This window comes from Amphiura filiformis, chromosome 16 (assembly GCF_039555335.1).
Source record: "Amphiura filiformis chromosome 16, Afil_fr2py, whole genome shotgun sequence".
Lineage (NCBI taxonomy): Eukaryota > Metazoa > Echinodermata > Ophiuroidea > Amphilepidida > Amphiuridae > Amphiura > Amphiura filiformis.
This window is the reverse complement of record NC_092643.1, coordinates 62,562,642-62,669,718: the sequence shown is the minus strand read 5'-3', so window position 1 is coordinate 62,669,718 and position 107,077 is coordinate 62,562,642. Positions and strand designations below refer to the sequence as shown.

General features: G+C 37.1%; 2 protein-coding genes across 2 annotated transcripts; one reads left to right on the top strand and one right to left on the bottom strand.

The window, feature by feature from the left end:
- Positions 1 to 866: 866 nt before the first annotated feature.
- LOC140136321 (ciliary microtubule inner protein 1-like) lies at positions 867 to 11,059 on the bottom strand. The gene is made up of 3 exons (XM_072158047.1): positions 10,790 to 11,059; positions 8,667 to 8,748; positions 867 to 2,039 (listed from the first exon to the last, which is right to left on the bottom strand). Exons 1-3 carry the CDS (start codon positions 10,861 to 10,863, stop codon positions 1,782 to 1,784), a joined length of 414 nt encoding a protein of 137 aa, XP_072014148.1. The 5' UTR covers positions 10,864 to 11,059; the 3' UTR covers positions 867 to 1,781.
- Positions 11,060 to 11,316: 257 nt separating this feature from the next.
- Positions 11,317 to 80,392, top strand: LOC140172801 (uncharacterized). Its single transcript, XM_072195928.1, is given in 5 exon segments — positions 11,317 to 11,777; positions 11,998 to 12,030; positions 78,677 to 78,823; positions 78,826 to 79,038; positions 80,097 to 80,392. Coding segments are annotated over 5 exon segments (732 nt in total). The 5' UTR covers positions 11,317 to 11,734.
- Positions 80,393 to 107,077: the final 26,685 nt, after the last annotated feature.

Genomic DNA, 107,077 nt, shown 5'->3' with positions numbered 1-107,077 from the left:
TAGTTTTCCCCGTGTCTGGCCTCCCCTGAAGCCTTCAACCAAACCATGCAACTCTGCTCTGTCCCAGTTCTTGCACACAACATTAGATACATTTCACTTTTCAATCAATATTGGGTTCATGTTCAAATGTTTTCATTACAGCATCCAATGATTTTAACAGTTGAATTTAATAGCTAGTCAGCATTGCGGGATGGAGATATACATACCCATGATTAATGTGGTGACCCACTTCCTCACCAGAGGTCAATGGGATCTATGTTGAACATGGCAAGCTACAACTTAATATGTAACCAAGTCTTCATACAGTGACATTTGATCACCTATCATTAGACAATATTTTGCCGCCATTAGTGTACTAGATATATAAATTAAGGCAATCTATTTTTAATGGACACAGTTGAATTGAAATTGATAATTAACACAATAACACAATTATGTCTGACACAATTTGTGCATGTTAAGTTCATGGGTGGGCCAAACACTTAATCACTGCTATTATTTTGGTGTTAAGTTATTCTTTAGAGTTTGTTTTGAACACAGTTGATAGCGAGGATATTATTTATTGTTATTTTGACATGTCATATCGCACAGGAGGTACTAATCTTTATCATGTGCCCATTGTGAAGTGCTCAGACTGATAACTATTTGTATAATATTTGAAAAGCACTTCACATGAAATATTAAAATATGGATAAAAAACCGAATAGTGTGTATCACATATTATACAATTAATCAAATACAATGTACTAAACCATCAAGTACCAGCTTGGGTGGGTTCAACCAAGTGGCCTAAAAAATTGTTTGATTGATATATCCCGACCAGCCCTAAAATGATGCCTGACCCTAGACTTTTTTTTCAATAAATAAATAAATAAAAAATGAAAGGGAAGAAAAAATGTTCCAAGACCTTTATCAAATGCAATTTACAGCTTTAATTTAACCCCTTTTTTATGTTACCTGAATCAAACACTTTCTTAGGCCTTTGTTACATACATGTACATGTACAATGTATTGCTATATTGCCATTATTTTAAAACAAATAATTTACACACATATTTAATTAATCCCTTCTACCTTTCTTACAGAGCTCCTGATTGGTTAATTCATGATCATTATCTGTTACTTTCTTACCATGGCTCTGATTGGTTCAATACATAATATATTAACCCTCTTTGTTACCTATCAAAATACCGTAAAAAATCATTAATAAGCATATATGCGCCTATTAACAAGATGGTCAGACTAGAACAAATTATTACACTTTTCCATTTTGTTCTTTATCTGTATCACATATATTTGTAAATAAAAGGGAAAAATGAGTAAGTGTAACAAATTACCCTGAAGATTTGTTCTTGTCCGATCAACTCGTTAATATGCACATATGCTTATTAGCAAATTTTTACGGTAGTTGATATTTCAGGAAGCCGATAATTTGACTGGAAGTACCCAGGGGATAATTACTGTGACATCATCACTAGTACAGTAGACAAGTGCCCCAGCCCTAATACATGAAAGTGTCTGGGGAAAGTGTCAACAATTTGGCCATACGGTATTGTCTGTATGAAGACTGGATGTTGATGACCACATCAAATAATTTTGATCCACAGATCCTCTGATGATGGAAGCTGCCATGGAACTAGTAATAGTATATGGTTCTAGCCCAGGTTTTGTACCCGTGAAATATACATCTTCAAGTTCATAATACTTATTATCTCTGCTGAGAATCAATCTCATTGCAGAAGTTCTTACTCAGACAACTTTAGACAGTGTCCAAGCCTTCATTAATCAACGCCCTCTGGTGGCCAGTTCAACTGCCTGATAAGCCCTCCTTTGCCTCTTGCATATGCTCCGTATTTCTCCAGGGACAGGCGCGGTTCTGAAGACCTCCAACCTATCTGAGATGCTGTAGTCTGTGGAAATGGTTTCGTCGTTGGATGAACCGTAATGTACCGTGAGATGGGCGTGATTGGCGGCAAGACTAGTGGTGGTGGCAATTCGATTTTCTTGAATTCTTTTTTCTTGAAATCATCCTTCACCAACTGGAATATAAAAAAAAAGAGAAACAAAATATGGTTAATTAATTGATACCAAATAAAGATTTATAAAAAATACAAGTTCTTGTATTCAATGACTTAACATTACATTTTCTGTGTGCACCATGGGGGAGGACTGAGGAGGCAATTAGCCTTTTCGAGAAATGGTGGACACATGGTGCTGCACGAAATGGGTAAAGTCTTTTGAATTTGCCGGATTTTACCCATATTGAAGACTGCCCTCCTTTTGTGAATGCCATACTTCGAAAAGGCTAATTAAAACTAGCCTTGGGTGTTGTTCAAAATATAGAATCCGGAACAAATATTTTTATGCCCTATCCCCTAGAAAAATCTTGTAGCAATTGCTTATTAATTATGTTCCGACTTGTAGTCTGTCTAGCTCACAATCGGCTGCAAGTTGTCGATTTTCAAATCAAACCCAACCTAATTTGGGGATATTTCAGCCCCTTCCCCCGGGTGAGCTACCAGCTCCTCCTGGGGTTGAAAGTTCTGGGCTTGCCCCTGGTACAAGCATATTATCCATGTCACTTGGCTACAACAAGGAAATGGTGTCTTTGTCCAACAATACACTGAGATGACTTCTATACATTCATTTGTTTTCAATCTTGTTATCTCATCCAATGCTATTTTAGGCACAGTCAGTGACACAGGCACATCATAGCCTCAGCTATCAGATTGTAGATTAGAAAAAAATCTCAATTGCTTGAAAAAGAAACTAAAAGCAAACTATGAGAGAAAACAAATGCATTCATTGCTTTTGGACTGGTTTGAAAGTAGGTCAGCTGAAATTGGTTATCTTTTGTGGACTGGGAGATGGGTCACTGAAGACATAGCTGCCATGTGTCAAATTTTTTGGTAAGGCTTTTGTTGACCGGGAGATGGTTCACCAAAGACTAACTCGTAATCCAGTTCAGTGCTTCTATTTGAGCAATGCTAGCCATGGGTTATTTCCATCTATATATTCTGAGCATCCTGATGATACGGTTGCCATGACGATAACGACGATGACCCACAAACAATCTCATTTTTTTTGCTTGCCAAGTATCTTTCTAGGACGGACGGGTATAAAGCTTGGAGGTGTTTCACTGATCTAGATCTGTAGTTGGACCAAATTGCAAAGCCTTGGGGACATAGTGACTTGGGAATAAAACTAAAAGAGATTTCACTTGGAGCCAAAAATGGCCTCATAATCTGTGACAAAGTCTACTAACCTCAATTCAACAATGACAGCTCAATAAATGACCTCATGCTGTTGAGTATGAGTTTTACATTCAGAGGTCATTCTATAAGTGTACTTTGTAAGCATATTTGGGGTCATAGAACTGAGTCCTGATAGATTGTGTTGTTTTGAGATGGTAAGTGTTTGTGATGACCAGACAGACAATGAGTCTGGACATAAGAGTTGATTAGTTACTAAAAGATATCATCATGAAAATCATGTCTGGGCTTGAAGTTTCACATCATACGACTATATCTGCGAACAATAACTGCAAATTTATGACAAACATTGATCAAAAACTTTGTTTATAAGGGATTCCCCGCAATTGTTGCGATTGAGGTTCTGTAGACAAACACTTTTGATTTTGCTCTCAACTTTCATTCAAGTAGTTGACATTTTATGAAGCTTTATAGACTATCTTTGTTTTATAGAGTGTATTATTCTTATACTGGAAACTTTTCGAAGTTTAAAAGAAAAAAAATGACAGAAATATCCTTTACCTATACAAAATTATCACATTGGGCAATTCCAGTTGAAATCCAATAATCCATACACCGGTTTACACCCCTATGGAAGACATTTGTGACTTAATAATCTTCCACACAGGGAGTGTAGCAAATGAAGTCACCCATTCAGGTAACCCAATTTGAAACTCACACTAACTATGTGTGTGACAGATTAAGGTAAAATCTTCCATAAGTGGTGTATGTATTTCAGATGGAATAGCCCAAATGTGCTTGCTTTTGGCATATGAATCATCCAGTCATTGGCAACCCCTTCTTGCATTTGGGCACATACATGTACAACAGACAAGTATTATTATATTTATAATTTCATATTTCATTTTGACTTTTTTGAAAATATTTGAGTCATAATGATGTAATATTACAATTGAGTACTTCCTCAGTCATGTCTGACTGGCATGACAGATCAGTCAAATCTACACTATCTGTATTTTTATAGAAAAGAAACGGTGTGCAGGCCTGCAGGGGTTGCCAACCTTTTTAACCAAACATTTCTTGAAAAAGACACTGATTTTCCATTCATAACCAACATTTTGATAGATTTTGCTTCAATATATAAGAACCATTCAAAAACTTGTACTGTTTGTGTGCGATCTTTTTAAACGTTGACGTCAAAATGTTGGTCAACGGCCAAAAGTGACTTGCAGTTAGTTATATATTCTAAGCGTGACTCTACTTCACAATTATGTAACACGTACATGACATCTCTAATTCAGGTGCACTGACATCTGGAAGAAACATTGATAACCAAGAGATAACCTGGATAAGAAATGAATTTATAAGGGATGGGTCCATCCAGGCCACCCAGCTGTGTCTCGCACAATTCTAGTGTCCGTTGTAGACAGTGTGTGCTCCTTGCTCCTTAAACAAAGCATCTGGCGACACAATAGGGAGAAGCGTTTCGGATTGGTTGAATTTTTAACACCAAATTTGTTGTGTTACGACTGTGATTATTTCCTATTCATATCATAGAGAATTAAAGAAATAAAACATTTAGAATTTTTTTCCGTTTGAAAGAGGAGCTTTTACATCATCGGGGATGGGTTGGTGTTTTGTGATAATTGCATACCGTACTACTAGGTTGGCCTTTGACCAATCAAACTCAACCATCGCAAAACTGGATGCTAACATTAACCAGGGAAGGCATTAACCAATCAGAGACATTGCACTCAAGTGTATCACCAGTCGGTTCAAATGTGATGGAGGACAAGTGGTCTGTAACAGAGACTAACACAACGGATACTATGATAAGCACAAAGCCCAAAACAATGTAGATTTTATATCAAATGCCTCAAACAAACATTTTTTAAATGTACTGCCAATGACTTATTCTTCATCTGAGACTGCATTGACTAGAAAAAGAACATTTGGAAGGCTTGTGTCAATGCTTCCGGGTTCAGGTGTTGGTGTAAACAGGGCTCGAAATAAGGAGGGCCCTCGGCCCCCGAAAATCAGTGAGAGCCCACAAAAGACACATCCGGCGGGCCCAAATGGCCCGCAAAATTTGTGGCAATTTGCTCACTTTTTTGTGGTTTTAAACCAATGGCCCAAATTCGGGGCCACACAAATTTCAAACATTTAAGATAAAGGGCATGTGTGTATATTATATTGTGTATATTATATCAGGCGGATTTATCCACCCTGATATACTGCGATCCTTTTTGTTGCCTTTAAAATGCTACATGCTAATTGCTCCTTTAATTAAATTTGGTACCTGTCCAATAATGATGCACATGCTTTAAAACAATTGATTGGAGATCCTACAAAGTTCCAGTGGTGGTAAGGGGTGTCATTCAGAGTAAGAAACTATCATTTTGTAAGCTGTAGACAAGTGATCGCCTAATAACAAACTTGCTAAAGTAAGCCTGTGATCTAATAAATACTAATAATAGCACAGATATTAAGGCTGGCATTTTGGCGGGCTAGCGGGTACCGCCGAGATTACATTACCCGGCAGGAAATACCCTACCCGGTACCCAAAATTAAAGAAAAAAAAAAAGAAGAAAAAAATTGAATTTGAATGCATTTTGATATCATTAATAGAGTATGACATGAATACAAAGTATCAATTTTCATATTAAAAATACAAAACATCTTGAAATTTTTTGAATTTTTTTTTTTTTAGGTCAACCATGAATGATCCTAGCATTTAGGTCTAGGTCCAGGGACACTACAAAACCGAAAAAATAAAAAACTTTTTTTTTGTTGCAATTTCAGGTACCCGGTTACCCGCCCGAAAAATGCGGCGGGTACCCGGGTACAAAATTATCCGAAAATGCCAGGCCTAACGGATATGCAAAGGAAGAACCATTCTATATGAGGGCTATACAATGTACATGTAGATGGCAAAAAAGATCTCTCTGGTGGCCAACAAGGTTTGATCATTGTATCTCAATTCTCAACCAATAGGTTGTGTGATCTAATAGATTGTGGTAGCCAGAGATCTTGGGGTGAGAACGTGCAGCTTTAACTGGCAAATCATAACAAAGTAGAGTGACCTGATAAATGATATGACTCAAATCAGATGTTTGAAAATATCCAGTATATCTGGGACATTTCTGACAAAACACATCATATTTATCAATCATATATCATACCTATCATAATCTCAGGAAGTGAAATGACAAAACATTGACAAGAACTTGAAGGCCTCCATTGGACAAGACAGTCACCCTCGTGAAAAATAAACTTATTGCTGGTGTTTTAAACCAGGGTTGACATTACTATATGTATTATTTAGGGTCGTGCGTCATGAATTGGGGTATTGGAAAAGGTGGAGGCGTTACATTTTTTCATTTTATTCAGGACGTTGTGTCCTAGATCTCAAGAATGGAGAGGGGTACTGAACTAGTTTTGGTCTCATTTTGTTGCTTATTTATCTAGCTCAAATTATGGAAAGAAAGAACATCACACTTTATTTACTTCTTGAGATATTGCAGTTCAAACGATGTGAAGTCAGGGGTGGAGGATCCTACGGTTGAGGATCCTACGGTTGAGGCATGTGTTAAAGTATAGGGAATGTTGATTTTTTCGCGCCTCACAAATATATTTTTTACTGTAACTTTATAACGCAGTAAGGTATTGAGATGGATTATGTACCATTGTTTTGGTATTTATGTCTAGTTTGAAATGTGACCAGTTTTACTCCAAGCTAAGTTAATTTGTTGCAAGTGTGCTGCATTCTGTGTCATGGGTTGAGACTTTTCCTATAACGTTACTGTGTTAAGTATTCATTTATGCTCGAAATGTTCCAAAGGTCATATTTCTTGAAGGAGTTACCCTACTGCTGTAAAAGTTTACATTTTTTGTTTTTTTATTTGATGAGGAATTGAAATATGCCTTTGTTTTTTGTGTAGGTCATAAAGGAAAAAAGGTTTTGATTGATTATGTAATAAAATCATAAAAATTATGTACGACTTTTGAACACCCTGTATCTCAGTTGGGGAACATAACTCATCATTACAAGTTTGCTTTTTTTGGAAGCCTACAATGTTATTAGCACATCTAAAAAGGTTTCAGCAGAACAGGAATTTTTGCTAGTAAATAAGAGAGGAACAAAATTGTATACTTTTTGAACCAAAATTTAACTTTTCCACCCTATATGACATTTGTGGCACCCTGTATATTGACCAATTGTTTGTACATGTGTATTCCTGGTACCCTAAGCTTTACAGTGATATATAATTTTATAGGGTTTTGATGAACAGTTTATGAATTAGATCAGTCTAAGTACAAAAACATGCAAATTGTTCAATTTTTTAGTATGTAACGCATTTGGCCCCCAATTCATGGCGCACGACCTTAGGTGTTACAACCCCATTTGAAATTGAAATTGACACTCACTGTGTGAAAGATATGGTTGGGGGTGTAATTGTATGGATTTCAACCGGAATAGCCCAGCTTCATGAAAAATGTACATCATATTAAGGGATCTGGAATGAGCGTTTTGAGCGTTTCGACAGTATTTTTTGTGGGACATGAGAGCACATCAGACATATCGAATTGCATTCTGAATACGAAGAATGTCTTTCTGATATCAAATAATTTTCATTTCACAATTCGATATGTCTGATGTGCTCTAATGTCCCACAATACCCCACCCCTTAAACAAAGTAAAAAAAATTGCATGTTTAGCATCCTACCCACTTTCTTTTGTAAGGATTCTGACTCTTTTATAAGTACTTCATTCTTAACTTGTTTATTTCATAAGTTAATTTATTGGCAATTTACTTCCAAGTAACCATTTCAAAGCAGGTTTTGTGTTTGATATCAACCTGCGACTGAGAACCATCAAATAATAAAATGATCTGACAAGCGCCACCTCCTCTTCAAATTATTGTTATATAATGCAGCACAATTAAGGCCTGGCAAAAAAATGCAAATTATGCGCTTTTCACACAGTAAATCACGCAACTTGCAGCAAGTGTGGTTTTGGACATTTGGAAAAAAATATTTAAAAAAATTGCACATTTGAAGAGTCCATGCATGTAGAGTCAATTGCTTGGATAATTTGTGGTGTAAAATAAAAATTTGAAAAAAATCACCAAAAAAGTTTGTTTCAAAAATGGGCATTTTTTTTGTTCATTTCTTGTCTTTCATAGATTATGAAGTGAACAAAAACTATAGGCCTACCCATGTCCATTTCTTAAACAAATTTTTTTTTTGTGATTTTGTTTCTCCATATTTTTCTATCAATCACAAATGATCCTATCAATTGCATCCATGGCTCTGTTACAAATGACAGCCTTCACAAACGTGCATGGCTCTGTCTTCTTTGGGAGTTCTTCCTTTTGTTTAGAAAGGCAGGATGCTTTAATACGTTTTTTTACTTTGCCTTAGTAAACATGGTAAAATTGGATAAAAACTTACATCTTTATAATTCATACTTAAGAAACCCCATTCTTGTGGCCACTTCTTTGATGCATCTACTTCATATTTAATATGATCTTTCCTGTAAGCAAAATGAAAGACAATTGTTGATTAAAATATGATACGCTATTTCAGTTTTAACTTTCTTGAAATAGGAAAGTTCGATGGTTTACATTTAGTTAAAAATAAGTGAAAGTTACTATATTAGTTTACCCCATTGTAAAAGAACAGATGATTTTAAAATACATGTACGGTAATATATCCACTGAATGTATAAACCCCACAGAATTAGAGGAGAACCGGGACTCCCTATACCGCCACGTACAATCGCGCCATCAGCCATGGGGAGAAAATTGGGGGTATTCGGAGACGAACAAAAACAATTCTGCGTCTCATCTAAAGCGTTTTGATACTTGCGTACAGGTCGCATGGAGTGGGTCTCTCAAATGCGCCCATCATCCATGTCGCGCTTGCATGACAACGAATGCCTCGAGCGCATTCCGAGGGAAACAGAATACCCCCAATTTTTGCTCCGTGCCTGTATCAAGATGGCGGCCGAGTCCTGGTTCTCTGGTATTAATTCTGTGATAAACCCAGATTAAAGAAAACAAACACTTTCAACATACCATACTGACGTACTCAGATAAATATAACAAGTTTTTGTAGACATTACCGAAAACTGGCCCAAAATCTGACCCATTTTGTATTTTACGCAGATGTATACAGCCCTTTTATATCAGCCATAGTTACTCCTAAATAAAAAGTAGGCCTATCTATTTTAGTACTTGAGTATTTAGGGAGTGTTCATAAACACTTGGGGGGGGGGTGAAAACGTTGGAACCTCCGACATGAACATTTTTTGATCCCCCTAAAAGGGTGGATCTGCCCCTTTTATGGTCCAAAATTTTTTTTGATCCACCTGCCTTAATGTCCTAAAAAAGAAACCAAAAATAAATGTTATTCTTAAAAACTTGAGAATGTTCTTGCAATCTTATTAGTTTTTACCCGTGTAATACATGACACGATATCACACACTTTAGCGCGTGCACATCGACGTGATACTCGTACTCGCTATTTGAACCAATCGGAAGTGCACAGCAACAACGGGACTGATCGATTCTAAGCCCAAGGTGATTCCTTGTATGATTTTAATTTGATTAAAGTTTGGTATAGGCCTACTTATGATTAATATATTTATTTGAATTGAAGTGTGTAAGAATGAGAATAAAGGTATTATTTTTTAGCCATTGTCGTACATCTATCGTGTCGTGTAACTCGCGACATCATTATTTTTACCGTAAAACGTTTACTTAAAATAATGATGTCGCCCGTGTTATATGAGACAACAGATGCACTCCAACGGCTAAAAACAATACCTTTATTCTCTCTAATTAACTCATCTTAAAAATTACTCTTTGGAGTTATGGAGTCATACTTGTGCATACTTTAATACAGTGTTTATAGGCCTATATGGTACCAATTTGTGTGTGCTTTGTTTTGACTGTTTAGTGACATGTCAATAAACTGAACTGAACATAGTGTTACACCAAAATTGTAAAGTGCCCAACTTTTGTTTATTTGAAGCTTGAGAGTACAAAATTCAATACTACTGATACTGAGTCTGTGGAATTCATGTACATGCCTTGCCATACATTTTACTCCAGAATTTTACTCACAAATTATTTTGACCCCCCCCCTCCCCTGGGCCCCCATGCATTACTATTGATTAGGACTGAATTTTTTTAAATCCCTATTTTTAGTACCCAACATTTTTTTGATCCCCAATATTTTCCAACCCCACCCTGGTACCAAAGTATTTATGAACACTCCTAGCTATGATTTCAAAACCATTTCAATTTATTTTTACATATTATTAGTAATATTAATAATAAATGCCATCAACTAGTATTCTTCTTTTTAAAATTAAAGACTAATTTAGTCTGAATTAATTTCAAGTTAGCCAATGCATGATTTTCCCCACATCTACAAACAAACTCCGTTATAAAATACCAAGCTTGACAACAACAACACATACATTACAAGTAACCATCCCAGCTCAGCACTACCAATTACCATCAAAATTTATTACGGGAAATTAATGAAAACAAATTGGTTAAACTCACCAAACTTGATCATTCGCCACGAAATTAAAACCTGCTAACGCTTTCCCCGTTTGTTGTGGTGGTTTTTCTGCCATTTTAAACAATTTCTGTACTTAAATTAGCGATATTTTGACCCATTTCTCGATACACCAAGTAGTTAAAATACAACGACGTGTACCGCTATACTGCTACGATCTGAAGTGTTGACCAGTCCGAAATAAATAATACACCTGTCGTGGGTATACACGACCTTTGTAGCCATGGCGACTGATATGGCATGCCATGCCAGATCACAGGCATGTATGCTAATTGATTGCCGGAAACCTGCACTATTGCGGGTGACCACTTGGAATTCAAGCGATATGTTACCCAAAATAGAATATCATTAATAGGTAGTTTTTGTACAGATTACGATATAAAAATATATTAGAAATGAGGCTGATAATGAAATTATTAAGTTAATTAGAATTAATTGTACTTTTTGTAAACTACGGAGTTATATTTGCGCAATGTTTTACAAGGCTGAATACACATAGCGGTTTTGTCCAGACGCCACCCTGTCTGTAAAATGGACTTTTCCGTCTGGGCTAACTGAATAAGAATCCGAGGAAATATCTTTCGGAAAACCGCAGATATTTGACTTATAGGGTAAAATTGTGCAAGGTACAAGAAAGTAATAGGTCTGATCACGTGATACAAGACCTATACATGGTGAATTTAGTGAATTTGAGCTAAAAATGACATAAAACTGTAGTTTAATTAGCTCTCGGAATTGTTCGGATATTTCCGGAAAACGGCCCGGCCCAGACAGTCGACTATGCGCAAACAGCCGTGCGTACTGCAGCGGCTCGAGTCTGGTAATCATGGCGGAGCAGACTGTTAAAATTCAGCATTGAAACAACACGGGTTTCTCCAACGGAAAACCCGCCTTTCGCGGCGAAATTTTACTACTCGGTCGAGTCGAATATGGACCGTCATACCGAGTCTTTCATATGCCTCAGTCTGTTTGGTAAGTAATTGTGGTTTTCATAGGTTTTTCAGTCGAAATTATCTGGCCGAAAAACTTCCGGACGGTGTGTGTACTGTGTATGTATACGGATTACACATGACTATTATTATACTAGTAACTGCAGACATGGTCTCAGATTTGACATACATGAATCAGGTATGTCTGTCTGTGCTATTTTTATGTCATTTACAGAATTTTTCTTTTTTTTCTTTTATTACAGTGATCTTACTACAGAACACCGCCCGATCAGAAGGTAAGAAACTCATGACAATGTGAGAAACAAACAAACATTGCTATTTCCACTGCACAGGATCAGCCTGGCCACAGTGAACTATAGGCTCCAGCTCCAGCTGACTGACCTTCAGTTTATCATTGACCAATCTGCAAAGCTGGGAGTTAGCTAATTGTGCTATTTTGGTCCTAGCATTCTTGTTAGCCATGGTGATAAATGTTAATTCTAATATGGATGAATGTCATGAATGTAAATTGGAAATAGCAATTTTCACACTCAGACAGACACAGATTTAGCATGCATGTACGGTGTAACATTTCGGCCAGGGTTGCAGCATTCAGGTTTGTGTACAGGGCTGAGTAGAATAATTGGTTTGTTATTCCAGGGATGAGACAAAACTGCCTGGTTATTCTGAAAGTACGAGGTTCTCAGTCCCCCCTGGCCATTTACTAGTCCGTACATACATTTCCTGTAATTTGTGCATGAGTGTTTTGTTTGTTTTTATATTATTAAATTTGTGTAGCTTTATCTTGTTATGTAAACAACACATGTGTTTGTGCAAGTGTACCTGTATGTGACTATATTATGATCAATGTTTAGGTCTATGCCTAAAGTACATGGATGTTATTGTTATGCGACGCGGGTACCCGTTTATTCAGAGGATAACGTCCAGATCCAGATGTACATTTCCTGACCTGAGTATTAAATCAAGATCAAGACCTACATGTAAAACAATTTATAATGTTGATGTACATTTACTGTTTTACATGTATGTACATTGTAGGTCCGACTTTGATGTTTCCAACATTGTGTCCATTTGTGTGGGTGACTGGGTGTATTTTCAGTATTTTTCACTCAAGCTATAACTTTTAAAAGATGGAATGCATATGTGTCCAGGTTGTAGGCATTTGTCAAGGTCCTGTGATCATGTGTCACTTAATTCTGAGGGAGTAGCATTTTCATAACATTACAACTAAAATGCAAGCGGTAACAGGCCTCTTCCAAAAAATGGAATGGTCATTATGGTGTCATCTTTACATGAAAATTGAAAAATATAATTTATACCTGTCCTGTCTCATTAGTTACATCTGTGTGTGTTAGCCACAGTCTGTGGCCCAGCCCTCACTGACTTTGTGAGCGCGTAGCAGCCAGATGGACTGGAATCAACGCCTGGACCGAGTGTGAAGCGTGAGCTGTGCTTGCTGAACCTCTCTGGATAGTATACTAAGGTGTCGGGAGCCCAAAAGTAGTGCTATGTGTGTAGGAATCGGAGACCAACACTGTGAAACTGTTGAGCAAGCCAGAGTTCTTGGATTGACATGTTTTTCAACAGTCTGTTGAAATTTTTTTATTTGTATGTTTACTATGTTATGTAACTTGAGGCCACATGGTATCTTCACCGAGACATCTCAACAATAAAGACTGCACCCTACCTGGATTATATAGTACTTGGATTTAATTAATACTACCAGTATGATCTGCAGGAGCAAGAAAGTGAATGAGGTGGACACTTTGGCAGTAGCAGAATGACACGATGGAATGGAGGTGCACGGCAAGAATTTATGACTAGACGTTGGACAAATCCAGCTGTAAATGCCTCGGGCAAGCTGTAGACGCCTCGGGCAAGCTGTAGACGCGGGCGAGCTAGAACTGTAAAATACAGTCAACTCAATTGCCAACTTTTTCCAAAAACTTTGACAAATTTGAAGTCCTGAAAGTTACTATAGTATTTTAACCATGCATGAAGAAGAAGAATGACTGTGGCTCAATACTAGTACTATCAGCAAATTTAAAAATTTGAGTATTGAACCACATTAAAACTTAAAAAGTTTGCATTGATTTGGGGTGAAGTTGCCAAGATTAATTTATTGCATGTGAAGACGTTAACAAATATTTCATGAACTACAAAATACACCAATCTTGTAATACAAGCTGGTAACTTATCATATTTTCAGGTCTAAAAGCCAATGTCTTGTGCAATTATTTTTCATTTATCTTCTGATATGAGCGATTGAATAACAAATATTTAGGTTATAGCGACACATGGTTCAAAGACTGGAGATAAAGGCTGCTTGAATGTAGACATCAGGTGGAAAGCGGTCATGCTCATATGGAAGGTCAAACTTCTAAGGTTTCTGAACCTTAGAGGATTCATTCAGTTGGATGTTCAGGATGTGTGAAGTAAACAAATATCAATGTTACAGGAAGTTTAACACAATTGAGAGTTTCATCCCATCTCATGGGTCCATCTTTGACGTGCTAGATATACCTTATCATTTTCGCTGTTCACTCAAAGTGGAGGTGGGATTCTGCAGGCTGGGGTTTAGCCAGGATCCAAAGACTGGCCTGAGTTACAATGTCTTAAAAAGAAAGCAGCACCTGTTTGCATATTTTGCCCAAATTGTTGCTCTGCAGTGTAGACTTCACTACGCGCACCAAAGTCTGTTGTGGTACTCGTTTGTCAGGGAAGCTGCCAGTGATGGCGGAATAATTTTTCAATATCAAAATGGCAACTGTTGTGCTATGCTCAGACTGCGAAAATGCAACAGAATTTGTCTTCTTCTAGACAAAGACTACCCAAAGGCTTTATGTTGTTGACACAATAGATAGGCCACCCCTGTCTTTATAAACTTATCTCATCAGGGATTTTATCGGAGGGATGGAGAGCCTGGGCATTTTTTGGCCCATCTACAAGTTGCAAGTGTACAACAGTGGTGGATTGGTCGCTGGCTAAGCCATTTTGGAATTTTTAGGGGAATTGGAAGAGCTGTCAGGAGAGTGATTTAAATTAAACATTGGGCTATTCCAGTTGAAATCCATGCATCCCTATGGAAAACATGACCTTAATCTCCCCCACAGAGTGTTCAAATGGACTTACCTGAATGAGTCATTCCATTTTAAATGTACACCCTCTGTGTGGGAGATTATCAAAGTCATGTCTTCCATAAGGGGGTGCATGGATTTCAACTGGAATAACCCATTGTGATTTGTTTATGAAGGTCAGGTGCGCTATAAAATCAAGGCATGATCACTCTCCTTAAAACTCACAGGCATACATTGTACGCCAGTGACTTGGGGTATCATGTATTGAAGGTGCTGTATTCCTGTGTGAACATGCATTTAGTACATTTAACTCAGAGGGATTGATTTCTGTACTTGTTTGTCTGAACATTTTTGTGATGAGTATGGTAGTAGAGGTTTTGGGTTTGACTTGTTATCATCTTGACAGTGAGAAATTGGCAACAATGGGAATCGTGAGAAGGGTGTTTAGTAAATTTGCAGACTCACAGACAGATAAAAGAATTTGCCAGTGCCCACCTGCTTCCAATATATTTTTTTTTTGCCTTTTATAATGTTTCAAATTTTTGTGTCTTTTTGTTATTGACAATGTTGTAAAAATTATTAATTAATGGTTAGACTGAAAACAGCTGATAGTAAATACTTATAAACAAATATAGGCCATGTGTGAGCAGCACCAGCAAAACTGGGAATAAGTCGCCAGACATGTTTGTGACATACATAATTTGTACGTGTACATATTTTTATGTAAAGTTTAGGACACCTACTAAGCCTGGAATAAGTCTCCACACACGTTTTTGGTACATGTACATATTTTTATGTAGGGTTGAAATTGAAAGGCCATCTACAAAATTTGGAATTTAGTCACCACACACGTTTTTGACATAGGCCTACATACATGTTTTTGTGTAGGATAAATTTTAAAAGAGGACACATAGTAGTACCGTACCTACACATATTTTTTTGACACACTAGTCATTTTCACATTTTGAGTTATACCCGGCGTAAACTTACACTAACATTGATAAAAATTCCGCATGTCCACACCTAGCCTACTCCTAGCACTACGCTGACCAGTTCCACCAAGCATTCACTTCTGGTCGGCGTATACATGTACATCGGTTACCACTTCCGGTGTTTCTGTGACCTTTTTCAACCATGTGATATGTAATTTCTTAGTTCTGACCAACAAAAGATCAAACTCCCGTCAAACTTACACCGGGTGCCAGGCGTAGCAGCGTTCACATTGTAACTTACGCCTGGCGGAGTTAAAACTCAGCTCGCTACTCCTGACTTTTGTTAGGTGTAAATAATCGGATGTACGCCTGGCGGAACTTACGCTGACCATCGTTCACACTGCCACTACTACTGGCATTCCTTTCAGGGATTGCAGTTGAAACCCATGTACCGGTACCCTCTATGGAAGACATGACCTTAATCTTCCACACAGGGAGGGTGAATTTCAAATGGGGTTACCTAAATGGGTGACTCCATTTGAAATCGACGCCCCCTGTGTGTGTCTGGAAAAACCCCAATTACAGCTTTTTGAATTGTGATTAATTATAACTGTTAGTGTTTACCATTGCACTTGACAAAGAAATGAAATTACAAGTGTATGACCCCAGTGAAAAGATGACAACTTGGCCTATATTGTGAACATGGTATGACTCCAGCAGGTCAATTAGCGCTGGATTTGAGCATACCTGGCCCAAATTAAGTGACAGTCTTCAAATCCATGTAACCTATTTTAGCAGGCAAGATGATATAATGCTTGTGGAAAATGATGATTTGGCACACCCAAAGTTGAACAGTTGAAAATGGTGCAAAAAGCTGTAAGGTGGTGCAATGCTCCTATTTTGAATTGCTCATCTCTTTTATGTTTATCTCTTATGTGTTTGCTACATGTAATCTCCTTACTTGAAATGTGTTAGGGGGTCCGTTGCTATACAGCCAGCCTGTTTTACAATTCACACTCCTAGCATTTATTTGTTGGGATACTTGGATATTTTTAATGCATGTGAATAGTGAGCAAAGTGGAAAGTAAATAATACAATCTGCCCACCCCTCAGTCCCTTCCAAGCTATGTCGGGATAAACATACATGTATGTATCACAATCACCTGCCACTCCTCTTGGCACTAAACATTGTTTAAGGGGAGCAAGGAGCAAGTGTCCTACATTTTCACATACCGGTATATGATTGTGGGTGGAGAGAGATTAGAGGTGAAGGGTCTTAACTACATGCACAATGTGATGGCACCACTGCTTACATGTAAGTTGGAACATCCTATCAAAATACTGAAAGTACACAGGGCGGGCACAGGGCTACGTGCATTGGGCAACCATCCCCAAATTTCACAAGATAGCCATGTGAAAAATATTGGTCACCATTTGCAAAAAGTACACATGAGGAGCATTGAGGGCTACTTTCCTTTAAAATAAATTATGTTCAATATAGCCTTGTTTAAAGCCTGATCCTGACTCCACTTCGCAGCGCAATGTGATGCTTTTCAAACATGTGGGGTCTGCTTCTCCTTTTAGGTCATTTTACCGACCTTGGTTTTCCAGCAGCCAATCAGGCGGTCGGCTGCGATATCGCAGCGCGATGCGAAAAAGTTCAACATTTTCCGACTCCATCGCGGACCAAAATTTCCACCTCGTGATGAGAATTTTCACCGCTGAGCTCGTAAAAACCTGTCTCAGATTACAGTTTTTATAGCGTCACAGCATCGCATCGTGCTGCGATGTGGAGTCAGGATCGGGCTTAAGTGTTTTGAGCCCTAGTTCAGAGTGCAATTAGGACTGGACATAACACAAGACTGAAGCAATTTTCGATGCATCTCATCCATCAAGTTTCACCAAAGGAATGACAATAATGGCTTCCCTTGAATGATGTACTATATTAGTATAGCTCCCCATCCATCCCCAGGCGTAAGGTCAGAGGTCACCACCATTAGAAGTGGGAATGGTTCCAAAGACTAGAACAATGTATTCCAGGCACAGTATAGCAAGGTCTTGATCCTCTGGTTTCTGATTTCCATAATTCATAGGCCTTCATCAGGTTCTTTCTACTTCAAGTAAACAAGTCATTGTTCATTGCTTGTCAAGATGTGACCAAACAAGTTACCAAAGTATTATGGAATCATGCATGGGGATGATCAAACAACCTAGTATTTACCAGGAAGCATTCACCCCCCCCCCCCATTGTCACTCACTCAAGATACAGAGAAGATATCAAATGACACTGCTCCTAAAATACTTTGTACAAGTTCCCTTTGTTTTCATGCTGATAATAGACTGGCTAAACACCGTACACGAGTCGAATTGTAGTACTTTTTGTCACTATCAGTATCAACCCCATGTTGCACTAGATCGCAAATCACTACAGAAAATTGAAATTAAAGAAATGCTTCATGGGTAGTTACGTTCTATAGCTATATCAGCTCTTACAAGTTTATTTTTGTACAAATTTGCTATGGAGCAAGCAGGTACACTGCAGCCAATGTATGATGGCATACTCCCTTCAGCTGCTGTGGGAGACACCCATTCTGGTAACCCCCATGATTTGAAATACACACTCCCTTTTGAAGAAGATTAAGGCTATGTCTTCCATAGGAGGACAAGGGGTGTATCAAATTCAACTGGAATAGCCTATAGCCACATACTATGGATCAGTAATTAAAGATTTGTCACAGATTTAATTTGGGTTTACTTACACCTACTCCCCTTAGAATAACTTATACCATGTTTACACTTGCCAGAAGTTGTTATGGAGTTCACTTTTGGTTTGAATTACATACGATATTTAGCATAAATTGATATACTTTGTGGGTGTTGGCACAGAACGTGATTCCTAAGCCAAATTCAGAAACGTTGATAACCACCACTTGGTTGTTTCGTGATAGGCCAGGATTTTAAGTAGCCACGGGTCAGTTGTTACAAAATGGTTTTTACACAGATTGAAAATGCGCTTGTTTTCATTAGCTTAAAAGTTTATCATTAGCACCAACTTATTGAAATTCCGTTCCAATGAATAACAATGAAGTCACGTTGTAATAATTGTAATCGCAACCTTTTGTGGAATTGTGACTTATTGGATTACTTGTGATTATTACCTGTTTACCCTGATACAAGAAATGAAATTAATGTTTTACCTACAGTGAAATTCATTTACATGTATAGGACTTTTGATGCCAGGGTATGATTATTACAACACAAACCACAGTTGATGTTTTAGAAGATATACCCCGGTAATTAAGTTCTAAATCTAGATCAAAGTTGAACTAATGCTTTATAGATCTAGATGTGCACTTTTTTTCACTTAGATCACTTCCTGCTTAGATCTACATCATACATAGAATTAGACTTTAAAGTTTAACAAGTGTTGTTATTTTTTTCCCCAGCTTTTAGATGATACATCGTGTTTGAAAAATTAATAGTATTTTCTTACATTCATCATACCTAAGTTGTTTTTGTTGTTTTGATACTTTACGTGAACTCTGCCGTTGTCCCAAGTCAACCTACTTTCATAGAATGCACAAATTGCAGGGTCTGTATTTTACAATTTACATCATTCTTTCTAATGAAGGTAATAGGTGGAAAGTGAAGGCAAAATGTATCGTCATCGTCATGAGAATTATGTTGTGTAAATATGGAACATGTCCTGTCAATTTTTATCATGCTTATCACAGTGGAACGCCGAAATAAAATGAGGTTTGTCTCAGAAGACCATTGGCGTAGGTGTAGCTTTTAAGGTTGAATTTTAGACTGTTATTTTTCAGAATGTGGCCGAAATACAAAGTGAGTCCAAAATGCAATAAAAATAAAGAGCATTGCACATTTACTGATTTTGTAAAAAAAAAAGGAAAAATAATAATAATAGTAAAAAATAATACCAGTATTGGTCCGAGTATAGTCCCACCGTTTTTTATGTGAAAATTTTTTCACAATTGGGGGTGGGATTATACTCAATTTTTTATTTTAGGTCAACCATGAATGATCCTAGCATCTAGGTCTAGGTCCAGGGACACTCCAAAACCGAAGTGTTTTTTTTTTACTTTTTCTGAAATTTTTCGAAAAATGGGGGTGGGATTATACTCGGCGTGGGACTATACTCGGACGAATCACGGTAATCATGTACCATTCACTATTTCTTTCTCTACCTTTTTTTGCCAAAAATACCCTGGTGTTGCCTCTATGTTGCATCCGTGCTATTGACCTGTTTAATGTTATGACCGACTGGTACATCATGGTACTGAATGAAATCAATGTATTACTTGCACTGTGGTAAAACAAAAACATACCGTTTAGGCGTTTACTGTTTTTCCATTTTCTTTTCTCTTTTTTCCCCCTAAACTACCCTGGTATGACTATGAAGTTGTTACATAGGTGCTATTAACCTGTTTAATGTGTCAAGGACTGCCTGGTACATCGCGGTACTGAATGTATTGCTCGCAATGTGGTAAAACAAAACAACCGTAAGGCAATCAACTGGTCTCAGTCTTTGCTAGTTTTATTGAAATGGGAACATCAGTGTACACTAAGAGTTTTATGATGTTGTTTCAAAAGGTGGAAATATCAAGACAAGCAGATCTTAAAAAACAAACAAAAACAAACGAAAATTTTATTATTATTATTATTTTTTTGTTGTTGCAATTTCGGCTACCCGATTACCAGCCTGAAAATTGCATCGGGTACCCAGGTACAAAATTACCCGAAAATGTCTGCCTTACTTAAACCCAAACAGGGTACCTACAAACTAACCAAGAAAACACAATAAGTCTTAAACCTACAAATGTAAAAAAGAAATACCGTACTGGATCGACCAATTGCGCCAGACTGCGGCACCCACACAGGAAAAAAATGAGAGTGCATCACGCAATGGCAGGAATCCCTGCTCCAAAATCTGTCAATTATGCATACATGTACAAAATGGTATATTTTACTAGTAAGATACATGCATACAAAACATTGGAATAATATTTAGACATAAAGCCAGCTGCCAGACTTGTAAAAAATGTTGAATTATGCAGTAGCTGAAAGTCCATTTAAAACTCTACACATTATTGAAAAATTTAGACTTTTTATACAAAAATACTGAAATTTGAGAATGAGTTTATTTTGCTCTGTTACAGTTTGTTTGTTGTAATGTTGTTGTTAAACAGCATTCACCTTTGCAACACGTTTTTTGTTTGTTTTTTTGTCTGGGGATTATCCCAGGTAATTAATTTGACAGGTGACAGATGTCATTTGTCTGCTTTTAATTAAGCTGATTGTGAATAATATGTTGTACATGAGTGTGATGTCATTACTACATGTATCTGTACATGTATTATTTGTTGAGTACCATTACCCCCCCATAGCATTTTCAAATGTTGAGTGGCGTTAATTACAACTAAATTCTCCAGAAATTTTCAATTCAATAAAACTTAGGCAAAATAGTACAACTTCCGGTTTAAAATACAAAATGGCAGGACACATGCGGGGCACATAATATCAGTGAATTCTACAAAATTATACCTGTAAGTGCATTTTTATTCAAGAATGTGGTTTATTTAGTTAAATATAATGAACATTCTAGAATAATGTAGCAATGCATTGGGTTTTTTCATCAAAAAATACCGTGGAGGAGGTTTATCAGAGGGGGAGAATATACGATGTGTGTATTTTCATTCAGTTTCGTAAAATTGATCAATCTTTCAAAGCTCTAAACTTTTAAATGTATGTGTATTCACAATGTTTTGATACTATTTTGATGGCATCTAGCCAAGGACCAATCATTCAAATTCGATAAGCATAGTTTGAAATACATGTTTCCAAATTGCCAATTATGTACCTTTTTTTGTATTTTTGAAGCTTTTTCATAACAATGCACTGTTCGCTTCACTATAGTTGTGCAAAGTTGTTACGTTTGCATATCTCCGAGTGCTGATTTATCATGTGTACATAGATTCATCCGGACGTGACTTTCTCCATATAGATTTCATGATTTTCGTATCTGGCACAAAGTCTCCACGAGATTTGGTATACATGTATATACATTAGTGTAATGGGAAGCATGTGCAACATGCTCAGAATTCCGGAGGAATCGGGGGAAAGAGGTTAAAATCTTTCATTGCATATTGTTTCAAATATCTAGCTTAGATTGAGTGGATCAAGCAGTGGATGAGATCTGTGTCAAACAGTGTTATCAGGTTTAGTGTTTTTATTCTGAATATTTAGTAACTTAATTAAAGAGGGCCATTTCAATATTTAACTTTTTGATGATTTTCAACATTAGATTTTGAGTGTTATGGTTTATCTTATTCTTGGTTCCAAAGACAATCTACACATCCATATGGCCTGGGTAAATGATCTTTTCAGGAACTTGGTGGTTGACAAAAGTGTATGACAATTAAAAAAAAAAATCCTATTGATTCTTGAAATGTGCCGAAAAGAACCAATAAATACTGTTAGCAGAAGCAGGCAATCATGATCATATGATGCACATTGATAATTATGTGATGTGTTGTCATAGGTACAGGTACATACATGTATGTGTGGTTTCTGAACCGTACCCTCAATGTATTACCAGTTCACGCCCTGTTGCAAGCAGGCAAACTTTGAACATGAAAACATGCAAGTCCATGCAGTGCACAATGCTATTGTTGACTCAAACAATAATGGAATAATAAAACATGGTGATTCCGAATTCCAATGCGTAGGGCATGCTATTGTTATTTTGCACGTACCACGTGATCAAAACATGCCAGGGGTAAACACTACTTGAACCATAAAACTTAATTAATAAGAGTAAATGGTCTATAGCTACTTCATCCTCTTCTATTTCATGAGTTTAGTCCATGTCCTTTGATTTGGTTTAATTTGTCAGGGGCAAGAACATGTCTTAAAATACCTTCACAATGTCACATAACTGAGATTGTCATTTGATGTTTTAACATTCTTCCAGTAAGGCAAAAAATAAAAGATTTTAAAATCCAAAATGGAAATCTTTTTCCCCATCCCCCGACTCAAACTTGGGTGCTTTTAGCTTGAAAAAGCTCATCTCTCCTTTTTCGTTTCTTCTTTTCCTTCCGATAGCAAAAAAAACAAACTATGGGCACAGGTTAGTTAACATGTTTTTCTTAGATTTAGGCCGAGTTAACCCTAACCCAACCAGAGCTCACTAAGCTCACTATTAAAACACTGAGCTTGTTTATGGACGCACAACTGTAAAACCTGGTCGGGAAATGTGCGTCCCACAAAATTTTTGTGCGTCCCGTACATGTAGGTTTTAAATGTGTTGGGCAACAGGGAATATTACAAAGCCCCCGATTCCTGGTATTGCATCGCATTACATCGCAGTTTGATGCAAATATTTGACTATTTCCTTTCAGATTCCTGATGAGATTTTAAAGATTTGTGTAAATATTATTGTCATGCAAATTACGTAAATGCAAACTTGCTGACAATGTACGATAGTTTAGAAAGTTGTATTTTCAAAAGCTTATCACGTCTCACTGCCGTCTCACTGCCGTAAGAATTTTTCATTCATTGACTGGTGACCTCGACCCGGAAGTGGTTAAATGTGAAAGGTCAATAACTCGTTTACTGATTGGTCCATTCAGAGTCTTAGCCAGAAATCAGAAACCACCCGTCTAAGCAGACACCAAAATTTGACCCTCAAATATAAAACAACTTGTCTATACCCATGGAAGGGTCACTAGGGTCAAATATGTCCTGATTTGGCCTTTACATGTCACTCTGAATTAGTCTCAAGTTCATATAACCTTAAAATCATCTGTTTTAGAGCTATCACATCTGTAAAATCCATTAAATCTACCCGTCTAAAATTAGATTAGGCCGTCTTAAAGACGGGTGGACGCATGGCTGGCTAAGACCTTGGGTCCATTGGTTATGAATATTAATTAAGCTTTATTAGGAGAATTAGGAGTGATCAGTCAACGTAATTTTCACGATTTTTATGATGATGAAGTTGGTAAGCTTATAATCACTAATTTTTGGGCTGAATCAACTTGTGTCCGACTGGACGCAACGGGTTAATGAAATTTGTTGAACATTGCGTCCAGCAATGCAAAAATGCGTCTGGACGCAAGAATTCTCGTCTGGACAGCGGGAGCCTTGTACCCAGGGAATCGCTGGCTGGGTCAGCGTAACCCCCGTCTGAGGTTCGAATCCAGACAGTACCCAAGTGACTTCTTTGTTCATCTTCTCTCCTTTGTTGTTTCTTCTTTTCCTGCCGATAGCAAAAAAAAAACCATGGTTAGGGTTAGGGATATAAACAATAGGCCTAATTAACCTTGTTTGCAGTGTCCTAACAATATCACATCTGGCCTGCCTACATTTTAAATTTTTTAGTTTTTTAAATTTTAAGGTTAATTCATTTTAATATGTAACATTTCCATAGCATTTCGCATAGAAAGTGTTAAAACCGCAAAGGTTAGTGCAGCATAAAAATTAAACAATCCTAAGTTTGATACAACATGTCCTCTCCTTGTGACATTGTTTAGTCTGTATATCATTTGCTTAGTCTGCGGACAAATTTAACATTAACTATCCATCCATATCTAGGAGACCTTCATAGCTCACATACAGTGTACATCTTTACTTGGCATCGGACAAGTTCAGTCCCAGTTGAAATTTCTGGAAGTCTGGCAGCTGGCAGACTTGATCTTGATATACTCTGTCCATTCTGATGCTGGTTTCAATGGTACCGGTATGGTCACTTGGCGAGTAGTGCTCACCAAGCTGTACGTTGCTCAGCTGCAGAAGCATGACTCTGAAAACCGATGCTATCGCTCTTTGCTCATTGGTCAAGTGATTTGCCCAAAATTTCATATGTTTGTATGTACAGTTGTACATGATACAGAACAATCTACCCACCTCACAATTAAAACGTGCTACATGTAAAAAGATAAATCAATTGTCAAAATTGCCTCTTGGTTGCACTCTAGCTATTATAGCCAATATTGTTATGTGGAATATTTCATGAATTGTGAATTCATCTTTGTCAAATATGATTTTGTTTTAAATACAAGCAGTCATATGAAATAACTCATTGTTAATGATTACATCAACTAAAAAAAAATACACATGTACATGTACATGTATGCTTCCATTATAAATAAGGACAATGTGGCTATAAAAGTGTTTTTGGACGCTATTCAGCAATTTTGTTCAATCAAATAGGTGAAAAAAACTTCGACTGGATGCACTTTGTGTCATTATCATCCATCCGATGTATACTTCACATTGTAATATGCTGGCATTCAACAAGGAAAGATCACTAATTGTATCCTCCATACTAGTCAATGCACTTTGTGTGTACCAACATGACCTCATTGTGCTTAAATTATAGCAACAAAATTATGTCTTGGTGTTGTTACATCATGATTTCATGATTTATAGTATAGAAATACTCACCCATACAAAGGACCGCTGTTGGATGGGAGATAGAGGAAAATCAGAGACTCTTTGCTTACCGGTACTTTTTTATATAAATTGTTTTAGCATGTTCAATATGTAGATCCTAGGTTGCTCTACCGGAAGTCAACTTGACCGAAATTCCTTCCCACAATGCAATATGAGATACCATGCAACATATGTACTACGGGTTGTTCCAGGACACACTTAGGGATTCAATCATGTTTCGCCGTTGTTCAGCACCGATTAACAACAATGCCAGGCATGAGAATTTTCAGTTTAAAAACTGAATTCAGTTTTTTTTATAGTCAAAATTTCCGCAACTTTATTTAATTTCAGCCTGTTTTTGGTACTTTTTGCCCAATTTCACGCGCATTTTCAGTTTTTTCAGTTTTTTTTTTTTAATTGCAGTCTCATGCCTGCAATGCGTCGCGTCGTCTGAGTGGTTTACTTGGCGGCGAAGTAAACCACGCAGACGCGCCGTACGCGAGTTGTTAATCGGTGATGAACAACGGTGAAACATGATTGAATCCCTTTCAACAACGAAAAGAAGCTAAAAATCTAAATTCACGATTATTTTACGAGGAATGTCAGTTAATCATTGCCACTCAGCCTTACAAACACTTCGATGATTTCTCTTTTGATATCAGCAATAAAACTACAGAATAAAATGGCAATGTTTAGCCGCTTCCTGATAAATACTGAATTCAACTTGTAAGCTGGCATACGCACAAAGGTTCCAGGCATGACGAATTTTACGTGCTCTCGCGTAACGCGTAGTCTCGATCGCGTTCGCGTATATGCTACAGTAAAAGTGTTGGTTCATCACGAATTAACAACAGTTGGCTCCTGTACAAAGGTATAGGAAGAGTTGTTGAAAATAACGTTAATTTTGGTCAAACTGACTTCCGTTCTGAAGAGAAAACCAGGAGCCACATATTGTTCATGAAAGAGCTACATTGTTCGTAATTGATGTCACTTGCATGTGAACTTGTTCATATAGTCGCAGATATGTCCTGAGAATGTTAATAAATTGACGGGGTGGGAGGTTTTCTTTTCCTTTTTTAATTAATGCAAAATTGGTATTGCTGGCAGTTGTAATCTTTTTTCCCTCGCTGGCTTTTATTTATCATAATGATCAATTTGCTGGACTGAGCATTGAAAGTTATAATACTTGAACTTTGAAAAAAGAAAAGATGATAAGGCAGGTTAGAATTTTTTTTCTTTTTCTGTCCATTTTTGACCAAAATTGTATACTTTCATGTGAAAATGTGCAGACTGGGGAAAAAATCCTAGAAAATGATGCAAGTGGGGATGAGAACAACAAAAAAAAATTTATGACTTCTTCATATACAACTTATGTAGCGAATATATTACTGGAGATGAATACAATGGTGACAAAAAGTTGTCAAGAAATTTCCTGTTTTCAGGTTGTGGAGTCTTATTTCAGGATATATTGATTTTCAGGAAAAATACAAAATTGTAATTTAAGATTTTTCAGGATTGAACTTGCAGTAGCACTTTCATCTCATGATACATTTCACATACAAATAATGATATATATTTTGTAAGTTATGTCTACTATGTATTTCATTTCCTGTATTTTACAAAGAGAGAGGAAAAACAACTAAAATGATGAAATTGCAGCTAAGAAAATTATGAATATTGTATCTGTGTGCCAAAATATGAAATAATATAGAGAGGATTCATGAAGCATGAACATGTTCCCCCACTCAGCAAGCTCTGCCAGACAGACATACAGACATCCTTAAATATTATCAATACGAGCCAAGCACAACCTCTGTTACAAACCACTGCATTACAGCCGCTCTTGTAGCATTAGCAAGTAGCTGTAAATGGAAAGTAGTGTTGTGTAAGAGACTGAGGTTACTCTCCGCAGCAACCGATAATGAGGCGCACACAGAGCCAGTCGGGGTTGCAAGCAAGCATTTAACATACAATACTTTTCTTTACCATAGAAATTGCCCTCTCTGCTCATTGCATGTAGTGTGATCAATGTAGAGACACTGTGGAATCTGACTATCTCATGCCAGGTCATCTGTTTAACTTATGATAATATTTTCACACAAATTCACCCTATAATTTCATCCAATATTTAATATGGCTTAAGTTTTCCACCAGCTTGGAAATGCAAGGGACACTAAAAATCTCTTCCTTATGCGATGAAAAAAAAACCACCCAAACCCTGTTTCACAGGCTGACAGACTTTTCAAGTAGGGTTGTTCGGTCTGGATTTTTTTTTTTTCTGGAGACTAAAATGATGATAAAATATCACCGAAAGCTTGAAAAATCTGGCAAAAATGTTTTACAAACATTTCAAAAACTTCCAGTAAAAAAAAAAAAAAATTGGCCAAAAAGCAACTTATTTGAATGATTTTAGCAAAATAAAGAAAAAATTCTCCCAAAATCAGAGATGCTACTTTTCAGGAAATTTCAAATAAAGTTACCTATTTAGTATTTCAGGAAGTGCTTGCTCTACCCTTCCTGTGCAAAAGAATAAGGAAAAGTGCATTTTCAAGTTCGCTATTTCGGCATGACTTTTAAGCTTACCTAACGATTTTCTTGAATTGTCGTTGTAGAAATGACCTCTAATAAACGCACCTGCTTTTCTAAAATTTCATGGCATTTATAGATGATGTACGGTTATTGGGAACTTCTCCACAGATGTTTCAGTTTCTCAGGATTTCGGATTTAAAAAAAACAAAAAAAAAAAGAATATATATATATTTTAAAATACATAAAACAGCGTAATTATGTTATAACAGCGTGATTTATTACTCGGAGTTTCACGCCTAAAAGCAGCGATCATCAGATAAATAGCTGAAATTTATTTGTTTTGTTTTGGAAAACAGTTCAGTGTTCAGCGATTTATCTGATGATTTGTTTTAGGCGTGAAACTCCGAGTAATAAATCACGCTGTTATAACATAATTACGCTTGTTTTATGTATTTTATTACACTCTAATAGTATCGAGCACTATCTTCAACTGTTTTGATTAACTATATATTATATATATTTTATTAAGGTAGGGACTGAGTCCCGGAATTGAGTCCCGCCGGGTAGCGAGTACCGGGCAGGAATTCCATGCCCGGATACCGAAATTCCAAAAAAAAAAAATAATAATAATTTTTTTTTTTTTTTTTTTTGTAAGTTTTTTTCGGTTTTGTAGTGTCCCTGGACCTAGACCTAAATGCTAGGATCACTCATGGTTGACCTAAAAAAATGTCAAAATGCATTCAAATTCAATGCATTTTGAAATCATTAATAGACTATGACATGAATACCAAGTATCAATTTTCATATTAAAAATACAAAACATCTAGAAATTTTTTAGGTCAACCATGAATGATCCTAGCATTTAGGTCCAGGGACACTACAAAACCAAAAAAAAAAACTTAAAAAAAAGAAAAATTTTTTTTTTAAATTTGTTTAAATTTCGGGTACCTGGGTACCCGCCCGAAAAATAAACGGGTACCCGGGCACAAAATTACCCGAAAATCCCAACCCTATATATTTAAATGTAGTGAATTTAATATTTACACCATCATTCAATACAGAACTGTTTCGTACAGGTGTTATTTTATATGAATTTTTTTTTTGTTTCTTGTTTTTGGTTTTGGAGTGTCACTGGACCTAGAACTAAATGCTAGGATCATTCATGGCTCACCTGCAAAAAAATGTCATACTCTACCAATGATTTCAAAATGGATAAATTCAATACATTTTAATAGAGTATGGCATGAACACAAATGATCACTTTGCATTTAAAACAAACACATTTTTTTGTAGGTCAACCATGAATGATCCTAGTATTACCTCTAGGTCCAGGGACACTCCAAAACTGAAAAAACTTGGACAAAAAATTAAAATGAAAAGCAAAATTTTGTTACTGAACTTCATATCACTATCAGTCATATATTAAGCGTATATAAAAATAATAATACAAAAAATAAGTAAAGGGCAGTGTCCGTAGACGTGTAAAGCCAAATTGTCTGTAAAAACAACATATGCTTGGAATAAAACATTAACAGATATAAGAATCACAAACTTTCAGTTTCTGCATCATAACTAATCAAAGTACTAGTAGTATTGATTAGTAATTACATTGAGGGATTTGTGCCAGAAAGCCCTATCCATAATAGCTGCCCTATAGACATTCGAAAATGTCTTCATTCTCTGTTGTACAGAACATAAAAAATGGGACACCTGGCAGCTATTGCATGTAGGGCATTCTTTCCCTAAACCCGTGATATAAAGGCTTTAATAATCAATGCAATTTTGTGTTGAACAACTTTGGAGTCATTTGTAAACAATGGACACTTGACAATGATGAAGAAACAGAAAGTGACTATCATGGATAGCTGATTTGTTAATATCACTGAAGATGTTGTTTTATTCATATTTCACTGACATTTATATGTATTAGTTGTGTTCACATTATCGGACATACACCTGTCGGAACTTGGTCAGCACACATTTCCAGGAGTAGCGATAGGCTCGGCCAGGAGTAGTGGCAATGTGAGCGATGGTCAGTTAAAGTTCCATGATTCCATCTGATGATTTAAACTGGACAAAATTCAGGAGTAGCGAGCTAGGTGTAATCTCCGCCTGGAGTATTTTGCAATGTGAACGCTGCTACACCTGGCACCCAGTGTAAGTGTGACCCTTCTGGTTGGAAGCTAAGAGATTACATTTCGCGCGGTTGAAAACGATCACAGAAACATTGGAAGTGGTAGCCAATATTTACGCTGGTCCGAAGTGGATGTTTGGTGGAACTGGCCGGGGTAGTGCTAAGAGTAGGCTAGGTGTAAGGGAAAATATTTGTGGAATTTTCATCATAAGTTAACAACAGGTGTAACTCAAAATGTGAACATGACTATTGGCAGACACTCAGACAGCTCTTTATTTCAAATAAGATGCATTGTATAATATATTGTACTTGAATCATTTGAATGGTTGTCAGTATTTTATTTATAGAATTCAGTGTCAAAAACATACAAATCGGTTATTAGTTAATTACATTATTATTTCATCATTTTAGTAAAAAATAAGAAAAATAAAATTTGATTGAAATCATGGCTTTGAGGGAAATGAGCACAGCAACAGAAGCAAATTGACAAGTAGGTCAATATTAGGTCATTATTAGTCCTAATATTCACTAACTAGTCCGAAATAAAGGTTCGCTAGTTCGAAAAATACAAAGGGTTTTGTAGTCTGAAAGTTAGTAACTTATACAGTTTTAGTTATCTATTACAAACTGAAATGGGACATGGCCATTATAAAATGATAATGTGCTATTTATTCCAATTGAAATCTATACACCCCCTTTTGAAGACATGACCGTATCTCCCACACAGGGGGTGTGAACTTCAAATGGAGTCCACCCATTACAACCTCTCACTCCCTAGACTCACAAGATGAAAGTTTTGTCCATAAAAATTTGTTGGGGTATGGATGGATTTCTGCTGGAATAACCCCACTTTTTGAAACTGAAAGTGCGTAAGAGTAAACAACATTGGAAAAGGCAAAGAAACAAAATGATACCTATACAGTGCTCCATGCTCATGTTGAGTTATTCTAGTAAGATCTATGGCAAATTTTGTACTATTTTTCAGAAAATACCCAAGAACATGATCAAAAACATGTCTTCCAGTACATGGGACAAATAACATGTAGTGAGAACAAGGTGTTGGGCCAAATCTCAAAGTTGTGCCACTTTTCTGATTTTTTCTTTCATTCCACAAGGGGGAACATATCATCTTAGATGTATGTCATATGGACATTTTGATAAATTAGCTCGGGGTGCAAACTATTGTGGTCCCTGTGATTGGGATATCATAGAAAGTGTCACATGAATGGTGGGCCGCCCCAGAAGGGATCTATAATTGAGTTACATGAACTATGCCTTGGACCATGGAACTAATCAACAGACACAGGTTTAACTTTAATATGAAGTAGGCTATAGAGTTGAACTGAGTTATAATCTTAACATCTGAAGTGTATTGAGATGGGGGGGGTGTATGAAACTGTTATTTCAACCCTGGATGTTACTGCAACTGGAGACCGTCCCCGTTTAGCTGAGCTGTGCAATTGACTGCAAACAGCCTAAAATGCATTTGTACATCCCGAATTATTAACAGATTTGTTGATATAAAGATCAGGTCCAGTACAGGGTCCCCGTTTGCCGGCAAACACATGATGGGGGTGTTGATTTTCTAGTGTTTGACATTTTTGTATATTTTTCACACCAAACAGGGACTTTGTGACAACCAGGATTGTCCCCAGTTGTCAAACTTTCATAGAAAATACCAAAAATGGGTTTTTACTAGGTAAATGAGCAAAAAGCCCCCTGAAGTGTTAGCTAGGTGGTAAAAATTTGAACTGTGTGTTTGTTGGCCAATATTTTCAGACAACATAAGCAATTTAATCATGTTTTTTTTGTGTGTGTTAGAATGTTATCAAGTGTTGTGGATAGAAGTGTGCAACAGAAGCTTTTTAAAAATTATAATTCAGCATTGTATGTCAAAGACCTTATGTCTGCCAAATTGTAAAATTACTGGTATCATGTAGTGTGATAGTCAATATATATAGTGCTAAAAACTCATCGTGTGTATTAATGTCATTTAAAAAAACGGCATTTTAATTTAACCCATTTTTCATTTCATTATGCAATTAAAATTTATACTTTTTAGCAATTTATTTCTTGTATTTATACTGGTAGTCATGTAATTGTGTGATAGCCAAGTTATGAAATACTACAAATAGGCCTATACTATTTGTTATTTGCAACAGTTTTTGTTTTGCACGGAAATGATTATTGATTCCAAATACCTGTTCATCGGCGTGTTTATCAGGTTTTGTTAAACATGTGCAATGCAAGCAAATGTTGTTGAAATTGATTTTTGACAATTTTAATCTGTTTGAAGGACAAGGTTATAATTGAGGACAAAATGGAGGTTGCTCCAATTGATCATTGGGTCATAGTTTATGGGTGTCTGTAACACATTTTGGGTACCCACAACCCTCAACATATTTTATCTCAGGGCTCAAAATAAATGGGGCTGCATCTTAAAGGCACATATTGGAATGTCAGCTTTCCCTGGGTAAGATCTGACACATGGCCTTGAAGGCAAGGATAGTCTTGCTAATATGGGCTAACTTTCCCCTAGGCCATCCAATATGCCATGAATTAGTACATGTAGGACTATAACCGGTATCTACTGGTCAGTTTATACTCCCTATTTCCACATCTGTTAATTTTATATGGGCCTTGAAGTCAGATTCAGACTCCACATCGCAGTGCTTTTAAAACTGAAATCTGAATCGCGCGATGGAAATTTTTGTCGGCGAACGTGCTGCGATATCGTCTGCAGAATTTTGGTTGCCAGTCGCTCGTTTTAGTTGTGTGCCACATTTTGGTCACATGCAGTTTATTTTGATCATCTCAGACGACTGCTTATTTGGAAGGCTATTAAGAGACAAATGAAGAGGTTTGTAAAATTTGTGAGGATAGTTCACATTTTATAACATCAATTCCCATCATTTAATGACAATGTCATTTATGCTACAGCACAATATAATTAAACCATATGCAAAAATTTTTACTCATTACATGAAGCATGTTTGGGAAAAGTGCACCGAATGATCCTACCTGGACCATTGAATCTTCTCTTCTATGATATTACCGTACATGTAAATGAGATAATTGTCACAGCGCCCATTGCTCAACCTGGATTAAAGGATGTCTGAGTGAGTGTGATCCACGGCACAGCATGTAAGCGACAGACCTCCGGGCTGTATTTCTAAAAGAAGAAAAAAACTTCCAAACACTTTCTCATGTAATTTTGATAATGGTTGCAGTTATGTAGGCCAGGTCGTGAACTCTGCGTGTGCAGATGTCTTATAAAAAATAAGGAGGACGTGGGTCTTGGCTCTTTTCTTCTCATCAACGAGTGTATCTTTTTCTTTGGTTATCGCGATGTTTTTGACTGAGTCATCTGGTTGTTTTCCATTTGGGCTTTGAGGAAGATGCCATCTTGTTTAAAAGAGGCTGTCTTAATTAGGCTTAGCAGATGGTCGTTAGTGGTTATACTAGATGTTGGTAGATGTGAGGGACTAATAATCTTGTCACTTCATTAATCATTGTTTGCTTGTGAACAAACTTGAACTGGCACGCTGAATTTGACTCTCCACGGTTTTGTTGTCACTTAGAAAAAGGACGCATGGCATGGATGCTTGGGCCTTTTAGTGAACTAGTCAGGGTTTTTTTACATGTTTTGATTAATGCACACTGTAATGACAGTTTCATTCTTTTGGGGTGAAGTTTAGGAGAACATTTTGAGTTAGTTCGGTTAATTGCATGGGAGTGGAGTTTTAATACACTTGCTTATTTTGAGTTGATATGTTAGGAACTTATAGTCCGCTATCTTCGCTATGTCAAAGGTTTGCTATGTCAAAAATAAAGTTTCCTATACATCAAATATGATGTAGATTTGCTACGTCACACCTGACTCTAACCATAACTCTTACATTAACCCTAACCTTAACCTAAATTTTAACCCTAACCCTAACTAAACTTATTTCGTTTTCACATAGCAAACCCTATTATCATCCATATTGTGTATAGCAAACCTTATACACTTTGTGTAATGCACTTGTGTGTTATGATATTATATAATTTGCTGTACGACATACAATTTAAAGTATACATTTTTTACACACTTGAACTTGTACCCAATATTATTTTGATGTTGTGCCATAAGAAGTCCTTTTATGTCCTTCTCTAGCAAGCAAAAACATTAGTGTTCCAGTTTAGATATTACATAATTCGCTGTATATTGCAATTTATACACACTTGAACTTATATTATTTTGATGTTGTGCCATATAGGTGAAGTTCCTATCGAATCATTTGCCCCTTAACAAAAACACATTTCTGGTATGCGAATTATTGGTCTTTTACGAAATGGTTCAACAAAGTCATAATTGCCTTCCCTATTTTTATTGCTAGTGAAAAGCATGCCCTGAAATGGGGGATTCTAAAAATAACATTTTGACTGGACCATGTGGCGACAATGTTTACATGTGACTGAGTTCTTAATGTGATTTATTGTGTTACATTTATGTTGAAATTTGGCTGGTTTTTGACATTCTTAAGAGAGATGTTTTGTGAGTAAATAAGGCAATGAGCTTCATGAGAGTAATAAAAATGTTGCAACATCTTATTACATCCGGTATAAAAGTTACTGTCATGTATTGTAATACTTACGACACAAGACATGGAAAAAACCCTTAAGTTAAAGCGCAAAAATAACAACATCATAAAATTTACCCCTTAAAATTTATTCCAGGGCAAGTTATTTTCAACAGCACAACAACAACATGTTCAGTTACAGTAATGAATGACACCCATTTGTCATATTCAAGTTTGCCCTCATTTAAAGGAAACCTAGCAGGCCAAAAAACACATTAATTATATAATTTGCAAATGTGTCACAAATCACAGACTAGAAAATCTGTGGCCTTACTACCCCAAATTAACCTGGGGTGCCACACTCCTCCTTTCCAGCATTATGTGCCACTCTTGAGAGAGTCATCAGACATTAAAGGTTATGGCACAGAGACCAGAGCATTTTTGAGTTTTTTACCCCTGTAGATAATGGTGGAGACCAAAATTTGATATTTGACCTTTTATGCCTATAACTCAAAAACTGTACATCAGAGATGGGTCAAACCATAGATGGGCTATTTCATTATAAATGACAACATTGAGTCCCAAAAGGGGTCAAAATTCAAACTCATTTATTTCATGCAAATTCATTATCATTTCAAAGTTCAGATGGTGTGTCAATAATTCTCAAAATATTAGAGCGTCAAACCCTCAGGAACCATTAAAAAAATTAAATTGAATTTTTGCTGTGTAAAACATAGCTGCCGTCTGGGGGACATTTTTTAAACAATTTAATACACAACTTTGAAAGAGTATATGTAACCAACATTGGGTTCATACTTATTCATATTTAGTCTGTAATAATTGTTGTATGTTCCTTTACACTTCAGTGTCTTAAATATGTCAGTTTCAATATAAAACAATTAGTAAACTGATACTAATCCAGATAAATGGTGCAAAATTACTACATATTTTTAAGGATAAACTTTATCTTCACATGAAAAATTCATGAAATAGTCATTTTGTCCTGCCCAATAGCTACACTGATGCATAAGTGAGTATTCTGCGTCAATCTGTTGTACTAGTCATGGAAAACCTAAAATAAAAGACCCCTCCTGTGTCATTTGTTCTGGATAGGACACATTTTTTAACACATAATAAAGCATACTTTAACTTTAGAAATAGCTGCATCAATATTTATTGCATAAAAGATCCCCAGCATTTAAAATCCACTACAAACAGGGTTAATATTCTGGTTAAATTAGGAATATTGCAATTTTTAGCTAACCGAAGTTCAATGCAGAATAATATCATATGTGTTCTCAACAACTGGACAATAATTTGAACACTAAAGTGGTTTGTAAGCATAATTTGCAATAAAATGCAAAAATTTCTTGTAGGTTTGGCTCTTTGAAATTTTTATTTTTTAGTTTGTTTACCAATTCATGGAAATGACATAATTGTGCTGGAGAGGACGTTTGTTAAATTGCAAACAGAATCGTGGATACAGGCTTGCAAAAATGCAACAAATACCAAATCATGTGCCACCTTGGTAGAAGGAAGACCACTCTTCCTCTACAAATTTCACATTCTATGATATAACCTTTCTTATTTCAACAATTAGTAATTAACTTCAGTTCTGGAGAGGACAAATTTTTAACGCGGAACTGTGGTATCAAGAACAAGTGGTCTACTGTATGTAAAATAAATGAATTCCTCAATCAGTGCCCTGTCCCATCAATTGGTAATATAACACAGATTATACAGGTAGGGTAAGGGTTTATATTTCCTCTTTAATGTTAACAAAAATGGAGGCATGAATTGGAGAGGACACTCATTTTTTTATTTAACGCATAAAATGCCAATTTTGCAAGAATCTACGGAATTTTAACATTTTTGCACCAATTTTCACCATTCAACTTGCATGATGTTCCACACATATCATATTTTCATTGCAACAAGCACATTGCCATAGAATGTACCTAATTTTTCAAAGAATTAATTCAGAATACATGGGCAAAATGAAATGGGACTCCAAAATTGGGTAAAAATGTACCTTTTGGCAATTTTTTTATACAAAAAATAGACAGAATTCTGTAAAAATGCTCATGTAGCTTGTAGTTTGTGGCATACTTAGAATTAAGTTAATAACACTGCATTATCACCCTAATTATATCAACCAGATATGATAAAAGCCATTTTTGCATTATCACCCTAATTATATCAACCAGATATGATAAAAGCCATTTTTGTGAACGTGTCATTTATAATGAAATAGCCCAGATAATAGTAAAGATGGTCAAACTATACTTTTTCTGAATCCTAAAAATGAGAGGAATACAATTAAACATGTTTTTTATCCATATTTGCCAATGTTCTTTTTTGTCCTTTTTGGATATTGTTCATTGGTGTTCCAATATTGTTTAGTGCACCCATATGGGCAAGGCCATCAACATGTGAAGCAGGGATTCCTTTATGCTTAAAAGTGGGGGTTTTACCCCTTCAGCTACCCACTTTACCCCCTCAAATGCTCTTTACATAGGCTATCTGTTAAACGTCATGAAAGGGTGAAAAAGTTTAGATCTGGGTTTTTTTTAAAGCTTAAAGAAAATCCTGATGTGAAGAGAAGAGGAAAGAAAGCAGAGAAAGAAGAGGAAGCAAATAATGTTCATTAGTTTTACTGATTAAAAATATGCATAACCAGGGACAGGCGATTTGCGCGGAAAAAAATAGCAAATTGCGCGGAAAAATATGGCAAATTGCGCGGAAATGCGCGGAAAAAATCAGCTAATTGCGCGGAGATTGCGCGGAACTTTTATACATAAAAGATACATATAAAACACAGGAAGAAAAAAAACATATCAAAATATGATATTATATACCGTGTCATGCAGAGTATTATGTATGTTTAACATTATGATATATCTAAATCACAAAATTTGTGGCAATTTTTGACCAATTTAGGCATTTTGGCGGCCATTTTGAAAAGCGCCCTCTATCTGGAGTTTTTCACACCATTTGACCATTTCATATGTTTTACATGCTTCAAAGTAAAAAAGAAAAAAAAAAGAAAGAAAAAAACACTTTCAAATCATATTTCCTGTGATTTGGTCACGGAATCATTATTTTCACCCCTACTAATATACGTACATCCCACAAAATTAGAGAAGTACCCCCATACGCGAAAGTAAGCAACACTGGTATGAGAAAAATTAGTAAATGGTTACATTCATGTTTTTGTTAATCTATCGTTACATGACGCGTACTCTTCAAACAAGGCTGATATTTCAATACAGACAAACAAAACACCATTTTTGTTCACATTTCATAGTGAATTGCACGGAAAAACATGAATTTCGCGGAGAAAGGAAAATTTCGCGGCGCGTCGCGCGAAATCGCGCCGCGAAAATCGCCTGTCCCTGTGCATAACACATCCCTTTATGATAAATTGATTTTTTTCTACATTTCTGCTGTCTGCCAGTTTTGCTAGATTGTGATGGTTTGTTCTTGACAACAAACACACTTTCCCAGGTACCAGATGGAAGTTCAGCACCTCTGTCACATCCAGAACATTCCTACACATTGTACCTATACTCTATTCACTTCCACCTGCACATATACTGTATTAGGGGACATTTTCATGGAGGGGATGGGTTAACTTAATAAACTGGCAACCATGAAATTAAAAACCTGCAAAAATATTTTAACTCGTTGTCTTTAATTATTTAGCTTTTTCAAACTGCAAAATTACAAAACTTCAAAGCAGTTTATAAAACAGCGAAGTATAGTCAAAATAACTGGTTATACAGGCGCCCTCATACTTGCGCATCATTCATTGGGCTATTCCAATTGCAATCCATACACCCCCTATGGGAGACATGACCTTAATAATTGAAATTATCTGAATTTAAAATCTACACCCCTGTGTGAGAGATTAAGGTCAATGTTTTATGTCTTCCATAGGGGTGTAAGGATTTCAACTGTAATAGCCCAATGTTTCAATGGAATCAATGTTGAATTCTCTTCGCATCTTTTTTGGATGATTCAAATGTACGTTGTACTGTTAGAGGTTTTCATGCAGGATGTTGTGAATGTGCTAGCTGACCTTGTCACATGACCTTGGCAGTTGATTTTTAAGTTTCAAAGCAGGAGGCAAAAGAATTGAGAAAGTTGGTTTGTTGTTAGTCTCCTGTGCTGATGCAGATCAGTGTGTTTGCCCTTTAAAGGAACACCGAGACTGGGACAGAGATGAAGTAATCTTCGTTGTCTTCTCTGTAATCTAGTGTAATTTGTGTAAATCAGTTGGTCTCCACCCGCTTTGTCGAAGGTTTGCTCTAGGCCTATCGATGATTTTTTGGCACATCCAAAGGCCAAAAGAGGGGGGGGGCAAAGGCATTTTGGTACATCAAGGTGTGGGAAAAAGATTTTTGGCATGGCCAAAGGGGGGGATTTTGAGAGATTGACCACCCCTAGGTACACATGATTATTGCACAGCAGGGCCTAGATTTCAACGAGAATCACAGAATCGATTCTCGTAATGATTCTCGTAAGATTCGGTTGCGAGAATCAACTTCTCTCATTGTATCATACAGTAAGTGCAGTGACTATGATGGATTTTGATTATCGCAAACCAAGACGAAATCTAGGCCCTGCACAGCCCTTCAGTGAGTGTTCAGGTTAGGGTTTGATTTCATGTAGCAATTTATATTTTATATTCAGCAGAGCAAACTTAATTTCCGAACCTTGAATAGGCTATAACCAATCAATTCACTAATCATGATGATGTCCATTTGACATTAATTATTGATTCATATTACTTATGTTAGATTGAGCTAGATTATGTGACTCCTGGGCTGCAAACTTACTGTTCTATCCTGAAGCCATGTGAATAAGCATGGTTGCCAAATTTGGCTACCTTGTATAACATGACAGGAAATTATTGATAAAGGCTTGTAAATGTGCTCTTTGTTTATAGGTTATCATTGGCTTCGAAAGATTGTTAACATGAGGACGGATAAAACCAAATTTTGTTGATGACCTATTCTGTTCCCCCTCGGAGTCGAAATTTTTTTCGGTATCTCAAGTTTTTTTACTTTGCCTGGAATTATTAGGGGGCTGATGGGTATTTTTGGATGTCATCAGCCCCAATATCCGACACATGGGGTGCTGTTGAGCTATTCTGAGCCATTGACACCAAATGTGTCAGTCGACTCAAAAGAGAGCTGTAGTTTCCAATTTGATAACTTCTTCTTTTTCCCTTAGTTTCCAACATTATAACTTCTTCTTTAGAGATCTTTCCCAACAACACACTTTGTGAGGAATTCTTTTCCATACTCATGTTCCTTATATTTAAAGATGCTTTCTTTAATCATGTAATCTTCACTAAATGAGTTAATAAGGATGTTCATGGCTTATATAGTATTAGTTCTAAAAGTTTTAATGGGTCATTGACAGTTTCATAGGATTACACTATGTAATAGGACACATTTCATATTCTTCACAGTTGAGAACAGAGAAGTTTGCATCTAGTACTATGCATATTATGTATGTACACATATGTAGGAGTAAAGACCTGTGACCTGACGGATGTATGAGAAAGATCCAATTAAAACCTGAATTGACAGAAAATCCTACAAACTTAGCCGATAGACCCGGTAATGTTTTCCCATTTGACAATTTTCAACAAGCTTCCTTTTTTTTTTTTTTGGTTATATCTATGCCATCAGGAACAAAAAAAAACAAACACCCACAGCTCATAAAAATTTAGCCAGAGCGGCTTTTAAAAAGCTGTCCAAAACGTTCTGTATCAGCAATTGCGACGCCAGTACTCCTCATTTGAATAAATGTTGCCAATACTCAAAAGAGACAGGATTTTCAGAGCATAAAAGATGCGCCATTGTTGGAGATGTCATACGGCAAAGTAGCAATGTGTGTTCAATTTATTAAAGTGAACTGTTATCAGATATTTTAAAGGTATTTGTGATAAGGAGGGGGTTCTTGATTTTGGATTGGGTAGAAGAATGTTGGAGTTCGAAACCAACAATATACCAAATTTAACGGAATATTTGATTATTTCTGATCAAAATTACAGTAAAAAAGACAATTCTGGAAAATGTTCCCAAAGTTTTCTAAAAAATAAAGAATTTGCACTTTTTCTTGAAAATTTGGAAAAAACATTCCATACCAAAAAGCTAGAAAATGCACCCCAATCTGCTGCATATCCCCATACAGGAACCCCCTGGGGCAGGGAACAAAATGTTCCACCTTCCACTTTACATGAACATAATGTAACATACAAAAAGTCCAAATTAAGATGGTTTTTGATGTACATGTGGATAAATCACTACAGACGAAAAAAAGGTCTCAGCCCCAATGGTGTAGTTCATTAACCGCTATGTAGGGGTTAAAGAACTGTCGCCTGACAGATGAGCATGCTTGAGATAATAACTTATCAGGTAGAGAAAGGACTATATTGTAGAATTTGACTGACTTTGTAACATAATTTTGCTCCTGATGTCACAGTATTGTGCTGAGGTACATTGACATTTTGTGGGTGGATTATACTAGCAAAATAGGGAACTTGTAAGAAATTTAGTTTTAAATGTTAAATTATCCTTAAACCTGATCACCATTAGCCAGTGAAATGCCCTTTCAATTTGTTGCCAGAGTAAAATGTAACTGCCCTATAGATGGGTATTATTTAAATTAAATCTTTTAATAAACTAGATATCTTTAAAAAGTAAAGACCCATTTTCTCCTCGTTTTCGTGAAAGCACCTTAATCAGGTGTATAGGCGCAGTTCAATAGACCATTTGCACCATATGCCATACCAGATATTTGATGTTGGGCGACAATGTGAATCTAATTTGTATTTCATGCCTCCTGCACACATTATCTGATAATCCAGGGCACAGTTCACTGACCTAGCTTACCCATGTGTACACATTGTACTATTGTGACCCTGTTGGGTATGAGACACTACCCCAGAATACCATGGGTGTAGGGGTGTGGCCAGGTGGCCAGGTGGAAAGAGGGACAAGGTGGATAATTTTTGTAAGAATTAGTTGTGGTCAATCTTTTGCTAGGGGGTGTCTCGAACTAAAATGCTAACATGTTAAATATAGGCCAATCACAGTCGAGTCACCAAACACCCTATCATTTCTACAGTCTTTGAGCCAACAATGCTGTAGACCTAGGGCTGAGGAGAAGAGTAGCATTTATCAGTTGTAGGTTTGGATTGCACATTTCACAAAAATGTTCTCTGAAAATGTGGAAAATATGATTATGGTTTTCAAGCAATTTTCCTCCCAACATTTCACCAAAGTTAGCTTTGCTTTGACCATTTGCAGAATTTTTGGAAAACTCTTTCATTTTAAATTCTGTATGGTATCAGTTTGTATTTATAATCACAAATGGACAAATAGTACAGCATTTGAAAATGGTTGAAAAGTTATTCTTGGCATTGGATTCGGTTGAACTTGATGATAATGACTTACACAAAATCAAAATGCAACATTGTCTATAGTTTATGATGTAAACAGGGCCTTAGTCTTAGTTGTTCCTAAATGACATTACAGGGGATATGATTCAATAAGTCAATGGTGTAATTTTGGTGCACCATGATAATTTTGTTTAAATCTAAACCCTGTCACTCTGTATTTATAAAATTATGATCTGAAATGAGCAAGGTACTAAATTGTTAAACTATTAAATTAAAGAAAACCAAATTAAACACTAAAATCCTCTATCCAGTTAATTTTGTGCACTTTTTTGTTTGTTTTTAAATTCACTATTTTTGTGGTTTCGTGCATAGATAGACCTAGGCGTAAAATAAACATATAAAATGCACATCACGGCAGCTGTGTCGAGCACGAAAAGCACACAAATTAATGTTCCGTGAAAATTCGGACTTGTACAGTAACAGAGATGTGCACATCCACCTAATCTACCAGGGAGGAAGATGCAGAGCTAAGAAAAGTACAAACCCAGTCTCATGGGTGTACAATAGTCCTTGCACTGGTCTTGACCTGGTTCTCTTCAGACAGGGGAATGAACTATTACAGCAAGGGTCATGTGTACTTGAAGAAATAATGTGGCTGACTGTACTTGTGCTGTGGTTTGGTGCTTAATTCTTGCTATGTGTGACTCCTACTGATACCAGGACTGAAAAGTGCTTGAGAAATTGTTTTAAAAATTGATTAAAAAAAATTATAAAAATATTGCATGAACATATGATGCTGATGATTGTACTTTTTCAGAGTCAGTCTGTTGTGTTATGATGTGACAAATCAAAATTATTTAATCAATGGCATACATGACACTGACTAAAACGCATTGAAATTGGTGAACTTGATTAACTTTGAATGTTGCTTAATGAATTTGTTATTATTTACTTGATTGATTAGCCTCTCAAGTTGTGTTCACATTGTCGGACGTATGCTCGACGGAACTTGGTCGGTGCAAGTTGCTAGGAGAAGCAGTAGGTGCTGCTAGAAATAGCTGCAGTATGAACGATGGATGGTTAGGGTAAGTTCTGGCAGGCGTAAACCTGACGATTTATTCCTGACAAGCAGGGACTGCCTTTTGAGGAGATCAAGAGCAATTGCTCTCTACTGCTCTCCTCAAATCTGATATAGGAGAGTGATTTTTAGCTCTCCTTAGTTGACAATTCTCTCCTTACATTGTATTGTAAACAGCTTTCCTTGAATGCTACAGAAGAGCTATTTAATGCTATCATGCAAATTCCAAAGTGGACAAAAGTCAGCTAGGTGTAATCTCTGCCAGGCATATTTTGCAATGTGAACGCAGCTACACCTGGCATCTAGTGCAAGTTTGACCATCGTTAGGTGGAAGCTAAAAAAGTCATAGAAACACCGGAAGTGGTAGCCGTCCAGAAGTTGAATGCTTGGTGGAACTGGACGGTGTAGTGCTAGGAGTAGGTTAGGTGTGGACATGCGGTAGGAGTACAAGGGAAAATATTTGTGGAATTTTTATCGCTGTTAATGCAAGTTTATGCTGTGTGTAACTCAAAACGTAAACTCAACTTCAATGCAAAAATGATCATTAAAATTAAACAAAAAATGTAAAAACCTGTATTCATGCTCTATATCTTGTCATGTTTACTATTTTATTACCAATTTTGATTACCGTATTTTGTCAATTAGTCGCCCCCCTCAAATAAACGTCCCCCCTCAAATAAACGCCCCCCCTCAAATAAACGCCCCAACCACTTTTTTTCAACCAAGATGTTTCAAAAATGCTGATATTTCCATGCTATCTTGTGTAGTAAGCTCACCAAGTTGTCCACATGGTCGATAATAGCGTCAATAATTGGCAAAAATCTGGATTGGAAACCTGGAAGTGAACCAGAAGTCAGTGTTTCTAGTTCATAGTTAGTCATTTTAGCGTGAGTTTTAAGTTTACCTAATGATTTTAACAGGAATTATCGTTCTAAAATTGACCTGAATAAACGCCCCCCTTTGGGAAAATATAACGCCCCCCTTTGGGAAAATATAACGCCCCCGGGGGCGTTTATTTGACGAAATACGGTTTATAGTTCAACAACAAAATCAGGCCACATATTATGATACAAAGTTTGTAAATTTTGATCATTACAGTAGGGGTGATTGATGGGTCGACTGGTTTACAGAGTAGAGATGATAGATTATCATAGCAATGAGAAACATGTTGCATATTGGCTAAGTTAAAGCAGTAAATGTACGATCTTATACGACATGGATTAATTTTTTTTAACCCGATATTTATATTTTGTAATGTGCACATTTTGTAATGAACACATGTGCTACTTACAGCCAAATTAGGCCGAGTAACAAAAATAACATGTTTCTCGTCCGCGCCCTCCTCATATTTTGAAGATTTTTCAAATTTCTTTTTATTTTGTAAACTTTCAGTTATAACTTGTTGAAAAAGATGTTTCAGAAGTTCAAACTTATTTTACGGCTTTGTAAAGGCATAATACATCATTTAAGAAGAGTTTTGTGATCACTAGAGGGGTCGACCTCTCAAAACAATAAAATAAAAAGGGCCTCCTCCTTTTTCTCAGATATCAATCTGTATGTCGAATACCCGAAATATGGTGCCAAAATCACCCAAATACAGGTATTTAGCGTCGTTTTCCAATAAAAATAGAAAATAAAAAGCCCCTCATTCTCCTAATTTTTAAAAACCCGGACGAGAAACATGTTTTTATTTTTACTTGGCCTTAGTAAAGAATGACAATTTAAATTTGATGAAAGTCATACGGAATGGCTTTAATAGCCATGCTCAAAGCAATAAGTTTTCATGACCTATGATTGAAGCCAATCAGAGCCCATTTTAAGTTTACTCTGTCACACGTCAGCAGGGAAGTGAAAATAAACCTCGGTCAAGGATTCGAAAACTGAAAGGGCAAGGTAGTCTCGAAGGACGAGGTAGTCTCGGTACGATCATGTATTGTGACATGGATGATATGGTGATGCCTTGCCCTGTGTATGCATATTATGCTGGCTATGATTTGAAAATATGATGGTTATGATCAAGATGACGGCTTATATCATATCACGACATAGTGGGTACTGGATTTCTGGATGATTTACCGCTCTTGTTGTGGTTTTGTCACACATTACTGATGCACATCAGATAATAGGCGCCATTTGATGAACATTACATCCATGTAATACATTGAAAATGTGTCTGGCCCAACGACTATGAGTTTTGCACCGGTTTCTTAGCTACTTTTTATCTGTTGTAACAAGAATTGGCTGTATTTTTTTTTATCAATATGGAACCATTTTAATTTTCGTTTGTTTCTAAAAGCCCAATCATGAAACTGAAAATTTAAATCTGATAAAAAATAAATAAATTATGGCGTATTGATAATTTTGTTTTCAGGGGTAAAAATCTTAAATTGTGTTTCACCTTTGGCTAATGAAAAGGGCATTGTGCAGTCTTTGGGAAATTGGGACAACGAAAAAGATAGCACAGGTTCGTTTTCATCTGCCACAACTCATGACATGAATTAACAGGGTGCAGGTGTCATACCTGAAGAGTTTATCCTGTAGACTGATGCCGCTCCTCTTCCGTGTAACTATGGACTTTTTATGACAAGGTCTTCCGTATTGCAATTATTATATGTTGTATGATGACAAGAAACAGTTAGAGGACACTGGTGTCATAGTGAAGATTTTATCCTTGGTGATGTCGCTCTCCTGTCATTTAAACTATGGAGTGTTCAGACAAGGTCTTCTTCCCTATCACAATTATTGTATGTTGTTCTGTGACAAGAAACAGGGTGTCGGTGTTGTATGTGAAGATTCCATCTTCCTCGATGTCTCTCTCATACCGTATAACCATGAACTATTTATACTTCCCTATCACATTTATTGTACATGTTGCTGCCTCCCTACTGGCCATGCGTTTTGAGTTGGGGGATTTTTGCCGGACATTGCATATTTTTGGGAAATCGCGCCATTTTTTGTTTAGAATTAATTATTTCAGTGCCTGTACATGCTACTATAGGCAAAGTATACATATTCTGAAAGGAAATTTCATGAGGAATCCAAAAATGTAGTTATTTCTGATGTAGGGGTAGTGCTAAGAAATATATTTGAAGTTATAGAGGGATTTTTTTTAAAAAATTACCAAAGATCAAGTGGTCCTATGTTAAAAATGCCGTACCCTACATCAAAATAGACTCCATATTTGCATTCTCCACATCAAAAGCTTTCAGAAAATATATAGTTTTACTTTGCTACCTGCTACGGTGCTCAAATTGCGCAAGGGTTAAAACGCTCCATTCAAAAACGGCGCTAAATTTGGTGAAATTAACAAATCGTGCTATGTCTAGAAAATTAACTTTTCTAAAATACAAGAATGTCATATCATGTATCAAGTCATGATGTACAACTAGTTATTCACAGTATTTTGAAATTTGTTGTCCAAAATATGAAGTTAGAAGTTACATGTAGTAAGTTGCACATGATATCACAGTCATCAACAGGATTTAAAATAATAAGTTTCGCTGTTTTGCAGAATTTTAGATCTATGTTTGCAAGTCAATCCCAACACACAAAACAGTTTCTTTTGGAATGACTGCCTCCTGGGAAAGTTTCTTGTACAAAATTACTTTATGTTAGCAAGATACAGGTACTGGTACAAACAATCGCAAAAACTGAGATTAAGTCAATGCTAATACACATGCTCAACTGATGAACATTGAAGTTGACTTTAAATACATGTACAATGTAGTCCTTTGAAATTGTGAAGACCAAAGGGGGGGGGGGTTAGGGAGTTGAGCCATCCCCCACCCAAAATGAGTTGATTAGCTAACTCAACCCCCACAAAAGAAAATTTCACCCCCTCCCAAAAAAATAAAAACCCAACCCCTTCTCAAAGAACCCCCCCCCCCCATAGTGTGAAATTGAAAATTAGCCTGGTAAATGCAAATTTTCACCTTAATTTTGGGCTTAAATATAGTGTACAATTGACATTTTTTTGCACATTAATCACACCCAGTAATTACAGTAACACAGGGTCCACCAGGAATTTGTTTGTCGAGGCACCCTCAGAAAACGTACCATGATGCGCCACTAAACATGTACATAAAATACCAGGACCCCCCCAAAAAAAAGGATTTTTAAAAAGACCATGTAAAATTAAGAAGGTTATATATGTTTGTAAGTTAAATATTTAAATATGACAGTGTATATCAAATCAGAAATGCAATCCTGATAAGTTCTCGCAAACTTCACCGGAAAAGAGCATATCCTGAGCCGGCATTTTCCGCGCAGGCACATCGTAAGCCGACTCCATCCTGGCTAATTAATTTAATTAAAACCCTAAAACTCTGAAGATTGCACATTCAATAGTATTCAGGCTTGTCATATTTAGGCACTTTGACTAATTTGGGGCAAAAAAGCAAATCAGAAACAACATGTAAATAAGCTGGAGCAAACATTAACACAAAAGTGCATATCATGGGCCAGCATATCATGGGCCGACTCCACCCTGACATTTTGTTCGTTCAGCTGCTCTAACTTTTGAAGTATACATGCTATATTAAAAGTTAAGGTACCAATTTGAAGCACTCACTAAGAGCTTTAATTTGGTATAATTTACCTATGTAGGTATCTACAGTAATTAAACAATTCAACATTTATGCAAAAAATTCTGCGCAATTGTCCGGGCTCCAGCTTATGAGACCCCCCAACTCATAACACATGGCCTACTGTGTTGTGTCCACTGTCATTCTCTGAGCTATTTATTAGGAGGCCTAGTTTTCTTTAATTCTCTGTTTTACCATCGATCATTGATGCAGTCAGTCGGTGCACTGCCAAAAATAGCCGATATATATACGTTTTGAAGTCTGTTGCAATGAGCAATATGGTGACTGGGTGCAATAAAATCCAGTGAACGAAAGATGGGCAATGCGATGGTGTCTCTGTGAGGGATAGATTGATCATGCTGGGCCAATTTAGTTGATCAATATCGGAAGTCTTTATACTGGATGTTTTGGAACCAATTCTGTGGTTAATCCAACTATGATGGAATGACGGAATGATTTTAGTTGACAATATTGAGCAATTTATGGTTGTTATCATTCAGGCTTGGAAATTGTTTATTCTTTTTAGTCTTTCTAATATCCAGTAACTAGACTTTCGCAATCAAGGGGGCAGCCGGGGGAAAAACTGTCACCTTGGGGAGCATATCAGAGGCTCCGGAAGATTTTGAATATTGGGGGGGGCCCAAAATTTTTGGCCCGCTCCGAGGCATGAAACGCTGAAGGGGGTGGGTGCGGGAGGGGGTATTTTGCGCTGAAGCTTTTGAAATGCATACATTTTTACATGAATTGTACCTTACATTTTGAACTGTACCTTACAATACATTTTGAATTATACCCTAAAATTATGAATTTTACCCTAAAATTTATGAATTTTCCCCTAAAATTATGAATTTTACCGCAGATTATTGGGGGGGCTCTAGGGTACTTGGGCCCCTCACCAAGTATTGAGGGGCCGGGCCCCCAGCCCCCAGCCCCCCAGCCCCCAGCCCCCAGCCCCCCAGCCCCCCAGCCCCCGGTTCCGGAGCCACTGCATATTGGATCAGTGAAGATACAGCTTTTAAATGCTTGCACTATAAACATGTGTAACTGACCAGGTAACAAAATTGAAAGTCACATCTTCACTGATCCCCTGTACTCTCACTTCCTGCGTTGTATTCTAATGTAGATGTGATTTTCGGCCGCACGACAGCACGGTTTTATGGCTCTGACCAGCGCCCCAGCAAATTAGTGTTGCCATCCATAGGGCTGGATAGCTCGAATGGTAAAGCATTGGGATCGTAATCCAGAGATAGCCGGTTTGAATCCTGTTTCCGTCCTATTTTCTTTGCTCCCCCTTCTACATAATGTTGTTATTAATTATTGTTAAAAATGATAAAATAATGAGTAATAACTGCTAGGAAAATATCTAAATTAATTTTAAACCAAAATAACTACTTTAGGTAAAATTGACAATTAAGCCACTATTACTAACCATCTGGATGATTACAGTGAAGCTCTATGGGTGGGGATATATTAATTGTCCTACAGGTTCTCCTTCAAACACAACAAATTAAGGAGTTGTACAAGAATTATGGTAAAATTGGGGGGTAAGAAATTTTTGGCAAGTCGAAAAAGGGGGAGGCAAGCAATTTTTGGCCAGCCGAGAGGGAGGGAGGTGGGGCGGCTCATAATTATTGCACAGCCCCTTAGCTGATAGCCGTAAATTGGGACATGTGCAAACAGTATAAATATGCCAAACAATCAGATTGAAAGAAATGATCAATAAGGATACAATACGGCTTTTAAAGCAAATATAAATCACAGTTTTTGTCTAAAAAAAATCCTGGCTGACTAAAAAATGTAAGCCTAAATAGTGCTTGAAATGGGGATATACAAGTTACAAGAACTCATACTCTAGCATTTATTAGTTAACAATTGTGATAAATTACGTATGCCCCAGTTTGTTTGCGTTTCATAGCATGAAATACAAGCACTCATTGCGCCATGCATTTCAGGTTTGTTTCCCCCATTACCAAGTGACTATCTTTATACCATAGCCAGGGGGAGTGAGGTTAGCTGAAGCATGCAATACATTGCAGCTAATCCAAGTAACATCATTCAGAGTTGGCAAGCCAAGCCCGTAAAGAAGCTAGGAAACAGCTGACTGTATATTAGCGATGTGGCAGTGTGCATGCAAGCACATGCCGTGTGTATGCAACATGCGGGGTGTACATACATGTGTGTGTTTTTAGCTAGGTCACCTGAATATGTTAAAGGCAGGCGCAGGGGAAGTGCTTACATTACGCGCAATGGATCAACATCACAGTTATATACCCTGACAGTGCACAGGATTTAGTTTACTGTGAACCTGGGGAGCCTAAGTAAAAAGCCCTCTATGTTACCCAATATTGATATCTATGCAGTGGATATCATATTGATATTATGAGCCAGGTGTTAGACATTTAGGGATTTAATGCTAGACATCTAGACACAAGATATGGTTATATAATTTCAATGTAGGTCAAGGTGGAACTATTGCCTCACACCACCAGGAGTTGGTAACCTGGAATATGGGCTTTGTGTTGGTATACTCCGCAGTGTGAAAGGACTCTTTTAATGTTTTCATCTGCAAGCCAGTATTAGAAACACTTACAATGAGCGTGTTTATACTGAGCACCTCGCATTACCGCGAATTCACCTTCACCCGCATTTCAATCCTCTCACATTCACTGGGTCGTTTCTACTGCGCTGTTAATGCAGGGTAACAATTCACTACCCACATATTTAGTGGGGAAGGCGGAAGTCCAGCAAATAGTTTTTGTGACCTTTCAAGGTCAGATTTTGAATGCTCACACTGTATTATAATAGGCTAACTTCCGGTGTCACCCGCACAATCGTCACCCGTACTGTTTCTACTGCAAACGTTACGGCAGATTAACCACTATTAACCACCTCAATAGGTGGTTGACGGATTCACTCGCATTACCGCGCATTAACCTTCACCCGATCTGTTTCTGCTGGGGCCGTTACCATGTATTCCTCGCATCACCCCGAATTCACTCGAATTAACCCGCAACCGTCTGCTCAGTAGAAACACGCTAAATGTAGTGCTTAACGATTTTCTATCTAACCTAAACTTTTTTTACACCAAAAATCTGCTCTGTACCGGTGTACCCCTCCCCAATCAAATTTATATAGTCCTATGACCTATGTGCATGTGATGAGAGTTGTTTCACTTGCATTCAAACAATCCGCCTGCTATTGCGCTGTTCAATGGTCGGGCCGTTTTCTGGGAATAATTTTGGCCAACTCCAACTGGTGGTGTAGTCTTGCCTGTGATCCCAATTGCACTTGCAATTGGCAGATGTCATGTTTTCATGTTTTGAGAAGCTGTGTTAATGCTGTGAATCAAAATGGCCTCATTTCCAATGACATAGTTCAGCCACCCCTTCATAACAACTACTGCTCAAAGTTTGACCCCAAATTGTGGAATATGAGTTTTTGTACCTAGAGCACATGCAAAGTTCATTCTATGCATGGACTGGTAGTGTACAAAAAGAACTGTGTCCCAGTGACAGGTGAGTTTGTTTGAGGTCCTATGTAATAATTTTCAGATGAGACTAGTGTTGCCCAGGGTCTATGTTCTGTATCATTTGCAAGATTATTAAGTTATGAAATATGTTCAGATTGAAATATGAGTGGTATTGCAGACAGGATCATGTTCTGTGTTTAGGGCATACAAAAAGGTTGTTTACCTTGTAAACTGGACTAAGTGATCAACAATAACACAACATATGGGCAATTCCAAGCTCGGTGTGAATAACTCGCCCAAAACTAGTCGAAATTTAAAAGTCATGTCAAGTATCATAGTACCGGGGTATGTGATTTTAGACTCCTATACTGAGAGTATATTTTTTATGAAAACATAGTATTTTCAGAGGAAATAGTGTTCATTGTCAGAAAACATCCTAATTAGCATAAATTTGCATATTCTTGACTATCTGGTAAAGCAGGAAGAAAGTAAAACTAAAACACAGCAGCTGCTCTAAACTGTAAAATGTTGAGAATATATGAAGTTTATAAGTAATTCAAATTATAAACACAAGAAATTGTCATATTTTATTTTGATTTTACATGCAGCATCATTCCGCAACGCTCCTTGCATCATTCCACATCGCGACCTAGTGTTGAAAAATTTGCCATAAAGAGACAATGCCCATGATTTTTTTTCAAATGGATACTGATAGTTGTTAGTTAACATTCGAAGCTTTACATGAAAATTTAATATCCCAGATTACTAAACTCACAGAGTTTTGCCATTAAAAATACTGCTTCTGTTCACATCATTCCATGTAAAGCAAAGTTTGCATTATGCAAATAAGGAAATTAGAATGGTTTGGAAAAGCTTTTTCTTACCGTAATCATTCACTTACCAAAAATAGTTCACTACTATACCATTCACCTTGTGCTGTTTTAAATACATGTCTGGCTACTGCAATAAAAAGAAATTCTCACAAAGGCATTTGGCATCATTCTGCAATACTTGGAATTTAACATATTCTTTTGTCATTGGTGAATGAGGTATAAAAAAATCCATTTTTTTGAATGAATTGATTGTATCAACAACAACACAAAAATCAAAACAACCTCTAGAGCTTCTTTATTTTTTTAATTTTAAAAAAGAGGGGCTGTTCCTCAACCCAACTGCTATTTTTCTAACCATATTCCTCGCATCACTCCGAATTAACTTGAATTCACCGGCAACCATTAGAAACATGCCGACAACTGCAACAACAACAAGACTAAAAGCAACCACACACTCACAACCCTTCCTAGTTTGACTTCATCTCTGTGGAAGCATTATGAAGTACTAAGTATTCGTCAAAGTTATGTGATTTATAAAATTCCTTTTAAAAGGGAATGGTTCAGCCTGTGAAAGTAGCCATTTTGATTTTGGGCAATATACTTAGGATTTGGCAAGAAGAATCCATCCTCGTAGGGATTCTCCTGAATGGATATGGGAATCCATTCTCATGGGGACTCTCCTGAATGGATTTGTGAGAATCCAAAGAGATTCTTGTAAAACATTTAGTGTTGCATAACAGTACATTATACATAGACTAGAATCTATAGATTCTTGTAAATCTGTTGGCAGAATCCGAATGGATTCTCGCAAGATGGAACAAAATGCTACGCTGTACACATTTTATCGTTTTAGCATGCATTGCCTGATGCAGAGTATGGTTTTGCGCCTGAGCACTTCATGTAGTGTGATGCAACAATAGGCGGAAGCTAATCAGACACGGAACTCTTTAGAATTGGTATCAATGTAAATACTGTGGAGGAAAAAGCAAGGGACAGAATGAAAATGTAAGACAATGATGCTGGCCCAGGAATGATGGCATTAATAACAATATCTTCTTTCCTAGTCTGACTTTGTAGAACTTAATTGTCTGTTTGTTATTGTAATTAGTCTTTTTCAAGATATGGCGCAAAATGAACTGGGTTTATAATTAATTGGAGCTGCCGGAAAATGTTACACAGAGCATTTCACCTCGACCGTTCTTCAAAATAAATAACGGAATTATTGATCTCTACCTACATTGTGACAACATAGTGAGCCCGTTAATCGATAATATTATACCGGTAAAAAAATAAAGGTTACTACAACGAATGCGGGTCTTTTGACACCCATTTAAAGAGTTGAAATACTGCCCTCCTTGTGTATTACAAAATCCAAGGCCTACATGTACAAAGTTTTATCTGTGGGCTAATTAGGTATTATAAAATGTAAAAATATGTGGAAATAATGAACAAGCTCTGGCAGAGGCCTGTATCCAGGAAATATTTTGGGGTGGGCAGACTTTTGATAATGGTCCATTTTGGGAACATTTTTTTTGATTAAGATTAATTTAAGAACTAAGAATGATCTACATGTAATGCAATTGCCCACATTCATAATAATAATGGATTAAAAACACCACACACACTTACACTCGGCAAAAGTGATCAGGTATAAAGAAATTAGTGAACATAACGGGACTATTTTTTGCCTGATCCTGACTCGAACCAAAAGAAAGAACCCTGGTCTGCTCTCCCTGATCCAGCCTAACTGAATATAGGCCTATTAATATGCCCCGATCCACCCCAATCTATAAAAAAAATTTTTAAATCGGTCCGGGGTATTTAAGATTTTCGGGTTGCCCCCTGCAGTACAGACTACCACAAAAAGACTGGAAAGTGATCCTTGTTCTCCAATAAATACTATTTACATAAAGTTTTCCTAAAACTTACATTTTTGAAAAATCTTCAAAAAATATGACAAATTCCAGAAATTGAGGCGGGAGAGGACATGAACCAAAACATTAATTTTTTTGGCCTAAACAAGGAAATATATTAATGATTTGATGCACCAACAAATTATGCAATTGTGAGATCATTTATATTTGATTTAAATTGCATCATGAATCAAATACAAATAATTCTAGCTGTGGCCTTTTTCAAAGGCAGACATCTGCATGATGAAGCAAAAATGGGTTTTATTGATGATGACCACAACAAGTCTTGGATGTCTAAAATGACCTTCCTTCACACAAAAGAGATCAATTTTTAACTTGATTCCATTATGGATTGAAGCAACAAATGCACCAGTTCTCATCAAACCAGGAACATGTAGGCATGGAAGGAGGCAAGCTTAATTTTGAGATTTTGGCCTTACAAATATAAACCTAGTACCATAAAATTAATAACATTATTAATTTGAACATTTTACATCTGAGTGTGTTACCTTATGTTTTACAAGAAAGTGAGGCCCATTATATCAATGATATAGTGTAGATCATTCATTACCACGTAGGGCCCTAATTCCTGAAAGTTGTTGGTTTTATTTCCTAGAATTGTGCATTGACACTAAAACATAGTTACCATGTTTCTGGTTTGATGGCAATGGGTCACAAAATGTTATCTGCGATAGTGACTCCTGAAGTGTCTTACTTGTCTCCTTCTCTAATTGATTGTCTCTATTATAGACACATTTAATAATTACAAATGTCACTTGGTATGTGATGGTAGACTAGTCAATTTTGGATGTGATTGATTGTAGACTATTGATTTGGACAGACAAGGGGTAGGCCTACAAAATACTTGATTAGGCTAAGGGAAAAATGAAAAAATCTCTGGTTTACAAAACCTGTTGCTTGTTATTTATTGTTTTTATTTATTTTATTTATATATTTTTTATTTATTTATAAATTTATGTATTTATTTATATATTTTTAATTAATTAATTTATAAATTTATGTATTTATTTATATATTTTTAATTAATTAATTTATTTATTTATTTATTTAAATTTTTTTTTTTTTTTTTATCACTTCATTCAGTTATTTAATTTTTATATTGATTTGTTAACTTTATTTTTGTATTTATATATTTTATTTATTAAATAGTTATTATTTGATCTGATTTGGTTTTATTTGATTTTGTTATTTCATTTGGTAATGTTTTTAAAATTTCGTCTGTGACCACCTATTATATAAATTAACCAACCAACCCCAATTTTGTATAGGAGATCAAATCATGTAGGTACTACCTCCATGATCAAATCCTTTTTGAATAGGATTTCACTGTCATACATTTGAAAATGAAATTGTCTAATATATATGTATGTATAAAGGCTTGTGTGGCATGTATTAATATATATTGGGATGTAGATATTGCATGTATTGAAGCTATGAGGCATCATCACTGTCTAGACAATACAAGGCCAATATGCTGTATGTAGGCCTATACATGCTGCATGTAAATTGTTAATTGATCATGTATCTACTTTAATTAATAGCACACCTTTTATAACAAACAAATTTAAAATAAATTATTACTGTGCATTATTAATTAGGAATTTTTGAGCTACATCTCCTTTTTATGGGGGGGCACTCATATGTGACCAGCTCCAACAAAACCTGGAACAAGTCGGCAGGCATGTTTTTGAGTTTATATAGGCCTTTACCATGTTTACAGATGGCATTCCCATAAAAAAATCAAATTTTGGAATTCTTAATTTTATGGTATTTGACATTGGGACAAAGTAGATTTTCAAATCCTTGAAAGGGCTTATTAAAAAGAAGTTTATTAAAATCAATAATTGACAGTTGAACTATGATAATCGCTATTCAATCCTGTGTAAAGCAGGAAACTAATTAGCCCATTACTCAGAATAGCAATTTTGCAAAAATATCAAGATATCATTTACAAAATTATCCATATCTTGAAAAGTATTGATGTAGGCCTATATTATGTATATAATTTTGGTATCCCGTGCTTACATTTTTATTCAAATCATGAACTGTCAAAAATGTAACTTGTTCCTGGTTTTGTCAGAACGGGTCACATATTCTCTTCTATCTATGTCCGAGAATATATCACCCTAGGCAATAAAACCACTCCTGATTTGCAGCTTTACCATCACTAGGATCCACAACATGCTCATCTGTAGGACACAGTTCTTAAACTCCAGTACATTTGTACATTCATTGAATGAACTTTAAAAATTTGGGTACAAAAACTCATACTCTGCCACTTGAGGTCAAAGTTGGCACTATGATTGTTTAATTGAGGTTATTGAACTATGACATTGGGATGAGACCATTGTGGTCCATAGTGCATGGAGGGGAATTTTGTGCCTTGTGAGATCTCAATTTATAAGAGCCAACTAGAAAACCTTTCTAATACTAGGGACTGCCTTTTGAGGAGAGCGAGATTAATCGCTCTCTACTGCTCTCCTCAAATCTGATATAGGAGAGTGATTTTAGCTCTCCTTAGTTGACCATTTTCTCCTTGCATTCTATTGCAAATGCTCTAAACAGCTCTCCCTAAAGGTTCCAGAAGAGCTATTTAATGCTACTGCAAATTTCAAAAGGCAGTCACTGTAATACTTAATATTATGCACAAAAGTACTTGTAATTCCATAGACTTGTCTTTATTTTTTAGCTATCTGAATAAAATTTCCAATTTTTTTTTTTTTCATGTTTTTTTCATCACTGAAATCCCTTTAATTATAGCAAATGACTAGTCGTCTCATATTAAGGCAGCAAACGTGACTCTTCACAACTTACTTGAGTCGCTTAAAAGAATCACAATTTCTCTTTTGATTGCTTGTTTTCAAAAGTAACAGTTTCCATGGTAACGGAGGCTCACAATAAACATACTTCAATGTCTTAATGGTGGTTATACAGTATGGACAAGCGTAGATTGAGATATTTTGTCAATTTAATATCGAATCACTTAAGAGTGACCAAACATTCGGTCACTGTTATTGCGTGCTTTTATTGGTATGATTTTAGATTTTTTTGAGAGTAAAATCAAGATTACTTCGGTTGATATTGATAGAGGCTTCCATCAGGAGAAGATGTCTTGCACTTCCCACAATGCATTGCTTCCATTTCAATTTTCTGTATTGATTTGGTGTCTGTCTAGTGCAATATGGGTTGATAGGACTTAACCAAAGGTACCTCAATGAACAGAGCACATCCAGAGCTTGCAAATTATATTTATTTCTTAAAAGGGTTAGGGTGAAGCCATGATTTGTCTGTGTTACAAAACTAAAAATCTGTGTTACAAATTGGACAATTTCTGCGATTTTCTGTTTTCCCACTATTAAGCACTGAAAAGCTCAAACAAACATGTTTTGTCTTTCCTTTTACTGTAGTATGGCTAGACTCTTGCATCGTTGGCCTAGAATTAATGTTATAATGGATTGTTTAATGGTTGATTACTGCAAAAAAAATCACTTTTCTTTGTTTTATTTTGCAAATTAACACAAAAGTTAGACATTTTACACAGTGTTTCACTATTTTGTGGCATTTTCCGTTTTTCCGTATCACAGAGAAATCTTGGCTTTAGGTTAGGGTGAAGTTTAAGGTTAGAGTTAAGATAATGATTAGGGTTAATAAATAAGTTATGGGTTAATGACTTAATTGTAATCCTGATATAAAACGAAAAAACACAAAAAGTGAAGGGTGTAAGTTTACATGGTAGGTAGTTTGCAATCACTATGCATGGTGACAATCAGTAGACACACAGGTACTTGAATATATCTGTCTGTCAGTCTGTCAGTAAGTCTGATGGATGATCTGACCAAGCCAGTCAACAGATAGATCCAACTCATTTCCTATATAGCTTAGTAGAGTGTAGAGTGTGACACATTTCTCCGGTTATTTTGAAGCCACCTGATTTCCTTTCCTTTCCTTGAGAACAGAAGGTTTAGAATTTCTCTGCAAAACTTGTTGTTCAATTGAAGAACCTGCAAGACTACAGACTAGTCTGTAAGTCACACTTTGAGATATAAGGATTGGTCATTCAGCCCAACATGACTTTGGGTGACAGTAAAATAAGTGATATATCATGTTCATGATTGCATACTTATGGGTTTTTGTCGTTAATCCAGGCACAAACTGTATTCACACTAGCCATGAAATTTCACGGATTGACCTTTTAATATCATTTAACAGGATATGTTGGAAAAATAGAAATTTGAAAGTGGGGTGTGATAGTAACAAATAACTGGTCTGTCAAGAGTCAAATCCAGAGAACTGCTCCTGCATAGAAAGATAAAAGATGCCACTTTCGGCCACAGGTATATCTGTCCATTATCTCAGAAAGTAACTCATTCCTGTTGCAAATTGTAATGTGCACAATAGAGTGACATGTATGTACTGAACCATGTCTGAAGGGATTGAGACTGTACTTTCAGATTGCACAAATGTCATTGACTTCTATAAATGTGGAATCGGAGAACTTATTAAAGCAGAACGGGCTCCTTAAGACAATTTATTTTGAGCATGTGGCAATGCACAGAAATGGCTGTGGCATTGTCAATTTTTAATATCCCCCATCTCCTAACCAAACCAGCCATGGCCATGGTTGGGTTATTCCAGTTGAAATCCATACACTCCAATGGAAGACTTGACCTTAATCTCCCACACAGGTGGTGTAAATTTTGGAGTCAGCCATTCAGGTAACCCCATTTGAAATTCACACTCCCTGTGTGGAAGATTAAGGGCATGTTTTCCACAGGGGGTGTGTGGATTTCAACTGGAATATCTAAATGAAATCAGTTTTAAATATTGAAACCACTTGAAATATTCAAGTGTTGTGGAATTGTTTAACCACCTGATGTTTAAAATAGAAAATTAATATTTGATCAAAGTGAAAGAAAGTCTGAGAGCAAGGCTACTCACGATTCTGTGTATGCTCATCTCTCAAGGCACAGTTCATTAACACCCATATCCTTGTACATTCATAACAAGACCTTTCAATGCAGTGGGCACAAAATCTCATATTCTATAACTTAGGTCAAATTGTGTGCTATGATTGTTTAGTGTAGATATTGAACTATGCCATTGGGGTGAGCTCATTGTCCATCTTGCTACACAAGTTGTGGTACCTTGAAGAGCAAAATGCAATGATGCTTGATCATCTGCTATTCTCCTTTCATTAACACATTTTTTTTTTTGATACCGGTAACATTAATTTTTCTGTCAAAATATGAGAAATCCGATACTAGTATCGTACTTGCAAGCAGGTTAAATTATGGGGCTTCTTTTAAATCTGAAAATTCATCTATCTGATAATTTTTTTTAGAAAGCTATTTTTTCTTAGGCTCTTGAATAATTTATGGAGAAGCAATCAGTTATTATTTTAAATAGCATACCAGACATCTGCAGGAGATTTCTTGTGTGCTATGGCTATAATAAATTGCTAAACAAAGAAATACTTATCAATCTTAACTCTCATCATTATTACCATTAAGTTTGCTCAGTTTAGGCCTAGCCCTTGATGGTTTACTTCTGAAATCATAATATTGATACAACATTTGCTTGTCATTGAGGCAGTGTATTTCTGATGGATTATTGTTTGTTCACACTGTTAATGTCTGGGGATTGTAAAACATTGTTTACATTTAGTCTGATCACCTTAAAGGGCCTACTTTAAACCAAAGGTTCTAAAGGAAATATCGTGGAAACCGGTGGCTTGCCAGGTTGCGACAATGTATAAGGGTCTTTAATGGGCAAAGTTGAATTGCAGTTTCTGCAAATTTGATGGTTATAAATGATAGACATTTATGTAACTTCAAACAGCATCCAGACATGTTTGGTGAGCATAGATGAACTATTAAATAGATAAGTCCAATTAGCTTAGCATTTGAAAAATATTTGAAAATGTTTTAGGGACAAATTTTTATTTTGTCCGGTTACGCCACATGCCACAATGATTTTGTATGCCTCATTAGGCCCTTTACAATTAATTCTTAGTTTCCTGTTTCCCGCGCGCATCCAAAGTAGAGAATTGCAAAATATTTTATTTTTATTTTGGATTTTCTCTGTACCATTAGGCCCCTAACAGTCAATTTTGAGTTTCCCGTCACATAATTTCTGAAAACAAGTGAGGTAACTTTTTCATTATTCATTATTCATTATTTTTCTGCCTTTCATTATATGACCAACACGCATGTAAAATGTGTTGTTATTTGCTGCTCACTCACTTGAAGATGGATGTTTAGCCCAATTGAGATTCAAAAGTATATTAAAAAGAGTCTGCAAGGTTGACAGCAAAATGCATGTTTTGATTTTGATTTTCCACAAAAAATAAAGGGATATTCATAATATTTTTTGCAAATATAATCAGTTTTTATCTGTATTTTTTGGAAAATCACAATAATGAATTCAAGTGAGGGTCAGAAAATGAAGTGAGGGCGGGTGACGGGAAACTCAAAATCGACTTTCCTTGGCCTTACTTATGTATAAAATCAAACATAGTTGTAAAATAATTACATGCATGTTCAGATCAAAACAGGTTGATGTAGGATGAGACCACTTGTTTTAATATAAAAAAAATAATAGATAATTAATAATTAATAATTAAAAGTCGCCTCATCCCTTGTTTTCAACCATGAAACAGGAAACTAAGACTCAATTGTGAAGGGCCTTAGAGGAAAAAGCAAAGGAATATTGTTGTTGTTTTTTTTTGGGTTTTTGTTTCATATAAAATTTGAGGTGATATTTTTACGTTCCAGCATTATATTGTCTCAGTGATCAGATAGGGATGAAATCGGGAGACCAGGTCTTAAATCTTTAAGTTATAATGTGTGCAGACCCTTTAAAGGGTAGTTGGTGTGCATTAAACTTGCTCAGTTCAGCACAGATTCCCACATTTAATGGGCTCCTTTATACAAGCTCCACTACTAACAACACATGCTATGTGTTTCCTGGAATATATAATTGTGCAGGAAAGCACCGTAATAATGCCGACACCGGCAGCCTTTTACAAAGACACTGTTGGTGACCTCTGCCCGACCTCATTTTTGTTCAATAGGCTATTCCAGTTGAAATCCATACACCCCCTATGGAAGACATAACTTTAATCTCCCACACAGGAGGTGTAGATTTCAAGTGGAGTCCCCCATTCAGGTATCCCCATTTGAAATTCACGCTCCCTGTGTGGAATACTGTATAAGTGGTAATTTCCGCGTACAGTTATTTTCGCGATTTGGAGTGAGAGACACATTTTCGCGAATGTTATTGTCACGATTGCCCAGTCCTTCCCTATACTTGTAATACATTATTGCATACATTCATGAGGTGTTATTTTGGCGGTTGGAGCTCTAATCATGAAATTCGTGAAAATAAAACCCCGCGAAAATTATCACTTATACAGTATTAAGATCATGTCTTCCATAGGGGGTGTGTGAGTTTCATCTGTAATAGCCCAACTGAAATTGTCCTCTTGTCCATATGCTTGTCTCAAGTCTAGACCAATGGCCCTAAAAACAGGAACTATTCACGCTTGTTAATTTTCAAGTTTATTTTTGCTCACTGTGTTCATGTAATAACAAGAGTGTATAAGTGCATTGGCTTGGATTATATGGGTGATTTAGGGAAGTCAGGAATAGACTCTATTGAGTGATGGTATGTCATTTCTGTACACTTATTAGCATATTCACCAAGTTAGTGAACAGACATGCTTGACTGTTATATTTTTTTGAAATGACAAGATTTTATTTTTGTTTTTATTTTATTTATTTATTTATTTATTTATTTATTTAAATTTATTTATTTATTTATTTATTTATTTTTGTTGAGTAAAATGATACCAATTCATTAGAGGACCGCAACTTTTAAATTTTAATTTAGATTTTGGTTTCTGTCTTTGGGGTTCTTCAAAAAAATTTGTATGTGGATGTGCCACAGACTTTCGGATGCCGATTTTCTCTATGCTTACTTTTTTTACTGTTTTTGCTACCCATCATACCAATTTTTCACAAAAAGCACTCAAATTTGCCCAAATTGGGTACTTTTAGGGCACTTTTGCCCAAGCGCATTGGTCTTCACTGAAAACCCACCCATCAATAAACCAAAATCACTGAAATAAGTACCCCAAAATCATGGCACATCCCCGTATACCTTCAACCAAGTAGACTCCCCCTTCCCGGGCAATATACTTCCTGAAGTACAGTTCCTATTTCATAGTTACTAGTTAGGCCTATAGTACATTAATTGGAGAGCTAGTGTCCTATCTGCAGAATTCACCGATTTATACCTCCAAACGAGGGTGTACTTCCATGTGAATTGACCGCACTCGCTATCTTTATTAAATGGGGGAGTGGAGATCCTTTTTTCTAGATTTCTAGGCTAGTGACTGATAACATGAAAACTGAGACATCTTTCCAATTTATATGCTGTCTACATGTATCTATGTTCATTAATGCACATGCGCCTGTCCTTGCCCAACTGTGCTGTGCTTGTCAAGTATGTTTTTATCAACATTTTTTCCAAACCTGTCATGCAAATCTTGATAAAGAAATCTCAATTTGCAGATATCCAAATAACACGACTTAACAATCTGAAAAGTGGGGCATATTGTCAAAACTCATTTTGAGATCTGGATAAAAATGTATTCCCCATCCAGAAAAAAAAGAAGGAAGACACAGGGAATGGCTGAATTGAAAATAGTGATGCGCCGATCTACCCTAGATCTGAATCGCCCAATTACCCATCAGTTTGCTGGCTAAATCGGCCGATCCTGATCTCAATCTCGATCTCAAATCTTGATCTTTACTAAACCAAAAATAATATTCAGACTACACTTGAGAAATTTAATAGGGCATCCTCTATTCGTTGATAATCAACTGTGAAAGCTGCTCTTGATTTGATTGGTGCATCACTATTAAATTGAAGACTTATGGGAAAAGTGCCTGACAGTTCAGTACATACTTATAAAATGGTTCCATCTTCCATTTGGCGCAAGAATTGTCGATGCCATAATTTCCAACGAAAAATGTGCAGTTTCTTATCCACAGGTTTTAAGAATAGTACCTCCAGTGTCTGAGATTTTTTTTGCACAAGGCACTTCTTTTAATTTATCATTATGACACCTTTACAATAATATTATGTCTCAGAGATTATATCTTGTACTTCCCATAATGCATTTCTCCATTTCAATTTTCTGTACTTACTTGCCATCTGGTGCAACACGGGTCAATAATGACGGAATGTACCTCAATAAATAGCACATCCAGATCTTGCAAAGTATGTTTATTTCTTGAATATGGACCCATGTTTAGCCAGCATATTCTCAAAATGAAAACAAAGGGAACCTGTATAAATGTAATGCGAGTGTCTATTGTTGAAATGAGGTGATGTATCATGCCGTAAAGGCTTCTGGGAAGGGTAATATATCTGCGCTGATTTTGTCTATTTATAATTCTGCAGACTAGTTTGATGGATGTTGTGGTTGTGTCCAGATCCCATCTAGACTACTAAAATTCAATATTTTATGTATCATATTTGTAATGACATTGTGTAGGGTTTATTATTTATTTGGAGGTGTTCAGGCTTGACCTGTGGTAAGTCATTCAGAGGTTGGTTGGTGGGAGCTATATTATACAACCAAATTTCAGGAAAGAACCGTGGTTCTTCTCTATTCAAAAGTATAGCAGTTTCGGAGACCAAAATCAGTCTCTTACACTTGGAACATTTTTATGCCTCCACCGCGAGGCATACTGTTTTTGCAATTTCCGTGCTTCCATCCATCCGTCCTTCCGTCCGGATGCGATATCTCGGGCATGGATGGGCGGATTGACTTCAGATTTTCAGGATAGGTGGGTCATGGTCAAAAACTCTGGCTACTTTTTTTTTGGGTGAGGTTCAAGGTCATATACTGAGGTAAAAGGTCATTTGAGGTCAGAGGGCCCATTTTCCTTATTTACCTCTTTTCTCGGAGACTGGGGGTCGCACCAGTGCTGTACGGTGCGACCATTTTAGGCGCATTGGCGACTAGATTTTTGCTGATGGCGACTAAATATTCAATCCCTGGCGCCAATGGCGACCAACTGCTGAAGCTTTTAATTGCCAAAAACAAAACATGTATGTATAATGTAGCATTCAAGAGTATGAATGTATGCTATGAATATGCATTTATCATGATGTCTCAATGGGGATTTCCTGGAAAACATATAGGCCTACACAGTACATGCTGTGTATGAAGTATGTAGCGTTCAATGGGAATATGTAGATCAGAGTACAGCAGCTATGAACATTCAACGTACGTGGCTGTTCAGCTGGCACCTCAGATTTTTTACCTGGGAGCAAAATTTGGGCGCCTAAATTTATCAAGCTAGGAGCCATTGGCTCCTCAATCAGTTTTTGCACCGTACAGCACTGGGTCGCACGTTCCTCAAACTTGGTGGGTGGGTGCATCTTGACCCCAGACAGAACAAGTTTATATTGGTTAGTGGGTCAAGGTCTCCTGAGGTCATGTAGGGGTCATCTGAGGTCAAATTAGCAAAAATAGTCATATGGCCATGAAACTTAGTAGGTACAGTCAACATTTAGAGCCAAATTTTTGGAAGGTCATTTTGGGGTCATCTGGGGCCACCCAGGGGTCATCTGAGGTCAAATTAGTAAAAACTGTCGTATGGGCAAGAAACTTGGAGGGTACAGTCAACATTCAGAGCCTAATTTTTAGGTCATTTTGGGGTCATCCAGGGTCACCCAGGGGTCATCTGAGGTCAAATTAGTAAAAACTGTCGTATGGGCATGAAATTTGGTGGGTACAGTCAATATTCAGAGCCAAATTTTTGGAAGGTCATTTCGGGGTCATCTGAGGTCATCCAGGGGTCATCTGAGGTCAAATTAGTAAAAACTGTCGTATGGGCATGAACTTGGTGGGTACAGTTAACATTTAGAACCAATTTTTGGAAGGTAATTTTGGGGTCACCAGGGGTCATCTGAGGTCAAATTAGTAAAACTATCGTATGGGCATGAAGCTTGGTGGGTACAGTTAACATTAACATTTAGAGCCAAAATTTTGGAAGGTCATTTTGGGGTCACCAGGGGTCATCTGAGGTCAAATTAGTATAAACTACTATATGGGCATGAAACTTGGTGGGTACAGTCAACATTTAGAGCCAAATTTTTTGGGGTCATCCAGGGTCACCCAGGAGTCATTGAAAGGTTGTTTTGGGGTCATCCAGGTGTCATCTAAGGTCAAATTCAGTCTCCTCTTTTAGGCTTGAAGCTTTGTATCAACTTGTGAATTCCACATCACTCCCTTTGGTGGAGGCATCACGGTTGACGCTGTGCGTCGAAAACCGCGACATCCGAGAACCGCGGTCCATCTAGTTTATTTTATTTCTGACTGTTTCTAGCTAAACTGTTACAAACCCCTAAACCTATCCCTAAAGCCTAATGCTAATCTTAATCCTAAACGCTTACCTTAAAACCTATTAAAGAGTGTAAAATTAAGAACCACAGTTCTTCCGACCATTTTGGTGACTTGGTATACCTCGTAAGGGTTGGTGGTGGATGATTGTAGCTTCGTTTGTGATATCTAACTGGCGTAAATAATGAGCATGTTGGGCGTTAAACATTTTGTGCCTTATTTATATATCGTCTTATATTGAGATAACTTTAACCCAAACTCTGTGTTTCATGCAGAAATATGAGAAATATTGGTTTAAAATGAAAACATAAGATTAACAATTGACAAATTGATCTGTGTCACCCAACAAGCATGGATAGTCTGCAACAAGCTTACTAATTGCCTAGACCAGACAGTTCTAGTTCATTTGTCTACTGTATTTAACATGAAATTTTCACTGGTTTAATTTTTGCAGTTATTAAACGGGCAAATGTAAATTTTAAAACCTGCAAAAATATGTTTAATCCATAGGCTTCAATATGTAGACCTGTCCAACTGCAAAGAAATGAAACCACAAAATTGTTGAGAACATTGTGAAATATTCTAAACTCCAACACACAGCTGCTGTACCCAAAGATGTAGAGTATCCAGAGGATATCTCAAAACAACCTCATCTGTCAAGACACAGTTCTCTCAATGACCCTAATATGTTTGTACACTCATACAATGAGGTAGTACCAGTACAGAGATGTCACATTTCCGGATTTATCCGGATTTCCGGATTTTGGGGATTAAAAAAAAATTCGGATTTTCAAAAAAATGGACCCCACGGGGCCTTTTGCCGGGCCCCGGACCCCTCGGCAGTGTTATGTGAGAGCTTCGTCAGCTGCGCTCGCCACGCTTCACAAGTTCAGGATTTTTTGGGTCAGCCTGTGACATCTCTGCCAGTATAACAAACCAGTACTCCTCAACTTGATGTCTACTTTGGAGCTATGCTAGTTGAATAGAGGTCATGTAATTTTGCCACTCGAAATGAGGTCATTTTGGATCCTATTGATCAGACGTACAATTGACTAATTACAAAGAGGAAATGGTGGGGAAATCCCCAGAAATCCGCAGCAAAGCCACAGGTATGCAATATGCTGTAAAACGGGCAAACTTTCGCTACTGTCTTTATTTCACACACAGAATTGGTAGGAACATAAATAAAATTATAAAATTGTGTTGCCTGTTATTGTCATTGCTGCATGGGCTAGTTCAGTTGAAATCCATACCCCTTTGGAAGACATGTCATTGATCTTCGACACAGGGAGTGTAGATTTGAAATGGAGTTACCCATTCAGATAACCCTATTTGAAATTAACACACCCCCTGTGGAAGATAAGGAAAGGACATATGTTTCACAGGGGGTGTGTGGATTTCAAATAGAATAGCCTTGTGTTGTCTTTTATGGCAGACATTCACTTTCTTCTTGGAGGTAGGGTAAATTATGTGAAAAATATACTATTAAAATATATTTGTGAATAAAAGTTCTCGCTAAAAATATGAATTTAACTAGGCTATCTGCCCAATATGCATGTGCAGTCAACTGATGAACTAAACTATTAGTAAATGGTCAAAAATAAATGAACTTTATTTTTAACTGGGTCTTTTTGCTTACAGCATCTCACCTACATAGTTTCATGCTCAATTGATAGGAAAGATCATAAGCCATGAAAGTGAAAATAGGTTGTCTCTCCCACAACACAGCATGTAAATATTTGGAAGATAATTTTTGCGGGTTCAAAATTACATTCCCCATTGTGAAACTAGTCTATGACTATTGAGGAACACAGCAGTATGGGTTGTTCACTAATGTGAGCTTTTGTCAGACGGATGAATAAAAAACATTATAATGTTGCTTGGTTTGTGTAGAATGCTGTAGAGGAAGTGAGCATTTTCATGGAACATTGATTTTCGTCGTTCTTTTCACGCCCAACACAGCTATCGTGAAAATAAAAATGTGCAAATAATGTTCTATTATGTATATACAAATGAAAATCAGCAAAGCGCAAAAAATTACATTCACAAAAATTGCAACTTTTACAGCATACTTTTCCCCTGATTGTTTTCCTGATGCATGCATGGATCTGCTCAGTAGCGGTGTACGGTATAGAGCCCTCTAGCATGTCTAGCTTGATTCAAACATAGCTGTGGGGTCATTGCATTGATCAGAGCAGTAGAGTGCGACAGTGCGTGTACATTATGATAAGGCTCACATGCCGAAACTGATTTCTCAATTTGAGATATTTGCAAAATGTATCAAATATAACTTTAGAATACTTAAAAAAAATACCTTGCAATTTTTGGCTGCCACAACAATTTAATATGTTATGGCCCAGATTGGCGGTCTGTCCATGCAGGCAGGCAGTTTAAGCAAATCATATACTCAGCAGCCTTCATGCAATAAATAAACTGGTTAACATCTAACTTGTAGGGTGCTAGAGTATGGTGACCTCATGTGCTGTACGTGCCTTGTATTCAGTTATTTGCATATTTATGAATATTAATAAGTTTATTAGTAATTTGTCTGAAATTCCAAGAAATGAATTCACTCTGTAGCGTTCCAATAATTAATTTTACTTTTAACTTGGTAGGATGATAGCGTGTGACCACCTCTTGTGCTGTAGTTTTGTTACGTTTGCATATTTATAAATATTCATGAGTGTATTTGCATATTTTGCCTAACATTTCATTATTTCACTCTGCAGCCTACATGTACATGGAATAACAGCAGCATCATCCACTTCACCATTATTTAATACAATTCAGATTTTGCATCTGATGAAAGGTCATATTTTTCACCTCAGTATATATTATTAGGCCTGAGATATATTGGTACAAAAAATGTGGTACCCTCATCCCACCCGTGTTGTTTTGTGGGTCATTACGATACATGTTTTTTGTTGTAACATGCATTTACCGCTCACCATTTTTAAACAAAAGAGGGTACAGGTGCTTCTCTTGAATGCTAAAAAATAATAAAATATATTGTGACTATGTTCCGATTGTGTAATTTAATTTGATTTAATTTTTTGATTTTTGATGATTTTAGGGCATTCTGCATCAACAAATCACTACGGTATTTGGCTGTTGGAATTACGCAATGACACCATAAATTTCCATATGGTTTTCAATCAAATTTGTAAAAAAATTCACACCGATGTTTCCAGTATGCTGTTACTGGATCATTTTTAAAAAGCAAAATGTATTAAATTTGTAACATTTTTATCGTAGGAAAATGATGACAAGTAATTTATAAAAAGGAATTAAAAAAATCTCGCATCTTTTTGACAAGATGGATGAATAAATGAGTCTGATGCATGCTCCATTCAAAATGGCGGTGGGCTGCACTTTTTTATCATACTTTGTAGGTTTTGGTGTGCTGACTATGTGTAACTTACTCCATAGAATCATACATGTAGAAACTTGTCCCATGCGCTATGTCTCGTGCTTTCCTTTTTTTTCTCTCAGTTATTTTTCTCGCTGTTGCGATAATCCAATTTTCGATAAGAAAAACGAGACACCAACGCATATAATATATGTTGTATACGGAGCAAGACTAGCTCAATCCACCACTTGGTGAAGATATTGATTAACTGATTGATCCGAAAATAAAAATGATCGGCAAATGAGTATTGCAAAGTTTGTCACCAGCTAAGCAGGCAGACACTGATGACGATCCCAGACAGACGATGATGCACTGGCAATTAACGATCAACATACCGAGTAGTGATAAATTAACCTTCACATTTTGTTAATAATACACTAAAATTTTAGAGCAAATTTGCTCTACATAGAATTATGATGATTATTTAGAAAATAATGGAGAAAATAGGAAGAAATAATGTTGAATCGTGTGCAAGTAGGGAGATTCTGCCACTCCCACGCACGTAGACAGTTCTTTTTACACACAGACAACAGTTAATCTTACATATAGTGACCTGCCTGTATGCGCTAGACAGACGGCCACAAATCAATAAAATCTTGTTTGTCAGAGCCATATGACTATCAGTATGATCAGCTCATGCATAATCATGACTGTAGTATATATTCTAACTGAGGAAAGGGAATTTGGGTAGGATTTTTGCAATCATATTTTTTGGTGAAGATTGAATGATACAATTTGTTTTAGAGATAGGAATGTGTTAGATCTGATATATTGATATCTCGCGTTATTTTTAGAGAATTAGGCGTTTGAAAAGGCCCAGGGGCCACTCCCATTGGGGCCTGTACACCATCCGCGATAATGAAAACGCGTAAAAGAGTAGTTTTTCGTGGGTAGGCACGATACGCACGAATCGCGTTTAGGGTGTCAAAAAAGTGGAAAAAAGGATAGCAAAATTGCAATTGCTAATTACGCGGAAAGGAAATTTAGGGTATGAAATTTGATGCAAGGAATAAAATCCCTGTTTAGGGTATTGTTTTAGCCAAGGGTTAAATCCTTGTTTAGGGTACTTTTCAAAAGTTGATTATCGCGGATTGTATCTGCATTTTGTAGTGTTAAGTATGGAATTCAATACAACTTAAGGCACGCCCAGTTCAACAGTTCATGTGGTTCTTGCCATATGAACAGAAATATCCACAGAATCAGAGTGTGATGTTAAAATTCCAAGTCACATTAGTTCCACATTGGGAAGAGACACAACCACATGGATGAGTTGAGACATGTAGAAAGAGTTGTGACCATGGGGAAGAGTTGTGACCATATGGGAAAAATCAGGACCATGTGGTGGAAGAGTTGAGATTATGTTGGATGAGTCATGACCATGTGAAAGAGATAAGACCATGTGGGAAGAGTTAAGACCATATGAGAAGAGTCATTACCATGTGGAAGAGTTGAGTCCATGTGGGAAGAGTTGAGACCATGTGGGAAAAGTCATTACCATGTGAAAGAGATAACACCATATGGGAAGAGTCATTATCATGTGAGAAGGGTTGAGGCCATGTGGGAAGAGTTGAGACCATGTTGTAAGAGTCATCACCAAATGTAGAAGAGATAAGAACCATGTGGGAAGAATCACAACTATGTGGGAAGAGTCACAGCCATATGGGAAGAGTCAAAACCATGTGAGAAGAGTCGCAACAATACGGAAAGAGTCACAACCATGTGGAAAGAGTCACAACCATGTGGAAAGAGTCACAACCATGTAGAAAGAGTCACAACCATGTGGAAAGAGTCACAACCATGTGGAAAGAGTCGCAACCTTGTGGAAAGAGTCGCAACCATGTGGAAAGAGTCACAACCATGTGGAAAGAGTCGCAACCTTTTGGAAAGAGTCGCAACCATGTGGAAAGAGTCGCAACCATGTGGAAAGAGTCACAACCATGTGGAAAGAGTCACAACCATGTGGAAAGAGTTGCAACCATGTGGAAAGAGTTGCAACCATGTGGAAAGAGTCCCAACCATGTGGGAAGAGTCACAACCATGTGGGAAGAGTCACAACCATGTGGGAAGAGTCACAACCATGTGGAAAGAGTCACAACCATGTGGGAAGAGTCACAACCATGTGGAAAGAGTCACAACCATGTGGGAAGAGTTGAGTCATGTGAGAAGAGTGCTGTGATCATACAGTGGGAAGGATTATACCTTCACCCAACAAATTGTACCTTGACCCTTATGACTGTTTGTAATGTGTACAAACATGCATTCTCAGTAACATGAGAATGAACTTGAGCTATGGTACTTAAATGGCTAGGTCAATGAACAGTGGAACGAAGTGAGAACATAATGGCTGTAAGGGACGCACCATTAGATTCTCAGGGGGGCATGGGAGTTTGGGTCAGGTAGAATTTTTTTTCGCCGTCGAAGGCGATGGGATTTATTTTTTTGCCTCCGAAGGCAGCAAGTATTTATTTTTCAATTTTAATGTATACCTTTATACAAAGTTGGGTGGGGGAAATTTTCTTTTTTAACTCATCAGTGAGGCAATTTTTTTTTGTCTCACTAGTGGAAATTTAGTGGTGCGCCCCTAATATGAAAACCAATATACCATGGTTATCTTTCATCTCAGATGATGCCAGTCCTTGTGTGCCAATATTAATGGGTAGGTGAAGGTCTTGACAATCCAGGTACTCACTTTAATTGCTTTGTTCAGGTTATTTTAGTGCTTCATTCTTTCACACTGGATTGTATCACCACTGTTTAAATGTCATACATGTGAGCATGCACAGACAATCATTAGTATTAAAGGTGCAAAATCATACAAATAATGTGGTAATTAAGCGGACATAAAATATTACGTCACATAGGATAGAGATTGTGCATATGACGTATCATACCATAAACTACTCAAATGCATTCAACAAAAGCATGATTGCAATCTACCGCGACAGTTCATCTCACATACATAACAAGTGTACTCCGATCAAATAGGTTGATGACAACATTTGATTGAATGGACCGCGCTGCGCCATGATTACGGTGAAGGACACCAGTTCAAATCCTTTGTATGGAGCCAATCAATAATATCACGCACAATCTCTAATTTCTATACATGCACACATATATCACTGTGTCATGTAATCCATCAATAGTCACACGGAGGTCATTGATGGATATCAATAACCTTCATGAGTGTGTGTATTGTCTAACAAGTAATTTGATTGGGACGTACATATTGTAATAGGTGGAGTTTATGAATTGTTATCCCTAATGCTGGAGAATCTTACAAAATGAAGCCACTGTGCTTGCACGCCTCCCACCTGATAGGATCACCCCAAGTCATATACGCATAGTTTTGTTGGTCGGGCTAGCGAAACACCTGTGGCTACAGGTCTCAGATGGCGTGCTTGCCACTTGATGGGTCTGGGGTTCAAATCCAGAGGGAAACAAACAACTTTTATGTAAATTTTCTTCTTTTAAAACTTCCTTCTTTCCTTTCCCAGCACCAAAGAGGGTTAATATATTTTCACAATCAAAGCTTCTGGTTTCTGGTTGGATTTGTTCAATTAAAAGCTCTTGAAAATAATGCTAAAGGACAAAAAAGGACATTTTGAACATTTTCCCAAAACAGCTAATTTTAGCTCACCTATGGGTAGGGTACTATTTCTAAAAGTGCTTACCAAGTTATATAATGCTTCAATTCTTGAATGTTAATCCCCAGTGAATGCTAAAATGCTATCAACCCTGGTAGAATGTGAAAATGTTCCTGGTTTGTTTTGCAACCCTGGACTTAACCCAGAAAACAAGTGATTGCACTTTGGTGAATAAATTGTTTTTCTTTTGCCAAACAGCTACTCTATGCTGGTTTTATACTGTCATGCCACTTTCCCGCTCTGATGACGATTTCTGTGTCGGCCAAGCAACACTAGCGGCAAGCTGATGTATATATCGATCACTCCGTCGCTCAAGTTGCTCAAAGCGGCAAATTCAAGTCAACTCGGGAGCGTTGCCGCTCTGACATTATACGATTTTTGAAGAAAGCTCATATATTTTTCTCGTTACTCAAGTGAAATTTAACGCCCGAGATAATGTTTCATTTAAATAGTGTGAACCAAAATGTATTGATTTGTGGTAACCACAACGGAAGTGTATGTAATGTCCTATGCGGCATTGTTATACACGTTTTTGTTTCTCATATCAAAACTGCTCCAGCAATGCAGCTCAAAATTTGGAAACAAATTGTTTTAATGGTAGGCATCAATCTAAGATAGAAAACAGAACATGGAAAATCAGACCACACCACTAAACATTGTATGTTTGAAAACAAATGACAAATCTTCAGCAGAAAATATACATTTGTTGACAAAAAAAACCCCAGAATTTATGTTGTCACACTCAGTCTATTCTTTTCAATCAAAGCTCTGGAAAGATTATGATAATGGAAAGACAAAAGTATTGACCAATAGAGGGCAGATAGTCAAGATTGATGGGCACTAGAATTTTCTTCGCAGAGGGTTAGGGACAGATAAGAAGAATCAGTTGGCCAGACTTGATTCAGGTTTTGAAAATAAATATTGGTAATTTGGGAACTACCTTGTGTCACTTCAGATTTGGTAATGATGTCGCTGCATGTTTAAAGTAGCATACCCGTAAAAATGTGTCTAGTTCTCGGAATCCCAGCATAATATGTGTAAAGCCAGCACAATCAGAATGCTTGCTCATATTATTTCCATGTATATACCAGAGATGCCAGTTTTCAGGTTTTAACGTGAATTCAGGTTTTTTGTGAGTTCAAATTCCTGCATTTTTATTTATTTTCAGCCCGTTTTGGGGATTTTTTGGCCTGCATTCACATGCTTTTTCAGGTTTTTTGAGTGAAACTGACGGGCATCTCTGATACAGAGACGCATTTTGACATCACTACCGAACTCAAAGCGACACATAGGTCCCTTATCCCCATGAGAACTGCCTGCCGATTGGCCAAAAAAGAAGTTTTCATTATCAGTTGGACCAATCAGCATCATTGTTAGAATAAACTAAAGTAAAAAACAAAATGTCTTCCATCAACATCCCTGCCCATGAAATAAGGGGGGAGGTGTGGTCGGTCCCCAGGTGAGAGTGGGTGTCGGAGGTCATAGCAAAAAGGACCTAGTAGGGCTAGGGAACAGGGCAAATATTCTGTTATTTTGCCCTAACTGCGATCCGGGATAGTGTATTTCGTTTCTGCGTATAAAGCTGTAAATTGCGACAGTGTTAAGTGGAACAAACAATCTAGTACTATGTTGACTCGAAAACCAATTTTGTATTCATATTAAGCATTGATTAAGTTTTCAACAACTAATTGGAAATTCCATCTTGTTTGTGAGCATGGCCACATTTATGCAGATAAACTGTGTGCGTTTCACATTCTAATAAAGTTACAAGCATTGAATCTTCTACATGTAGGGCCAAGCTTTCTTGTGACAGTCTATTACTCCATTGATTAAGCTGTGACTTGGCCTACTTGTGGCTGGTGGGACACATTCATAATTTAATTAGTTGTCCAACTGTTGACTTGTGCTAGTTAGGTAGAATAATAGCCAATATTGCCGTGATAATATGCGTTGTGATCGAGCAAATCAAGTCACAGTCTCAATGGGTTATCAGGGTGTTTTTTGTTTTACCGTATTCAACCTAATAAGTGTTTAGGGTGCTTACGTCAGTCATTTTAAGGGGCGCTTATTATAACGTCCATTTTGTAAGTTTGTTGATGCTAAATTACTACAGTTCTGCCTGGCTGGATGTAGATCAGGTGCCTTGCGTCTTTATCATGTGTGTTGCAATTTTCCAAGTCTAAAAACATTGCAGGGGCACTTATTAGGGTGGGGTCACTTATTAGGTCAAATATGGTATTATTTAATGTTCATTATTCATTTCTGCTGTAAATGTTGTGGTTTATGATCTTCCATTATAGTGAAATAAGATATTCAAAATGAAACTTTCATTTTATTGAGTGTTGGATGTGTATCCAAATATAAACTCAATTTCACTGGTATGTCTACATTAAAATCTGGTGCCAGTCAACTCCGACACAGAAATGCAAACATAGTCCAGTGTATTTTCGCACGTAAGCCCAACGCACATTTTGATATGAACCCCCACAGCTCCCATAATATAATGTAGCTTTTCATATAATTGGATCATGTTCTAAAATCATGGAATCACAGTTTGAATTTGAATTTATATGCCACAAGTTGATTGATACATTAAATGATGATCACTAGGAGTAAAAGCAGCCTCATTTCCAGTGGCAGAGTTCAATAACCTTACGCATTTATTACAGTTTGAAAATTGACCTGTGTTGTGGGATGTGAGTTTTTGTCCTCGACGCACCAAAGGTCATTCTGTGAGTGTATTAAGCTTATATGGGTTAAAGAACTTAGTACTGACATGAGCATATTGTAGATCCTATATGACATAAAGACCTGTCTAATTTTGCACATGATGAATTGTAGGTCAAGATTAATGGACCATTGATTTGTGTGTAACCACAAAACCCCTATTGATACCAAGTAAACCCACAATGGGCATGAAACCACAAACACCTTATAGGTATCATGTACCTTTATGTATTATGGTGGTATTTATGTTGTAATACATCTGCCTCAAGTGTGGTTTGCATTTTGATGTATAGGCCTATTTGTATATGTGAATCTGTTGAAAAAGTTACAGGAGGGAGCTCGGAGGTCCTATATGTATGGTGGAAATTGCGCTATTCTAGTTGAAATCCATACACCTCCTGTGGAAGACACAACCTTAATGTCCCACACAGGGAGTATAAATATCAAATGGAGTCACCCATTCAGGTTAACCCAGTTGAAATTCTCACTACTGTGTGGAATATCAAGGTCATGTCTAAAGTCCGATTCAGACTCTACATCGTAGTGCTGTGCAATGATGTGATGCTTTTAAAACATCGCAGCTTCGCGCGATGTAAATAAAATGTACATTTCAATTTCATCGCGCGATGCTGCAATGTTTAAAAAGCATGTGGGGTCTGCATCTCCTTTTATGGCCATTCTGCCAACCTTGATTTTCCAGCAGCCAATCACAACCTTGAGAATGATGAGAATTTTCACCACCAAGCTCATATAAACCTCATATTTCAGTTTTTGTAACATGTTTTGTTTAATGTTGTTTAATGTGGAGTCTGAATCGGACTTAACATAAGGGTGTATGCAATGTATGGATTTCATTAGGAATAGCCCCCATGGTTTATCTTCCTGGGAAATTATCATTTGTCAAGTGGTGTATTTAAAATTGGAACATAACAAACATTTCCCTGTAAAAATATTGCCTACATGAATCTGAGTAGGCCCTAGTATACACATCTGTGGTTTCCCCTTCCTCTTCGACATGATATCTCGAAAGTCACAAAGTTACAATACAATTCACAATCCGAAGGTGACAGCTTGAAAAAGTTTGTACTTCCTGTCTCCCCACTAAATGCATGGAGAGTGAATGGTTGCCCGTCTTTTTTAAAAACAACCTAGTTTATGGAGATTCTGTTTTCTGCGATCTTAACAGCCCTACATACGCGTCACTTCCAAAGTGGATTTCAGCACATCACATCAAAGCTCCCATTGGGCGCCCATTCCTTTTTTAAAGGAATTTTTTATTAAAAACAACCTAGTTTATGGAGACCTGCTTCAAACATACCGGGGAATAACAGTGCAGTGATGCAAGGTATTCGGAATAAACTAGTCTGCTGATGTGTACTGGGGTTTGGGGGAATGGGTCACTTTTGATGGAAGTGTTCAACAACCTTGAGACAAGATTTTGGCTGATGTTCATTGATTTTTTTTCAGGGGTAGAAAGATGCAATGTGATTAGTGTCTGTTGTATTCACACTGTAGGAAGTAAATGCAGGAGTAGTGTTGAGAGTAGCGCTGGTCGGAGTAGCCACCCGTGTGATGGGTGGAATAGTGACTGTGTGAATGATGGTTGGAATAAATTTTATTGAAGTTAGGCCACAGCTTTACTGCCAACAATTACTCCTGCCAGGGATATGTTCCTGCTAAGTAGAAGGAATATTTATTTGGTACGTGTAGCTGATCGTGTGAACGAAGCTACACTGGGCACCGGACGATGTTTGCAAGGTTGGAAAACCAAGACTCTATCTATGGGCTGTATTCATAAATATACCCCCCTGGAAATCTAATGGTGTGCCCCTAATGTTAATAGTGACAGTATGGACATGTGGTCGAGTTAGGGAACCGGTGAAATTTTTATTATCCATGTTAGGGTCACGTTAGCGTAAGCTTACGCTTAGGAGTAACTGCGGCGTGAACACAACTTGTGATGGAGATGATGAGGACCAGATCAATCTGAGCCAAGGTCTTCATTAATGTCTAATGGAACCTTGTAATAATAATATAATGAATCAGACAGTTGGCCTGCAGAGTGTGTTTTGCAATAATTCTGTCACACACTTTGTGTCAAAATCCGACAATTTTGTATTAAATAGAATTATCCTGAAATTGTATTTACCGTATTATTTGTAATAAACGCTCCCCCTCTAATAAACGCCCCCCTCCAATTTTTCTGTGAAAAATGGACAAAAATTCCATGCTATATCGTGTGAGTAAGCTTAAAACTGGCATTAGTCAGTCAGTCTTGTCAGGGACGATCGGTAAATTGCATGGACAAAACCTGTTATGACTCACACTTCCATCCAATCCATTGCCTAATTATGGTAGAATTTCACTAGATTCTTGCTTGATGATGTACTTACGGGTGTAATTTTGATGCATTTACCACTTAAAATGATATTTTCCATGGCGCCGCCATTAGTATAGCCGTAAATCCCTCTTTTCTACAGGAGCACCATCGGGAAATTTAACCCGATTTTAAAGTTTTTTCACTGACAACTCACCTTTAATAAACGCCCCCATTTTGGAAAAATGCAACGCCCCCGGGGCGTTTATTACAAACAATACGGTATTTCATTAATTTCTTCTTAGGTCCGATACAGGATATTATGATTATTTACATTGTTGCTTTGATTTTATTTATAGTATACCATTCAGAGAATGAGCAAAGAACATTTTGAGCCCCATTGGTCTGTCTAGTTGAGTTGAATAATTTCCGCCTTATATAAGCCGAACAAACTTTAGAATAGGTCCAGTGGTTCTCCATAGCTGCCAAAAACTTTATTTAAATTTAGATTTTTTTTGTTGTAAATCAAGATTAAAATTTTTTTTTATCAATATATCAGATTGGATATGGATATTAGCCGATATTATAAAATTGATATCGGATCGGTAGACAAATGCCATTTTGATTGAGCCCTGGTCTGGATCATTTATACTTGATGCAAGAGATATGATGTATGGATGGCCAAATGGGTCAAAAATGTCTCAGAATATTTTGTCTTTGTTTTTGAGACCTTCCCCTTTTCAGTATGTATGTAGTCTAGTTTTGAGGAAACTTATTTCAGGTATATTTCAGGTATATTTTATTAAAACACTTAAATAGCAGCCAAAATGGCTGAATTGCATGGTGAATTACAATCAAATTGATAAAGATAGGCAAATAATAATAAAATACATAAAAAGAAACTTGAATTATTGCACGATACATACTCAATGAAAATTTTTAAATAAACAGTCAAAGAATTAAAGGACAAAAATAATATAGCTGTAGCTCATACTCAACCGTACTCACCTCAACACTATATCTTAAACACATCCCTGCACACCCCTCCACACACCACTCCCATACCCATACACATCCACCAACATCCACTGATGCACTCCCACACTTACCATTGCACAAAAACTCAACCTAATAGTAATAAAAAAAAACTTTGCTACTAATGCCTGTTTGTAAAAGTAATTTTTTTTCTCTTTTCCGCTGTTTAGAATTAGTGCTTTCATTACTTTATAATCATTTAATGTGCTCATTGTTATTATCATGCTGATCTATGATAAATTGATCTTTGACAAACATGTTTTTGCATCTTAAGTGTATTAGTGCTCACATTATGTAATCCCCAGATAGTTTGCAACTTCCTGCATTTCTTCATAACAACATTCTCTCTTTTTTTCTTTCCAACAGAATGCAATTACTCGTACAGAGAAGCGCCGGGAAATATCTCGGAATTAATCGACACAAGCCATCCTACAAATATATGCCGATATCACGTGGTAGCGCCAGTTGGACATTATATCAGATTGAGCGTGACAGGGCTTTTAGGATTGCCCTGGTTAACGAGTGCTCTCCAAGACTACTTATAAAAAACATTGTTAAATCAGAACAGACAGCATTGGGTAGAATATGTTACAGTCGTCAGGGTGAGACCCTGCCTTTTATAGTGCAATCATTTGAATCAACAGACAATGAACTCAAAATAGTGTTTCGAGGTCACGACCGGCAAACTAGCAGCTTCAATGCAACATTTACTTTCCATAGAAAGCCAGGTGAGTGTTTTTAGATGACACCAGAGGTCCATTTCACTAAACTTTACGAAGCTACGTTTTCTCGAAAACGTTCGTAACTTACGACCAGTTGTAAGTTCCATTTCACTACACTTACTTACGAACGGTAACCTGGGTAAATAGGGATTTACTACAGGAACCCTTCGTAAAGTTATGTATAGCATTCGGTATTCGTAAATAGAATGGTCAATTGAGTTACGAAGGGTTAAAAGTTAAGTGTAATGGACCCTGGATCTTAAAATGCTCCTCTGTTGTCAATACACAGTTTTGAACTCCAACAGACTTCTTAATTTGATCTTTGAGGTTATGTTATGAGCTTTTCTTGTTGAAAGGTTATGCGAACTTTGCCATCGTGTATGAGAAAGTATGAGCCAAAGTGTTCACATTTCAGTGATAAAGTACAATGACCCTGTGCATGTGTCGCTGAATTGTTTCGCAAAACTTGACCACCTCAAGTGTACACAAGACATTCAAAGATCATTTTATGAATGTACAAACATATTGGGGTTAAGAAACTGTGTCCTGACAGATGAGCATGATTGAGATGGTTTGTGTTACCTTGAGTTTAATTGGTAGCGATATTGGTGCTTTTTATGCGGTGGCGCTGCAAGCATGCCGACAAACCTCCCGTGCAGGTGTGAATCCGCTCTGCAGGATTGGGTATAGTTGAAGACCGAATTAAAAACAGTAGTTTGCATCTGACGTTAGGGCAAAGGTGCAGCGTGATTGGTTGCTGACCTACGCAGTAAGACATTTTTGGTCCGGCTGATAAGATGTCATACGCAAACTAGTCTTTTTAATGTGGTCTTTTATTATAATTAGCACCTATTTGATCCTGCAATCAGAGAAATATGCACTGATGTCGCTACCTTACTTGGGGTGAAACAAAAGTATGGGCAGCTTGTCAGCATCTGCATTTACACACAAAGGCTTGTGATTGTGAAAGATCATCAGCGATGGGAGAATTATGATTGAAGTTTGATCTCCTAACCGCAAGAATTTTCACCACTGGCCAGTGTACATGCTGTTTATTATGTCAGTAAGATGGAAAACGTCTTTGAAAGCAAAAGGTATGGATTGGAACATCAATAGGAGACTCATTGCTTCAAGTTCTGAAGTTAATAATGACAGTGCATCACGCACCTGGACATTTCATGGATTTAGACAAAGTCATAATCTTGGACAGACAGGTAGGTGGTTTGAGTGCAGTACAGAAGGGCATCTATCTGTCATGGTGAATTGGCTATTATACATCCAGGATGAGAGCAGAATCAAACTTCCAGGAATCTACAATTCTGCTATCAGTCAAAGGTCAAGGAAGGAGGTTTTGATATGATGCAGACACGCCCTCACATTATAAAAGATGGGAGGGCCGACTGAAAATTCTGAATTGGGAATACATTTGGTAAAATTGTAGTCTAGTGTTTTTGTGCATCAATCTTACAAGGAAAACCACTGTGTGCGTGCGTGCGTGCATGCATATCACGTGATGCCACAACGCAATCATGCTAAGTCCAATATACACACAGGATTGCTGGTAGGGCCTGTGAAACCCACATGGCTATCGATCAGTGATTGTGTGCTTGGCACACGATGGGTCTAAAGGTCCTCAGAGGATCCAAGTGACTTCATTGTTCATCTTCTCTCCTTTTTTCGTTCCTTCTTTAACTTCCGATAGCAAAAAACCATGGTCCGTGTTAGGGTTAATGCAGATCCAAAACAGAAGAATTAGGAATGAAAATTACAAACAGCTTTATCTGGTATCTAGTGTTACTGGACCAAAATTTGAAGAATAACCTACGTTACCCCTTTCTGGATTTGTTGTCTTTCTATTACTTTTAGCTTTTGTTTCATCGGAATGGTAAATTCTGGCTATCTGTAAAGAAGGGAACAAATGTTTCCTTTTCATTGTGATGTGGTACCCCAATTGGGTGACTTTCAAAAATTTTCCCTGCAACTTTTGACAATTTCCTGTCCCATAGAAATCAATGGTTTAAAAGACAAAATTTCAGCATTGGCTTCCAAGACTTCCGGTAGTTTCCTGCCCCATAGAAACTTATGTTCAAGAGAAAAATTGGGTTGACTTTTCAAATAATTGACTCATGATTTAGGCTGAAATTTTTTACGAACTGAATGTACAACATATCCTGTTCATTATTAAACATACTGTTTTCTTAAACATTATTGAAGTACATGTTAAAGCTAGTTAATGTTTTGGTGACACTCCGTGGCGGAGCCATTTATGTCCTCCCAGGGTATTGTTTTGGCATTTTTCCAGTGGGGATGTATTGTTCTTTTGTTTTGCATTGTCTGGGATCAACAGGAAGTCTCTTTCTGGTATGGGTCTGAATCTGATCATGGCTACAGACACTAGTTAGGTTTACCCAAATTCTTAACAAAATGAGAAATCTTTTACTCAGTTATATTTGGACAGATTTGTAAAAACTTTTTTTCAGCTGAACTTGATCATGCCAGCATGTTAAAAAAAGATTATTACTTGGCATAAGTTATTCAATTCACCCTTTGCAAGGATCCGCCATCTTGCTACCAAAACGAGGTTCTCCCTGCAAATGCATGCGCAAATGATGCATTTTTGTTTCTTGCACTTTTCTAGCAATGCGTCAGAAGACTTTTGCAATGTGTACACGGTAATTAAAGTGCCATGCGTTTGACAGGTGTATGCACACACAGCACATACTTTGCGGGTAGAACCTCGTTTTGAGATGACCGTGTGATCGGCGAATAATAGTGAAAGTGCTGCACATGACACTTGTTTGTGTATCACACTTGCATGAAGTTGCATCCCTCATGGATAAAATAAGATGGCCAACAAAATGTGAAGGAAATGTTTCGGAATTTATTTGTGATGGGATCAAGCAAAATATGAATTATGATTTTTCACTTGTTTGCCAAAACCCAAACTCACAATTTGGTAGCCATGACTTGTATTTACAATGTATCATCATGTGACCTGAAAATGGATTGCAGTCATCAGACAATTTTTTTTTAAAGTGGACTGGTACATTAATGTGAGACTGAGAGGTTACTTCAAGTACTGCAACCAATTTGCACTCTTGAATAACATCTATTGACATCACACGTACCACGTACCGTATTGTTTGTAATAAACGCTCCCCCTCTAATAAACGCCCCCCCTCCAATTTTTCTGTGAAAAATTGACAAAAATTCCATGGCATGCTATATCGTGTGAGTAAGCTTAAATCTGGCATCAGTCAGTCAGTCTTGTCAGGGACGATCAGTAAATTGCATGGACAAAACCTGTTATGACTCACACTTCCATCCATTCCATTGCCTATTTATGGTAGAATTTCACTAGATTCTTGCTTGATGATGTACTTATGGGTGTAATTTTGATGCATTTACCACAAAAATGATATTTTCCATGGGCGTCGCCATTAGTATAGCCGTAAATCCCTCTTCTACAGGAGCACCATCGGGAAATTTAACCCGATTTTAAAGTTTTTTTCACTGACAATTCACCTTCAATAAACGCCCCCCTTTTGGAAAAATGCAACGCCCCCGGGGCGTTTATTACAAACAATACGGTATGAAAAACTGATCCTGTATCATGTCCACATACGGCAAACTGGTCCTGTACCATATCCATGTACTAAAAACTGATCTTGTACCATGTCCACAAATGAAAAACTGATCCTAGACCTGTACCATGTCCATGTGAAAGCTGATCCTGTACCATGTCCACAAATGAAAAACTGATCCTGGACCTGTACCATGTTCACATACAAAAAACTAATCCGGTACCATGTCCACATAATTATGAAAAACTGACCCTGTACCATGTCCACGCATGAAAAACTGATTCTGTACCATCTCCACAAATAAAAAAAAACTGATCTTGTACCTTGTCCACGTATGAAAAACTGATTCTGTACCATGTCTACAAAGTGTGAAATCCATTTCTAGTTGCACGATGATAATTAAAAGTTGGCTGATTGATTGGGCTAGCAAATTTTGAGTTTGGGTTCTGGCAAACCGATGGCATCTGAATTCAAATTTTACTTGGGTCGCAATCGCATCACAAATAATTCCGTAACATACCCCTGGCCTCATGGAAGAACAGAGGATTGATTGTATTATCCTCTGATTGAGTAAGCCAGGTTAAAGAAAAATAAAACAAACATTTCATTTACATTTCAATTGTGACATTGTATATAATGCACATGGAGAAACCAGCCTATGGTTTCATAAATGACTGATTTTGCTGATTTTTTTTTACCAGAAAAATTTTAAAAACAAACTGGATTATGACCATTTTATAGTGTTGTTTGGAACAATGAAATACAAGAAACTGCAGCATTCTTGTTTTGGCTGTAATTTGGATGGAAGTTGAAGTTTATAATAGGTTTGCCGATGCAATTTTGCAATTATGATATCCAACAAATGCCAGTTTTAGCTTATTCACATGATAGGGCCTAAAAATGTCTGCATTTCTGTCACTTTTTCATGGGAAATATATAGGGGGTGCATTTATTACAGGCAATGTGGTCTTGTTTTATTGGATTTAAAACAAGTTTAGTTGACTTGATTTTTTTTATGAGGTGAATAACAAAGCCAGGATTTTATTGGTCGTCTGAAGTCAAACTTTATGCTGAAAACTATATGTTTAAAACAGAAGTTGAAATCTTGCCAAGTTACATTAGGCCTAAAAAAACCCAAGTGTGTATTACCCTTAAAGCTACAAAGTCAGGGTTGGTCGGCAATGTAAAAATAAAGTATGTGGATATACAAAGAGAAATGTACAGGACCGCATGCGGAACTGCACCAAAATGTTGGACTTCCCCATGTGAAAATATACCAAAAATGTTACACTTCCCTATGTGACAATTACTAGGCATAAGTTATTCAGTTGATGTTTAACGGAAATGCAAGTTGGGATGTGCAGTACCGCATGTGGAAATGCAGGTCTGGATGTGCAGTTCCGTATGCGGAAATGTGTAACGGAATGTGCACTTCCACATACAGATATTATATGTGCAGTACAGCATTCGGTACTACACATATAATGTTCAATTGTTGTACCTGCATGAACAATATGTTTGTCTGTATTTTTGAATGTAAAACTTAACCATGCTAAAAGGAATTACATGCATTGGAATGTTAAGTGACATGCATCCTTTTGGCCTGGATATCAGGTGTGTATGCATTGAACCAGAAACCAAGGTCTGCTGTACTTGTAAATACAAAGCCCTTGCTGCCTTGGCTTGCTGGCAAATGAAAGTAAACAATAATAACAATCCTTACCAAAAATTGATTATTTAACAGACTATTCAATAAATGTTTAAGAAATGTAGGAAAGGTAAAGGGTAACTATTAATTATTAGATTCTGTGTATAGCTGGTGTATGTGCTGGCTGTAGGTAGAGGTGCATATTATTGGGACCACTATACAGGGTTGCCAAACCTGTGATTTGGTAGCCTAATTGGGCCACTTTTGAAAATTTTCCATTACTTTGTGTTAAATTTGTGCAGCCAAAATATTCAAAACGTTGTTTTTTTTCAGTGGTTCTGAGTGTTATTATGGGAGTTAGTGCACTTCATTATTACTATCATGTCAGTCAGAACAGTGAACAAGATGTACCCGCAGTGTTTGATAGCCTGGGATTGATAGCCTACATATTAATAACTTTATAAAAATATAAAATAGCTCTATTTTTCGGCGGAACTTGGTCGGCGCAAGTTGTTTGGAGTAGCAGTAGGCGCTGCCAAGAGTAGTGGCGGTGTGAGCGATTGTCAGCATAGTTCCACCAGGCGTACATTCAATGATTTACTCCTGACAAAAGTCAGTGAGTAGCGAGCTAGCTGGGTGTCATCTCTGCCAGCCCCGGTCCCGCGTTGGACTCTTTTATTTTCGCGAGGATGAAAAAAGGTTACGAAAACACCGGAAGTGGTAGCCGATGTTTACGCTGACAAGAAGGAATCCATGGTGGAACCGGTTTGCGTAGTGCTAGGAATAGGCTAGATGTGGGCATGTGTTTAGTATGGTAGGGAAAATATTTATGGAATTAATATTTTTATCAACGTTAGTGTGCGCCAGATTTTTTATTATAGTTTTGAAATTGAGTTTGGTAATAGAACAGGAATTTATGAATACTTTTCCGTGGGAACACAGTGTTCCAGGAAGTTAGGCCGGCGTATGTGATGAGAAAATATTATGAGAAATCATAATATGTAGCAGAATATCTTATTATTTGTGGTTTCAAGGATATATACATGCATGAAACATGCATGGCTTTTGAAAATTAAATATGTCATGCACTGGAAGTCTGATATCTGGTGAGCCAGCAAACCCACAACCACATCCAACTGCAGCCAGCCTTAGCAGCCAGACAGACGTGTACATGCACAAATGTATGTATGTGTGTATGGCTAGGTATGTGGTCATGCCTGGAAGGGTCAAAGGTCAGGCTGTGCAGCTGCTATTGATCCAGCCATGCAGAAGATGAAGAGCTCAAGAGCTGGCTGCCTTACATACGCTGTGTGTGTGCACTGTGTGCGCTGTCACCAAGCTCTCAAAATGCCACCACTTCAAATGTCTAATTCGCTGGATATGTATACAAATGGGGATCTCATATGCTATTGACAGGTATCTTTATGTTCCGTTTATCTAACAATGGATAGTATTAGTAGCTGCAACCAGATTTAGACCATATTTGCACTGTTTTATTTCAAGGCCATTTTTTCTTTTTTCATGGGCTGAATGTATGTAAAAGACATATCATGTACTTGTGTGCAGTGCATGGTGTAGTATGTATGTGTGTGTGTTTCTAGTGGAACATAGGTCCATGCATGCCTGTGCATGCAAGCTAGATAGGTGAGGTAACATAGTACCCTATGTTGTACCACATGTGTGTTACTGGGGCGGATGGGCCTAACGACAAGTACTCGACCAACTTCTGCGGTGTTTTGCTGTTTTTGTTTGGATATCGACGAGGTTTGAGGAATGGCGGTAGGAATTGAAATATGGTAATTCAAATGATGTGAATGTAAATGGCTGATGATGCGCTGTGACATTTCACGGAGAGCTACTTTATTTACTAATGCTGGGAAGTATTTAGGCAAGCTGTTTGAATTGTATGTCGTCGGCAAAATGAAGACGGCCTAATTTATGGCGTATTCTAGTTTATTTTCCACATACATGTACTGGCGGACACGGTGTATTTTTGGATTATTTACAATTGTTTTGTTTTGTCAGTACCATTCCAGTCTGTTCGTCTATGGATGAAAATCGAGGGTCTGGATTTCTATGCATCGTATGCATTTAACGTCGCTGGTGAGATTTGGATAAAATCATTTATTCACAGAAAAGCGATGTGAAAATACAGGAGAAAATATTTGTAATTTTATGCTATCTGTATGCTTTAGAAGTGATGGAATGATGAGAGGCGACATTGGGTAAGACTTCAGAAAACTGGTATTTAATACGTAACACCAGGATGTAACACAAGGAATTAGGGATAAGATTAGGGTACGGGTTAGGATTAATTTAGATAGGGTTATAATGGGATTAAGGTTATTAAACTTAGTGGATTAGAGTTACGAACATGATGGTTATTCCTAATAATTGGGCCCCTACATGAAGGGTCAACCGCATTGATAATGCTTTGGATGTCCAGGCCGTTTCGAACATTGCTTCAAGTGGTCCTATTTTCATACAATGTACCTTTAAATTATAAGAAAAAATTGATATGAAGTTATGGAGTACCGCTAGAACTATACTTGTAGTACGAGTATATTCAACTAGGTAACACCGAATTAACATTTTTAGTTCTTGTTAAAAGGATTTTCATGACTTGATGGATTTTGTGCGTGTGGGGGAGGGGGTGTTTTTTTTGCATTTAATTTCAGTGCATTCTTGAAAACCAATGAGGTTCTGAGGGTAGAAGACTAGACAAATTTTTAAAAATTCAAGTAATTTATGGTTGTCAATTAATTTCTTGATTGATTGATTTTATTTGGTTCCATAATACAAAATACATATTATATTGCACAGATTAAAATACATTACATTAAAAATATATATATAACACCTGACAAAATAAGAAATTAAAAGATATACAATGTGAAGATAAAAATACACTAGGAACCGGGATAACCCATAAAGCCAGTGTTTCAGGCTTATTTCCAATGGGGTCCTTAAAAGAAAGATTTTGGCAAAAAAGGCATAGAGAATTTAACAAGCACACAATGGACAACAGACCCCACTGGAAATTAGCCATTACTGAAAAGTTTCCTTATTGCACCCTTGAAATGATTAAGATTGGGGATATTTTTGATGTCATTTGGAAGCATGTTCCAATCCCGTATTGCACTGTAATAAAAAGTAGTGCCAGCTGAACTTTTGATTTTAGACACATGGAAATTAAAAAGCCGCCTTCTAGTATTATAGTTGTGAATTTCTGAGGTTTTAGTAAAAAACTGGCACAGGTAGGGGGTACTTGACCCATAATAAATTTTGTGCACATGACATAATTTAAGAAAATGTTACTCGACACTCTTTATCGTCATAATGAAAAAAAAGGGACCAACTCCGGAAAAGGATGCATGATTATTATACTGCCTAATAATACTAGAGTATGTGCATAATGAGGGAACAATGTGTCGTGTACATTGGTTCACATTAAGTTTGGTAGTGACGTCAATGCGTTGTAGTGTGCGCGCCGCAATCTTGCTTGCAAACCGCCCCTTAAATCGGTAAACCGCCCTTAAAGAATGTGCGTATATAAATAAATAAATAAATTTCTGTGTTTTATATAGCACCTTTTCCGGATCTTAGAGGATCAAAGCGCTGTAATTTCGCTGCCATGGTGGATCATCACAATCAGATCCCATCAACTAGGCTGGTTGCAGCCGAACTTGGCGAAAAACCTTAGATTGTAACATCCACCAATTATCTATGCAGCTCCCCAAATTCCATTGGGTGAAGGAAGTTTTTGATAGCCAAACAACTAATCACAGATTTTTTTGAAAGCAGGAGGAATATCGGAGATCCCGGAGAAAACCTGCAAGAGCGAGCATGGAATCGGGATAAACCAAGTGCACATGAGTCCTTGGGCCGCGCCGGGGCTTGAACCCGGGACATCAGTGGTGCAAAGCGAGGGAACTACCGCTGTTGCCAGTGAAATACCCACGCACATACGTCACTGCTTGAGGTTAACCAAATTATAACAGATTTGATTGTCATGGATCATCTATCTTAGGTTGTAGTCTGCAGTAGTTTCAGTTTGAATGCGAGACGTTTCACCTTTGATACCAGTTCGGCCAAAAAATATATCAAAATATAGAGGGTGCTATAATGATATATATGCTTTTAAAAAACAAAAATAAATAAATTCCAAAGGGAGGAAATAAATAAAAAAAACATGAACTATCTTGTCAAGCATGATACGAGGAACATGAAAAATATGTAACTTGTAAGAGAACATACCCCAATAAAGAAAAAGTTAAAATAAAATAATGAAATACTTAAAGCCATATTATAACATTTGCTGAGGAGGACGCCCTCAATATTTTTAAAAATTCTGTTTTTATATGATTATATTGCGCTTTAATTAAGCAACATAATCTGCAAAAATCAAGACTCTAGGTGCTGTAGTTTTGTCAAAATCCGATATTTTGGAACCATCGTTTTATTATTACGATGGAAATATTAGTCAAACGCATACGCGATGTTCATTACACAGTACATAGATAGCGTGCGGGACGGTGATCTACACAAAGGATCGCATGATAACATGACCGAAGGAGTGATCGTATTGGCAACATCGCCATGGCGACATCACCGCTGATAGTAAATTTCAATTTTCTTTGCTTTTCCTTAGTTGTTCAGCTCAAAATTAAAAGGGGATATATCTGACAGTAAAAGCTAACATTTTACGGCAAAGAAATACTAATCTATTTTGTATGGCTTTAAATGGGCAAATTAAATAAAGAGCATTAGTTATCTTGTCAAGAATGATAATAGGCATAGTGGTAATTAATGTATGTTTAAATTAGTATTGTTGTTTCAGGGATGCTGGACCAGAATGCAATTCACACGTACCAACGTATTATCTAAAATTGTACTAATTATTTGCATTTATGTTGATTTGAAGTTCGCATCTGTTTTCATGCTGGGGCCGCAGCAATTTTTTTGGCGTGCCCAATCGGGCAGGCAACAGAAAATTGCTTGCTTGCTCTGGTTTTCCAGAAAATGACCGCTATTCCGGGCGACGATTGTTAACAAAGTTTGAAAGGTCACAATCATGATATTAAACATGCAAAGTGTGCCGAATTTGGCAGTTTCATTTTACCAGAGTCCCAATATTTTTCTCTCATTTTTTTTTTGAAAGCAAATGACTTTAACGTGAAATTTTGTCATTGAACGAATGTGAATTTTGTCTTTTTTGCAAAACAAGAGACCATCTATACTATTACTATGTCAATAGATGGATGACGTTAATATTGTGGTTGATTTTGTTTTACTGATGTGATATTTTGAACTTTGACACATATATCGGGCGGATCCGTACACTGTATACGCTGTTATTTTCATGAGGGTTTTATTTTCACGAATTTCGTGAGCGGGTGTGAAAGCATGAAAATAATAACACACAAAAATATACATTTTGTATAGAGTAATATTATAATTTGACAACAATCCGCAAAATTAACAACAAGCACAATTTCCTAAAAAATCGAAATCACAAAAAATCCTGTACGCGAAAATTACAGCATATATAGAAGTCGTTTTCAGCTTTAAATACTTTCAACAAAACATGTTAATTTTCAGTAGAAAATTGTAAGGATTGGGCTGTGTGCTTGGATTTTATTGGTTCCGTTTACATTTTTTACACTATCCATTATCACCATAAATTTCTTGATTTTTGCAAACAATATATTCAGGAAAGAAAGTCCAGTTTAGATGCAGAAACCTGCGAAAGCAATTATGGACTGGAAACCAAATGAACATAAAGCCACTCAGAACTCTTGGTGTATGATCACCTGAAGTCTATAGGCCTACAAATTTTTGTTTGGGCCAACAAATTATTAAATAAGGAAAAAAAAAAAAAAAAAAATGTAAGGGCCCCAAATGACAATCAATAGTTTTGCTTATTTGAAGCACTTGCAGTATCAGGAGCGTATTCGTATTGAGTAGCTGAAATGTGCCCCATCGGGTAGTGTGTGTACCCCCTGGATACGGCGCCCTCGAGTATTTTATAATCATATACAGACATTACAAAATTAGGCTATTCCAATTGATATCCATACACCCCCTATGGAAGACATGACCTTACCTACCGCACAGGGAGTATGAACTTCAAATGGGGTTACCTGAATGGGTGACTCCATTTGAAATTCACACTCCCTGTGTGGAAGATTTAAGGTCAGTTCTTCCATAGGGGGTGTATGGATTTCAACTGGAATAGCCCAATGATGCGGTGTAAACCTGCATAAGTTAAGCTTGGGAAGATATGTTGATACAGACATTGCTGTACTATTACTCCTAGACAAGTTCTAGCTTTCAGGACCTGGATGTGTCAATCACACAGCCTTGCTTTACTTCATAAAAATTTCAAAAAGAGGAGTCTATTTTGGTGTTATTTTTCCGCAGCAATATTTTCTTAGAGATATAGACATATAGTCTCTTTGTTTCCATCACTTATAACATACTTGACACACTTACATGTAGTATGTGTCATTGGAAAAAAAAACCGGTAAGCTCGTGCAGGTTATCCTGTGCTAGCGTGTTAGTATACCGCATACAGAATATATTGGCCTAAATCTAAATGTCAGAGACAGTCAGTGCCTCGGCCCGTATCTGGTGCAAGTGTGCATTTTTATTTTCCGCTGATTTTTTTTTTACCCATCTCAGTGTTTGTACCATCTTATCTTATATAATCTATAGTGTGGAAAATATTAGTGTATTTTAGTGTTACAGAAGAAGAATCTTTCTCTCTCGCTCTCCTCGTGGGAGTAAAATAAGATGACGATTTAGACAGAACTAGAAGGAATGAACTTGGGAGTTAATATCCGACTCATGATGTCTGGTTGGTGTGTCTCTGCTTTGCGATTGGCTATGGTGTTTATTGTCTCCTGGTGGCGCTTTGAGTATGTTTAAAATGTGATTTTACATATATGTTTTATACGAGCTTGACTGGACAGACAAGTGTACTCACAACCAGTCTTAATTGAATGGAGACTTTCTGGGACTCACTGCCTTCTAAATATGTTCATCTGGTACATACATGTTACGGATTGGTCACTTTGCATGCTTTTCTGTTGTCTTGTCTCAAGTTCAGATTGTAGAGATGCTACTTTTCATGTTTTAGCCTGAATTCATTTTTTTTTGTGAGTCCAAATTCTCGTGTTTAATTTATTTTCAGCCCGTTTTGGGGCTTCATGGCCTGCCTTCACATGCTTCAGGTTTTTCTCACCAGTTTCAGGTTTTTTTTGAGTGGCATCTCTGAGACTGAGAGTGCCATCTGTGCATTTATGCCGTTTGCAGAATTAAAATGGGATTTTTTTGCTATTATAGGACCCTCTTCACATTAGGAAAATTCTTCATTCGACAAAGATAAATTAATCTTGATTTGCTAATTAAGCATGCGTACACATTATATGCTGAGCGAAGATCGAACGAAGACATTGCACCATACATTTCATGAAAGTTAACGAAGCTATTAATGCCCGGCTGTTATTAAAGCCGGCAAGAGTCACTTGTCACATGATCACTTTCCTTCGTCGAACGAAACAAGTGTACTCATTACAAAATTAGCTTCGTCGAACAAAGCATTCCTTCGTCGAAACAACCTTTTTAGCTTTGTCGAACAAATCAAATTTTCTAATGTGAACAGGGTCTAGGTTTTTAATTTGATGCATAGATTTTCAGATTTGATCTCATAATAAAGGTGGTGATTTACTTACACCAGAGGTCACACTTGTGATGAACGTTGTAGGACCGAACATGAAGGAAGTCACAAGTGATGCATATTTTAGGACTGAACATTGAGGAGGTCACAAGGGATGTACACTGTAGGACCAAAGATGTAGGAGGTCACAAGTGATGCATATTGTAGGACTGAACATTGAGGAGGTCACAAGGGATGTACACTGTAGGACCAAAGATGTAGGAGGTCACAAGTGATGCATATTTTAGGCCTGAACATTGAGGAGGTCACAAGGGATGTACACTGTAGGACCAAAGATGTAAGAGGTCACAAGTGATGCATATTTTAGGACTGAACATTGAGGAGGTCACAAGGGATGTACACTGTAGGACCAAAGATGTAGGAGGTCACAAGTGATGCATATTTTAGGACTGAACATTGAGGAGGTCACAAGGGATGTACACTGTAGGACCAAAGATGTAGGAGGTCAGTCACAGGTCACAAGTGATGCATATTTTAGGACTGAACATTGAGGAGGTCACAAGGGATGTACACTGTAGGACCAAAGATGTAGGAGGTCACAAGTGATAAACATTAAGATTGTAGGATTTAACTATGTAGGAAGTCACAACGATGCACTTTGCAGGACGGAACATGTAGAAGGACACAAGTGATGCACATTGTATGACTGAATGTGTGGGAGGTCACAAGTGAGGTACGTTGTAGGACAAATCATGGAGGAGGTCACAAGTTCTCTAGTTCTGCTGGATTTTTCAGGGACTGCCTTTTGAGGAGAGCAATCGCTCTCTACTGCTCTCCTTAAATCTGATTTAGGAGAGTGATTTTAGCTCTCTTTAGTTGTCCGTTCTCTCTTTACATTCTATTGTAAATGCTTTAAACAGCTCTCCTTGAAGGCTCCAGAAGAGCTATTTAATGCTCTCCTGCAAATTCCAAAATACAGTCCCTGATTTCTGGGTAGACAACTTTTATGTTGTATCATGCCCAGCTTGTCCTCCTGAACTTAACAGGAGGAGTATCAGAACCGGGGATGTCCCCCTTCTCTTTTCAAACAGCTCTGACACTTAAAATATGCACAGGAGTGACTCGTCCTCTACACAAGACAAATGGCTTAATGTGACATCCGAACCACAAGACGTCACACATACACTGCCTATACCTGCACGTGCTGAACACTGTATGGGGGTGAACACAATTGCAGGATTTCAGACCGTTGGGAACATTTTTGGAAGAGGAAGAGAAAGCTCTCTTAAGACAAGCCCAAGGCTCGAACCCTCACCGATCATATGCCTTAACCGCTTTGTCATCTCACCCTCATGACTGAACGTGTGGGAAGTCACAAGTGAGGTATGTTGTAGGAATAAACATGAGGCGTGTGTATGGAGGAGGACACAAGTGATGCACATTGTACTGAACATGTGGGAGGTCACAACTGATGTACATGTACATTGTAGTAGGATTTATCATGATTTGGAGCTTTTGTGTCCATGTGACAAAATAGCTTAAATGTCTGGGCCTGTTGCTTTTTTTACCTCCTCTATGCACATACCCTAGAATGAAGTTTGTTTGTGTGGAAGCATAGACCCTGGAATGGTGGAAGTTTGCCAGTCAGTCTTTGTGTAGGGCTAAAAACATGCATTAAAGAATTAAATGTAATGATGTCATGAGCCTAATTCTTTTCCATATTTGTTCATACCCCCAGGGGAGAAGCTCCATGCACTTGCTAAATATTGAGCAGTACTAGGAACATAAATGTCTTGAAAACTAATTATGAGCTGGCATGACCTTATCATGACCTGAATTTAAGAGAGTGGTGTGATAGTATGTTCTGAAATACTACATGAAACACTGCCTCTGTGTGGTGTGGTGGTGTCAAACATTGGGCTGTTCTATTTAAAATCCATATACCCCTATGGAAGACATGACATAATCTCCCACACAGGAGCGTGAATTTCAAATGGGGTTACCTGAATGGTAAGCTCTGTTTAAAAGCTATGATCCTTGTATGAGCAGCTGAATTTTAGCGCTCAAAACGGCATTTTCAGCAACTTCCTGTATAGGCCTAATACATAAATAAATGTGATTATTGTCAAGACCTAACTACATTATCGTACCTTTGTTTGTTGCAGCCTATAGCATGACTTGGATGTGTTACAACTTGGAACTAAATCTCATTTTAAATAAGTTAACTTTTTACTGCTTGCATGAATGAGAATCTTCACCTGGATGAATGGTATTGGTAATCTTCAGAATCCCAAGTTATTTAAGGAATCGGATAGCAACATTTGTGCAGCATTTTTTGTTTGACATGAAAGCACATCAGACATATCGAATTGCATTCTGAATATGAGGAATGTCCATCTGATATCAAATAATTTTGATATTTTGAAATTCAGTCCTTTATTTTGAGGAGGCGATTTGAAAGGCGCCCTACCACAAGACCTCAAAGCATAGTCGGGAGCGTAAATAACAGCGCCCCTTATTTGGAATTACGATCATTTCAAACAAAATGTCAAAATAAACTACTCCAAGAACTGTGTTACATCAATCACTCTGAATAACGATCCATTGAAACATCATGCTAGTAAAGGCTCTCATGAAGCGAAATAGTGCGCCAATCGACTTGAGAAACAATAACAAATCATGTTGGGTCATTGGGTCATCTCATCTTTCCGAAAATACAAGTGCGAAGTTAGTTTCAACACTAGAATGATAGGTAGTGCTCGGAGGCATGGGTCGAGATCGCCCATACGACCATTTTGTTGTTTCGATTTGCGTGCGTGTTTTGAAGATCGGTTGATGTAATAATGACTGGGCACTGTGGGCAGAGATGTCGCCGTGGAAATTCTGAATTGTACAGTGCAGTAAACATTGTGAAAACAAGTGAGATTGTTGCCCGTTTTGGTAATAATGTCTGAAAGAGAAATCGAAAGGCATTTAGGAATGAGCAGTATTTTCAACTTGCAGATACTATGACTGTTAAATACCACCGACATGACCGACGTAGTATGTAACATTTATCGCCTGTTGGATTCCAAATTGAGCTCCTCAAAAATTACAGGAGAGTGATTTTGAGGAGCTGAATCGGGCTTCTCAACAAAACCAGGAGTGTGATTGATGGAGAGCTCCACCAAATTTTTAATGTGAAGGCCTGGAAATTGACAACATAATAGTACAAATTTTATGTCAAATTGTTAAAATGAATTTTTTTTTTCATATTTAATGTCCTTAGAGGACTGTTAAATGTCAAAAATATAAATTTTAATAATTTGCCATAAAATTTGTATTATATCGTGAATTTCAAAAAATAAAAATTATTTGATATCAGGAGGACATTAAATGTCGTATTCAGAATGCAATTCAATATGTCTGATGTGCTCCCATGTCCCACAATAAATACTGTGCAAAGGTTGGTGACAGAGCCCTTTAGAAGAAGCATATTTTGTAATGGTGGATTAGCTTTGTAAATGGTGGATTAGCTTTGTAATGATGGATTGGCTTTGTAAATGGTGGATTGGCTTTGTAATGTTGGATTGGCTTTGTAATGTTGGATTGGCTTTGTAATGTTGGATTGGCTTCTGTAATGTTGGATTGGCTCTGTAATGTTGGATTGGCTCTGTAATGTTGGATTGGCTCTGTAATGTTGGATTGGCTCTGTAATGTTGGATTGGCTCTGTAATGTTGGATTGGCTCTGTAATGTTGGATTGGCTCTGTAATGTTGGATTGGCTTTGTAATGTTGGATTGGCTCTGTAATGTTGGATTGGCTTTGTAATGTTGGATTGGCTCTGTAATGTTGGATTAGCTTTGTAATGTTGGATTGGCTCAAATTATCTAACTATTAGGCAAATTATCACCAAGAAATTTAGGGAAAAAAGGAGGGACAGATGGTTACCGGAAACCAGATTTTATTTTTAGTAGGCCTCACATGAATGGAAGATGTTCAATATACCCAGCGGTGCTTTGAGGTTCTTTATGGAGTATTTATCTTCAGACAGTCGTAGAATTCTCACGAATCGGCATGGCGAGAGTTGGGATTCCTAAGTCAATTGGTATCAGGGCTGAAATCGGAAAAACCTGATCAGGCAGCCAACAAACAAAAACAAAACAATGACTACTCTGGATCTCAGGGCTCATAGACTGGTCACGTGGTGGTGGGAAATGTGAAATTTAACATTGAATACTCTTAAAATAGACCCTCGATGCCGCTGTTTTTGTGCTTATGTTTTCATATTGTGTTAATGATTATATTACAGTCGAAAGACAACTTTGTGTTTATCTTTTTTTAGATCTTTTTAGAATTTAAAAAGTGTGGGAAATATCTATATAATGTAACAATTATAAGTAATCTGCATTTATATTCCATTATTTGGAAGCCATCCCAATTCTTTTAGAGCATGTCACCGGAAACAACATTATTTATTTTATTTTATTTTTATTTTTATTTGGCCTGACTGAAGTATCAATGTCAGTACTTGATTCGAATACTCAAACAGTACCAGGGCAGATTGGGACAGTCAGGAGTTGTCACCCTACTCTTGTGCAAACTGACTGTGAGCTTTAGGCCTATGTACATAGGACTGATGGCTTTATTTACCATTGGAAGGGTGGAGTCCTCTCGTGGTCATGGTTCATCCAGTGCCCATTTCAAAATGGACCATGGGAAGAGTTGTTTTTAAAATCTACAGATATTGCCAAGTACATTTCAGCCTTCCCTCTAAGGTAATACCATCATGTCGCTACCGCCTGGGAATTAAACCCAGGACGTCCTTTTGCACCAAAAGTGTGGACCGTACCTAACCAGTAGTCCTAGCTTCGATTTTGAGCCTCAATAACGACGTCATGAAAATGAGAAAACCATGACCTATCCTCTTTGAGCTGTTCTAGATGTGCCTGTAAATCCTTCCCCTTGCGATTTCATGATCAGATTGATGGGACAGTTTCAGGACTTGTGGTGATCGGAGGGTTTGTAGACTAGCACTTGTTCATTTCCTGTATGGGACCATTACAACCCCTCTCTGACATTACAAAATCTCCCCCCTCGAGGAACTAGAACTAGTTCTACACTAGACTGGACTTGTGTTATATATCACAAGGCCTCTGAGCCTCTGATAAAGAGCTACTTTGTCCATGCTCGCTCTTCTATGCTGATTGAGTACATCATACCTGATAAATGGTTATATGACTACATGAAGATCAAGATAGACCTATTCATGCTTTCAAATTGTATTTGATGATGATACCCTACTGACATGTTGCTTCTGAATTTTCCAAGAACAAAAGATCCATACTTCCGGAAGAGCAATGTGACAGGGCTGCAAATTCGGTGAGAATCGGAGAAAACATTTCCCCCAAACTTAGTTTGTTAGAATCAAAATTGATTCTCCTATATTCAAACCTGTATTATTTTACTTGGTTCTCTTGAATGTTACAAGATGGGTTTGAGAATCGGCTTTGATTCACAGGAAGATAAGTTCAATGAAATTGCACCCCTGTGTTTGCCGTACAATTTTGAGTTTCAATTATACAACCAACAGGTTTGGAGAACAATGGAGTTGTGTGGTTTGAATGACAAATCCCCATGTGTGTTGGGTAGATGACTTCAGCACGTAGGCCTTGTGTACGATGGACAATTCCATGTAAAATACACACCCCTGTGGAAAATTTCTCTGCAAGTTGCAGCTTCTGGTAAATCCAGCTGGAAATATTTATGTGAAATTTCAGCAGAAAATTGTTGACATTTATCAAACCTAGCTGAATTTTGCACAATTTGGCTAGTAAAAAGTAGACAATTTTGTTTGGAATTATAAAATCTTACACAATTTAAATTCCACTTTTTAAAGATGAAAATTAATTAATTTAAACTGTTAAATTTGGTTGGCATTCCAAAATCTTTTACAGCAGGGGTGTGGATTTGAAATGGAACAACCCAATGCAAGTGTAGCTGTGTGTGCATGAATGAAGAAATGTTCTTTTACCTGAACATTGTTTGACATGCCCAGGTAGCATTCAGGCACTAAACATGCTCATCTGTTAGGGCACAGTTCTTTAACCCTATTATGTTTGTGTATTTATAGAATGACCTTTGAGTATATTTGGGTACAAAAACTCATACTCCACAATGTAAGTTAAATTTTGAGATATGGTTGTTGAATTGAGGTTACTGAACCGTGCTTTGGATATGAGACACATTTTGGCTCATAGTGAGGTATTTATTCATGGTAGATATGTTTGACCCTTTCATCCCCTCCACAATAATGTTGCTTTGAGGACAATACATGGAAGGTGTACCGGTGATGTGCCATGGTTTTAGGGTATAGTGTAATGGTACCTTCAATGATTTTAGTATTATATTGATGTATACCAATGGGTGCGTTTTCATTGAAGACCAATGTGCCCAATTGCATTTGGGCAAAAGTGCCCTTAAAAACACCTAATTTGGATAAACTTGAATGCCTAGATACATTGGACTCTTCCAGATGAGATCCATACACCCGTATGGAATACAATGTATATATGCTCCACATAGGGAGTGTGAATTTCAAATGGGTTTACCTGAATGGGTGACTCCATTTGCATTCTACACTCCCTGTGTGGCAGATCATGTCTTCCATAGAGGGTGTATGCATTTTAATTGAAATATCCCATTGCCTACTAACTGGGGGAGATAGGGTTAGAGGTGAGAGCATGATCACATTGGCACTCACTTCCTTTATACATGTAGGCTTACCCTCATGAATGCAATGTGATTTTCATATTTTGTGGGGGAGGCACTGCATATCATTTTCGAGCTATAGAATTTAGCATAGCAAAATCATAAAACAAGCCCAGGATCTGTGAACAAACAAACATGTGTCCATGTTATACATAGTTAATGTACATATCGTGTACGCCACTAGGTGGCGCTGTTGTAAATCTCATTTGAAAATCGTACGGATCTATGTGATAGTAGTACTTACATTACTACAATTATCATTCTGCATGTTTGTTTTAATGGCGCTGTGCTTGCTAGCGTTCATTGACTTCTGGATATTCCGTGGAGTCATAAAGTTCATGTATCATTTGCATACATTGGTTAGCAAAGTCCCTGGAGAGGCTGGAATATTTTGTAACATGATATTGATCGCTATGTTGTGGAAAGGAGAGCATGCTTATTGATTGCACTGAAAGTTAGTGACCATGAAAATAAAGCAACATTTCATCCTCAGCCATGTACGTATGTTTTTATTGATTATAGTGATAGTTTTCAGAAAAACCTCAATTTGCATAAATCGTGTATGTTAATTCTGCATGTAGAAGCTTAAGAATCCTATCTGGCATAGTGTGAAAAGGTTTGCAGACAGTCAACATCGTGGTCTGTTTATCGTATTGACATTTCATGTGATTTCACATGTATGGAAATAAATTGTGGTATTCAGTTGAAATGCACACACCCTATGGAAGACATGAACTTAATATTATCATGCACAGGGAGTGTGAATTTCAAATGTAGTTGTAAACCTGGGGATTCCATTTGAAATTGACACTCCATTTTAAATTAATTGACCCCCCATGTGGGAGAGGTAATGTCTCTTACATAGGGGGTGTATGGATTTCAACTGGAATATAGCCCTTTATCGATCTGCCTGATCTAATCTGTAGTTGGGGCAAAGTCAATATTCATAGACTTGATATTCAAATCTTGCATTATCAACATTCATAAATGACAGGAGTCTGCCTGTCTAATTATGGTTGTGGTTCGGCACCTGTGAAAGTTCATAATGAGGGGGAGACTCTAAACGATATGATAAAGTTTGGTTTTAGTTTTGAGGAGTTCTGTGACTAGCCTGTAACTTTCTAAAGTCAGGAGTCAATGAGATCAATCAATGTGTTCAATATTCAAGTAAAAATTTGTGATTTAGTTTATTAGGTTTTTTTTTCTCAAGTGCATGTCCTTGCGCTATTGCAGTTGAAATCTATACACCCCCTATGCAAGACATGACCTTCATCTCCCACACAGGGGAGTAGATTTCATATGGAGTCGCCCATTCAAGTAACCACATTTGAAATTCATACTCCCTGCATGGGAGATTAAGGTCATGTCTTCCATAGGGGTGTATGGATTTCAACTAGAATAGCCCATTTATGAAAACTACAGACCAATCATGCTATGTGCACAAGCTGAACATTATTGAAAATATTATACTATAGGCCTACTATATAACCTGTAAAGTGTGCTGAGGCTTGTGGATCAACGTCTTGGCGTTGTCTATCCGTAGTGCACTATAAATCACTGCGCTTTAGAAAAATTCATTTATTTAACAATTACAAATGTAGTTCTACCAAAATGTCAGTACTGTTAAAGGGGAAATTTTCGCAGGGTTTAATTTTCGCAAATTTGTGATTGGGGCTCCAACCGCGAAGATAACACCTTGCGAATATATGCAACAATGTGTTGTATAGGGCAGGACTTGTGAAAGTATAGGGCAGGACTTAACAACATGAAAATAACATTCGAAAATGTCTCTCTTACTCTAAATCTAAAATATCCAATTTTACAGTATTTGTTCAGGAACTAATATTGCTTTAACTGTTACCATGGTAGCATAGACTGTCTGATAGTACATACATTTAATATGCACATTTTGGAATGGTACAAAACAGTGTTTACTCTCTATGGAAATTGAGTGCGCCAAATAAAGCATTTTCCCCCAGAATTGGTCCAATTTTGGCTAAGTAATTCCTCAAATTGACTATTATTGTAATACAGCATTGCAAATTTTTGTGAGCCGGATATAATTTTCACTGGGCCAAAATTGCGACATATAGCCTCCGAGTAAACACTGGTATACTTAAGTCATTGACTTTTTGCAGTGATTATTTTGATAGGTGGTTCAGGACAGGGATATGTTACAGAGTCAACCATGTATGTAATATGGCCAGATTTGACAGGTGTGACCTAATCGATTTCAACAATTACCATTGCTCAATTCCAAACCTGGATATATTTGAAATTATAAAGGTGCACTGTAAACATCAATTCAGATCACTGTGTGTTCCAGAATTGACAACGCTTTTGTCGTTAATGTCATGTACAACATTGAATACATACACCAACGTCAAGAGCTCAAATAGTAGTACAGCAGCCCAGAATGCTATTGTTGAATTATGTTGTGGTTATGTTAAGCAATTTGTAACAATCTGGGGCAGTTGTTAATGGAGGTCAGAATTATGATTCATTGTTGCAATTTAAATTATGATGAATTTGATGGTTTTCTGAAGTCATGTTGCCTGATACTAAACAGACTGCAATACTGCATTTGATTTGAGGTGTGTTTTTTTTATAAATTTTTATTTGTTTTATTTTTATTCTATAGGCCTAGATAGTTACTTATTCAGGACATTTGGTATGGGAAATTAGGCTGACATAATAAGATTGCATATTTAAGGGAAAGAAACAGGTTTTTATACTATTCAGTTCAACTAACCCTGCCCTGGGATCATTCGTTTGAGTTAATAGGGTGTTTGGATATTGAGGGGGGATATATACGCAGTGGCGTACCGTAATCTGCCCCTTCCCGGGGCTGAAGAAAAGCTAATTTTGCCGCCTTCCTCAACAGCCCGAAAAAGGTTGCCCCAATTTTTTTTACGGTCGTTTGAAAAGTGAAGAGCAAAAAAAAAAAAGGATTTATAGGCGTTATCACCAAAAGCAACAAATTTTGATGTATAGTAAAATTTTTTTCACATTTTCCGCCTTTTTTCTTTACTAATTCTTTTGCCGCCTCTTCTTCTTCCGCCTCCCCTCTTTTGGCCGCCCCTTCTTCTTCCCGCCTCCCTTCGATTTTGCCGCCTCGCTTTGACCCGGGCTAACGCCCTAAAGCCCCCCAAAATACGCGCATGACATGTATGATGTATTGTTGCTTATTGTTGAGATCTGCAATATCAGTTACCTTTCCTTTCTATAGTTATTGTAGCTACATGTATATTAACATATAAAATGGTCGAGAGTCAAAAATATCCTCAGACTAGAACAAGTTGATATCTTTTGAATCATCATCTGTGATTCGACATCTGTAAAGATAAGCAAATGCCTTTTACAATCGATCTGGATGATCAGCAAGAAATGAGAGAGCCATCAAAGGTCTTTATTATGTTGTCTCATGCACTTTCCATATCACTTTATAAAAATCTTTAAAAGTTTAAAATGTGCAAATTTATTGTAAATTTTACAGATTTATCTGGAATTCTGATCTGAGGGCATAAATAAAACATTTCTGATAGTTTCTTGATTTTACTCTTTTTACATCTCTGGAATTAAATGATTATCGATTTTAGCATAAAAATATCAAAAATTTGATTTTTTGAGGGGATGCCCTGTAGCCTATTCCTGTATAGGGGTGATACCTGGTAGTGTATTCTCCAGACAAGCTCCCTTAGATTTTGATGCTGCGGTCAAGCGCTCAGCAATTTTCAGGATTTCGACAAGCACGCATGTTACATCTCTGATTCAAGAATGCAATTTGCAAAAGCATCACCAGAAAGTTTTAACGCAGAAAGTTTACCCGAAATTCTATAGATTTTGTCTGTGTTTTGAAAGGTAAATGGAACTGAATTATGCACAATTGCACGTACACACTTATTGTATGTGGGATGTAACTATGTCATCAATCAAGTTAAGCTTGCTGTTGGTTGCTTGTGTCATGTACTGTATAAGTGGTAATTTTCGCGTACAGTTATTTTCGCGATTTGGAGTGATAGACACATTTTCGCGAATGTTATTTTCGCGATTGCCCAGTCCTTCCCTGTACTTGTAATACATTATTGCATACATTCGCGAGGTGTTATTTTCGCGGTTGGAGCTCTAATCGCGAAATTCGCGAAAATAAAACCCTCGCGAAAATTACCACTTATACAGTACTGTAATGTGCAAGTGACATTAAAGCTGTGCATGCATGTGCAACAACATTCTTGTTGCCATGGAAAGCATAACTTTGAGGCACATGTAGGCAGATTGAAAAGCATGCATGGAGACACGCACACCCCACGCAACATTCATCCACACAACACATCCCACAGTAAAAAAATCTACAAGAACATTATACATGTACACATACATGTGCGAATGGCAAAAGGACTACAGGCTGAGTCAAAAAGAAGTAAACTCATGTTTGAGTGGCTGTAACTCGAGATCTGTGAAGAATCTGCTAAAATGAAAATACCACTGGAAAGAGCAAATTCTACCGTTAAAATTAAAAAGCAATTGTTGCAATTGCTCACAGCAAACTCAAGTTATACTCATTTGAATACAACCACCCATTTTTGTAGCTGCACACGGTTTCACTTCCCAAATAGGGGCCTACCTCTTATATTGATTGGTAAGGCGCGATATTCAAATGCAAATAAAGTTCTGTGGCAGGTGTGGTTTCGATCAATAATTCCTACATGTTAAATGGCTCTTTTCAATATGAATTTTACCTCATTGCACTACATTATAATAAAACGGGCCAAATGACAACATGGTACCACAATTTACCGCACAAGGAGCATACGTTTCTGTCGGCAATATCATGAAACTGAAAGTCCCACTGAAGTTCGGCGTCTTTTTCGTCTCCAATTTCCTACAGCTAACCGGGTTTCATGTAAGGGAGCAGAATATAAGAATGTGAACAAGCTCAATGTGCATGGGACACTAAGGAACAGAAAGCATGCCGCTTCAGGCAGACCACAAACTGCTAGATCACAAGTGAACATTGTTAGAGAGTTAGACATGCGTTACACCAAAGATCAGCTCAATCCTGTACCCACATTCCCCAATCAAGCTTCTGCCAGATCGTTCGTAAAGACTTGAATTAGTATCAATACAAACTATAGTACCGTCATGGACTTTGTTGAATATTAATTAAAAGCAAATAGTTGTCTTTTCAACAATAAATCCTATTAGCACTTTGCCGATTCATCGAAATTGAAATGGATGAAAATCAATCAGCCGTGAGAAGAAAAAAAAATGGGTGGTTGTATTCAAATGAGTATAACTTTAGTTTACTGTGAGCAATTGCAATATTTTTGTAGAATTTGTTCTTCCCAGTGGTATTTTTATTTTTAGCAGATTCCTTGCAGATCTCGAGTTACAGTCCCTCAAGCATGAGTTTACTTCTTTTTGACTTCGGCCTGTATATATGAAGTCAGACTATATTATCGACATACTGTGGACATTTTTTTGTCACTTATTTTACTGATGTGGTTATAGGGCTAGATGTTTGAGATGTTCCTCTAGTCTAATTGCAAACTGTAAAGGAAAAAAGAAGCGTGTTAGTATACTGTTACAGGTTTGAAAATACGCTTTTGTACACACACATGTGCACCCCACACAAACACACAACGCTACAATTGCAAAGACTGGAAAACGAGGCCCTAAATCTTTCCAACCGAGGACCTTCAGCTCGGAACCGGGACCTATTTAAACGAGGACTTTGTACATCTGAAACTCGCCAAATCATGGACCTGTTTTACAGAAATCTGACCCCCAACCTGGCAGATAATACTAGTAAATAATACTGTAAATAAAAATAAGCAGCCCCAGGGCATTGTTTTTGCAGGGGGGGACGTTCATATGAAGTGAATTTTCAGTGATAAAGCTTTAAAGTCAGCTTCAAATTCAAGATGGTGCTCCTGTAGAAAGGAGTGATCTACAACTATACTACTACTACTACTGATGGCGGCATTGACCACAGAAAGCGTGTGGAACCTAATATTTTTTGTGGTAAATACAACAAAATTACATGTATATCATCAAACAGAATCTGAAATGGTGAGGTTTTACCAAAACTGGTTTATGAACTGGATGGTATAGTTTGAGAATTCTGGATGGTATAGTTTGAGTCATAATAAGTTTTGTCCATGCAATTGTATGCTATTTTGTTGAACAAATTTACACATTTTTATTTCATTTCAGCCTGTTTTGGGTCTCTGAGGCCGAATTCACACATTTTTTCAGGCAGTTCTCAAAAAAGCCATTCTCATATGCCTGCATGTAAATTTGTGCATTTTTGTGCATTTTTTCATTGAAAAATTGGAGGTGGGTGTTTAATACGAACAATACAATACGGTATTGGCATTTTTTTATGTTGTTTGTAATATATGCTAACTATATTGATATTTAAATGGTTATACTTAGCATTTTTATGTTGCTATTAGTATACTATCCAGAGAGGTTGCGCCAGCAACTGGCAGCTTGATTACGTTCACTTTCTTACGCGCCGCTAAATCCGTTACAGACTGGCGGCTAGGTTATACTATGAAAACCATATGTCCGATTAGCTTCACAAAAGGACAAAAGGACATTATAATGAAAACAATACAATACAAAGAAATTTAAATGGTTGTATTATGAAAACCATATGTCCGATTAGCTTTAAATAAAAGTCATAAATTATTCATCAAATGTATATGCCTATCTTAGAACTGGTCAACAACACTCACTTTTTGAACCAAATATTTCAGAGAAACCATTCTCCAACATCAGCGTGTAATGCTGTTGGTAGACTGACTGATGATTCTCCAGTGTTTCTAGATGTTGTTGACAAATGTCCTTTGTCCTTCATGAACTTTCTAGAATATGATTCTCTTCTAGAAACACTTTAGAAACACTTCTAGAAACCATATGTCCGATTAGCTTCTACAAAGGACAAAAAGGACATTATAATGAAAAAACAAAATGGTCAACAACACTCACTTTTTGAACCGTATATTTCAGAGAAATCATTCTCTGTCATCAGCAATGTAAAGCCCAGCCCTGACTCGACATACGCAGATGCTGAAATGCGATGCTGTGATGCTATAAAAACTGTAATCTGAGCCAGGTTTTTACGAGCTCAGCGGTGAAAATTCTCATCGGCGTGGAAATTTCGGTCCGCCGATGGATTGTTTAACTTTCGCATCAAGCAGCGATATCGCAGCTTCTGATTGGCTGCTGGAAAATCAAGGTCGGTAAATGACCTTAAAGGAGATGCAGACCCACATGCTTGTAAAACATAGCAACATTGCGATGAAATTAAAATGTACATTTTAATTTCATCGCCTTGATGCTGCTATGTTTGAAAATCATCGCAGCTCGCATCGCGCCGCAAAGCGTGGAGTCAGGATCGGGCTTAATGCTGTTGGTAGACTTACTGATGATTCTCTAGTGTTTCTAGATGTTGTTGATAATGTCCTTTTGTCCTTCACGAACTTCACAAAAGGACATTATAATGAAAGACAGAGATAAGGCCCTTTACAATTAATTCTTAGTTTCCTGTTTCCAGCGCTGCGTCCAAAAGTAGAGAATTGCAAAATATTTAATTATTTTATTTTTATTTTGGATTTTCTCTTTTTAAAATAACTTTAATGACTTGCATTTGCTACTTTCTGACTTACCTTGTATCAACTATAATGATGAATAAACAAAGAACATAACTGTACCATTACTTATGTATAAAATCAAACATAGTTGTAAAATAATTAAATGCATGTTCGATCAAAACAGGTTGATGTAGGATGCACCACTTGTTTTAAAATAAAAAGAAAATAATAGATAATTAATAATTAAAAGTCGCCTCATCCTTGTTTTCAACCATGAAACAGGAAACTAAGACTCTAATTGTGAAGGGCCTAAAAGACTAAATCGTGTCTGATGTCAGGCAGCAAAGGCGGACGTGGATTGGTTGCCGACTCCAAGTGCCCAGTACAGTATTTTCTGTCTAGTTGTCAGTCAGAATTTTAGGCCTTGAGTAGTCTTTTTATCTCTGTCTTTCATTATAGTATTTATTTACAGCCTTGAGGCCAGCCTTGAAGGCATTGTGGGATGTATCAAAACCAGTTTTGTGGAATAATCCAGCTTTTGTCTGGGAGGAAGTTGCAGACAATGAATGAGGATGCTACATAAATGGATTGTCTAATGTATAATGTTGTTCATGTTCATAATAATTGCTTTAATTTGGTGATCAGGAGGTGTGGTATCATTTTTGATAATCTATGTATAATTTGATTTTGATTCTTCTTCATTTAAACCCATTTTAGGAGAATTATTGCAAGATCATTGAATTTGGAAGCTTTAAAGTGGAACAAATGTTAAAAGCTGTTA

Excerpts from the sequence above, each read along its gene's own strand:
- LOC140136321 (XM_072158047.1), bottom strand. The coding sequence starts at position 10,863 with ATGGCAGAAAAACCACCACAACAAACGGGGAAAGCGTTAGCAGGTTTT. Across the intron at positions 8,749-10,789 it reads GTGGCGAATGATCAAGTTTG|GAAAGATCATATTAAATATG; the intron begins GTGAGTTTAACC and ends TTTTGCTTACAG. Across the intron at positions 2,040-8,666 it reads TAAGTATGAATTATAAAGAT|TTGGTGAAGGATGATTTCAA; the intron begins GTAAGTTTTTAT and ends TTTATATTCCAG.